This window comes from Artemia franciscana, chromosome 11, assembly GCF_032884065.1.
Source record: "Artemia franciscana chromosome 11, ASM3288406v1, whole genome shotgun sequence".
Lineage (NCBI taxonomy): Eukaryota > Metazoa > Arthropoda > Branchiopoda > Anostraca > Artemiidae > Artemia > Artemia franciscana.
Window position 1 is genome coordinate 25,609,360 of NC_088873.1, and position 108,779 is coordinate 25,718,138.

A 108,779-nucleotide genomic window follows, 5' to 3' on the forward strand; every position below is an offset into this window, starting at 1 on the left:
TCGGGAGAAAAACAACAAACAAACAAATAGATAACGTTCTTCTGGTAAATTAAATAGAAAAAAAAACAAAGTTTCTTCAACTGAAAATAAGGAGTGACATTAAAACTTAAAACGAACAGAAATTGTACCGTATATGAATGGGACTGTCCCCTCCTCAACGTCCCGCTCTTGACGCTAAAGTTTGACTCTTTGTCACAGTTCTACTTTTTAAAACAATAGAAAACTTTAGCGTAAAGAGCGGGACGTTGAGAAGGGGACAGCCCCTTTCATATACGGAATAACTTCTGTTTGTTTTAAGTTTTAATGTCACTCCTTACTTTCAGTTGAAAAAACTTGTTTGTTTTTTTATTTAATTTCTGAATGTTTTTGAATTATTGTGTTTTGATTTTGGCTCATCGCACATGAATAATTAAAACGAGATTTGCATTTTTCTTTTCTTTTTTTTTGGCTAAATGACTGTCTCATAGTTTTGATCGGATGATTTTGATAAAAAAAATAGGTGGGGGAGGAGGCATAGTCGCGTTTTTTTTAGCAATAAATATACATAACTGACGAATTAACTTATGTAGCGAACTTCTATATTTGTATGTTTTTATTACATACTAGCTGTTGGGGTGGCGCTTCGCGCCACCCCAACACCTAGTTGGTGGGGGCGCTTCGCGCCCCCCCCAAGCCCCCCCGCGCGTGTAAGTCGTTACGCGCCATATTAGTTACGCGCCATTGTAGTTGTGTCCCTATGTCCCACCTGTGAATATAGATAGATATATATATATATATATATATATATATATATATATATATATATATATATATATATATATATATATATATATATATATATATATGTTTTTAACTACGTAAAACTTGCGAATATACAACATTCTTTGCTGTCCCATTGTCTGTGCATATAAATAGATTTTCAGGTTTACCGACTCTTGAACATGCAACATATAATGGTCCATGGGAAAACAATCCGTATTCAGATCTATACCTCATGATTCTAATGATTGCCCTTGAGCTTTGTTGATGGTGATTGCTAATCGACCATTCCCTGAGTCGCCATCGTCATTTATATATCCCCCTGTGCACCCCGGCGTCCCCTTTGTAGTTATGTCCCTGTGTCCCGGTCGTCATTTATATTCCCTGTGTCCCGGTCGTCATTTGTATCCCGGTGTCCCGGTCTGTATATACATTCATTTTTTAGTTTTGTTTTTCTCCTTTATTTTTTTCCTTTTTTCTTTTTTTTCTTTTTTAGTTTATTTAGATTTTTAGATTTTTTAGTTTTTTTATTAGTTTTTAGTTTTTTTGTAGTTTTTACCATTTTTTTAGTTTTTTTAGTTTTTTTTTTTTACTTATGTCCTGGTCGTCATTTATACTCCCTGTGTCCCGGTCGTCATTTGTGTCTCGGTGCTTTGTTGATTGCTAATTTATATTATATTTATATTTATATTTTTTATATTTATTAATATTTTTTTAGTTTTCTTTTTCTCTTATTTTTTAGTTTTTTCCTTTTTTTTAGTTTTTTCTTTTTTAGTTTTGTTTTTTTTTGTTTTTTACCTTTTTTTAGTTTTTTTTAGTTTTTTTAGTTTTTTAGCTTTTTTAGTTTTTTTATTAGTTTTTAGTTTTTTTTTTTAGTTTTTGCCTTTTTTTAGTTTTTTCAGTTTTTTTAGTTTTTAGTTTTTTACCTTTTTTTAGTTTTTTTTAGTTTTTTAGCTCTTTTAGTTTTTTTTCTTTTTAGTTTTTTTGTAGTTTTTACCTTTTTTAGTTTTTTTTTCTTCTTTTGTATTAGTGTGAAATAATTCAGACGTCATATGCGGACAAACACGACGTCACTCGACAGACAGACAGACAGACATAACCCACAAACAACTTATTTTTATATATATTTATTCATATTTTTTTAGTTTTCTTTTTCTCTTTTATTTTTCAATTTTTTCCTTTTTTTTAGTTTTTTTCTTTTTTAGTTTTTAGTTTTTTTTAGTTTTTTAACTTTTTTTAGTTTTTTTTAGTTTTTTTAGTTTTTTAGCTTTTTTATTTTTTTATTTTTTTATTAGTTTTTATTTTTTTGTAGTTTTTGCCTTTTTTTATTTTTTTCAGTTTTTTTTAGTTATTAGATTTTTACCTTTTTTTAGTTTTTCAGCTTTTTTAGTTTTTTTTTCTTTTTAGTTTTTTTTGTAGTTTTTACCTTTTTTAGTTTTTTTCTTCTTTTGTATTAGTGTGAAATAATTCAGACGTCATATGCGGACAAACATGACGTCACCTGATCCACAGATCCACACACAGACAACTTATTTTTATATATATAGATATATATTTAACTACGCAAAACTTGCGAATATACAACATTCTTCGCTGTCCTATTGTCTGTCCATATAAATAGATTGTCAGGTTTACCAACTCTTGAACATGCAACATAATAATTGTCCATGGGAAAACAATTCGTATTCATATCTATACCGCATTTTTCTAACGATTGCCCTTGAGCTTTGTTGATGGTGATTGCTAATCGAACATTCCCTGTGTCCCCGTCGTCATCTATATATCCCCCTGTGCCCCCGGCGTCCCCGTTGGAGTTGTATCCCTGTGTCCAGGTCGTCATTTATATTCCCTGTGTCCCGGTCGTCATTTGTGTCCCGGTATCCCAGTCTGTAATTTCTCTTAGAGTGTCCTGGTCGTCATTTATATAGATATATAGATACAGTTTCATTTCAGTTTTTTTTCTTTTTTAGTTTTTTCTTTTCTTATTTTTTTCTTTTTTAGTTTTTCTTTTTTAAGTTTCTTCTTTTTATTGATAATAAACCTCAAAATTTTGGGTATCTGTTTTAAGGTTTTCGAATTACCTTAATCTTTTGTCAAAATATATTGAAACATTTGTGGAATTCCCAGTTTTTTTAGTTTTTTTTTTTTTAGCTGTTTAGGTTTTTTTTTAGTTTTTTTTCTTTTTAGTTTTTTACCTTTTTATTTTTTTTACATTTTTCCTTTTTAAGTTTTTTTCTTTTTTTAATTTTTTATTTAGTTTTTTTTTAGTTTTTTCTTTTTAGTTTTGTTTTTAGTTTTTTACCATTTTTGTTTTTTCGAATTACTTTAACCTATTGTCAAAATATTTCGAAATATTTATGCAATTTCCAGTTTTTACATTCTAGTTTGTTTTCTTTTATATATATAGAAGATATAATCTGGCGTAATGGACAGACAACTTATTTTTATATATATTGTCAAAATATATTGAAATATTTGTGCTATTCCCAGTTTGTTTAGTTTTTTCTTTTTTTTTAGTTTTTTAGCTTTTTTAGTTTTTTTTAGTTTTTTATCTTTTTTATTTTTTTATGTTTTTTCTTTTTGGGTTTTTTCTTTTTTTTATTTTTTCAATTTTTAATTTTTTTTTTAGTTTTTTCTTTTTAGTTTTTTTTTAGTTTTTTACCATTTTTCTTTTTTCGAATTACTTTAATCTATCGTCAAAATATTTCGAAATATTTATGCAATTTCCAGTTTTTACATTCTAGTTTGTTTTCTTTTATATATATAGAAAATATAATCTGGCGTAACGGACAGACAACTGATTTTTATATATATAGATATGAGGGGGCTCGCCCCCTCGTCAATACGTCGCTCTTTACACTAAAGCTTGAATCTTGTCCCAATTATTTACGAATGACCCCTGAATCACTGAATCAATAAATAGTTGAAATTACTATAAATACTTCAGCGTAAAGAGCGAGGTATTAGGAGGGGGTGAACGCTATATGCTTAATAATTTCTGTTCTCCCTGGGTATTCCCCAGAAAACAACTGGGGACTCTGGGAATTCAAAGAGATTCGATAAAAAAAGATTTAGAAAGCATTAAAATTTCCAATTTAATTTATTTTAAGACACGTCTTGAGTTATATATCTGAAACTTGATGCAAACTCAAGGATTAGCATTCTGCAGTTATTATTTCATTTAGACTGAGTAATATTGGTATGATGGGGCAAGAATTTGGAGTAGATATACGGCTAGTATGACTGGTCATCTAGGTGGAGGAAGGGGGGAATCTATGGGTGCAGAGACAATTTTGAGGTCTGAAAACTAATGTTTTTCTGCAAAATGGTGCAGTGCTTTTAGCAGTATAAGGGTTAAGCGGTTGGGAGGTCTGGTGTACTATTTCTTGAGTTTGATCCGTACTGAAGGATCAACTCTGTGTTTGTGTTAGTTTATTAAAACAAGGATTATTTAGAGATTAGGGGACAGCAGGGATCGTCCGCAATCATTTTTTTTTCACTTTTTGTCACTTTTTTTCGGACGTGTCACTTTTTTACTGAATTTGTCACTGAAGTCACTCTTTTTGTTTATTTTTTAGCTCTTTTTTCAACAATTTAATGAACCAACGGAAGGTTCGACATTAAACTTTCTAGAAAGGGTAAGTTCACTCTTGGTAAATAATTCTACCATAACTGCCCATTGGCTTCCGGTCACTGAGCATCCATCAAAATTGGCTGCTTAGAAGATGGACATTTTGGCCCACATTCTTAAGTTATGTTTCTAGTATTTTTTGTCTTTTTTTGTTTTTGGCTGCGGCCTGTAGAGAGCATAAATTAAGACTCATCAGGTGAGGAGACGTCAAAATGTTAGAAGGAATAAGTGTCTTTCATTGTATTTGCGAATTTATACTGGTTTGCATCAGGCTTTCTAAATTCATTTTACCGCTTTTTTTGGTCAGTTGGGTGATGGGTATGACGAAAGTTTTGGAAAACTGGTTTGGTAAGGAAGACGGGACTGAAGACATATTGCAAGAGTGGTTCGCCAAGATTAGTAATGGTGACAGCTTATTTTAATGCAAAATATGCAAAAAAGACACTCAGCTGCCAAAAAGGGTTTCAAGCTCTTCTTAATTATGCTGCCAAAAAGGAGCACAAGATGAGCGCTGTGCTAAACCCACGTCAACTCAGACTCACTGGATCAACTTCAATCGAAAACAAGTCACAAGTTGGAAATGCTGTTCCAGAGAAGAAGCTTAAGCTGTACTGCGAGAGACTTCAAAGGCAGTAATAATATGGGTCTTTAAGACCATAGCCAGTTCTCTTACTGCATCTTTGTGTGGTGGTGTTGCCCGTGTTTTTCGAACTATGTTCCCGGTTGCTGTCCCAGAAGGCTTCTCGTCAAATGCCAAAAAACGACGCACTTGTCGACAGAGGCAATTTTTCCGTATTTTTAAATCTTGGTTGAAGACATCTAGACGTCTGACTTTCTCCTGGAATATGGTGAGAACACAAACAAGGTGAAAGAGCTCCAAATAAGGGCCCGGTACCGGCCGAAGAAGCAAAAACTAGTTATTACTCGGCATCTTAGAACACATTATTTGGAACATGCTATTAGTGAGGATCTGAGCAATAAGCTCCTCCAGTGTATATAATGAAGTAATTGCACTTGAGGGACTGTTGATGCTTGCGAGCTATTGTTTTGGTTAATTGTTGACTTGGAAAAGAAAAAGTGGTATTCAAAAGGTCTTTTAAAGATTGACGCTGCAACATTCAAGCTGTGCATAATGCGCTCCAAAAGGACTACAGGAATTCGAAGAGGACCGTTCTGACATGATAATCTTTTTATCATTTCTTCAGCGCATGGTCTGCTCGTTGTGACGATTTTGGCCTGTGTCAGCTAAAAGTTAAGTTTCTGTTATAATCTCGTAAGGCCCGTCCCCACTAGGTAGCTTCCATATGAGAAGCTGCAAACCGTTTGATGGAGTAATGTTCTGCTCTTATTGAAAATTTTCTGGAATTCGTGTCAAAGGGCTGAGAAAGCCAACAATGAAAATGCCCATGAATCAATTGGACATCATTCATGAATGAGTTGGATAGCCCATGTAGCCTACACCTTTCAAGTTTGTACGACCACCCCTTTAACACAGATCAACTTGGAAAAAAGGAAAGAGAATAGTGTCTATACACTATTCTTTGTGCCATGGAGCATTTGAAAAGCGGAAATAACTTTGGCTTTGGCAAAAGAATTTTTCCATATAGCTCTGTATTTTTCATTTTTCTTTTTTTCGTCAAGATATACATCATTTTTAGTTTGTTTTATTTTTAATGAATTGTTGATACCTATAATAAAACCTATGCAAGATAATATCAAAAGAGCGAGCAAAACATTGGGTGCCTCAGGATGTAAGATTACAGATCCAAAATTCATGCCTATTGTAATTGCTAACATATTAGAGGATAGTATTAGGAGATGATACACAACACAAGTCAAACCACTGTTGTAATAAGGCTCCAAAAATATTGCTCTATAACCTGCTCTTACAAGCATAATGGGACATTTGAGACAAATTTTAAGTGGTAACCAGAAGTCACTTTGACAAAAAATATTAGAGAATACATTTTTCAAATCACGCCATATTGGATTAACTAGGTTGCTAGCTATAAAATGGGTAGTAAAAAAGGCTAATACAATTATAATTTCAAGTTCATTTTCAACATACTGTATCCGTTTCCGTGAATCGAGCGATTTATCAGGGTTAAATGGTAGATAGACGGCAGATAACCCAGCTTCTCTATTAGAAAAACTAACTAATTCCATTTCCAAAGGTTTGAACATGAATATCAAATAAGCGATTGTATAAAATTTACAAACAAAAATAAAAATATGTTCCAGCAATTTTAAGAAATATGTCTTGACACTTGGGGGATCTTTCTCCCCAAGCCTTCTTCTCTGAGCAAGAACACATGCATTAGTGCTAAGAGGGAGTTTAAAGGTGGCAACTGCAATGAATGATCCAAGCAAAATTAGTTTGAGCAGATTATTTGTGGAACTACATAAGTGGATTAATCCTATGACAAGAGCATAAATAGTAATTCTGTTCTGCAAACGGCCGAATGAATAAACACCTTTATAATATTCTTGTATAGCTCTTTCACTGGGGTTCTTTGAAATTGAATATAACACAAAACCATTTTCCAGAAGCTGCCCAAAAAGTGGTCCTATAATATTTAGAAATATTATCACTATTTTCATTAAGAGAGGTCTTGGCATAACGCTAGCTCTACATCCAAGTTTCTTGTACTTTTGATTTGTTAGCCAATCAAATATAATCCAAATGTACTTCGAAAACCATCCTTGGTTGTCTTCTGAATTATTCGGCCGTAAGCTGCTAATGTACTCGGCTAACCTTAGACAAGCATGAAGAAGGTGTTCTGTAAGAAAAACAATTATGTAAGTTTTTGAGAGGGAACGATCCAACTCCTTGTCGTGATGACCAATCAGGACTCCGCAAAAGGATTTAGAATTCACCCAATCTAGTACTGACCAAATGAGAACGGAATAGATTACAACGCTCCATATTAGCTCGAAAGGTATCATCAGGTAATCTATTTTAGATGGCCTAGATTTGAGGAAAATATTTTTTATTATGGTTTCTTTGCTTTGATTGTCTAGATTATTTTGATTTACCTTATTATGCCTATAGCGTGGAAGATTGCATTCTGAGTCTTTTGGAATTGTTGTACTAAATAATTTTCCAATTAGATAGCATTGAGCTATAAGGTTAATTGCTGTCCCCACAAGTAGAAACCAAAATTTAATTGAGTATAAGTTAGGCACCATACCAATAAAAACGAGCACCAAAGATACCACAATTGAGATGAATGATGCTACAAACACAATTATAAACTCACAAATAGTATCTTCGATTTGTTTATTTGTAAAATATTTGAAAAGGCATAAACACAGTTTGAAAGATATCAAAATCAATGCACATATACAAGATGCTACAATGGATACTTTTATGTTTTCCCAGTTATCTATGAGATGTTTCCATTCCAAATCGTCTAGGACGTCAACATATTTAAAGTGTACGAAGTAATAATCGATAGCTGTTGTCACAAACACTTGCATAAAGGCCCATAAGCTTGTAATGACCGATGCAGCTGAAAGCAAACAATGGATCAACTTAATTAATGAACTTGTAGCTTTGTTCATTTTTATTGATAAGCTTGTATTAACGTTTTAAAAATAAGAGGAACTTCAAATGACTGAATACTTTTCCCAATGATACAAAATGTTGATTTTAGCAATTCCACTTATGGCACTTAGCCTGAATGAATTATTTTTTGGCATAATATTTATGGTATTTAGGAACTAATAAAACCCTTTCCAATTTAGAAAGCGTTAACAAAAGTTTACACCGCTAGCTACGCTGAAGCTCAAATCATACTCATTTAATTTTCTCATTTTAGCCTTTTGGAAACTTGCCTATAATATTTACGTTGGTTCAGTGTAAAACAAATTACTCAGTGCCGACAGCCTTGTACTAAAAGTCACTCTAAGGAAATTACCAGCAATATCAACAATTTTAGTGACGTTGTCTAAAAAGTGACGTCAGATAACAACGCCAGCAAAATATTATTCCATGGCGTATATTAGCTTCCATTTGTCAGGCTACTGCTTCATTGTTACTTAGATTATTACTTCTTCCTCTTGCTCTGATTGCAGCTATAGCTGTAGTTGTCACATAGTAAGATAAAAAAAGTCACAACACCAAAATAAACAGCCCAAAAAGAAGATGCAATGTAAAAAAAAAAAAAAATCATTTTTAACATTGCTTTTTTAATTACCAAAGCACGTAGATGTAGTTTTATATATAATACAATAATTTTTTGGATTTTAATAACAAACTTGTCTCTTCAATTAAAAGTAGAATGGTATCTAAAAGGATTCTCACCTGTCTGCATTCTTTAGTAGCCTACACCTTCAAAGTCCTTGATAGGGTAAAGCATTTGTTTCATACATGAGGGCTGCTGTGATAGCGGCAACCCAGTGAGAGATGAAAATACTAAGACAAACAGTAGCCCAAAACTCTTACATATAGTGTCAGATGCTTGAACAACAAGGAAAATCTATTGACCTTAAAAACAAGGTAAGTGACTTCGACTAAGACATTCTGCATCGAAAGCATATTTTTCCGCTTCCTGTTCTCCAAAGCTAGTTGGGCACTGGAACTCATAGAGAGAGTTTTTCACCACAGAGTTTTTAACTAGTTTTAATTTTTAACATATATGTTTTTAACTACGTAAAACTTGCGAATATACAGCATTCTTTGCTGTCCCATTTCCTGTGCATATAAATAGATTGTCAGGTTTACCGACCCTTGAACATGCAACATATAATTGTCCATGGGAAAACAATCCGTATTCAGATCTATACCCCATTTTTGTAATGATTGCCCTTGAGCTTTGTTGATGGTGATTGCTAATCCAATATTCCCTGTGTCCCCATCGTCATTTATATACCTCCCCCTTTGCCCTTCCGGTGTCCCTGTTGTAGTTGTGTCCCTGTCGTCATTTGTGTCCCGGTGTCCCAGTCTGTAACGTCATAAATTCTTCAATGACTCTGGTGGTGCAGCCAGTTTAGGAAGTTTAACTTTTCCTGTGGCGCAACACATTCCCATTGTTTCTCCATTAAATTTCAAGGCCTTGCAATAGGGACAAATTTTAGACATAGTCCCGATTTGAACACATCTACTCAAGCTATAGTCATTGACTGGGCTGTACCTGAATGCCAGGCGATAATTTTGACGTTGCTCTTGTGATTCCTCGGCACGCTTTCTTTTGGCATTATCTCTTTGAGCCGTTTTCGGTAATTTCTCTTTGAGCCTCAAGCCTGTTTTCACGTTGTTCTTGTGATTCCTTGGCATAATTTCGCGTTGCTCTCGTGGTTCCTCGACACGGCTTCGTTGACGTAAATTCATTCTAAAGCTCAACAATTTCTAATAAACCTCAAGCTTTTGAGTTTCTGTTTTATGGTTTTCGAATTACTTTAATCTATTGTCAAAATATATTGAAATATTTGTGCAATTACCAGTTTTTTCTACATTTTAAACAATAATAAAATTGGAAGAACCTCAATTTTTTTGAATACTTATTATTCAAAAAAAAATTATTGAATACTTCAATAAGATAGAGTGGTAGAGAAAGTGAAAAGGACTGAGACCTCTTTTTTTTAGTTTTTTTTTTTAAATGATTGCCGCTGTGCTTAGTTTTATCTTTTTTTTCCTTTTTTATTTTTCCGTTTTTTTTAGTTTTTTCATTTTTTATTTTTTTTTTCTTTTTAAGTTTTTTCTTTTTTATTTTTTTAGGTTTTTTTTTCTTTTTTCTTTCTTTTTCTTTAGTTTTTATCTTTTTTATTTTTTTGTATTTTAGTTTTTCTTTTTTTTCTTTTTAGTTTTTTCTTTTTTGTTTTTTTGTTTTTTTAGTTTTTTTAGTTTTCTTTTTTTTTAGATTTTTTTTTTCAGTTTTTCTGTTATTTTATTTTTTATTTTTTCACAGGGGGGACACTGGGACACAACTACAATGGCGCGTAGCTAATATGGCGCGTAACGACTTACGCGCGAAAAAATATAGTTTTTCACGGTTATTTTGAATCTTATTACTTACTAGCTGTTGGGGTGGCGCGAAGCGCCACCCCAACACCTAGCTGGTGGGGCGATTCACGCACCCCCCCAAGCCCCCCCGCGCGCGTAAGTCGTTACGTGCCATATTAGTTACGTGCCATTGTAGTTGTGTCCCTGTGTCCCACCTGTGAATATAGATAGATTTATATATGTGTTTCAAACTACGTAAAAATTGCGAATATACAACATTCTTGGCTTTCCCATTGTCTGTGCATATACAAAGCCGTATGTACTAATAATGACGTCATATGCAAACGCTCTTTACAAACAAACAAACATGCATACACACAAGTCGTTTTTATATAGATAGATATATACAATACAAATTAACTGCGTAAAACTTGCGAATATACAACATTCTTCGCTGTCCAATTGTCGCTGCATATAAATAGATTGTCAGGTTTACCGACCCTCGAACATGCAACGTACAATTGTCCATGGGAACACAGTATTAAGATCTATACCACATTTTTCTAATGATTGACCTTGAGCTTTGTTAATGGTGATTGCAAATGCTAATCGAATTGGGAATTGCAATCTTTTAAATTGAAAAGGCAGATCCGTTGGAATCATGGGAATGCGAGGAATAAGAACAGCCTCACCCTCAAAAGGTCCTGTCAAGATTGTGGCTTCTATTAGGTTTTCCATTGTTTTTTTTTTTTACGGCAAGTCGCGTGCCATTGCAAAGCTTTGGTGGGTTGATATTTCTTAAAAGTATTATTGGTACGCCTATTTTTAGTTGTAGCACGTGCGGTGGAAACCCTGAAGGATCTATGGAATTTAAAAATTCAGATGGATAATTAACCGCTTCATTTGGTTCCAAAACTGTGTCGACTGACTTGTAAAGGACTGCCTGGTCTCGAATCTTGGTCAAAACAATATTGTTGATTTCGTGGACGTCTATATTTTTGGGTGCGAGAATCGCTCTTTCACTTAGCCATTTATTATTTTTATAATTTTTTAGAATATTCGGAAATACTTTTTCAATCAATTCATTTTTGGACGTCACTAAATTACAGAAATCAGCAGGTAGTTGTATACGTCCTGAAATTGAGTCTACTGGGAGCTTTCCGTTTCCAATTGCCAGCAATTGATCTGAAAATGTTTGACCAGAGTCATCGTTTTGCAATCGGACACGCATATTTGTAGTTAATTTTAATATTTTTACGTGTGCCCATAAATTAGAATTTTTCAGGCAAGCATTCATTTCGTCTGCAGGAGTTAAACTACGTAAAAATCGCGAATATACAACATTCTTGGCTTTCCCATTGTCTGTGCATATACAAAGCCGTATGTACTAATAATGACGTCATACTGATAATGAGTCTACTGGGAGCTTTCCGTTTCCAATTGCCAGCAATTGATCTGAAAATGTTTGACCAGAGTCATCGTTTCGCAATCGGATACGCATATTTGTAGTTAATTTTAATATTTTTACGTGTGCCCATAAATTAGAATTTTTCAGGCAAGCATTCATTTCGTCTGCAGGAGTTAAACTACGTAAAAATCTAGGTATTATAGGTAATGTTTGCCTGAAATCTCCCGCAAGCAATATTAATGTGCTGCCAAAGGGTTTCGACTTCCCTCTCAAATCTTTCAAGCATTGATCCAGAGCCTCGAGCGATTTTTTGTGTGCCATTGTGCACTCATCCCAAATAATAAGTTTGCATTGCTGCAATACTTTACCCATCCCAGATGATTTGGAAATATTGCACGTGGGAGTTTCTGTAGAATGCAAATTCAGAGGCAATTTCAAAGCGGAATGAGCAGTTCTTCCACCGGGCAGCAATGTTGCGGCTATTCCGGACGACGCAATTGCCAACGCTATATAATTTTTTGATCGAATTGATGCCAGAATCAGTTTTATCACAAACGTTTTACCAGTACCTCCTGGCGCATCCAAAAAGAAAATTTCTCCAGCGTTGTTATCGACACAATGCATTATCGTATCATAAATGTCCTTTTGTTCTGACGTTAACTTGGAAATGTTATTTTGTACATACGACAATAGATCACTCGTACTGTAACTTTGTTCACGATCCAATTCTACACATGTCGAAACAGCAGCGATACGGTTAGGTGAAGGCATTCCCAAATCCTGAAGAGGTTTGTTTGCCATACGTACGCACAAATCTTCTATAATAACTAAAGTGTAGTTATAAATTTCTGATGTAAAATCAAAAGTCATATCTGACGTCTCTAACTGTTTTCGATGGAGTATATCTTCGGACATTTTTGACTTATATTTTTCCCATAACTCTGTAGGAGCTGATGGAGAGCAAGTTGTTAAAATGATGCCAAACAATGCACGAATTGGACTTGGGGTTGACGTTTCGCACGCGTCATTGATGCAGTTATCCCAGTGTTGATCATTCTCCAATAAATTCAGAGCTTGGCATGCACTACGGTAAGTGTCATGTATAGTACCGTTTACAGTTCTCAAATACTCAAAGGATGTCGGACCGGGTACATTCACCAAAAGCAGGCGTAGAAAGAAGCATTCATGTTGATTGGGTGAACGGTGTAGAGTCTTCCTATCGTGGTATCTTTGAAGATGGTAGGTTGGCCGTCGACTGACTTACCCTGTTTTCGACGTTCAAATACTTTGTTTTTAGTATTACACGTGTAATACGAAGGCACTTCAGTATACAGCAGTTTTTTTTTGCAAAAGAATCATTTTTGCAAAGCGAAAAAAAAGCTGTTAATGTTATATCCGGTGGATTCAGGGCTCTTTGTTGCACGTTGGTTTCCGTGAAATAAACACGTTGACCATTCTGTAAATGTACCGCTAAGTGAACAACAGCTGGACTACGTTCATGTATCGGAAATGAAAGAATTTGCCAAACAGCTTCATTACTGCTTATGTATCTTCCAGCCTGATATTGTACGATTTCGTCGAAATCTTTGATTTCGGGCTGCAAGCCAAAAACTGCCATGTCACTGCCTTTGTTGACGTATTTACATATGTATTTGATTGCCTTTACGGAGTTACAGTATTCAACGTTTATGTGTGCATTAAATGTTTTGATAATAATGGGGAATATGGAACAACCCACTGGTTATCTACTTCGATGGTGATACCGTTACGCTTCTTTATTATTGCTGTTTTACCGCCATGTTCAGTAGATCTTCTTCTATATTGTGGGTAACCATCATTGCCAGTAATTGTGTTTGATACTAAAAGTCGAGGATATTGCTTTGTGCACCTTCCTTTGGCCATGCATGGTGAATTTTCGTTCAGTACACCGCAAGGTCCATGTGTCATATTTTTTACAATAATATCATGTAACCCCTTATCAACATTTTTATCAGGTATTTCAGCGGAAATCACATCATCAATTTCGTTCGAAGTAATTTTTTTATGTAGCCAGATTAGTATATGTGCGTGTGGCAAACCTCGTTTTTGCCATTCCACTGAGTACATCCAGCATCGCACTGACCCAAACACTTCAAGTTTTACTATGTAGTTTATCAGTGATTTCAACTTTTGCCGGAAGACACGGGCCGTAATGTCATGCCTATGAACCGCCGATTGTCCTTGAAGTAAAAGCTGCTGTATCTCGTCCCAAGATTGATTACATGTAAATGTAATAAATAAATCTGGACGACCATAGAGACGAACATACGCAATAGCATCTTGAGCATATTCATGCATATGACGGGGACTGCCAGCATATGACGAAGGTAAAATTGTTAATCTTCCAACGTTTGTGGTATTACCGTCATTTATAACTGCATCTCGCAAATGAATGTATTTTTCAGAGCGGAGCTTGGTCTGATTCAGGCGGATATATAGCAAACGTTCTGATTCAATTTTAGCATACATATCAACGACAAATTGGTGAAACAATTCAAGGCATTTTAAAATATAATTTTCTTCATCCTGCCGAATCATTAGTCTATAGGAATAATAATGCATTGCACAGCATTTCTTATTCATTTCTTTGTTAGTGGCTGGATTCATCAATTTAATATTAAAGTGATAGCCGTCGGCTCCATCCCAAAAAATGATAGGATATTGTAGGGCATCGTAGCATCGATGAGCTTCAGCAATTCTTAACAACTGAGCGTTTTGCTTATGAAGAATAATATCTCGAGGTAAAAACTGATCACCGACCATAACGATTGCCACTTCGTCGATAGTTGGAGCATTGTATCTACGCACATGTTGGCCAGGAGGCGTTTTGTCAGCGGAAATAACAATTTTATGCGTATCAGTAGGCATCAAATCGATGGCTGTTTTGAACAGACGCACTAAATTATTATTTTCGTGGAAAAGATGTTGCAATTGGGAAACGATTGTCCTTTCAACGTTGGGAGAAATTTCGCAACGTGCATTCAATTCAGAATTTCTATCACTGATGAAGTACAATTGTAAAAATTTATGATTCTCGCCTGAGAATGGTAGAAGGGACCCTACTCTATGATAAATTTGCCCTTTTACTTTGAAAGTAGACATAAATTGATCTGGATTTTCGATTTGGGCTCCAAACGACGTCATTTGGAAACATGAGTTGTATTTTCTGATTTTTGACAAAAAACGCTTAGATTCTGACGTAGTTCCAGTAAGGAAAGTCTTCAATGGCTTTGGCGGTGCAGCCAATAGAGGAAGTTTAACTTTTCCTGAGGCGCAACACATTCCCATTGTTTCACCATTGAATTTCAAGGCCTTGCAATAGGGAAAAATTTTAGACATTGTCCCGATTTGAACACATCTACTCAAGCTATAATCATCGACTGGGCTGTACCTGAATGCCAGGTGATAACTTTCAGGTTGCTCTGATTCCTCGGCACGCTTTCTTTTCTTACTTTCTCTATCAGTAGCAAGCCTGATTTCTTGCTGTTCTTGTGATTCCTTGGCACGCCTTCTTTTTTCACTTTCTCTTTTAGCAGCAAGTCTGCTTTCGCGTTGCTCTGGTAGTTCCTCGGCACGCTTTCTGTTCTTTCTTTCTCTATCAGCCTCAAGCCTGTTTCCTTGCTGTTCTTTTGATTCCTCGGCACGCTTTCTGTTCTTTCTTTCTCTATCAGCCTCAAGCCTGTTTCCTTGCTGTTCTTTTGATTCCTCGGCACGCTTTCTGTTCTTTCTTTCTCTATGAGCCTCAAGCCTGTTTCCTTGCTGTTCTTTTGATTCCTCGGCACGCTTTCTTTTCTGACTTTCTCTATAAGCAGCAAGTTTTTTTGGCATAGACTCTTTGAGCATCTTCATCAGCTTTGGCCATTGTAAGTTCATCAGTCATTTTAAACTTGAACATTAATAGATTTCTACGTGAACATATATGTCTTAAATATCTTTAATGACGTCACCGTCATAGCAAAAATGACGACAACTAACTTCATGATTAAATATCTTTAATGACGTCACCGTCATAGCAAAAATGACGACAACTAACTTCATGACGTCAGTCGACACAGAAACATGACGTCACCTGACAGACAGACACACAGACAGACAACTTATTTTTATATATATAGATATATATACGTTTTTAACTACTTAAGACATGGGAATATACAACATTCTTCGCTGTCCCATTGTCTGTGCATATAAATAGATTGTCAGGTTTACTGACTCTTGAACATGCAACATATAATTATCCATGGGAAAAACAATCCGTATTCAGATCTATACCTCATTATTCTAATGATGTGTCCCTGTGTCCCGGTCGTCATTTATATTCCCTGTGTCCCGGTCGTCATTTGTGTCCCGGTATCCCAGTTTGTAATTTCTCTTTGAGTGTCCTGGTCGTCATTTATATTCCCTGTGTCCCGGTGTCCCGGTCGTCATTTGTGTCCCGGTCGTCATTTGTGTCCCGGTCTGTAATTTCTATTCGAACAATCCCTGTGTCCCGGTCGTCATTTATATATCCTGCCTGTGCCCCCGGCTTCCCCGTTGTAGTTGTGTCCCTATGTCCCGGTCGTCATTTATATTTCCTGTGTCCCGGTCGTGATTTGTGTCCGGGTGTCCCAGTCTGTAATTTCTCTTTGAGGTTCCCGGTTGTCATATATATTCCCTGTTTCCCGGTCGTCATTTGTGTCCCGGTGTCCCGGTATGTAATTTCATCAGTTGACAAACATGACGTCAGTCGACAAATAACTTCATGACGCATACAGCTCAATCCTTATAATGACCTCAGTCGACAAACATGACGTCAGTCGACACACAAACATGACGTCACTCGACAGACAGACCCACACAGACACAGACAACTTATTTTTATATATAGAAGATTATTAACAAAATATTTCTCTAACGAAAAACAACATTATTTTAAATTTTAAGGTATTTTTCTAGTTTGAGTAAAACATAAAAAAAAATTGCTAAGATACCATAAATATTTTATAGTTTATATTATAACTTCAGTGATTCTGAACTCAAAACTAAAATCTCAAAAATGATTTTTGTATGGACCTATAGCGCAACATCATAATATTGCATTTCCTTGTACGCCATATATGGTTACAACATAAGATTATAACGTCAGGTGATCAATCTTGTATATGAAAATACAGTTTCTTGTCAAAAAATTTATTATATTTTAAAAATTAATTTTGTTCATTACAATTTCTTCTTAAATACATCAATTTTCAATAATATATTTTGTATTTCAATCAGACTCTATTTTTAGGAGTTATAGACTAGTGTATTTCTTAGTATTGAACGTGATCATCTTTTACTAGGTTGCAAGCTACAGCGGCAACCTGGATTGGCTTTTTAACATAAACTTCTGTAATCAGATTTTTAGGAAGTTTCATATGGTCAAGCGGTAGAACTCTCACCCAGTTGGTTCAGGGTCAATTCTCAGTGGGAGAAATTTTTGCCTTTGATGATATCTCAAGGAAAATTTATAGCTATACCGCCTCTATATATAAGAGCTTCAAATATCTCTACGGTAATGATGAAGATTAAACTTAAATAGTCCAAGTTTATGGTAACTTATTAGTTCTTTAATATAACTAGGTTGTTAGCTGCTGCTGCAACCATGATCATTTTAATATTCTAAGCAAAACTTATATCAATACTAGCTGTTGGGGTGGCGCTTCGTGCCACCCCAACACCTAGCTGGTGGGGGCACTTCGCAACCCACCCACCCCAAACCCCCCCGCGCGCGTAAGTCGTTACGCGCCATATTAGTTACGCGCTATTGTAGTTGTGTCCCTGTGTCCCACCTGTGAATTATATATATATATATACTAGCTGTTGGGGTGGCGCTTCGCGCCATCCCAACACCTAGTTGGTGGGGCACTTCGTGCCCCCAAGCCCCCCCGCGCGCGTAAGTCGTTACGCGCCATATTAGTTACAAGTAATTGTAGTTGTGTCCCTGTGTCCCACCTGTGATATATATATATATATATATATATATATATATATATATATATATATATATATATATATATATATATATATACTAGCTGTTGGGGTGGCGCTTCGCGCCATCCATAGTGACCTTCATCCATAGTGACCTCTTCCTATAAGGTCTGTTGATTATTGGAAGGGGTTCCGGTTGTAAATTTTTAATTACTTAATTAAGCAAAAAAAATTTCCTCAGCTGCCTATTCTGATGTAATCTGAGCATTTTTGTTGGTAAAACTACCTGAGCTTGTGAAAAAGCCCAGGCATCAAACCCAAGGCACAAACACAGACAGTCAACTAAATATTGGTCAATCAATGTTTCATTCATATATTGTTAGCCCAACTGTCTTAGCTTATAATTGGGTTCACTTGCCTAATATTCCAGGCAGACAGGAGACCCTTGTAGGCTTTGGACGCTTAGTCCCCTTGCAATTCCAGTCAACTTGTTGTTCAACTAACTTAAATTAACTTTTTATTAGTGGAAGTGCTTAATTTTACAAATTAGATTAATTGCCTTGCCTGACACTCATTGCAGAATGGCCCAATTTTGACTTTGGACACTTTTTTGCCTGTCAATTCCACACAAATTAACGGTCCTTTGTCAATTCTAAATTCTTGCTTCAACCTGCCTAAGACCATACGTAGGTGTGCCTTGTTTACCTATCATTCCAGGCAATCTAATGGTCCTATGTCAATTTTAAATTCTTGGTCAACCTAACCTAAGAATCTAGGTAGGGATGACTTGCTAAAAGATAACAAACAAGTGTTGGTCTAAAACGAGAGGTACACTTACTCCCGCCATTTATCCGTGCCATTTAATCAAAGACTTGAAAAACTATAGATTCTATGACTATTTTAGCCCTATGACTATCTACCTTAGTTTTAGTGCCCTAGGAATGACGCATAGGCAAATAATAGATAGACATATCTATTAACAAATGAACTAACAACTACCCCTTTTCACCAAACGAATCTAATTAAAAATTGTGAGATAGTGATTTTGCTCAAAATGTATCAAAGAACATACAACAATGCCTCTAGGGTTGATACAGTTCCCCTGTGTCCTAGTAATAGGCTTGTAAGTCATGCCCTGGGGGCATGTAAGGCTTTTGGGAATTGGTAGTCGTATTTACTTCATATGAGGCTCATTTGATTTGAAATTGGAAGTTATAGTGCCCTTTTTAAGAGTCAAAATGATTTGAGAGCAACCTACAACTCCACCTCCCCACTTCCACTCATCCTTCCCTCAGAGGGATCCTATCAAAATTTGGATATAACAGTTTCGTTCATTGCAGTTGAAGGGTAAGCAAATTGTGTCTTTGAAGAATGATGACACCCTAGCCTTCGCAGCTCTCAGGACAAGGGTTGTAAGTTATGCCAAGGTGGCATATAAGGTTTTAATAGAAAGGGTGTCCGTATGTTCTTCGAAGGGAATTCATAGGATTGGTAATCTAAACTTCCAGTGCCCTTTTTAAGAGTCAAAGTGATCGGAGGGCAGCTACCCCCCCGAAAAAAAGTCCAAAGATCATATAACAAGGCTTTTGAGGTTGATACAAACCACCAGAGCCAGGGGGCGAGGGATGTAAGCTAAATGCCGCTGGGCATTTAAGGTTTTTATGGAAGGGAGGGTTGTTTAGCTTGAAAAAGGATTCATTAGATTGGAAATTGGAAGATTTAGTTGCTTTCTAAGCATCAAAAGGTATGGAGGGCATTTAGCCACCCCCCCCCCCTACACACACAAACACAAAAACGTCGTGTTTTCCTGAGATGCGTCTAATAAATGTTTTGAGACAGTCCTTTTATTAAAACATTCTACATGTCATATAAAAAGTGTTTTGGGTTGAAAAACGCCCCAATCCTAGGGAAAAGGGTCTTAAGTTATCCCCAGGGGGCATTTAAGGTTTTTATGGAAAAGATCGTTGTATAAACTTCTTCTGAGGCTCATTTGGTTGAAAATTGAAAGTTATAGCTCCCGTTTAAGAGTCAAAACTGATTGAGGGTAGCTAGCCCCTACCCCAACTGCCCCTCTTCACCAAACGAATCTGATTTAAGTTTTCAGATAGTATTTTTGCTCAAAGTAGTCTAAAAACATATAACAGTGCCTCTAGGGTTGACAAAACTCCCCAGTGCCCCGGGAATAGGGTTGTAAGTGATGCCCTGGGGGTATTTAAGGTTTTTCGGAATTGATTTTTGGGTCTTATTAATTTCAGATGTGGCTCATTTGATTTGAAATCGGAAGTTATAGAGCTTTTTTATGAGTCAAAAGGGATTTAAGAGCAACCCCCCCCGCTTATTATTCCCTAAAAGGCACCCAATCAAAATTTGGAGATACTATTTTGTTCATTGTAGTTGAAGGGTCAGGAAATTATGGTTGTGAGGAATGATGACACCCCTGCCCCAACAGTTCTTAGGCAAGGGTTGTAAGGGGACATATAAGGTTTTTATAGAAAGTACGGTCGTAAATACTTCGGAGGGAAATCATTGGATTGGTCATCTGAATTTCAAGTGCCCTTTCTATGAGTGAAACTGATCAGAGGGTAGCCTCTCCCCCCCCCAAACGTTATGTTTTCCCAAAATTCATCGAGCAAAAAATTTTGAGACAACCCCCCCCCCCCCGCTTATTATTCCCTAAAAGGCACCCAATCAAAATTTGGAGATACTATTTTGTTCATTGTAGTTGAAGGGTCAGGAAATTATGTCTGTGAGGAATGATGACACCCCTGCCCCAACAGTTCTTAGGCAAGGGTTGTAAGGGGACATATAAGGTTTTTATAGAAAGTACGGTCGTAAATACTTCGGAGGGAAATCATTGGATTGGTCATCTGAATTTCAAGTGCCCTTTCTATGAGTGAAACTGATCAGAGGGTAGCCTCTCCCCCCCCAAACGTTATGTTTTCCCAAAATTCATCGAGCAAAAAATTTTGAGACAGTCATTTTATTCAAAATAGTCCAAAGACCATATAACAAGGCTTTTGGTTCGATACAAACCACCAGAGCCTGGGGGTGAGCGCTGAAAGTCATGCCGGGGGATATTTAGGCTTTTTATGGAGAGGACTATTGCATAAACTTTAGAGGAGGCTCATTTAGTTGAAAATGGGAAGTTCTAGTTCGCTTTTAAACATCAAAAGTGATTGAGGGCATTTAGCCCCCACCCCTTCCACGACAACCCTCCCCTCTTTTCACCAAAGCATCTGATTGAAATTATTTTGCTCTAAATAGTCAGCGATAAATATCGCTGATTAGAGAATAAATAGTCAGAGTCAGCGATTTTGCTCTAAATAGTCCAAAGAACATAAAATAATGTCTCTAGGGTTGACACAATCCCCCAGCACCCTGGGAATAGGGTTGTAAATTTTGCCATGAGGGCTTACAAGGTTTTTATGGAATGGACAGTCGTACAAACCTTAGATACGGATCAATTGATTTGAAATTGTAATATATATTGCCTTTTTAAGGCTCAAAGTGATTTGAGATCAACCAGCCCCCCCCCCCTCCACACTCATTATTTCCCTTAACACCTCCAATCAAAATTTGTAGATAATAATTTGTTCATTATAGTTGAAGGGTCCAAAAACTATGTCTTTGAGGAAGACAACCGCCTCCTCCCTCCTACAGCTTTGAGGACAAGGATTGTAAGTTATGACCAAGGGCATATAAGGTTCTTATAGAAACATTAGTCGTATATGCTTTGGAGGGGAGTCATTGAAATAGTAATCAGAAATTCTAGTGTCTTTAAGAGTCAAAGTGATCAGTGTACAGCTACTTCCCCCCCCCATTCATTTTACACAAAGCACGTTTTGTTTTCTCAAGATGCATCCAATAGATATTTTAAGCCGGCCATTTTATTCAAAATAGTCCAAAGATCATATAACAAGACTTTTGAAGCTGATACAAACCACTAGACCCTGAGGGCGAGGGTTGTAAGTTATGCTCCTGGGGTATTTAAGGTTTTTATCGAGGGGATGGTTGTATGAACTTTAGAAGTGTCTTATTTGATTAAAATCGGAAGTTCTAGTTCCCTTAAATGTCAATAGTGATGGAGGTCACTTCCTCCTCACAACTACCCCTCTATTCGTCAAATGTATCTGATTGACATTGTGCAATAACAACTTTGTTTAAAATAGTCCAAAAAAACATAACAATGCGTCTAAGGTTGACACAACTCCCCAGTGCCCTGGGGATAGGGTTGTAAGTCATTCCCTTGGGACGTATAATGTTTTATGGGATTGATGGTCATATCAACTTTTAGATAGGCTCATTTGATTTGAAATTTGGAAGTTATAGTTCCCTTCTTAAGAGTCAAAAGTGATTTGACAGCAATCAACTACCCCTACCTTCGCTAAATGTATCTGATTGGATTTGCGCGATTGCAATTTTCTTTAAAATAGTCCAAAGAATAATAACAATGCCTCCAGGGTTTGCAAAACCCCCCGGAGCCATGGGGCAAGGGCTTCAAGTTATACCCTTGGGGTATAAGAGGTTTTTATGGAATGTGTGGTTGCGTTAAATTCAGATGAGCCTCACTTGATTTCAGGAAATGATCATTTGAACAAAAAGGCAATGTTTGCACACTACTACTACTACAACTAATACTGCTTCTTCTACTACCACAAGTACTATTACTACTACCACTATAACTACTACTTATATAGTGACTACTATTAAGGCTGAGGATATTGAAAAAAAATATCTGAGGAAACGTTGAGGGGAAAATTGAACTGAATCGAGACATACTGTGTGTATATAGATTTCTCATACGGGCGTAACACCAATAGTTTTGGAATAGTTTATCATATCAAGAGGAAGAGTTTAAGGTTGTCATGTGTGGGATGTTCAGTTGACCAAAAGGCAACTGTATCGGTTACTATTACTATTTATTTTGTTGCTACTACTATTACTACTAATAATTATACACTACTACTGCTACCACTGTTCCTACTACTACCACTGCTACTTTGATACTAGTACGATGAAGGCTACACGCATTAAGGTTAACACTTGACAAAAATATTGAGGGAGAATTTGAACTAAATCCAAACACAAAATGCGCATGCAAATTTATAAAAGGGCGTATCTCAAGAATCGATCTGGGTATTAAGATGACACTTTTGGACAATACACAGAAGGGAAGATCAATTGACGAAAAGGTAATGTAGACGTGTCCCTACTAACACTAATATCTAACACTAATTCCTTATGCTATTACTGCTACTAAACTACTCTAACCATTACTTCAATTGCAATAATTTCTAAATCTTAGAGTATTAAGCTGAAAACGGCGTCAAAAGAGTGTCAAAAATCAACATATTGATTTTTGTAAACAAAAACATCTACAATATTTTTGTAACGGCATAACGTGTCTAGGTGAAACTTCCTGGGGAAGCAATGTTCAACTGACAAAATGGCAATATGCACATGCTACTACTGCTTTTAATACTGCTGCTACTACTAATACAACACTAACACTGCCATTACTTTTACTACCACTGAAACTATTGCGATAATAGTGCAATTAAAGCTAAGTCTTTGCAGACAAAATTTAAGAGAATATTGATGGTAGATGCGAACTAACAAAAGACACTATGCGTATTTAGATCGTAAAAATAGATTTTTTTAAGAATTGATTTGTGTATTAAGTTGGAACTTTCAGAGAATACTTAAGGGGGAAGATCAATTGACCAAATGCAATATGTGCACACTACTATTAATACTAGTGCTACTGCAATATTTACTAGTTCTACTACTACTATTACAGTTACTCCAGCGGTACTTGTATAATATTATATAAAAAAACAAGTTTTTTGAAATGAAAGAAAGGAGCGACATTGAAACTTAAAACGAACAGAAATTATTCTTTATATGAAAGGGGCTTTTCCTCCTCGACGCCCCACTCTTTACGCTAAAGTTTTTTATTGTTTTAAAAAGTAGAGTTGCGAGAAAGAATCAAACTTTAGCGCAAGGAGTGGGGTGTCGAGGAGGAAAAGCCCCTTTCATATACGGAGTAATTTCTGTTCATTTTAAGTTTTAATGTCACTCCTTACTTTCATTTCAAAAACTTGTTTTTTTATTTAATTTCTGAAAGTTTTTGAAAAAATGCACGTCTGATTTTGGCTCTCCGTACATAAATTGTAAAAATGAAATTTGCATATTAATTCTTTTTTGGCTAAATGGCTTTCTCTTAGTTTTGATCAGACGATTTTGAGAAATAAGGGGTTGGGAAGGAGGCCTAGTTGCCCTCCAATTTTTCGGTTACTTAAAAAGGCAACTAGAACTTTTAATTTTTAACGAACGTTTTTATTAGTAAAAAATATACGTAACTTAAGAATTAACTTACGTAACAAACTTTTATATTCTTATATTTTTGGTTATATATATGGGGGGGTTTGTCCGCTCGTTAATACCTCGCTCTTCACACTAAATTTTAAGTTTTTTCCCAATTCTTTAAGAATGACCCCTGAATCAGAGAGGAAGTAGAATAAATAATTGAAATTACTAAAAATAATTTAGCATAAAGAGCGAAGTGTTTATCTCCTCCTAAATACCTCGCTCTTTATGCTAAAGTATTTTTAGAACCCCTCATATGTGTAATAATCTCTGTTCGTTTTAAGTTTTAATGCTTCTCCTTACTTTCAATTGAAGAAACTTTTTCATGTTTATATTTTTATTGTTTTAAGAAAATCCTGTGCCCTTTTCATTGAATTTCTCTTCCCCCATGAAATATTCCCCCAAGGAAAGATCCTTCCATATAGCCCCCTCCCCTGAACCCCACACCCAAACCAAAAAATTTCCCTGAAAACGTTGGTACACTTCCCAATAACCATTACTGTATGTAAACATTGGTCAAAGTTTTTAACTTGCAGCCCCTCCCCCAGGTACTGTGGGGGGGGGGGGGTAAGTCATCTCCAAAGACATAGTTATTATGGTTTTCGAATATGCGAAACAAAATGGCTATATTAAAATTTTGATCCGTTGACTTTGGGAAAAAATTAGCGTGGGAGGGGGCCTAGGTGCCCTCCAATCTTTTTGGTCACTTAAAAAGGGCACTAGAACTTTTCATTTCCGTTAGAATGAGCCCTCTTGCAACACTCTAGGACCACTTGGTCGATACGATGACCCCTAGGAAAAAACAAAAAAACAAACAAACAAATAAACACCCACCCGTGATTTGTCTTCTGGCAAAAAATACGAAATCCCACATTTTTGTAGATCGGACATTGAAATTTTTTCTATAGGGTTCTCTGATACGCTGAATGCGACGGTGTGATTTTCGTTAAGATCATATGACTTTTAGGGGGTGTTTCCCCCTATTTTCCAAAATGAGACAAATTTTCTCAGGCTCGTAACTTCTGATGACAAAGACTAAATATGATGAAACTTATATATTTAAAATCAGCATAAAAATCTTCTTTTGATATATCTTTTAGCATCGAAATTCCGTTTTTTAGTGTTTCGTTTACTATTGAGCTGGTTCGTTCCTTACTACAGTTCGTTATCACGGATTGTTTGATACCTACTACCTAATATTCTTCTAATAGGTTTCTCTGACGCTCAATCCTTACAAAATATACCAAAGTAAGACAAAAATATATTAATTTACAATCAAATTTGGGCTATATATTGCACATTAAGGGGTTGGGGGTAAAGTAAAACGGGTTTTCATGACTACCCCCCCCCCTATTTTGCAAATATATAGCCCAAATTATATAGTTTCCATCTATTTTGTCACTTCTCTTTGTCTTGTCTAAGCTGAAAGAAACTAACAAAAAAACAGGTTCTATAATGCGTCAATGACTGAACCGCTTGAGGAACTGGCGGAACTGAGCGGAACTGGATTTATCATAGAAATACTGCTTCAACTACTAGGCTACTTCTATCGCAACTACTTGTGACGTAAAGAGCCTTAAGATGAAAATTTTGAGAAGCACATGAATATACACGTTATCAAAAGATCGACAATATCATAGCAATGGCTAATTGTATTAAGTTGAATAGTTATACTACTGCTGTGACTATTACTACAAATGTAATAGCTAAGGGTATGAAGATGAAATTTTCAGAGATTATTTCCGAAAATTTCTGTTATACGAATGACAACCTGCCATCTGTATGCAAGTTGTTAAAAGGGCTCATCAGTCATTTCTTGGGAACAGTTCCATGTGTGAAATTAAAACTTACAACGCTTGTTGTGGTGGATTTTAAACTAATCAAAAGACAATATTTGCATAATAATACTACCTGTTCTGCTCCTACAACTACTACTTCTGCTACCATTATTATCACAGCTACTTCTTCTACTGCCACTTAAGCTAAGACTTCTATTAATAAGTCTACTCCTACTGTTGCTACTACAACTACTGGTGCTCCTGCTACTACCAATAAGCCTAAGAGTATTAAGACGGAAATGTTGAGCAATATTGTAATTGTATTAAAATAAATCGAAACACACTGTGCCCACATAGGTAGTCAAGAGGACGTATCAACAATGCTTCAGGACCGGTTGATAGTATTGAAGTTGAAATTTCATTGTGCGTTGAGGAGGGATGTTGAAAAAAAGATGCTATGTGTACGCTGCTACTAATGCTACTGCTGCTACTACACAAGCAAAGGGTATTAAGGTGAAGCTTTTAAGGAGTTTTATTTAAGGCGGATGCTTAACTAAATTAAAACAAACAATGATCATATAGATTTTCAATAGGGTCAAAAAGCAATATAACAATAATAGCTTACATTATTAAGTTAGACCTTTCAGGGTATGTGGTGACAGTTTTTAACTATCCAGAAGACGATATCTCTATACTTTAGATATTACTTTGACGGTTATTGTAACTAATGACACCAAGGGCATTGATTTGAAACATTTAGGGGGAGTTTCAATTAAACGAAAAAACTATGCGCGTGCAAGTATTAGAAGGGCATGTGAACAATATCCTAGCTAGCACTGCTCTATCATATCAAGTAATATCGTTCATATTTTAAAAGAACTAATTTAATTGCAAATTCAAAGTTCTGGTGCACATTTTGAGAGTCAAATGCGATTAGGGGCAATCAATCCTCTTCTTTAGCTCATAATTTTCCAAACGCTTCCAATCAAAATTAAAGATAGCTATTTTGTTTCGTATAGCTGAATGGTCTTTTAACTGTATCCCTAGGGCTATAGCGTAGGTCAATCCCCCATGGTTATGCAATTTGCAAATTATTTTTAAAACGAAACGTTACCTTGAGATTAAATAAAAACAGCACTATGAGGATGCAGATTGTCAATAAGATATCCCAAGTAGTATCCCAAGAACGACCGAGGGTAATATATTCAAACTTTCAGGGCTACTTTTATTACTACTTCTGCTTTTAAAATATCACTAAATCAAAGTGTAAGTATATACAACCTGTCAACGAGCATAGATATATTTTTTTTGCGAATGGTATCAAGTATTATTTTTCAGGTCAACTAGAGGAGGTACAAAACTAAATTAAAAACCACTATTTGTGCCCAGATTTCTAAAAGAGTGTCTCGTTAAAGATTTTTGAAAAACTTTCTCTAGCATATAAATAGCAGGACAAACTATAAACTCTTAAAGAAAAACCCAAAAAAGTTTAATCTATTATTTTATATTATTTCTAAAAACAAATTTTAATTTTTTCACTTTTATGCCTTTAATAAATCAAATATTGTTAAGATTTTAAGGAATTCGTATAAGCATATGTATATTAAACTGACAATACACATACATATGTATTTTTCTCCGTGAAGTATAAGCTATGTTAGGGGTTTTAAGCCATATTCATGTTAATTTCTGCTCTTTTTGAGTTTGAATCTGTTATTTATTGTAAGTTTTGTTCGTTTTGGGTTTCATTTATTTACCAATGCTGATTTGATGGAGTTTTACGCTTAGTAGATTATTTGATTTTGTTTTTGCTCGTTTTTTGTTTAATCTATTTCAAAGATTTTACTCAATACGGATAGACTTGTATTCGGTCGATAATTTGCTAGATCATTTCTAGGTCCATATTTATATAAAACAATAACCCGAGCTTGCTTGAGAGTATCCAGAAAAACTCCACCTTCAAATAAAAGATTACAAAATTTTGTTAGAGGCAAAACTATTGAAGGAAGAATAGATTTAACTACATTAGTAGGAATAGAATCTGGGCCAAATGAGGACGAGTTTTTCAAGCCAGAAGCAATTTTATAAATTGCACCTATTATTACCAGCTCTAGAAACAAAGACATAAGACAAGAAGGCCCAAGATCCATAGTCTGGCCTAGGCCAAGACAATATAACTTTAGAAGCAATATTCTTACCAATATTAGCGAAGAATAAAGTAAATCCCTTTTCGGGATTAATCTCGCTCTCTAAAGCTTCAAATTTAATGACCAGACTCAAAGGTATAGAGCTAGATTAAGAACCGGGCTTAAGTACAAAATTTATTGTTTTCTAAGTTTTACGAATAACAGTAAAATCATTTAGATAATAGAGAGATTTGGCTTTCCAATACAAGGGATCATATATATTCCGGTGGATCTTGAAACAAAGACGAATAGCACTCATTGAAAGTGTACCTGACTAATAGCCCTCCTTCAGTGTACCTGAGCGATTATTTCTCCTTCTCCAGCTCTTGAAAAGTCCGGGTGTCATCTATGGGTTTACAGGAATAACACTTTTAGACCTTTGATTAGAAGGTGATACCTCATAAGTATCAAGAATAGCCCTTTTACAGTCCCATAAAAAGACTTAAATAAACAAGAAAAATCCTTGTCATTACCGAACAAGCTCTTCAATTTTTTTGTCAATTCAGACCCAAGAAGAGATAACTCTTTCTTAACAAATCTGATAGAATAGGAAGCAGCTGATTTACTCTTCCCCTGTTTAAAGCTGAACCGAAAATATATTGGAAAACAATCGTATATATAAATAAAACTAAAATTGAGTTTTACTTCAAGCTTAGCGTGGAGAAGATATTGTCTATCAAAGAAGCTGTAACATTAGCTAGTCGTGTGGGGATTGATGCAGTTGGTAGAGTTACTTCGGCAAGCATAGCTGAAAGAAAATCAACTGAAGCTGAAGACTTTGAAGTCACCCATTGTGACTAACTGACATGGACGTCTCAATATTACGTCAAGTATTTCCTGAAGATTCCGAACAAACAACGGAACAGCACTATTGGGAAAACGGTAAATATTACCTAAGATTAGATCAATACCATTAGATTTAACATCTATGTATAGTGATTCAAAAATACCGTCAAAATTCCTTGATAAGTCATCCCGTAAGCTACAGTGCAAATTACAAGATATATTCATGGCAAGGCCTCCTTTAGCCATCTTGCATGGGCTTATATGTTCCATCTTCTAATTATGGATATCGAATGGTATTCCATTGCCAGAATCCAGAAACGTCACACGTAAGCGAACAACATCAGGTTGTCCATCCGAAACAATTTGTCTTAGATTATCCATTGACGAGGAGAGACCCTGAATGTTAAGTTGAGGTGCAGTAAGAGGTTAATTTCCTCAATTTTAGCTAGCATCCCATGTATCGTCAAGGGTGGTGACCCCTTTGTTCCTAAACTGTTTGTCCCTGTCTCTAGTCACAAATTTACACCTGACATTTTTGTTGGCGTAGAGAACGGCACTCTTTAAGATGCTTTTTCCTCTCCGTCCCGTTGTATCGAAATCCTTAACACTTTTCTTTCATTATGGCAGATCCCAACCTGTTGTTACTTTGTTATGCCGATGATGCTTTGAACTTAATCTATACTATCCAGCAAAATAGCGATATCTTTGCCTCTCTACACTCTGTATATGCAGAATTTGGTCTTGAATCTAGCGTTGTTGTTGTATTTTTCAATTGGAAGGAAAAAACCCCTGAAGGTATTTTTCTAATGAATACTAGACCACACCTGTTGATTATCACTTATTTCTGCCTTTCTATTGCATCCTTAATAACGCATGACGGGTAGCTTATGATAGCTCCCATCGAAAATCGGGTTTGGATTTCTTATGTACTTGTTGCTTTACAGCAAAAGACCGTTTCAAAGACCAAGTTGTTTAGCACCTTTTAAAATTTTTAGATCTACTACATTACTGGTATATTGCATTATTTGGTCATACGGTTTAGCAACTTTTCTGGTTTTACAATTTTGGGACTTCTTTTATTAGTTTTCAAACAGTTCGTGGTAACGAACTGTAGTAAGGAGCGATCAGACTCAATAGTAACTGAAACTCTAAAAAATGGAATTTTGATACCAATAGTTACATCAAAAGAATGGCATTTTAATGCTGATTTTAAATATATAAGTTTCATCAAGATTAGTGTTACCCATCAAAAGAGCCTGAGAAATTTGCCTCATTTTAGAAAATAGGGGTAAACACCCCCTAAAAGTCATACGATATTAAAGAAACCATCAGATTAGGCGTATCAGAGAACCTTGTTGTAGACGTTTCAAGCCCCTATATACAAAAATGTTGAATTCCGCATTTTTTGCCAGAAAATAAATTACGGGTGCGTGTTTATTTGTTTTTTTTTTTCCCAGGGGTGATCGTATCGACTCATTGGTCCTAGAATGTCGCGAAAGGGCTTATTCTAACGGGAATTAAAAGTTCTAGCGCCCTTTTTAAGTGACCAAAAAATTGGAGGGCACCTAGGCCTCCTGCCACGCTCATTTTTTCCCCAAAGTCACCGGATCAAAATTCTGATCCGTTGACTTTTCCCAAAGTCAACGGATCAAAATTCTGAGATAGCCAATTTATTCACCATAGTCGAAAAACCCAATAACTATGTCTTTGGGGACGACTTACTCCCCCGCAGTCTCCATGGGAGGGGCTGCAAGTTACAAACTTTGACCTGTGTTTACACATAGTAATAGTTACTGGGAAGTGTACAGACGTTTTCAGGGGGATTTTTTTGGTTTGGGGGGATATTTGAGGGGAGAGGGTTACCGGGGAGGGTCTTTCCATGGAGGAACTTCTCATGGGGGAAGAGACTTTCAATGGAGGGGGCGCAGGATTTTCTAGTATTATTTAAAAAAAACAAGGTAAAAATAAATTTGAAAAGTTTTTCCTACTGAAAGTGAGAAGCAGCATTAAAACTTAAAACGAAATTATTACGGATATGAGGGGTTTACTTCCTCGTAATACCTCGCTCTTTACGCCAAAATATTTTTAGTAATTTCAACTATTTATTCTACGGCCTTTGTGATTCAGGGGTCATTCTTAAGGAATTGGGACAAAATTTAAGCTTTAATGTAAAGAGTGAGGCATCGACGAGGGATGAGCCCCCTCATATACGCAATAAAAACATACAAATATAGAAGTTCGCTCCGTAATTTAATTCGTAAGTTACTTATATTTTTTATTTATGAAAACGTTCGTAAAAAATTATTAGTTGTAGTTCCTCAACGCCCCGCTCTTTACGCTAAAGTTTTTTACTGTTTTAAAATGTAGAGTTAAGAAAAAGAGTCAAACTTTAGCGTAAAGAGCGGGGCGTTGAGGAGGAAAAGCCCCTTTCAAATACGGAATAATTTATGTTTGTTTTAAGTTTTAATGTCGCTCCTTACTTTCATTTAATAAAACTTTTTTGTTTTGTTTTATTACTATAAGGATTTATAATATTAATATTTACTTTATTTTATAAGATCTAATTGTACGGCGGGTTTTTATAACGCCTGTTAATGTTTGTATTATTGTTTCTGTTAGCTTTGTGAATTGAGTTGTTTTTGTGGGCTTTTGTTTTTCTGCTTATGCTCCATCTTATTCTCTCTTTGTAACATTATTTTAAATGACTATATGCCGATTCAACGCTATTCTCTATAAAAATGAGCTGACATTCCATAACTCAGGCTGGGAAATAAAAGTGTGATGACTATTATGCTGACCAAGTCAATAACTATTTCTGTCTTCTAAAAGTATATTATAACGATTAAAAAATAGTAGACTTGAATAAATTATCAACACTTGGATAAAAAATACTTTTATAATTCACATATCAAACATTAAGCCATTTGTAACGTGTAGTACCCCATTGGTTACAGCAATATCTGGGTACAGAAGCTCTTGTCCATTAGCGTTGACACAATGAGGTGATTCAGTGATGTTTATTTTGCTAAATCCGTCGATTGAGTTGAGAACTTTTCCTTCGATAAGACCTATACTGAAGTGGGTACCTTTGACAATGTGCTTTCTTAGCCACGCTGAAATAGAAAAATAAAAAAAGAAGAATAAAAACATGTTCAATTTAGTGTAAACTCACAAGCTATAACTCTATTATATATATAATTTCCCTGGAGATTGCAATTTTGAGGACCCCCGAGGTATCTCTAAAAAACAACTATATATGAAACTTCATGTCAACTCAAGGATTAGTTTTCTGCCTATGTAATGTAATTTAAAATGAATAAAATTGATATGAGAAGGCAAGAATTTGCAGCGGAAACACAGCCAGTACCAATGATCATCCGGGTTGAGGAAGAGAGGAAATCTGTGGGTACAGAGGCAATTTTGAGGTCTAAAGGCCAGTTTTTTTTATGCCCGAAATGGTGCCGCGTTTTGAGCTGCATAGGGAACAAGTGTTTGAGAGGTCTGGAGTCCAATTTCTTGAGTTTGATCCGTAGTGAAGGATCAACTATATACTTATATAAGATTATTAAAACGAAGATTATTTCAAGATTAGCGGACAGGAATCGAAAACTGGAATATTACCCCACCCCACCGGCATTTTAGAGTGGGGGGCTAGGCATAAATAGTGACGAAGACCACACTTAATTTTGCTCATTACTTTTGATATAAAAAAAATTGTTTTTTTCTTTTCTGCCGGTAAATTACCCCCGGACGATTCCATCCTCGCTGCAAATTCTCCCTAGAAAATTTTTTCCTTGGGATTTCGCGTGAAAAATAGTCCTTAGCATATAATATTTTCCAGAAACCCCCCTCTGCCCCAATGGAAAATTTCCCCATAGAGAAGTTCTCCTGGTGATAATTCTCCCATAGAGATTTTCTCCAGTGGAAAATCCCACTGTGACGTAAAAAAAACACTCGAAGGATTCCAACTCCGCCAAAAATTTCCCCCGGACAATTCCCCCAAAAACCTGCGCTTGTGAAATGGGGTCCCCAAAAAGAAGGCAAATGAATTTCGTATACTAATTCCGGCTAATTCCCACCGTGTGACAATTTGCCTTGAAATTTCACCACCAAAAACTTCCAACCCAATGGGAAATTCTCCCCATAGAAAATACTCCTCAGAACATCTTCCATCCCCTAAAAATTTCAGTATGTTTCTCTATAAGAAATACGATATGTAAACAATGGACGAATTTCATAACTTGACGGTCCTTCCTCTGATGGTTCTGGGGGGGGGGGGGTAAAGTCATCTCCATAAACATAGTTATTATGCCTTTCAACTATACCGAACAAAATGGCTATCTTAAAAGTTTGATCTTGCAACTCTAGGGAAAAAAGGGCAAGTGAGGAGGGCTAGTTGCCCTCCAAATTTTTCGTTACTTAAAAAGGCCACTATAAATTGAAATTTCCGTTTAAATGAACTCTCTTGCAATATTCTAGGACCATTAGTTGGATATGATCACCCCTGGAGGAAAAAAATTAAATAAACACACATCCATGACTTTTCTTCTGGCAAAGAATACAAAATTCCACATTTTTTCCGATAGGAGCTTGAAACCTCAGCAGTAAGGTTTTCTTAAAATTTTAGGGGTTGTTTCACTCCTTTCTTCGAAGATCCTGCAAATTTTCTCAGAGTCGTAGCCTTTGATGGGTAACTCTAAACTTTTTGGTTAGGTAGGTAGGTATGTTTTATTTTTATCCACAACATAAACATAAATAAAAATGACAACACTAATAAATTATTGCAGCATAAAGAAAGTCCTAAGGACTTGTGCTGCAAATTCATATTATGATTTATATCTTATAAATAAATATCTAAACATAACATCCGATGATTACCCGAGGCCCCAGATTATGAACCACATATGATGATCTAACTGTTTTTCTTTTTTCATGGCTTAAAAGTTGCGAATTTCTTGTATTACAATTATGGTGCTCCTAATTCATGGAATAATAATCATGAAAATACTCAGGGCATATATGTTTCATGCTCTGGAACACAAAAATTGATGCCTGGTAGTCACGAATCTGACCAATATTTAAAACATTACACCGGGAAAAGCTAGCAATAGTTTTGGATTCAACCTGTTCTTTTATGTCCACAATCAATCGAATGCTTTTATTTTGCAAAATCTGGATCCTTTTATAATTAGAAAAAAAATTGCTGGCCCAATGAACACAACCTATTCTATTTAAGGATGAACAAGGGAAAAATAAATGATTTTTAAAATCTTGAATAGAAATGTTTTTTTTACACGTCTCAGAGTTCCTCGACCCCTAGCCATTTTTGCACCAATAACACTACAATGCTTTTACCAACTAATATTATCATCTAAATAAAACCCCAAATACCTAATTTCAAAAACTTATTTAATGGATAAATGCAAAAAAAATGTTATTATTATCATTAAGTAACCTACCTGTTTTACTAAAGATAATGTAATTTGTTTTAGATGTGTTAAATGCTAGGGTTTTACAGTACACCTACTGTAAAACTGCGCAAACGTTCAAGTGCTAAATTAGCCTTATGTACAACCTGCACCAAACAACTACCAATTACTGTTATCGCAGTGTCGTCCACGAAAGAGGCCAACGCCGACTCCAACATGTGAAGCCAACGAATTAACATGAATAAGATAAAGTAGAGGTCCCAGCACGGAACCTTGAGGCACTCCACACTTAACACCGAACTCTCTGCTTAATATATCTGATAAAGTAACTTTGATAGTCCGGCCATGCAAGTACGATGAAAACCACTTTACACAAGTACTACCTAACCCAAGCCCACTTAGTCTACTTAGAAGAGTTTTAAAATCAACAGTGTCAAAAGCCTTACGGAAATCTACAAAAACAGTTAAAGGAACCATATTATTTTTAAGCGCATTATCAACAAAACTTGAAAGATGGTGTAATGCATGACTAGTGGAATGTTAACTTCTGAAACCAAACTGTCCATTATACAATATTTTCTTCGAATCCAAAAAACCATACAATCGCTTATAAATAACTTTTTCATAAATTTTACTAAATAAAGGTAAAATGGAAATTGGTCGCCAGTTACAGAGGTCCGAGGGGTCCCCACCTTTATGTAAAGGTCCCCACCTCTAAACTTTTATGAATATTATACATTTGAATTCAACATAATAAGCCAAATCTTTGGATTTATATATTGGTATCAAAATTCCGTTTTTTAAAGTTTTGGATATTATTGAGCTGCGTCGCTCCTTATACTGTGATACAGTCTGTTATCACAATGTCTTTGATAAATTCCTAAGGTTAAATGGCCGACGTATTGATCAAATGATTGTTCAGGATAATGTCAGTTGATTGGATAAGATGTTACTTAGAGTAGACTGAATTTGTCTCATAGTCACCTAAATAACAATAAAAAGTAATAACTAGGAAAACCTAACCTCTAAGTCTTCTTTGATTCTTCATAGTTTTAACATTTAACTGTTGGAATGCTTCATCACTTGGGACAAAGAGTGTAATTGGGTCTCCTTGAACTTCATTGCTAATCGCCAGATCGTGTATAAGCATAGATATTTGCATTAAAATAGGAGAGCCATTCAACGTAGATAGCATGTCTCCATGCGGAGGGTAAAGAACATTCTCAAGTACGTGAACTACTCCATTGTTAGCCTTTTCATCAAGATGTAGAATTCTTGATCCACTGACTGTATACCACTAAAATAACAGAATAACGTTCAATTTTATATTTAGTTAGGTAAGCTAACTAAGCCGATTTTAGCAAAGTCAATTTCAGCAATCTTACAAATTAAACATATAAAATATTTCCAAAAGTGCCCTTTTGACCTAACACTGAATAAAATTCACTGTGTTTGACAAAACATTCAATCAAATATTTTATAATTACACTCTGAGAGCATGCAATAAGAAAAGAAAAGAAAAATTCTTATCAGCTGCAGCTAACCGAAAAATTATCCATACTACTTGTGAATGTATAATCATGTAAAATTTAAAATAAAGAAGGGAATGAGAAGCAATAGAATGAGTGGAAGAGAAGCATCAAAAATCTTTTGTTTTCAAAACTGACAAGGCATGAATGCAAAGCAAAAATTTTACTTCTGAGGATAAGGTCCTTGATTTAGGAGGTGTTATCCAATGAGATAAGATCTCTGCATCTGGCTATTATGACATACAGGGCCGGAAGAGAAAATGGCTTCCACTGGTTTTTGAATTAAAATCAACCTGGTGGATGTGATGAAAAGCCTTGTGAGCCGCGGCTAATTAGTGTGAAGCCCAGACAGATAGTCTTCATTAGAGGAAAAGCTGGTATAACTTTTTTTGAATTGTATAAAAATGTTTCGTTTCATTTCAAGATAGATAATCTATCATCCATCCTAGGACAGAACTAAGGTAGAACCAAGCCACGGTAATGACAGTTGAGAAGTATGGCCTTGAAGTGCGACCTACGCTTCAAAAGGTTGGGGAAGATGTGCTAGATATTTTCTAGAGAAATTGTATATTCTAATTTTGGGAACTAGTTTGACTGACAAAATATCAAACAATAAACTACACAAAATACGGTTCGATCCTTCTTTCTAGGCTATATTAAAAGACAATTTTAAATGGCTAGGTGTTAGCACCTAGTCAGCATAAATTCTGCCTATTGGCCATCCATCTGAGGCAAAATAAATAATAGGTTGTTCACAATTAGAGTACCTCACTTTATAAGGTACTATGTGCTTTACTTGGGAAATTATATTAGTTGTCATTTAAAAATGTAAGGCTACCCCACCTGTCTTCATGGATGTACCAAAGGTCCCTCCTGCTCACTTCACAATACTTCCTCTAGTGGCCAAAGAAAGCCTGTAAAATATGACACTCCTCGCTTAGTTTTTCAAATGTTTAGAATTGTCAAGGTAACTCGTTTTCATGAAAGTAAACAACAACCTCCTTCCCTCCCATAACCAAAGAACTTAAAGCTAAATTTTACGGCAATTCAATATTTTTTCAAATCTTTTGACCATTACAATTTGCCACAATTATTTCCATTATGTTCTAAAACAAGGTTAAAGATCATTGTAACATTGCAAAACTGCGAGTCCGTTTAGTTTCTATAATTTTGAGTCGTGAAAATGTTCTGATAAATTTTTAATCAGGTATGTATTCAATCAAATGTCTGGGTCGCACATAACCCGTTAATAAATAGTTAATTGCCCATAAACATCGGTAATTATAATTATAGTTTACGTTTTTGTAGGGTTTCTATGGACTTTATGTTATATAGTTCATTTTATTCATGGTAATAAATTAGCTTGTGTTATTGAAGATTAGTAGCAGACGAACCTAACATATCTAGTATGAATTTTACAGCCAGCAGCGTCAAATGACGAACATTAAGGAGGGGGATAGGTAAAATGTATTTTTCAATTTTCAGGGAAATGTAGTTTTTCTCAGTTTTTTCAATGAAAATACCAAAAAAGGTATTTTTCAGTATAAATACCCTCTAAGCGGGGATGTTTCAAAACCTAAGGGAGGGGCAAAAATTCTTGGGGACACAATACCCCCTATCCCCACTTCAGTCATTTTTTAATAGGATGCCTATCCTATTCCCAATTTACATGAAATGTAAACGTAACATGAAATGTATCAGCTTTTGAAGAATATTTATGTGTGTCAACGTTTCTGGTCAATCTAATTTCAAGTAAAAATGTTTTCCCACGAAACAAAACAGAAAAGATTAATTTTTGGGCTTACGACAAGTATTCCATAAGTAAACTCTTCCCCAGCCCTTCTAGAAATAATCCTGGAGATTGCCTTAATCTTGAGACGTGTTAGCAACATCTTAAATTAATAGAGTAGTTTAAAAAAAAAACCGAAGTATATTCACTAGTTTTAGTTCAACCTCCGTTATCTTACCATTACGTTTCCATCTGAGTATTGGTTAGTCCGAACTTCGGTTCCGTCTGATAAAGTAGGGAAAACCGCATCGTTAGCAAGGTGTCGACGAGTTAGACGACCTGGCACAATGTGGTATGACAAGATGCGTTTCAAGTAAAATCTGTCGTGACTCAGTTGTTGTACTATGGCTGCGGGCAGCATTGAAAACGCGGCGTTTGTTGGAGCGAAGACAGTCCAGGGGCCTATAATGAGAATTGCGATAGTAAGTGAGAATTGCCAATTCATCACAAATGCGTGCACAACTCAATATGGTAGAGACAATAAAAAAATAGAATAGTGTAAAACGATAAAAAAAAGAATGTTAATTGACTAATAGTTATACTATAGTGAATTAAAACCTGATTAACAGATTGTTTGAGCAATTTACTTAAGATTTCCTAAAATCTGGTTCAAGATGCAATTATCCCTTTAACATCGATTTCCAAATCTCTCTTCAAAGAGTGATACAGCATATTTCTTTCAGCATAATAATAAAATAAAACAAAATTAAAGTTATCTTGTCGAAAATACGTTCGTGTTTTACGAAATAAACGTATAGTATGTGTCGAATAAAGGTGACGTAAAGAGGGTCAACGCGGATTACTATCGGTATTTAAAGTTCCAACTTTATTTACCACAATCATTTCGGAACAGAATGTTAATTAGTTTATATCAGACAACGGATAGTGTTCTTTCAGTGGAAAAACTAAGTTCAAATTTAATTGATGAAGCGCCAATCCATCTTGGTCCTAACAATCATCTTATCCGCCTCTTTTGCTAAATTGTTATTTCTTTTTCTTGTATTTGTGTTGTTTGTTTTGTGTTTTTTGTGCCCTTTGTGTTATTTGTAGTTCTTTGTTTTTCTACTTTTACTCCACTTTTTCCCTTTTGTAAGTGGGTAAGAAATAAATTATTATTATTATTTACGTGTTGGCCTTAAGGTTTTTCATCCTGATATAGCATGATGTCGTAGCGATTCTTGTTTCGTTATTCAATTTGCTATTGAACAGTTTATTTTCCTGAATCTCTCAACAAGAAAAAGGGGAAAAAAGTCGAGAAAAGGTTAAGCTTTTCTAAATATCTTTTTCCCTAACAGTTTGATTCAAAAGGTATCGGTAAAAAAACAAAAAAAAACACGCAAGCACGTTTTTCATTTAACCATTTCTGTTTATTTATAAACACGAAACAAAACCGTTGCAAAATGCTTACCATAATCAGTGTTGCTGCGTAGCAGGTAGTGTTTTTATGAACAAATTACTAGGTATTACGTAGTAGGATTAATAGGTAAACTAGGGAGAAGTTGCATATGAACATACACGTAAAATGAGAAAAAATATGACAAGATTTAGCTTCAAGAATATGAATTTTCATCATGTGGTCAAATCATAAGAGTAAATTGTGAGCAAGTTAAAAGCATAAAGATATTTCTATGATTGGAATACACTGTTGAAGCCTTCTCAAATGTTGAGCATGTTATCCATGTGTCTTCTGAAATGTCGAACAGTTCATGGTAATGAATTGTAAAGTAACAATAAAGTAAGAGCAATCCCTGTCAATATTAACAAAATCAAACAGTTCGTGGTAAGCAACTGTAAGTAAGGAGCGACTTGGCTCCTTGCTTAAGTAACCAACACTCTAAAAGCCAAGTTCCGATAGCAATGGATACATCAAAAGAATTGGCAAATTATGCTGATTCCAAATATGTAAGGTTCATTAAGTTTAGCATTAGCCATCAAAAGCTACTAGCTTCAGAAAATTTGACGAATTTTTGAAGATCACGGATACGAGTTTATTTGTAGTTTTGTTTTCTCAGGGCTGATCGTATCGAACATAGAATATCAGATTAGGGATCATCCAAATGAAAATTAAAAGTTCTGGTTCCCTTTTTAAGTGACCGAAAAGATTTGAGGGCAACTTCCCCCCCCCTCCAATACCCCTCTTTCCCCCAAAATCTTCCGATTATAATTTTGAGATAGGCGTTTTGTTAAGCATAATTGAAATGTCCAATAACGATGCCTTTTCGGAATAACATGACATCTCCTGGTCCCTTTTGACCCTGGTGATAGGACTGTAAGTTGTGAAATTTGCCCATACTGTTAATATATAGTATTTGTTATTAGGATGAACAGGCTGCTTATTGCTCAGTGGTAGTGCATTTGACTAGAGATCGTTAAGTTACTGGTTCAAATCGGTTTTCCCCATTTATTCTCTGGGAAAAAAAATGAAGAGCTATGACATTGAATTTTAACAATAAGAAATTAAAATTTGTTTTCAATAGTTCGTGGTAACGAACTGTATGCAAAGAACGACTCGGCTCAATAGTAATCTAGTGCCAGGGTTCAAAATGCGGAATCTGGGGCAGCACCGGAACTATCCGAAGGATCTAAGCGTAAAAATTATTTCAACGCATATCAGATATCATCCAAAGTAGAAAAATTTGGAAACACGAGAAGACAGACCTTACTTTTTTTTAATAGCATGAATTTTTCATTGCTTAAAATTAAACTTTAATTAGCAAAAAACTAGTCTTTCATTTTTAAAACGCATAGCTTTAATTCTCTGGGACTGGGAACAAGTGTAACTTTTGATCACCTTTTCAATTTTTTACTTTTCCCACAGGTTTTGTTGTTTTTGCAGCCCTAATAGTGACGACCCAATTCAGCTAAAGTAAAATCATTTAAATGCAACATTGGGCAATTTTTCTCAAATCCCCTAGACTGGATGATAGGATCCAGCATCGGTTACAATAAAATGCGTTTTCCTCTTTATCTTTTTTTATTTAATTGTATCACTTGTAAAAACGAGGAAATACTAACCTTCCTGATCAACTAGGTCTTTAAGTCCAGAAGCACTAAGAAATTTTGCAAAAATGGTGAGGTTTTGCTGTCCAACTGCTCCATAAACCGTTGATGGTATCTTTTTTGGTTTATTTTTCTGTGTAGGCCTCATTATGGTAACAGGGGGAAGGGTTTCTGCTTCTGGTTCGGTAGTAAAAATCTGTGAATCGTAATCTCCAAAGCCCAAATCTTTTCTCTGTGCCGAGTTTTCTGTAAATATAACATAGTATGTTAGTGCGAGAGAACAGTTTTGAACATAATTATTTAGGTTATCTTTTTTCTTTTAAAGAATTTTTTTCCCAGATTCTTTACTTCCTTCATCAGTTGACAGTCTTAACTTTACAGAAGCATTTAAAGTCTTTATTACTAGAAAGATTATTTGGATCTTCTTTTAATATGTCTCTATCCGTTAATTACAGTTTTTATTGCAAAAAATTAGGCCTTTTAGGACAACAAAATAATTTTTACAGCTTCATATTACCATTACCTAAAGTACTTACTTGAAAAGTACTTATCTGTGATAAAATTACTTGAATATATGAATCAATTGTTCCATTTCCAAACCTTTTTTGCTATATTTTTTTTATGCCAGTGTCTTTGATATTGTTTAAAGAAACTAGCTGAAACAACGAACTAATTCCGAAGTCTCTTGATTATTTTCATCAAACTCAGATAAAACCCAGGGAAAATTGAACCCAGAGGAAACTAAAGTTATATTATTTTAGAAAATAATTTTGAACTAACTACACTTCTCATCTCTAAGAAGGCAGATCTGAACATTCAAAAGGTCTATTTTTGGTCCTGAACTTTCTTAGAGATTAAACTTTTTCTGAAGTTTTCTTATGCGTTAAAATCAGCGCTTCCAATTTCTCAAATAAGCTTTGTAATAAGGATTATAAGATATCAATAGGAAACTATTGGATAAAATAGGAATCTTACAAGAAGTATCTCAGAACATGAAGATTTGATAAACAATAGTTGCTTTGAAGGTCACCTGATCACCAAAGCAGCATGATCATGCTAATTGTAATAGCTAAATTTGAAACACAAAATATACAGTCGATGATAACTGGTGCTTTAATTGCTCAAGTTTCTAACTAATGTACAACCAAAGGTTGAAACTATTGATCGATTTATTTTCATTGTAATCTAAAATACATACTTCTCAGGGATATCAGCGTTCATGCACCTATAACTAGAAATCAGTTGAAACATTTTTCAATAGCTAGATCGTAGCTGTTCAAAGAAAATATTCCATTAACATTTGTTGAATTCTATTTCTTGAATACTATTATTGAATGACTGAATGTTATAATGCTTGAATTTTTAGTAACAAAGCTTAATACGTCCTCAGGGGGACTTGGTCGTCTTTAGCTCTTGCCCACTTCACCAGTGTTCATTACGTCACTTACCTCACTTTTCCTCTCTTTTTTTTTCATTTTTACTTGGAAAAAAAGGGGGCGGCAATTTGCAGCCATAATCTAGGGGGGCGTCAGCAACCTATTGCAGGGATATGGGGTATAACGTATTCTTTTCCCAGAAAAAAAGGCACAAACATTGAAAAAGGAACCTTTTTTGCTATCAGCAAATCCCAAACCAGGTGCTGGTGTGAAAAATGCATCTTCAAAAATAGCCAGAGTAGATGTCAGAACTAGATTCTCTTTCTTGTTCTTCAGTAGAAATTCTGCTTGAGGAAGTTGAAGAAGGTTTGGTATAAGATGTATAACACCATTGGTTGCTGTTATATCCTTATCAATGACGTCTACCCCGTTAAACTTCAGAGTACCTGCAATTTGAAGGCACTTAATAATAAGGTAACGAATTTTTATTTAAGGGACTATCACAGCAAAAATTATGTTCACTATTAAAAAGTAAAAACCGCTCTACGAAATCAATCTATCATATCTCCAGTCCAAATGTGCTTTGATTGAGAATGACCTATATCCAAAATGGAAAAACTGCTCAAGGGTTATTTTTTTTTTATCTTACGGCTATTTAAGGCCAAATAAAAAGCAGGTCGTCTTCAATTGGTGCGGGAGGATGTAAGGAAAAATCTGAAGAAACTTCTTGGGAGAGTGCAAACCAGGGAGGCTTTTAATAGACTGGGACGGAAGGGAGTGTGGGTAGCTGTATTTGCCTCAGGCGGCTTTGTGATGCAGTGCGTTGTTAGTAGTAGTGGGTATTTTCAAAGACCATAATGCGTTTCAATGACATAAAAATAACATTTCAATAGGGATACATTCTTCTATTTGTCCACGAAAACAATGTTTCTGGATATTTTAGTCACTTGCACAGTGACCACCATCACATTTATATGCTTGTTTGGTCATATCATCCTCTTACGTATAACGTAGGTGACGGTTACCGTGTATGTGACCAAAATGTCGAGGGATTTCGTTATTGTTTCCACTGTCTAATAAAAGGATTTATCCCTGTTAAACTGTTATTTGTAGTAGTAGTAGCAATAGTGTTTTGTGACACTAGTTGGAGTGGAAGTTTATTAACAAATCTGGAGCGTCTTGTCAAACTTATGGCGATTAATCATAAGGCTACAAAAGTAAGTCACCGATGTCGAAAATAATATCTCAGCAATTGTGAAGAAAATTTTTTTCCGATACAGCTTTCTCACTTACAAATATGTTTACTGAAGACAAACCTTTGAATTTTCTATGGGTGTTTGCTTTTAAGCACCTGTCAGAAAAGAAAGTATCCATTCAAGCTCATCTCAGATATTTATGTTGTACGAAAATGTATAGAAAATGGTTCTGCAGCCAAAATTGGCACTTTGACATTATTCGTCTTCCGGTTTATCTCTGTTATTCTATGCTCTACTTCGCACAAAGTCTGTTGGGAACCTCAAACGGCCCCGATGAGCAGTTATGGTTTTGGTCTCAGTGTAGGTATATTTCAGCAAATCTTGAGGTAGAACAGTTTTATTTTAGTAGAGCCAATCCTCGTAGAACTTAATAGTAACTAATTTGAGGTTAAGTGTTTCTACTGTTTTTTTTTGTTTCATTTTATCTTCTATGCTGGCTCTACTAGAAAGGCAAAAATTTTCAATTAAGATACCATTTAGTTTTCAAATGATTTACCGAAAAGAAAAAAATAGGTTTTAAGAAAATATTTAAGAACTTTTTTTTTTAAACTTCAGAATCCTTAAAAATTGCTATAAGCCTGATAAAGAAAAAGACACCTTTCGTCTTTGTAATAGAGCGCAGTGTAATATAATAGAGCTACACGATCAGGACCACTAACAGAGAGTGAAAAGAGGAAATTCCAAAAGGACTTAGGACCCGAAAAAGTAGACAACACAATCACTTTCTAATAGATATAAACGACAACTTTTGTCTATAGTTCTATACTCATAAAGGGATACTTTAAAAGTGTTTGCCCTATACTTTGAAATAAAAATGAGTCGATGTCCTCATGTCTACGAAACAAATATCTCATAACTGCCGCTTGATTTGGTCCTTTTTAGGTTTCGTCCTTTTTTGGGTATTTTGATGGGAGACATTTGGGTCCCAAAAATGGTTCAAAACCGAACCACTTTATCAACAGACCTAAATACAACGTACAACCTGTAGTCAGCTTTCAAGGTTTCCATTGTGATCTATGCGTGTAAAATTCAATTGAGATGTATGTTATAATAATAACTAACATGGCTATAAGGGTAAGCTCAGGCACACAAGTACTAAAGGACTCTGATACTTCATCTTCTTCTTCTTTGTTGTTGCCAGTCTCCTAGGATACAATGGCTCAATTAGACTTGCTTTTTTGGTCTTCTTAAAGCCACCTATGGTTCAACGATACACCCATGAGCACAGCAATTTAATGGCTAGTCTTTCACAGGGGCACTTTTTATAGGAGGACACTTTAACACTTAAAATTTTATTCAATCAAGGAAACAAAAAACAAGGAACCAGTTGTCGTTTAGGAACCAGTCGCACACGAAGCTGGCTGTCCTACAGGATCCACAGACTCGAATGTACTTTTTCTTTTTTGCTCTTCTAAGAGATGCTTATGGCTGAACGATACACCTATGGTTTGAACACTTCTACGGTCGGTCTTCTCTTGGTTACGCCCTTTTATAGGAGGTCACATTTATACTTAAGCTATTATTTTGTCGAGGAAACCAAAGATTATTTAATTGTTTTTTGTTCTATGTCTAGACGTAGTTAACTCATTAGGTTGATCGGCTTTACCTGGTTGGCTCAAGGATATGGACAAACGGTCTACTGTTTGCGCTATAATGACAGGATATGTGTTATCTAAATGATATTTATGCAATAGAACGTAATGGCAAACTGTAAGATAATAGTTAGAATGTATTTATAAAGAAGAAAAATTATCAGCTAAAATTTAGTTCTACTTGCAATTAGGAGGGTCAACATAAGTTTTATCTACTATGTCTGAACGTAACATAAGGTTTTAGCCCGATAGAGCTGAAAAGTGTAATATAATACAGAGCAGGAATAATCACAGCAAATATTAAATTCAAGCACTATTAAAAAAAAGAAAATTTAGTTTTTTAGACTTTTTCTTCAATAATTGTCAAGCGGGTTTGATCTTGATGATTTTTCTGGTTAACTCAAATTTGATGAAAATAAGTGTTCTCTAATTCTTAGTAACTTCTCATTCAGACAGAATTAAAACAGAATTAGAAAATAAGCTTTACTGTTTTAGATGTGACAGTTTCAATTATTATTATTCGATACTAAAATATGTTTCTTTTAGCTACGAAAATATAACCCGTAATCAAAAGATAATTATTTTGTTGTTTCAAAATAATTCCACTTACCATTTTGGTATTCACATACAACCATTCTTCCATTTATAGTAAAGAGACTTTTTTGACTCCTACAGGCCTCGGAAAAAAGTACACCTGGTATAATATGGCCATTTATTATGTTATTAACTTCACTTGGATTCTTTAACAAGTCATCCCAAGCCACGTTAGCTTCATCAAATGCAGAGTCCATTGGAGCAATCACAGTTATAGGTGTAGCTACAAAATAAAGTATCTGTCAAGAATAGTAATTTGCAATACACATTATTAGAAAGTGTAAGGCCTAAGTAATCCACTGTATTAAAAGGGGCCAGCATGCTGAAAATTGTCCAGAACTAAATGAAAGAAAGAGAAGAGGTAAGCACCTCTTCTCTTTCCAAAAAAATACCTTTTTTTTTCAAGAAAAAGCCAAAAAAATGTTCCTTCAACTTGAAGCTTGGACAAAAAGGGGCAAAATGTTATAATATGGAAGATTAGACCTTCCTCATTCAAGATAGGCTAGAACCCCAAGACTATCATTGATCTACGCTCCTTATTTCTTACTAAAAAAGTCAAGCAAAAAGGCTTAAAGAATGTAAGGAATAATATATCTTATTCTAAGATATTCACTAGCGGTAAAAATAGAATTTTATCTGGCCTTTTTCGTTAGTACTGCTACAGCGAGTTTTTTTAGATTTCTTCAACACGCTAAAGTTTCCTAGATGTAAACTTTTCAGAAGTTCTTGGTAATATAAATAATTTCATTTGACAAATACACACAAAATATTTTTGTAGCACCTGCCAAGAGAACCCCTAACGGTTTGTTGGAAGCAGGCGGGAGTCTTCTATCCTAAATGATTTAAAGATACTATTTTACATTATTTGTACGGCAATAATACTCAATTCACAAATATACAACAACTATGCTACTTACATGAAACACACACATAATTACTATTCTTTTGCAGCGAAAAACCTTTTCGCTGTGGCCTTGAAGGTTACCAGATGATTTTCATTTCGATTTTAAACCGGTATTATATCCCATACGCAGGGACCAACATTTCGTATTACAAAAGAGACTCTTGCCGTTTTTCTAAATTGATGTGCTAGATTTGATGCTCCTCGTGTACCGTGACTATGGGGATCACTATTAATGGAACAAATATTTTCGAGGAAAAGAGAGAAATATATGATTATGATACTTACATGTGAAAAGACTAACTTGATAATCTCTAGGTTTTGAAATATTAAGAGGTTGATTCTTAATGTAACGTTTTTTTAATATTATTAGTACTAAATATTTTAGGTGACAATAGTTTAACAGCTTTATTTTGAATTTTTTATAATATGACACAAAATTACTTGCCTATATAGAGTAAACGTAAGAAATATATAGGTAAAAATAGCAAAATAAATTGATCTATGAATTTTATTTTATTTTTTTTATTGGATCAATTTTATTTTATTTTTTTTATTGGATCAATTTTATTTGAAACTAAATTATAGTTCAGAAAAAATCTAAAAAATCGAACCAAACGTTCCATTTTTGGAAAATCGTAATTTTCGTGAACTTATCCATGTTATCACGGTTGTAGCGATGGCTGCAAACTGATACAGGGAAAGCCACGGCCCATAGAACTAAAAGCTTGAAAACATGTTCGTGAAAGAAAACTGTCTAGTGAGGCAAAATTTACTTTTCTAGCTAATTTAGGGATGGTAAATAATGTTTAGATAAATCTCAATTGTAAAATGTTAATCCTGAAACAAATTTGTTGGAGTTAAGGAAAAGAGCCTGTAACCTGGTGGAAATGGCCTCACGCCGAAATAAAGTAAGCTATTGGAGTTGCTACCGTCGAAATCCCCTCACCGGAGATTTACAGCCCCCTACATTGAACAAGAAGGAAAATAGTGTTTTTACCTATGAAGCGTTCACATGTCTCTTTTTTACTTTCTTTTTTTTTCGTCGATAGTGGGCACTGGAGCATCATAGCGAACTGTCTAAGAGCTTATTTGAAATCTAGTTTTCATATCTACTTGTTTCTTTATAATTTGATAAAGTTACGTTTACCCTTGTTATTAGCTTAAGCTACAAGTGAGACTGGGGTTTTGAATCAGTAAGGGGTTCAATGATTTGTCATTTGCATTTCTAAGCCTAAAAATCCTGATTTAAATTTTTCTCCATACCTCACTGCCTTTCTTTGACAAATCAAATAAAAGTGATATGATAAAGAAGAGTGATAGTGATATGGAAATGATAGATAAAAATGTTATAACTATAAATTCAGCAACATTTCGTTTGCAATTAGAGGTAGAAGAAGATAGTGCCAACTTTATTAAGAATTCAAGATAAATTTAATCAAGATTAAGGAACTTAAGACTTTCAATGAACCAAGTTAATGAACCTTCTAAGCCAATAGACCGGTAATATTCTGTGACCCACAAGTTGTTATTTTTTTTTCCATAATTTTTTTTTGTGTTAATTGTAATACTTCAGTATTTCTGCTGATGATGATGACTGACTATGTCTTCAGAATATCCAGAAATTTTTGTATTTGTTTTTTACTATCAAATAAAAGGACTAAACTATTATTTTATTCTGTTTTAAGAATCATTTAGTTTCAGTAATCGGTATTTTAACGAATACATTCGAGGTATCCTCTTAAAATACACATATTTGGCAATAATTTCAGATTCATCGGATCATTGACATATGCAATTCTAAAAAAAAGTGTTAAAATTAGATGTTCAATTTATGCGTAGCACGCCAGCCCATTCTTGAAGAAATTATTTATCTATATTGCTCCTCCCTTATTCTTCTTTCTAGGAGGATAGCTCACTTTTAATAAAGTTTTTCTTATCATTTATAAGACACCAGTCACCTAGCGGGAAAAATGAGCAGGATTTTCTGCATTATTTCCAGACTTTTTGTCAATTAGCCCTGTTCTCATTCGAGAAACAATCCTGCCTGATCTCTCTGGAGAAATAAGAATTTTCAGTCCATAAACACATATTCACGAACGCTAATCTGGATCCTTGGCGTTGGCTCACGGACAAAAAGGATAAAAAATCCTTTTAATTGGATGACCATTGGCAAACCCGTAGAATATGCCCCATGCAATGAGGGTCAAATGCTTCCAAAAATCGAGTTTCTTCGGTCTTTAGAGGTCAGGTTCATGGGTACAGCACAAAATAGATCGGACTGTTGCCTCTTTCACGTCCATCTTATTTTTAAGCTGATCTCTTGCCTCCTCCAAAGGACTTCTTCATACTTCTGCATTCACGTCACATTTATCTTGCTATCGATGCAATCTTATTCTTTGCACATCGTCTAGAAATTAAGATGGGGCCGAGGCAGTAGAACTCCTCTAAGGAATAATTTGCTCTACCCTCCAGTTCAGTATCTGCGTCATTCGGGGTGTTTTTTTTTTGCATTTATGTTTTGTTTTTTGTATCACTTTGTTGTTGTTTTTTCCAGGTTTGCTGATCATGAGGCCTGCTCAATTCAATGTGCAAGAAACATCATTGACAAGTTTCCGAAGTTCCAGAGACGTACCAAGAAAAAAAACCTGCATCTTCTGTGAAGTCAAAGTATGTGAAAGCATTTAGGTTGCCTTTATTCTGTCTGACCTATCGAACCCTTTAGTACAGAACCCGAATAGTACAGATGCAAAGACACTACATAACACTACAGATGCAAAAACTTTAAAATAGTTACAAAATAGCAGCTATGTTTAAGATAGTTTAATTTTAGAAAGGACTTTGCTTAAAATTCATACAGAATGAGGAACATCTATAAAAACAGAAGAGATTGGTGACTATGCTGAATCCAGCATCGGGCTGCCTAAGATAAGATAAAAGGGTAAAGATGCTCCAGAGCCGTTGCTTGCACATAGGGGGTCAAAACAACGTTTCAGCTGCTGGGTAGTTTTTACAGGGACAAACAGCTGCCTACAATAGTAAATGCAGAAAAGCGTTAAAAATAATTCTCACCTCCTTCAAGGATGTTGATGGTTTGCATATCAAATGCATCTAGAAATTTCTTGGCATCAAAATCTCTATCCTTCATAGTTACAGCCACATTGCCAAGAGGAGGAAAGATAATCTGATCCAAAATATGGACGACGCCATTTTTAAAATCTAGGTCAGTCTTTGAAATTCTTACGCCATTTACCAGGACAACCTGAAAATTGTGTTCCAAGTTTAGTTGAATAATGTTTGACATTTTTTTATAATATAGGCTAAATCTTTTTTGCCATTTTTTTAAATTTTAGTGCATTCTTTGTGCGGATGGAACAGTAATTCATTTGCATGAGTTTTTTACTTTTCAACTTTCAACTCAGAATTTAGCTTAATTTTTCATAGTATTTTATTTATATTTTGCGGTTTATATTTTTTTTGCCTTAGATAGAAAATTGCATTTTGCTACAAAAAGTTGATAATTCCTCTTGTCGATGATTCATATCCTTCCATAAAGGTGCTTTATTCATTTTAGCAAATTATTTCTGTGGTTGAAACGGTTTATGTGAGATTTACGTTTTATTTGTCTTTCTGTCTTACTTTTTAATTTTCAATTAAAGTGTTAGTTTAATTTTCATTGTGTTTCAAACATTAAACAGTTCTTTTAACAGTTACAGTACTGAAGTAATTCGAAAAAATTATTTGATAAAATAGGGGAAAACACCCCCTAAAAGTCACAGGATCTTAACGAAACTCACACCATCGCATTCGGCGTATCAGAGAACCCTCTAGCAAAATTTTCAAGCTCCTATCTACAAAAATGTGGAATTTCATATTTTTTGCCAGAAGACAAATCACGGGTGCGTGTTCATTTGTTTTTGTGTTTTTTCTTATCCCCAGGGGTCATCGTATCGACCAAGTGGTCCTAGAATGTTGCAAGAGGGCTCATTCTAACGGAAAAGAAAAGTTCTAGTGCCCTTTTTAAGTGACCGAAAAAATGGGAGGGCACCTAGGCCCCCTCCCACGCTCATTTTTCCTCCAAAGTCAACAGATCAAATTTTGAGATAGCCATTTGTTCCGAATAGTTAAAAACCATAATAACTATGTCTTTGGGAATATTCCCCCACAGTCCCTAGGGGAGGGGCTGCAAGTTACAAACTTCGACCAGTGTTTACATATAATAATGGTTATTGGGAAGTGTACAGTCGTTTTCAGGGGATTTTTTTTTTGGTTTTGGGTTGGAGGTTGAGGGGAAGGGGCTATGAACTTAAAACGAACAGAGATTATTACGCATATGAGGGGTTCTAAAAATACTTTAGCACAAAGAGCGAGGTATTTAGGAGGAGATAAATACCTCGCTCTTTATGCTATAATATTTTTAGTAATTTCAACTATTTATTCTACGGCCTTTTTGATTCAGGGGTCACTCTTAAAGAATTGGGACAAAACTTACGATTTAGTGTAAAGAACGAGGTATTAACGAGGGTACAAACCCCCTCATATACATAATAAAAATTAAAGAATGCAAAAGTTTGTAATGTAAGTTAATTCTTAAGTTACGCATATTTTTTACTAATAAAAAAATTCGTTAAAAATTAAAATTTATAGTTGCCTTTTTATGTAACCGAAAATGGCAACTAGGCCTCCTTCTCCATCCCTTATTTCTCAAAATCGTCTGATCAAAACTAAGAGAAAGCCATTTAGCCAAAAAAGGATTTAATATGCAAATTTCATTTTAATAATTTATATGTGGAGAGCCAAAATCAAACATGCATTAATTCAGAAACGTTCAGAAATTACATAAAAAAACTAGTTTTTTTTAACTGAAAGTAAGGAGCGACATTAAAATTTAAAACGAACAGAAATTACTCCGTATATGAAATGGGTTGTCCCCTCCGCAATCCCTCACTCTTTACGCTAAAGTTTGACTCTTTGCCACAATTTTGCTTTTTAAAACCATTAAAAATATAAAATTAAGTATATTCTTAATACAATTAAGAATATAATTATTACACAGTTTTATTCAGAGCAGCTGTTTAGACACCCCATGTAAAGAAAAGTAAATCAAGAGTTAAAAAAACAAATACACTAAATTAGTTTATTTAACTTTGTGCAGTTTTCTTTGCGTTTTTCTTGGGTAAGCGTAGATATATTGTTTTTTTTTTCTCAGAGATGGAATCGAGTTTTCTCTCTTATGAAAATTCTTAATCTTTTCCATTAAAGATTTTTGGACACATTGACCTCGCACCTATCTTTGTGATTCCGCCTTTACGCGTGAACAATGGTCAATAGTTATTAATAGTTATGTAGCATTGTGCGCTGAAACTCAAAGGGAAATTACCCTTTGAGTGCTGTGATGTGTCCCATGTCTGAAACAAATTTGCTTTACAGTAAGATATTTATACTTTGATTTGGACTGAATACAGAGCAAAGTTGTCACTATTCAAGAGTAATCACAATAGATGATTGAAATGATGCTATTTTTGTAATGACCAAAGCCTATTTGATGGAAATCGTAGGCTGAAAATTAGAAGTAAGAATAAGGAGTGTACGAGTGAGGTATTCTTGTAATAATTGGAGTAAGAATAAGAGAATATATATGTTACTACTTATTCTTGTTACTATGTTGTACAATACATGTAAACACGGTTTTGAGCATCCATTGGAATTCTGCGGAGTGATTACTACATAATGCAATCTTAAAGTAAGAGAATAGTTAATTCCTACAGGAACAGCGTATCTAGAAATAAATGGCGTATATACTGAAGAGTAAAAACGTTATAGAAGTAAAAACAACAAAAATATCTTACTGGAGTTTCTATTACATAAAAATAAAACTGACAAAATCCATTTTGTGCACTCGGACTAATTAAAAAGAAAGTGGACCGTCTTAGGGCCTAAACATCAATTATTCTGAAGCGTGAAAGAAAAATAAAGTAAATTCTTAGAAAAGCCAGTTTATTCCTTTCAGCTCTAACACTATTTTGTTGACACGATAAGATATTTATTCCAAAAGATCGTTAACACGAACCCCTGAGGGCCAAATTCGAATTTCAGAGATGAAAAAAAAAATAGGATGAAAACATTATGAATAAATCATTAATTGATAACTATCCAAAACTTCATTTTATCAAATTTGACAAAAAAAAATTGAATATATAAATGAGTCATAACATGTTAAAAGATTAAAAACAAGCAGAAAGGCAGGAAAATAAGCGAAAATATTAAGGGTGTCTCAAAAAGAACGCCAGATTTTGATCTACTACAAATCGAATTTATTTATTTGAAAAAAAAAATCAAACAAAACAAACCATTCTCTTAAGGAGATATTGAGATAATACTTGAAACACAATATCAGGCATATGACCCCCCATGCTAGCCCCACGTATTATGTCCATAAAATAAGCCATCACTCACTCACACACTTCCCCATCAACTTTGAATCTCTGAGAACCCGTTGAATCTCTTTTCCGAGTTCCAACAGATTATGGGGTTTTGTTTTTATAAACTCGTGAAATAGTGTACCCCTCAAGAAAAAAGTAACATTTGATGCTTTGATGCTGAATCAGACACCTCCAAATATTCTTATCTATGAAACACCCTTATTGAACTGTAATCATAGAAAGACTCACAATTCGTATGATTGGAGAATCATAAAAGCCTCTCGAAATACCCTAACTCCCACCAACAGCTAATCGTCGATACAGCAGGCAAGCTCAATTTTAATTGGACCAGATCGTACAACGATCCACTCTGTATGATTTGTGGACCAAAGTTGATCCGTGATACGACCTTTCAAATCTGGTGTTTATCAAATTTATAAAATGCCTAGCAGCATGTTTATCATCATAATCATCATAATATATTATCATAATAATGTCAGCATTTTTAGTCAGTCTTTCAACTATGCGATGTTTATCTGGTAGCATAAGGTTTTTTCGACATTGTTGATTTGCAATTTTAAGTCTTTCTCGGTTGATACGTCTATCTAGCAATTTGTAAATTTATTCAGCAGATTATGACTGAAAGGGCATCGAATTTCATTTTAAGAAGGTAAAAATGTGTATTGGCTTAGTATGAGTTTTATCAAATTTAAATTATGATTGTATTCAAGGCGATAACATATTCTCGGACACCTTGGACATGAACTAGAAATAGTATACACATATGCAATACACGCTGTAGTGTGAGAGTTTTATTCAATTTATGATTGATCAATTACTTTAAAATTGAAACGGGATGACCGTTCATTGATTTTTTTCTGTTTGATTTATACATGATTTTACAAAACCAGTAACACTGAAAAAGAATGTCATTGGAAGAATTTTACCTGAGAATGGTCCAAACGACCATGTCCCTGGAAAATTGAAAAATGTTGGACTATAAATACTGTATACATTATAACTGTTTATACTATTTATTGGACTATATTTGGCCGAAAATTTATTAAAAATATACATGGTCGTATACAGGATTTTTTTTAGGAGGGGGGACAAAAAGATTTTTTTTCTGGGGGGGGGGTACAAAAAAACTTTAAAAATCGCATCAAAATTTGTTTATATCCATTTTAGTTACCTCTTTAGGAGTCGAAAAACATTTCGGAGATGGGGGTTCAAACCCCTCTAGCCCCCCCCACTGGATACGGCTTTGGGAATAAATCAGGCCCTGGCTACTTCCAATGAAAATTCCAACGAGAAGGTTAAAACCTTATCATTTCTTGGGGGAAAACAACGTTAAATCTATCCTTCCGTATGTGGTATGATGAAACACAAATCACTATGAGAGAAAATGAAAAACCAAATCTAAGAACTTTTAATCGACGCTGATTAAATATGTCTTTGAGGCTTGGAATGTCTTGTTTTTTTATTACTATTATCAATATCCTAAGAGTCTTGTCTGTAAATTTGAGCTTTCTATATTGCTACTAGTTTCAATTTCCTATGCGATTCACGCTAAAGTACCAAAGTTCCAATTTTCTTAAATCTACTTTGTTCACCACGCCCATCACAGGAACGGTTCCAACGCTTGTCTGAAAGAAATAGAGAACTGTTATGGCAAAAGAAGTATTTCTTTTTTGTATTTTGGAAGTGATGAATTCTTATGAAAAATAATTATTTAGTTCTTAGATCGTTTTTTAATTAGAGAGAAGTAGAGAAAAGTAGTTTTGCGTACCCCGTCGTATATATTAAACCTAATTGGAGATCCTTCCATTGTCTCAAATAGAACATCATTTCCCACTTGAATGTCCTCCTGGTTTTCCTGCGTAACAATGTGGAAAAGGAGCAGTCGTCTCAACAGCATTGGCCGTAGATTTAATTCTTCAACTCTTTCGCTAGGCAGCTTTTGAAATGCTTCATCACTGGGGGCAAATACCGTGTACGGTCCTGTAATAACAATACAAAAGGGTAAGAAGTAAGAAAACGATTAACATAGGGCAAGAAAAGAAAAACCGTTTATAAATTGCATCAATATTCTTGTTACAGAATTTCAAGCTTTGCATAGTCTGTGGTAAAGTCTTACATAAAAGCTTAAAAGACTTGAATTTAATAAATCTTGTACTTAATTGACAGATAGTTGATAGTTAAAAGAAAATGAGAGAGAAAATCTGCACTTTTCTCAGTCTTCCATCTGATATCATTGATGAAAGATATACTACACTCTTCGGATTTTCATCTTCAGATTACATCCATTACTAGGCTATACGGAAGAAGTAACGTGTTTTGTATTTGTTTGTTTTTTTTTATTCACAGTTTCGAAAATCGTTATTTAAGCTATGTTTCTTTCGTTATCAATCCAATATTAATTTCCATCAAGAACACAGTTTTATTTTTGCGTCATGGTAAAATATAAAATGTTGCTTTTAATTAATTTTAGTTTTATAAAGAATGATTTCACACCATTATTGTGAAAAATATTCAAATAATTATTCTAATACATTGGCTATAGACCCTATGCATCAGTTGTGAAGAATCTTCTGTTAGGGATTGCATTCTGGGGGATTATTCCGCAACTGATAATATCTGATAATTAAAAAAAAAGATTTAACACGGTTTAAGAAATTTGATTTTTTTTTTTGCTTCTCTCCCTCTCCTTTACTCTTTTCTTTATTACTCTCTTCTTTCTATTAATTCTTAAGTGTTGATGCTGGATGTACACAAACCCTGAAAACGCCATTGCCTTTCAAGATCGTTTTATTCTCCAAATATAAATCCAACCGGACAAAGTTTCATAATATACGATTTTGGTAATTGTTTACTTTCGTTACAATTGCTCTAAGCTAGAAACTATGCTGCTTCACAGCATAGTTTCCAGTTCAGAGCACTTAGAAATGCTAATTCTAGAAGCACATCCATTTCTGTTTGACCCTCCACCTCCATGGGGCAAACTAAAAATACGTAAAGTGGGCTTGCCTACAGGTAACATTACCTATAGAGCGAAGCATACTAGTCCATGAGCCCCGCGGGCAGCGAGGTGAGGTTTGCATTCTACATTTATTTGATAAATCAGGTTTGATAGGTTTTTTTTTATCACTCTTTGTTGAATAAATATAGAATACAGACCTCGCTCCGCTGCCCGAGGGGCTCATGGACTAATATGCTTCGCTCTAAAGATAATGTTACCTGTAAGCAAGCCCACTTTATGCATTTTTAATTTGCCGCATGGAGGAGGCGGGTCAATCAGAAATGAATGCGCTTCTCCAATAATGACAAGAAAACAATATGTGATCGTCAGAATCCTGCTATATGCAGTAATACGCACTTTAGAGCACTTTGACGAAAGTAAACATTTACCAGGTTTTTTTTGCAGATTCTATCAAATAAAACAGTTAAACAAAAGACGCTTTGTAATAGGACTTTAAAAAAAAAATTGGATGGTACAACGCGACTTAAAAAAATTGGCTGAGTAAAACAATAGATTAAGTACCTTTTAGAAAGTTTTAGCATGTATTTTTTTTTTATTAAGTGGATCTACGCATCCTTCAAAATTATGAACAACTTATGTCTTAAAAGACCAAAATCTATGAGATAGTTTATGAAGCGTGAGCGATAAAAGGGCCTGCATCTCCGTCTTTTGATATCTAAAATTAGATTTAACAAATAAAGCACATTAAGAACAAAAAATTTCACCTTTACTCTCAAACTTCGATAGTAAGTTAGCCTTTTCAAGTAAGTTAAGCATTTTAGTGCATCTGTTTTTTCTAAGGACACCCGCCAATGTTTCTTCAGACAACTGAAAACTTTCAGCGAATTCATCTATCTGGTTCAGTGGCTCCAATAGATCGTTTCCTCTTGCTTCAGGATCTTCAACGAGTCTAAATAGAAAAAGAGTTATCTTTATTATATAATTGATAAGCCTCTGTAACATTAAACCCCTCCCTACTCTGAAAAGAGTGACAGGATCATATTACCTTAATTGTATTCATCTCAGGATAAGTTTTACACTCTCTTAGTTGGCTTCCAACAATCAAAAAGAATATGCTTTTTCGTTTTTTTTTCTTTTTTCATAGCTGAAGGCAAGCAAGTTTTCTATACGGTTTAATCAGGTGTTACGTAGTGAGTAGCTTTCAATAGATATTGTGAATTTTGTGAGTAGTTTGGTAACTATACCCTGTTTTGTTTCATGGACAAGGGGACTATACTGAAACTTTAAGGATAAACAAGAAAGATTTTGGTGAGATAAGGGGACTTAAAATATTATGTTTAAAGAAGGGGATGAAATATTTTTTCTCCTGTTCTTACAAATGAATAAACACAACATTTTTCTTGTAAGTGTTTCTTGTAATGTTTCTGCCACTTAATCATAGTCAGAAGCAAAGCATCCAGCAGCTCATCAATATTTGTTCACATGTATGAGCACATGCGCGAAGACACCCCCTCCTCCTCCCCCCCCCCCAATATAGACACGTAAATACACCTATATGACTGCAGTGACACGGAACATTGCACAAACACAATCGTATGAAAAAAAAATCTATCATAAGATAGAATTTTGAAATATAATCCAACAGCAGCAGCTTTAAGACAACAACAACAAGCAACTCATACAAACAAACGAAGAAACACTCACAAAAAAATTGATTCAGCTAATTCTCTAGCAGTACAGTGTTTAAATTTAGACACAAACTAAAACATGATTAAAGAAGCTTTCACCAATTTAACGGACACAATCCTCGAAAAAGCAGTGGCGTCAATTCACGGAAACTGAAGGTTTATGTTTTTTCAAAATCAAGGGGAGCAATCAAGGCCGTATCCAGGATTTTCTTGGGGGGTAGGGGGTACAAAAAAATTCAAAAACGCATAATAAATTCATTTTTGTTCGGTTTTACGATTCAGACAAATATTTCAGTGGAGGGGAGGGAGGAGGGCTAGTTCAAACCCCCTAATCCCCCTGGATATGGCCTTAGGGGCAATTTTTTCCCTCAATTTATTCGATAAAATTCCAAAAAAGGTAATATTTAACGAAACATGAAAAAAGATATTTTTTAAATCTAGAGAGGAGGAATCTAGGAGGATATATATCCATTCCCCAATTGACACCATTGAGCAAAAATATCTTAGATAAAAAGAAGTCGGCTGGTGGTATATTAGGCACTAAGTTTGGTGCAGTCCTGAGTCTTGAAGGACGTCAAAAAAAAATGAACATTAGCTTATTCCACGTCCAAATGAAATACTAAGGTAAAGAAAACATTATCAACTAAATAATATTATTCAGAATCGGAATCATATATCAGAATCATCTGAACATTATTCAGAATCAAAATATAATTATTCAAGTACGAAACACATCATCGTTCATTAAATGGCCCATGACCACCTCATCTGCCAGATACTAAAAGAATATTTTAGGTTAACAAAGATTTATACAAAAGGACCACTATTGATTGTTATTATTGATTAGGCTGTGATATAACATTACATGAATTATGTTAATGCCTCAAATGAAAAATGGAGCTCCTATATATGATATGAAAGCTTAAGATTTTTCTCATTATTTCACAGCCATACTTCTTGCAGTTGCAATGAATAAGGGAAAACTTCAATGTTTACTATATATATATATATATATATATATATATATATATATATATATATATATATATATATATATATATATATATATATATATATATATATATATATATATATATATTCCTACTTGAATATTTATTATTTAATGGATATTATTTGTTTTTAAATGTGCAATAATGCAGTAAAAATAATTACTAGCAAATATTTTGTAATCAAAGCTAAAGTCGTTTTCTCTTTTTTTTCGTATAATTTTAAAGAACTTACTTTTCAGTCTCTTTTCCAAAACGTATCTCACTACCAGGAGGACCAATAGGCTTGAAGTCTTCACCTGATATTTCTTCTGCACCATCATCATAGTAGTCAAAATTAAATGGAGCTCGAGTCGTAGGAGCAATAATTCTGTAACAAAAAGAGGCTTCACATTGACTATGCCCAGCTAGTTTTATGTACTTTTGTTTTATGCTTTTGCTTGTTTAAAGGAATTAGTTGACAGAATTGTGTAAAATAAATTGTTCAAGCAATTACAAAGATGACACTCTAGAAGCAGCCATGTTGGTTCTGACAGTTAATATTTTATTTGACATGGAAGATAATACCAGATGAAATATTGGAAACAAAAACTAGATACAGGCCCTCCATCAATTAGAAAAAAAATTGATGAATGGTCATATCTGATCCCTCAACTAGGGTAGACCAGCCAAAAAAATAGTTTTTTGCCTCTCCTTGAATATTTTGAAATAACACTGTTTTCTTTATCCTTTAAAAATTATTAAACGAACTTGAGCTGATGTGATCAGTACTTTTTAGAAAACTTCCTAAGCAAATTTGCACACAACTAAAGTAAATGTAACACAATATTCAAATGCAATTTTTGGCAAATTATGACCAATATCGTCATCAAAGAAAGTTTATTAGCCTATATTTACAAAAACCTCGAAAATATAAGCGAAATTTTCGGTAGCAAAAAGGTAAATGTAGGTGAAAACAGTCAGGGGCAATATTTCCTATAGGTCCCCTGTCCTCTGTTTGTAGGTACACTGATCCTTAATACTTTTATCAATTCCTTATTGGCGCAGTAACGGCCAGTGTAGATCATAGAAATGGCAGCCTGACTCTTCTGACTCCCTCTGATTTGGCTCTTCATCGTTTCAAAATTTTTCTCCTCGCTTTGATTAACCGTAATAGAGCTAGTGCCACTAGACTCATAAGGTAAGTGTATATTCAACTGTTCGTATTTTCTGTCCAACTGTTAAAGTACCAAGGACATCAAAATACACGCCGGGGTTCTAAGGCCTTTTTTGATTGGATACTGACCCCAGCCTTCAACCAGGAAACCATTGGCGACGGTGACTCCAAAAAACGCTTCTAGTATGAATATCAATGTCAGCCAGCCAAATGCATCCGGCTTTTATATGTTTAAATAAGACTCTGAATGGTTTTTTGCCTATTTATTTCTTTAGCTTCTTCAAAAGTCTGACTTCTAAGGATAAATTTAAAATAAGTTGTTCTCCCCATTCTAAATATAACAATTAGTGGGTCTTGCCATCAAATTACTACAAGAGTACAAGGACATTGAAATAACAGCATTTGCTCCCTGGGCCCAGCTTAGCTGTATTCATACCAGTAGTTTAGAATCAGCAGTTTTCCGATATTAATCTTATGCTTGTTTAACATTTTTTAAGTTTTTCGGGCAGTACCACATTTTTGTCAATACTGTTCATTTTCTTCTAATTTTTGCGATACATATGGTTTTGTAAGCTTCCACTTAAGCAATTCAAACAGTAAGATTTCATTTTCACTGTCCTTTGTACTTTATAGAGATACTATGTGGGACTATTTTGTGCTATAAATCAGTCATGGAGCGGCAGCTTATGAATATTCACCAGCTCTATTTTTAATCTAGATGAGCAAATAAATAAATAGAATATGCGATGTTTGATCTATTCGTTAGTTCACTGATGTAAAGGTTAGAAAAAATAAGAATAAACTTTTGAACTAGAAAAATGTAATCATGTTTTACTGGCATATTCAACCAGTTGCAAATTAAGCTCATTTTTTCGTTGAAATGTTTGATTTTTAAATTAGTAGGCGTGAATTTTTTAAAACAGAAATGGCCTAAACATGTTTGGAATTCAGTGCGTCTAGAAAAGAAAGAAAAAAACTTTCAAAGGTTTCAAAGAAAGCTTCTAGGAAATTTGATGAAAATTTGACTCTCCACAAAATACTGAGAACATAACTTATATCCCTTTAGTCCCCCAGCAATGATTTTGCTGCAAAAACTAGGGTACTCAACAAAAATAAATAAGCCTATGAACTTAATGCATGAATACATATAACAAGTAAAATTTAATTAGTTTTCGATCGGTTGGTAACTACTGTAAAAAAGAAAATTTTTAACAAATTTTAGGGAGAGACAAGGGCCGGGTTTTATTGAGAAGAAAATTATTCTTTTTAATCCAGAAAAAAAATGTTGGCCGTGATTCTAATTCAACAATAAATTGTTGTGGGTACGTTTTTGCGTCTTGGGATAAATATAAGATTGTTGAAGATATTACACAAGATTCGAGACTGAAAACTTATCAACAAATTTCTCCCATAATATCCTGCCTCATAGGACTGATTCTGTCGATTATTGTTTGTTGATTAGTTTTTTGAAATATTCCTATATAAAAAAGAGACTTACTTTGTAGGCTTCTTTTTCTGAGCTCTCATTCCAACAAAAATAGGTTCTCCACTCGGCTGAGGGATCGTCATACCAGGAATATATTCTTCAATAGTTTTAAAATCCGTTTCTAACATAGAAAAAACACTTGGGAAAGAATTTGATTTTAACATCGGAGGAAGTGGCTCAATATTTTCGTCATCTAAATTCATTTCAATTGTTGGCATTGTTTGGCCGTTTGTTGTTATTTCTTCGGTGGATGAACCAACATTCGAGTGCGGGAAAAAATCCTGTAAAATTGATTCGATTTCGGCTGCAACTACATCTGTATCTTTGTTTCGTATATCGTGTTCAAGTTCTAAGTCCATAGATTCATCATCAGGGATCAATACCCCATCTATAACATGTATTACGCCGTTGCTGAGGACAACATCTGGTGTTAAGACAGGAACACCGTTCACACTGTATGTGCCATCTTCACCTTCAAAACTTAATTCATGACCCTCAATCGACGCCAAAGCTCCGGCCTTGACACCATCTCGCATTGTGACACTACCAGTTATGACATGGTTCCTTGAAGTAGAGACAGCATTATGTTAAAATAGAAAAAAAATCTAAATCTAAAAAACCTTAACAAAAGTAGAGAACAAAAATAGCTTCACATTGCTTGGCGATCCTTGGAAAAAATATATAAAAGAAAATCCAAATAGAAAAAACATTTCGTTGTAATTGAATAAAAACATGAAGCGTTATTTGTAATATTTCAACAGACTTAAAGCTTGAATAGACACATTGGTTCATTGCATTTTGTTGTAATGAAAGAGTACAAGCAGAAAAAATCATAATAGAACCAACCCTAAAAAGTTAGTGGAACTAAAGTGAGTCTAGAAGCGGTCTGAACCAGCAAAACTCTGGTTTATAGGCTTGGAGAGAAATGCAATGAAAAATTACCACACATAAAAATGAGGTCCCCACTCCTTGAATTAGTGGTCAAGTAGTTTTCTGAAACGTGAGCCTCTGAAAGATTGAAGGATTTAACAGACGTTTCCCAGAAGAATGGTCTACGGATTGTTTTGAAAACCCGTTTGACTGATCGTCTTTCAAACAGTAAGCTGTACGAAAAATATGATGCTATCCCACTTTCCGCGGCTATAATGTGAGAAAGGCTGAGATGTCAAGGACGCGTTCTGTGGATGAAGGATGACAGAGTGCAAAAGATTGGGCAGTCGTCTTGGATGAAACAAAAAGCAGGTCTTCCCTGAATTGATTGGGAAGAAATTGTAAGGGGGGAAATCTTTTTAGGAGGTCGTAAAGAAGGAGGCTTGAAACAGATTGGGTGGAAGAGGAGTGTGCGCAACTGTGTTGGCCTCAGGTGGCTTGGTGCTGCAGCGAGTTATTATAGCATCTCATAGCTAAAACTATTTAAGCCTAATAGAATATTTTTTATTGTTATACTTTAAACAATCAATGTAGTTGCGCTAATCTAATATGCAATAAAATTGTATTTTTGCTTTCCGAATTCTAGATATAGTCTTTTCAAACACAAAGAAAGCAATTACCAAACAATATGTGGATTCACCACTTAAAAATTGGGCTTTAGAAAACTAAACGGAATGCTTAGAAAATTATAAACTGATTCCTTAAAAGTGTTATTTAAAAACCCATTTCCCGTACACTGGAATGAAGTAAAATCAAAAGGAAGCGTATTGACAAAATATCTGCCGGTTTCAAATGGTGAAAGTTACTTTGAAAAGCACGAATTTATTATTTCTAATAAATCATATTTTCGTTCCTGCAAACATGATTAGCATTTTGTTTGTCATTTTTGTTTAGACTATGACAAAGAAAAGCAAAAATTAATTCGTTTTCAATCAAACACCAATAATACTTTAGTTTTTGAGAGCTTTGAAGGGTGTTCCCCCCATTTTTTTCTGATAAATCCTAATCGTTTTGATTTTGACTTAGTTATACATTTTAATTTCTGCTCGTTTTGCGTTCCATTTATTCGTTTATAGTAATTTCTGTTTGTAAGCTTGTCCTATTATTTGACTTAAGATTTTAAGATTGCTCATTGAAGGCTCTTTTGCCCATTGTGCATCCCATCAAAGTTTTATGCCGAATAGAGACGAATAATTTTAGATTTTTAGGTGTCCTTAAGCAATATATAAAAAAATTTGAGAGCTTTGAAGGGTATTCCCCCCCCCCCAATTTGTTTCTGATAAATCCTATTCGTTTTGATTTTGACTTGGTTATACATTTTAATTTCTGCTCGTTTTGCGTTCCATTTATTCGTTTATAGTAATTTCTGTTTGTAAGCTTGTCCTATTATTTGACTTAAGATTTTAAGATTGCTCATTGAAGGCTCTTTTGCCCATTGTGCATCCCATCAAGGTTTTATGCCGAATAGAGACGAATAATTTTATATTTTTAGGTGTCCTTAATCAATATATAAAAAAATAACTAAATTTATTTTCAATATTTTTATGCTTCGGGATCCACTTGGCTCAAGGAGTTACGGAATAATTGTCAAGCCTTTTAGAGAAACACATTTTTTGAGTCAATTTTTAGACGTCAAATCAATTTTTAGGTCTGGTCAATTTTTCGGCCTGATCAGAAATATTTCAAATCCAGTTGGTCTGTACTGGTAAAAATAACTTTAACTGATATATATATATATATATATATATATATATATATATATATATATATATATATATATATATATATATATATATCTATCTATATAAAAATAAGTTGTCTGTCTGTGGATCAGGTGACGTCATGTTTCTGTGTCGGCTGACGTCATGAAATTAGTTGTCGTCATTTTTGTTATGACGATGCTTAGTATATTGTAAAACACATTAATTTGGTTAATAATATACCATTTAAAACACCAAAATGAACATGCTGGAGTAGTCACTCGGTGAGAGAGGGTGTCAGAACGGAGAATGAAGGTCCCAGGTTCAAATCCTGGTTAGGCTAAAAAAGTTAAAAACCTAAAAACTAAAAAAAAAACTGAAAAACTAAAAAAAGGCAAAAACTACAAAAAAAACTAAAAACTAATAAATAAAATAAAAAAGCTAAAAAACTAAAAAAACTAAAAAAACTAAAAAAAGGTAAAAAACCAAGACACCAGATTCAAGTTTCAAACTTTAGACAAAGAAAAACCTTTGATGTGGTTTATGGGCCCCATTTTCAGGTGAACCAACAGTTTCGTGGGTAATTCTGATAAAGTTTTATTTTTCTCTCTCTCCCCCCCCTCTCCCTCTCCCTGTCACTCTCCTTCCTCCATGTCTCTCTTTAATTCTCTCTTTTCCATATTTTTATAATTCTACTTGGAGCCTAGTAAAGAGGGAACCACGACCCATAGTAACCGAAAATTCAAATCGTTTTGTTAAAGAAATGATGTAGTAGGAAAAAGAACGCTGATTCAGAAATGACTGTTACTATTGAGATTCAACAGAATATATAACTGTAATAATGCAAAATAAAATCGAAGTTCGAAAAAGGACCTTCAACATTACTAAAACAAGAAGCAATATAGGATTTTTGCACATTAAAAATTTACAGTATTTTAGGATCTTTCTGCGGTGTGAAAACAAAGCATATATGTTTTTTCGGCGTTGATTTTATGTTTTCAGTAAAGTTTTACCTTTGCATAATCCTATAAACATATTGAGGCGTCGTTAGTCGGTTTATTTGCAATAGTTTAACGGATATATATTCAACAGCCTGCGGAGCTACAATTTCTACTCGTTTTATGTTTCAACTTCTTTCTTTACTTCCATTAAAAAGAATTTGACTTTTTAAATTTACTGACTGGTCAAGATCCTAAGCCAGTCAGTCGAAAAAAAAAAAAAAAACAGCCAGTCCTAACCTACGTGCAGTCCTTCTGAAGAGTTTTATTTTGCCACGCACAGCCAGAATAAGAATGTTAATGATCCTTTGGCATCCTTTGTTTAGATTTAACGTCCCAAATTATGGTTATTTTCACACCCGATGAAGAGTTGCTTCCCGAGTTCTAAATATTACTAAATAAAAAAAAATTTTTTTAGCTGAAAGTAAGGAGCGACATTAAAACTTAAAACCAACAGAAATTACTTCGTATATGAAAGAGGCTGCTTCCTCATCAACGCTTCGCTCTTTACGCTAAACTTTGACTCTTTCTCTCAACTCTGCTTTTTAAAACGGTAAAAAACTTTAGCGTAAAGAGCGGGGCGTTGATGAGGAAGCAGCCCCTTTCATATACGAAGTAATTTCTGTTCGTTTTAAGTTTTAGGCTTGTTCAAAAATAAGAAACATGTGTGATAATTTAACAGAGAATAAGCGAAAAAATATATCATAATGTTTCTCCAGAAAGTGTAACTCTTCTGACCGCTCTAGCAAAAGACAAATACTGCCATCAATTGGCAGTAAACTGCGTAAAAAAAGTGATAGAACGAGCAAAATTATGTGAGATCCAAAAATACCACTCTTGTTGCTTGATTTTTTTTTCTTGTAAAGCACAAAAATTAAACTTAATTTTTGTTTCGGTTACCCAAAGAAAAAACTAAATCAGTTGCAATACATTCAAATGCTATTATCCATTAGAAGATCGATTTATTGCTTCTTGGGTGAACCCGTCCATCGGGCGTTAAATTTCTTCTGTAAACAGGAAAATTATTGTCATTTACCGGATTAGTTTAAACTTATTTATTTTCACGTTTCGGCGTGTCAACGAGGGGGAAACTTTGCACATACCAAATTATTTTTATAATTTTATAACAACCAACCAAAAAAATCGCGGAAAATCCCGGTTTTAAGCTATGAATAGACCTATGATGGAGCTAGAAGACAAAAAATGTTTTCATTTTGACATCCTTAGTACTTAGTAATGACATCCAGAGTTGAACTGAAAATTTGAACAGTTGAATAAACACTTACCTTATTAGTTTAATAGCACTGGCTCTGTTACGTATAATCAAAGCAGGGAGAGAAATTTCAAGACGATGAAGAGCCAAGTCGGAGGGGGCCAAAAGAGTCAGATCGCCATTTCTCAGATCTACTCTGGCAGCTACTGCACCGGCAAGGAATTGATAAATAGGTAAGTTTGAAAATATAGACGCTGTTGCTAAATTTCGATTTCTTCCAATGCGATTCGTCGGGACGGGACGATCGATTAATTTAGCCTGAAATGAGTATAAAAACAGGGGTAAAATTATATAAGTGATTTTGCACCATTTAACAATGCTAAATGATTCAACAGATAGGTGCTTTCAAATAATAACCTAAAAATATTGCTTACTTGTAAGGCTAGAAAAATATTTCGAAGAGGGAAGCGTTATCTATCTTTACCTTGAAAAAATTCCCAGTATTGGACCTGGTTTCAAAGGCAAATTCAAGTTTTTGATTTTTCAAAACTAGGACCTATTTTTGTACAATCTTACAAACCTTAACAGCAAAGAAGAAATGAATAGAAGAGCTCAAAAAACTTTCCGATTCCCTAATTTGCAGGGTAGATCCACTTTTAAAAATTTTAACAGAGTCTTTGGGGACCCGATGCTGATGTTCTGAGGGGGAGTGTGTAAACTGTATGTCAAAACTCGTAAACACCTGCCCAGGACTCTATCATAATGGATTCATTCTAGAAATTTTCATTCACATATCTTATAAACTTTCTGAGCTTGCGGAAAACTACTCTTGTTTACTTTTACCAGGAAAGATTTATAATTGAGCCACTTATTTGGCAACCAAGTTAACTCCATAGCCCAAACAGGAGGATACATTAAGAAAAAATTCTTCATTATGCTAATCATTACAACAGCCATATGGCTGAAAAAATAATCTAACCTTTGATGTTTACGTATTTATATAGAGAGAATCTTGAAAGGCGTTTGAGTAACAATTTGCCATAGTCGCTTCAAAATTTTTTATTCATTATTCAATAGCCAACCTTTTATTCTAGCTTTGGTTTGTTTGTCTCATAGCCCCCACTCATTACAAGTTGAAAGACAGTTTCCCAATGGGTGTACAAAGTTGAGAGTCGATGAAAGTTGAAAGTTGACGAATTTAGCTTTTAAATGGCTCAGTAGCAATATATTTTTAAACTAGGGAAATATCTTATTTCCAGGAGGACATTCCTTGATTGGCTCTTTCTTTAATGTGTTCAAACATTCGCAATAAATTGGCTTCCCCCCACGAGAGAATCTTAAAAGTTAGCGGTTATGCTATTGAATGTAATTGGTAAATATTTACAGGTGTCTTCTTAATTGAGCCAAAAATCAAACATGGGGGACATTTATAAATCTAAAACTATTTGTAAGAGCAGGGCTGTATCTACGAGAGAGGGGCTATTTGGTTTGAATCCCACCACCCCCAGAGTAATATTTCTCTGATTCATAAATTGGTCTTAAAGATATAACCTTAAAAACTGGTTTTTCATACGAGCAAAGAGGTTACAAGAAAGTATTGGATTGGTTCTTCGGTGAGTTTGTCTCATATGATTTAAGAGCCATTAATAATGTGAAAAGAATTGTGACACTAGTTTGTTTTGTGCCCAAGCAAAACAAGCAATACCAGGATAGATATTTCTGATACTGACGTTAGTGAGTCCTTTGCAGACCGTTCAACTCTCCCTGTAGGCTTGCAAGATACTAAACCATTTGCTAATGCTTCTGAACCCTACACGTTCAATCGCTGTTCATACAGTCTGTTTACAACAAACACCAGCAACATCTTCTTCGTCAGATGTCGAACGACACTGCCCACATCTTCTTCGTCAGTTCCGAACGACACTGCCCACTTTTCAAATAAATTGGCAACAATTGATATATTATCTAAACTTTGTTTGCTACACAGTTCTTGGATTTCAAGTAGGTCTAATGCTTTTCCAGCATCTGGGAAAGAAAGTTGAAATTTCAGTTGAATTAGCTGACTCGTTTCAGCTGGCTGTCCTATTCTCTACCAATCGACGTAGCTTTTTGCAGATTTTCCATTCTTTTTTCATCCGAAACATCTGGCAAAGGTAAACATCAGTGCTTAGGCAACCTTGGCAGGCAACCCTTTAGAAACCGGAAGGATGCAAACGAATGTTACAAAAGTCACCAACAAACGAAGTTTGACAAAAAATGCAGTATAACTGCAAAGGACTTCACTTATGCTTGGGAGAAAAGGCAGATGGGCATTATCGATTGGTTAGAAACAAGAAAGAAGGCACAGGCTAAGAAAAATCGTCAAAAATTGAGGCCAACTGCGTTCTATCCCCATTTATATGGATCATTTTGATGGACTTTGTCAGAGGGTTCGGATTTCGGTTCGGCAGCTGGATCTGTCTGACCTCTGTCTGTCTGTCTGACATAAGGATTGAGGCTCCACCTCAACCACGGAGCTAAAATCACCTGATAATGATGGTGATTTCCGAGCTCTTCTGTGACTGAGGGCAAAACATGATAACGGAAGTCCAACGTAACATCTGTTCTCGGTGGCCAAAAATGCCATATAAATTTTTCCAATGAATCAGAATGATTTGATTGCTACATGCTCTATTGTCAAAAATATAATTTGGGGCTTGCTAATGCCATGAAGGATGTTTCCAATATTGAGCAGCAATCTATTTTCATCCACTACACCTCTACTGGAAACCATCATGATGATTTTCTTAGTTTTGACTCGGTTAAAAATTTAACTGGTCAGGGTCTTGCTTCGTCGAACCACCATTTTCTTGAAAGGCTTTGGGTGTAAAAGATGGTTGGCCAAGGCTATGATGAAGAAGCAGCAATGAGTGGTCATCTAAAAGGTGTTCAGGCAGCTACGTGAGAATAATGCCCACAGGCACCTTACTTGGACTATATTGCACACACTCTCAGCCTTGTTTTTTCTTCTATTTGTTTTTAAGCAATTCTTCGGAACCTTATAGTAACTCTAAAACTAATACAGTACTTCTCCACTCAGAGCAAAAAATATCAAAGGAAAAATAAACGAACGCCTACCGGAATAGTGAAAATAGAATTTGATTGGACTCTGCAAAACAAAATAGGTGAAGTACCACAGTTCAGTTAAGCGTTTTCTTGAGCTATATCGACCTATTTTATGTTCTATCGAAGCTCCTGAGGACAATAGCAATGTAGAAAGTCTGCAAAAGCGTCCTAGTTGCACGGTACCCTGGATCAGTAACAGTTTGTGATGTTTCTGTATGTGCCAAAAGAACTAGTCTGCCTGACTCTTACATTGGGTAAGACTCATCTATCGGTCGACTTCGATGTGGCTGCTCCTTGCAGGCATGTAAAGACGGTCCTTTCTAGAACAACATAAATGCAAAAAAGCTGCAACATCTTTTGTTTCTATTTTCAACGAAGCTGTACGGTTTGCCAATACATTAGAACTTAAGATGACTCGTCCGGGAACGAGAGGTGGAAGGAGTGTATGTACAAACGAACCTGATCTGCTTGCTCAATAGAGAAACTCAATTTATTCCTTTTTTAAACCACTTCATATCACCGCTTAAACAACTTTTTGAATTCCACAAGAATGTTTTGTCACACCTCAGTGTCCGTGTTCCTCCTAAGATTGTTTCTATTGATCCAATACCATGAAATTAGAGTCTTTGTTTGAGCTAGACGCTGATATTCTAGACGGGGCGTGCCTGAAGAAAGAGGTTAGGGTTTAGCACTGCAAATGAGAAATATTTCCAATATTATAAAGGTCCTGTTGTGTTCTGTCCTCACTTCGGGATTATGATTCTTCTTTTTACCTAAATATTACTCTTCTTTTTGCTGTTGTTGCGACGTTATAAGTAACTACCGTTACTCCAGAAAGAGGCTTCTCTACACCTGGAAGGCTAAAATCTTTGCTAAGAAATTCAACAGGACAAAAAGGCTGAGCAGCTTAGCTCTGGTGGCTATTTAAAGGAACATTTGTATGCCCTGACAATTTAACAGAAATTTTTGAACGGAAGAAAAATTGTCCTTTAAACTTCGTTTTGTAAACACTTGATATACTAAACTTGACAAAATCTATTGGTCGACTTTAAGAATCTACAAAGTACATCAATACTTTCCTTGCTAATATGGCGCAAAAACAAACAAATGCCTCAACAAATACAACAATTTGTATAAAGAAAGAAACGATCAAAAATTGGGTTTTTAAAGGCCAAACGATAATACTGAAGAACACACAGAGAGCGAGTATTTTGAGAGAACAACCACCTCTCTTCGTCAGTGCGAATAAAATAATATAATCAAGAAAAAACCAAAAACCAAAAAAAAACGCGGAAAGTACAACAAAACCAATTAAAATCCGATGACAAAACTACCAAAACATTAATGATAAATAAAATTTAGACCAAAAATCATAAGAATTAAAATCAAATATTTAACAACAGTAAAGTGAGCTATTCACCAATATTTGCGATTTGCACAAGATCCAAAAAATATGAACTGCCATTGGCGGATACTAACGAACAGCTGAGAAATAAAAGCGAAATTCATTGACTCAAACAAACGAACCAGCAATTAAATAAATTGGAGAACTAGTACACCTGATTTCTGATTTTAGTCATTGCATTTCTTGCGGACACCCTTTGATACCTAATGGGTGGATAACGTATTTGATTACGTCATTGGGGAAGTGGTTCATGGTTCGCGTCTGCTATATCAATATCTGCTATTTTTTTAGTATGTTTTGCAATTACAGATATTTTTTTAATGTTTTTTGCAATTACAGAATGTATTAAACTAATTGGATAACCATTCCCAAATAAACATCTCTAAGGTAGTCAAGCTCTGAATCCAAGAAACGTGGAATGCTCTGTCAGCTAGATAAGCGACCACTCCTTTTTACCAGCAAGAGAATGATTAGAAGAATAATAATAATTAGAAGTAACGGTCTGTTGAAACGAGGAGGTTGTTCTCCTGATATATTCGCTTTCTGTGTTATCTTCAGTATTTTTGTTTTGCCTTAAAGAATCCATTAGCGATCGTTTTTTTTTCTTTATGCTATGGTAGGCCAATATGGTTTAAGAAAGAATTTGCCTATCGAAAATGTCCTCATTCGCAAGGGGCGTACTAAGGGACTAACCTTATTGGACGTTGTTATTGTATAGAGTCCACAGGGGGACGTTTTTTTGTTTCATCGTACCTATTGCTTCAAATTTCGCTCATTGTGGAGTCAACGTTTGACCAGAAATTTCAGCGAATCTTGTGTTTAAAGCAAGTGATTTCCCAGTGTAGCGATTTCTCAAATGCTACCTATCAATACAGTAGGGCTGACACCTATATGTAACATTTTAATGAGAACGCAGTTTTTTATTTTTTATTTTTTTTTTTTTGCAAAAAATGCGTCACACAGCTTGTGTGGCTTTAAACGTTTCGATTCAATTTTTTGGTACAGCTTCGTGTTGGATATTCAGTCAATCAAACGAGTACCTATAGCTATCGTTTACTATTTACTTTCGTATAAATATAACAAGTCTACTTCAGCTTTTTGAAGCGCTCAAACTCCATAGTCAAACTTTAAGTCTGTCATGACCTTAGCTTCCAATTTTTGATCTTAGTCTGCATAACGTCTGCATAATTAAACCCTTCTTCCAAGCTTTCTTCAATGGCGAAAAAGAAAAACACTCTACGCCTCGGCTATTCTACTTTTTACATTTTCACTGCATCCAGCATTTGTACTATTAATACTAACCAGTGACCTAATAATACGAGCCAAATGAAGCAATTTACTGGATTGATTTTCTCTTTACCTAACACCATCTCTTCTCCCCCATTTACCCCTAATCTAAGGGGCATGGTCTCCTCAACAATAAATTATTAGGGTTGGGAACAACTATTTATTTATTTTCCACCTGAAATATAAAAACAAGCATAATAGAACAAGTTATATTGTAATAAGGTAGTTTTTGTCGTAAATTCCTTTTTGGGACTAAAAACTGTAACAGCAACAGAGTAGTACCATTTAATTTTCCATCCAACACCCTTTCCAAATGTGATGTCACTACCATGACAAAAATGTCCCTGCACCCATCTCCAAATGTTTGAATGTGGCCCTAGATTGTGCACAAAATTCCGCTTTTTTCAAGTTGGCGATATTTGACGTCATGAAAATCAGAAAAAACGCAAAGTCAACAAAATTTTGCATTTAGCCTAGGGCAATATCCAAGCATTAAGGGGAGAGAGGATTGGAGGGTGGTAGGAAATGTTGATTTCGGAAAACATGTTGACTGGGGAATCGAATCATATCACTCTTTTGAGATCTTTTCTGTTACACCTATAGCCTACCACTAATTAAAATGTTTTTTTGTTGTTTTTGATCGTGTACGGGTATTAAGTTGTGACAAAGGAGTGACTTATTGCAAAATGTAAGGAATACACACAATTTCGCTACATATATTAGGGCAGTTGTGGGTAAATCAGAGGGAAACTTTTTTTATGGATGATATAAGAAAGTATTTTTGGATTAATATATCATTGCTAAAAGTGCTTCATTTTAATTTACCCACCTAATATGCTTTTGTATGGCTCAAATTTTATTACATAACACGTTTGTTTCAATTTGGTAGCCCTAAATTGAAGCAAATTAATCCAAGAGTAAATAGTGGTATAGGTACAAAGGAAAATATCCCTCTTTTGTTATTATAGTGAGAAAGAATTGTGCACCAAAATTACCTTTAATCATGTGACAGAAATCATGTCATCACCTTGCCGCATCAATAATTTTAGTTTCAATAAAATTCAATGTCGAAAAGAAAACTTGTCAGACAGTTTTAAACGCTAATTTTGCCTCCGTCTTCCGACAGTTTGAAGTTCTTGCAAGATAAATGCATTCTTCGTCCATCCTTAATTATGCTTTGGTTTTGCGTGAAAGTAAAACCCAGAGCTGATATAGTAAAACAATAAGCCGTAAATTCTCTATAATTATGAAAAGTTCGCGATATAGGACAATGAAGCCTTCAAAGAAGGATATTTGGGCATAGGAACAAGTATAACGGAACTAAAGTAGTCAAATCAAGGTTAGCAGGCACCTCCTTGAGAAGGTCAGTTTAAAGTGACACTTTTCTTAAATCCCCAATTGCTACTTTTATTTTAGTGATTTTTTCTTAATCAGTTCATTTTACCAGATAAATGGTTAAATTTATTTTGATATTCTCTTACAACAGACTTGTGTCAAAGCCAGTAAAATGTATTATTTTTTTTCATATCGCTATCTATCACAAATAGTAGATTAAATTATTATAACATATAAAGGTATATGATTTTTATAAATGTATTATCTTTTTGCGACCGAAATTTTTTTCTTAAGAAGAAATTTATAATGACTCGTCCTTACAAGTAGGAGCGCTGAATATGTTTACTGATTGTTAATTAGCAAAATCTTTCACATTTTTTTCTTTTAAATTAGTAACAAAATATGTTAACGGAACAAGGCTTTATTCGACAATTGAAACAGATTTCTTATAGCTTTGATACATACCTGCCGACTTGAAGATTTTGAATGTGGAACCACACGCTGTCCAAAATCCATATCGTCTTTCATCATTTTTGAGATTTCCTTAGCCGATGCTGTCATAAGCGGTGACATCAACTCAGCTAGCAACAATCTTTGCTTAGGATCTTCGTTCCCACCACTTCCAATATTTGAAGTTTTGCTGGTATCTTCAATATCTCTATCAATAGCATTGAGCTCCGTTTGATTAACTTGTCGTTTTTTCGTCAAACTTCCTAGAATAATAACATTCTTCCTCTTTCTTCGCACCCCATTATCATGTCTTGAAAACTCTTCTGGAATCCATGCTGGTGGCTGGGGTCCATCCAAGGGGGGTGAAGGTGAACGGATAAATAGGGGGATAGCCGGAGGCTGTGGAGTGCCCCCAGTTGGTTGAAGATTCAAAGGTCTTGGAGGACCACGAGGCCTTACACTGTCTTTTCGTTTCTGTAAGTTTACTCTAGGGCTGCTCTGTAGCACTCTTTCAACTGCTTTAGTTATGTCCTGGGAGTTAATATTGATCATCTCATCTACCACATAAATAATGAATCTTTCAGTTTCTATGGCCTGGCGTATTACATCAGCTTCATTAATCTTTATTGTTCCTAAAATATTAGAGAATTATTAGAAACTTTATCAAATAATCAAAATAAACGGACATATCGATTTATTCCACCAAAGAAGTATACATAATACACAAATAGGTTCCGAGACCAAACTGGCTATGCTATGGGTTTGGTATGAATAAACGACGAAAGAAAAAAAATGAAGAAAACAAAAAGAGAAAGCAACAACGAGGATAATTTTAAGCCATTGAATAACAAACACAACCAATACAGATATTTTGGCATAAACCTTTGATAGGGCGTCTTCGGTGCTAAAAAAATATTTGTAAGAAAAACTAATTGTAAAAACAATATTATTATAAAATAAAACTAACCCTTGGAAGCAGCCTTAGCAAAAGAGAAAACGTTTTGTACGACACAGTATACAAATGTAAAACTACTCACAAAGAAACAAACGACATTTTTCGCATATTTCTATGAAAAAAATTACCCGATCCACAACGCAAAGGGCATACCTTGCATTATTTTCTCAAAATCCACTGTTCTACTCCAAAGTGTCGCATCTCAGAAGTTTATTTAATTCATAATGTTTAGGGGGAGAATGGGGCTCGTGTTTGTGAAAAAAAACATTACTTCCAGCTCAATGATTATATGAAGTAGTTTTAGACTAGCCAATGAGCAAACCTGGCTAGCAAAAAATCATATTCTACGGAACGGCTGCCTCCCTTTACTCAGCTTCAGACCTTATTAAATATAGGGTATCTCATTAAACATTGGGTATCTCATAGCCATGCATGGGTGATTAAAAACCTTTTTGCGCATTTTTTTTTCACGTTCTTGCATACTCTTGGCTAGTTTGGGTGATGCTGATCATTAACCGTGTATGTCGCTTATAACTTCAATTGAATATGTATATTTTGGATTTTGACTCAAAACCTTTTCTTTAAAGTTGCAACCGTCTTTTTTTCTGAATATGTTTCACCAATAAACAAGCGCAGAAGGTTACATTGCCAAAACTGCATACGAAAGAAACAATCTTTTTTTTTATAACTCTTAATTAAAAACTGAAAGTAGTATATCCTGTAAAATTAAAGTGTATGTCTTCATCGGATCAATAAGATGGTGGTAGCCGCAGTAATGACCAAATTGCCCTTCTTAAAATACAAAACTAAAAATGTTCATTCTGAAAAAGAATGCAGTTTGAAATTCCTCAGCTTCCGCTGATTCAAAACTCGTAATTTATCACCTGTTTTGCGGATATGGTTAAAATTCCTATTGTTTACTTGTTTATTATCTTTCAAAATGCAACAAAAACTAAAACTTCGTCATATCAAGTCTTTCTGAGAGCTCTGCATTTTACAGCATTTGCACTGAAAAGTGTGCATTCACTCTAAAAGAAATTTGACAAACAGTGCACGTTTTAAAGCATGCACCCTTATATTTATGACAATTTGTATTGCTTCTAAGTTTTGAAGTCCCCTTTTACTTACTTGTGAATTAACTTTTTATTTTGTTTTTTAGAATCTGAACAAAGTTCAACCCTGAAAAGACTTGAATCTACCATATCTGAGTACATTTCATTACAAAAAAAAAGAAAAGAATAAAACTATTCCACGTAAGCAGAGAGAGAGAGAGAAGGCAAAGGTGCAATGAATTTTACCACCTAAGTTGGAATTAAAAAATATGTATATACATATTGGTTCCTCTTCCAGAAGTATTTTTAATACTCTCCCAACTTAAATTTTGACGAACCTCCAAGCAAAAGGAGCAAAAAATATCAGCCTTCAGGAAAAACGATCATTAATTTTTACCTTTTTTTCCACGGTGCTCAAGCAATACAACATGTCCACCCAGACTTCTAAACTCTTGTTTGGAGAAATTGGAGATGTCAACCTACAGTAAAAGCTATTATTAAGAAAGGTGGATCAGTAAAATCTCTCGGGGGGAGGGGGGGGGTAGGATTTTCGATTGTCTTGAATGGATCACTAATCTTTAATGAGTCAGCCTTCTGGGCATTCCTGAGTTCTCAATGTCACATATATATGCAAATCTGGATTTGATCTGAAAAGCGAATTCACATTCGAATGAAATACATTCTACTTAGAAATACGTTTAAGAAAAGATTGAGTCAAAGCAAGCATTAGGAAACTTTAATGGCGGGATAAACCTAAGTCTGCTTTCGAACATTGAACTTTAATCAGCTTGAAAAGCTTCAAGGTTTTGACTAGAACATTTTCAAAACAAAATTCTTGAAAAATAAGCTTTATGTCCTCCGTAAATTTCAGGTTTTCCTAGATGTGTAATCTTTTTCAAACTTAAAATTTTTGAGTTTACAAACAGCCTGCACTAGATTCGATTTATATATTATCATTTCTATGGTATACCTAAGGTTATTGAATATTCTCCTCAAAAATTAAAATCCCCCTCTACACAAAAGTGTTCAGAGACCTTTGGGGTATTCTTTAATATCCAGGCTACTGAAAATATTTTTTTTTACATATTTTATTGTTGTTTCCTTTATTAAAATGCAACCGTAACTCAGGATTATTTTCTCCCCGAAGATTAACTTTACTTAGAGAACGGCAAGTTTTATTCACTGAAATTCCTTGATGAAGGATCTGGCCAGTAGACCCTCTTTTCTTCGTCCCCTCCTGTCTGAGGTAAGAAAGTCATAAAATTCATGCCAAAAACTGAAAAATTAGTCAAAAAGTGAATTACGGTTACACCTGATTTTGTTGTTCAGTCTCATCCCCTCAAAGAATTCCAAGTCCTTGTCCCTCTCTTCAAAGAATCACAGAAAATAAATTTGTTCATGGAAGCTTGAATTTACGGAATAAAATAAGCAGACAAACGGATTCCGATATTTAAAGACTTCACTTAGTCAATGCTAGGATTGATAAGCAATTTTATAGCTTACGTTAATGATAGTCTTATGACAAAATACAATAAACTGTTTTATTGACGTGTAGTGATTGACTAAATGACAAGGGCATTATAAACATCTGTTTTACAATAAAAAGTCACACGAAAAATTCTCAATGTTTTAATTGTCTTATTTCACTCTCGTAAATCTTACCTTGCCCTTCACAACGTGGTTGAGCAGTAACATCTGTTGGAAAGTGTCATCTCTAAGCAGTAGCTGGGATATATCTAAAGGGAGACGAGCCGAAAAAACGGCGTCAAGTGGAGCAAATATCGTGTAGGAGCCATCGTAATCAACTGTAAAATTTGCATAGAGATTCAATTAAAAGAAACAAGAAAAAATTATTCACGTTAGTGGAAGGGCTCAAAAATGATTTGCACTAATAATATGGCATACATAGGCTCTTTTTTCTTTAGTATTTTCTAAGCGATCTGTGTTTTTGCTCCCATAAGATGCTCCATGGTCTTTAAAATAATTAGAATGTAGAAATCAATTCCATAGTTAGACAAACAAGCCTCATTTCTCCTGAGCAATTTTTAAGACTCCTATTTGGCGATTTTGTAAGTGATTTTTTGCTCTCAATCTGCAATGTTAGTTTGCTCATCTGACTCTGGATCTATGAGCAGAGTTGCCTCCTGTAACACGAAAGTGCTATTTAGCACTACTTTATCATATGTAGCGCTATAGTACGTGCTATATTGAATGACCAAAAAGTGGCACTTCCGTGCTACAATTTTTCTTTTTATCTTGAACGAATTAATGAAGATTTTGTAAAAAGGCAGAGGAATTAACAAAAAGCACAGAGCGCCTTTTTGCCGTATTTCTTTCAAAAGATTGGCGCAAAGTCGATATAATCAGGATCGCCTTTTTGTTGTGATCATTTCACAAGTTTGGCACTAAGCTTGAAATAACGAGACATAAAAAGATAGAAAAATTAACCTAAATTAGTTCTGCTACATTTAAACGGGGAATGCATGTGTCGCAGCGCAAGCCACGACACGCGCAACAATTTTTTTGACTGCAGCACCGAAATCGTTAGGTAGCATGCAAATTCAGGCAATTTTAGTGCTTGAGGAACTGACAGTGATAGCAATCGTGTCTACAAGCCAGAGTAAGCATTCTCACATGGAGCTGGGAATACCCTTAATGCCAATACATCATCATCAATTTAAACCTGGAGCCCCTCCTTAATTTGGGTTGAATCCTAGCAAAAAAGAGGGAAACTAGAGGCCTAAAGAAAAAACGATACATGCAATCGTTGAAAGCAAGTTTAAATTCTATTGGAAGAGAATGTCAGTAACAGCCTCAAAATACTAAAGCTTACTTAAGAAATTACGTTTCCGCTGAAGTCAAATTTAATTTTTAGCTCCAGCAAGAAAATAGGTCAACAAAAACATGATTATAGAATTTCCAGTTTTATTGGATATTTATTCCAAAAGAAGAAACGCCACGTTACAAGTTGATACATTAACTGAACTGCACGAATGCTTCACACTAAGACCAAAAACTAGACCCATATTTCGAGACCGTAAAAATGGCATTAAAAACGAACCAGCGAAAGCTTCAACTCTAGCTGTGGTCAATGGACTCTTTACTCTTCACATTTAGAACATTGGCTTCATTTTTAATTTTTTTTTTTTTTTTTACATATATATATTTTTCGCTTGACCATGTTAAGGTTAAGCATATCTAATGGTCAAAGGGCTCTGAAAAGAAGAACATTAGTTGTTGGAAAAGCAAGCATAAATTATGATGAAAATAAAATGAAATATTCAAACTTGAATTATCAAATGCAGTAGGCTGCAAAATGATCATTTTTCTTTTATTCTAATCCTACAAGGGTTTTAATCAGAGCTAGTTGGTCTCGACTTCTTACAAAACCCAACAGGAGATAGAAACAAAGTGATTAATTTTTTAATCACTTTTACAAGACACTTGAAGCATCTGACAACTTCAAATCTAAAGAAGCATTTAAAATTTAAATTTAAAAAATTAAATTTAAATACTCAACACTTTTTAAATACCACTAGAAGTCTTTAAACGCCAACATGTTTAAACTTTCAACATATTTAAAATTTACAGATTTGAAGTTTTTATTAACTAGATCTATATCCTAGAAATAGAAAAATACGAAATTTATAGTATTTGTGTAAAATTACTTGGAAGTTTTCTACATTTTCAATTTTGTCCATAATGTCCTTATTTTTTGCACAGCACACCTTAATCTAGCTGTCTTATTTTTTGGCTTTGTTTCGTTTCTACCTATATTTTCTAAAAAACAAAAACAAAAAAAAACGTACTTCTCAAGAACTGTTACGAATCCGATTGCCAGAACTAGATTACAAAAAAAATAAAAAGGAAAAGAAGAAAAAGAGAGGAACAACAACACATTAAGGGTCACTATTCAATCCAGAGTTTAACAAGTATGCGCAGGTTAGGCTTCTCTGATCGTCAGCTCCTCCTGGCGTATACAACCTACATCAGGCTTTTCCTCGAGTATTGCTATCCTGTTTGGGGTCCCCAAACTCAGAACATAGCTTACATGGCAGATGAACTAGAACATGTCCAAAAACGCGCTACTAGAATAATACTAGGACCCAGGTTCAGCAGCTACGAAAGTGCCCTTGAGCTCTTGAATTTGCCCACCTTATTTGACCGAAGACATGAGCTGATAATGAAATTTGGGAAATCACTATCAACAAACGAGAAGCACCGATCCATACTTCCACCATCCGCATCAATGAGCAGATATACTAGGCATTACAACAAACTAGAACCAGTCAAGTGCCGTACGAACAGATTCACAAACTCCTTTGTACCATATTTTGTAAGAGCATTTAACAAGTGTTAATTGTAATTTTGTGATTGTAAAAATAGCATAATTTAGCGTTCATTTTTGAGTGCTACGATAGCTATTTAAATAAACGAATACGAATAAAATTGAGTGGGCAGATGGAAACAATAAGATTCTATTAATTTGGCAAGTTAAACCGTTTAGGAAAAGGATGGGTAGCCTATGGACTTTTGTCTGACTTTATCTTGAGCTTCATGGATTCGCCACGTCAATGTAAAAGAATACTCCCCCCCATCCTAGGTAATTACAGGGAAAGAATGGGGATACAAACTATATTTTCAAAATCTAGGAGAGTAAGTTTGCCATTTTTTCAGCGAAAATATACAATAAGGGGTTGTATATTTAGCAAAAACACTCCTAAAAAGTATTTTTCAAAATCTTGGCAGGGCAAAACCCTAGCGGAGACACATGGTCTCTCCAATTAACATCATTGTCACAGTTGTGTGATTTTAATGGGCGACAAATGACACTAATTCACGAAAATTCATGGAGCAAATATTTTTCTTTATTAATGAAGATAGAAAAAGATATTTCTCAATTTTTTTTTCAATTAAAATACCAAGAAGTACTTTTCAAAATGTATGGGATAGAAGCTAGCCACCCCTTCCATTTACACTCCTGTCGGCCACACCGTTATGTTTAAAATGGAGATAGTACCAAAAGAAGCATGTCTTTTTGACAACCCACCAAGTAGCCTAACATGTCTGTTGCCTAACATATTATTTAAAGCGACTGTTAAGGATAATTTCTTCTTTTTTGAAAAGCATTAATGAATATTTCATCCTTAGGGGGAGGAGGTTATGACAATTTTAGCTAAATCTGATAGTATTGTTCATCTGGGAGGGGGGGCAATCCCTCTTACGTTCTAGCAGTGTCCACTCACGGGCATCGCCATTTTTATACTTTAACAAAGATACTAAGCTACAAAGAGCGTTTTTAATTATCCTATATGCAAAATATGTTCTTCAGAACGTAAACAAAATCGTTGTTTTTAATTTCGATGACAGAGCTGAATCTGTTTAGAGCCCATTCAGCTTAAAAATAATAAAAAGAAAATCATGAAACAAAGACTCAGGATGTTTTACCATAAGTATGACATCTGTCAGTCAATAATTAAGATTTAAGTAGACTGAGAATGGAAACGTCAACACGGAGGATCCGGGTCCATTAACAAGCGGTAGGTAAAATCGTGACTATTTGACAAATTATCAACAAAAGAATAAACAGGATTCATGCTGCGTGCAATAGCTCCGGTTTCCCAAGTGCCTTATTTTTCTGTCGTGATGAATATAGGAATTTACAATAAGAATCAATTAAATCTCGGTAGGACTGTAATTGATGCAAGAGAAAAAACAGTAGGAGATGGGACCAGAATTTTGGTGAAACATGACTTGCAGCAAAGCATGATGATCACGAAGGTCAAAAAGGTTGACTCAAAGAGTAAAATGCTACTTGTGTATTATTCAGAACACATTCAATAAGTGAAGTTAGGTTCTTTTGTGAAACAAACTACGAAGGAGGTACATTTTAATTAAATATTTTGTACTTGTGCATTATTCAATTGATCCAATTCAATTCAGAACAAACTCAAGAATTTTGCTGAGAAAATCCGGTTTCAGAGCCACAAAGACAAAACTCAATTTAGTTTGCTACGCATAGTGATAGAAGATAATATCTGAACATGGAATTTGAAATGAAGATTTGGGGTTTGCCAAAGACTGAAAAAGAGGCAGATAAGGAGTTATTGCTCACAGCAAAACAGTGCGTCAATGGACACAACATGACTTTATACTCTTACGAGAAGCAACATTTTTGGAAGTGTAACAATGGGCCATGTTTGAAAAAAGTCAATTTGCGTGTAAATACGTGGTTTGCTGACAGTAGAATACCATTTATTACTGCAGTTCGTTTGTTCAGTTTGCAGTTCGTAGTTTTTTTCACGGAAGAACCTAACTTCACTTATTCAGTGTGTTCTGAATAATACACAACTACCAGTAAAATACTGAATTATGTGACATGAAAAAGAGGCAAATAAGGAGCTATACATTAGGTTTCTTCTTGTCCATCATAGGACCCACAGAATGAGTGGAGGTTCAGACTGCTGCTATTTTTCACCCATAACAATCGAGTCCTAATCAAAACAGCATTTGGTCATAAAATAGCCTATAAGTTAACATGGTACTCACATGATGATATGACAGCCAACCTTATTATGTTTTTGTAAATAAAAGACTGACAGGATTGATACAAGATACTATGGTATATAGGAGTGTTGTTACTGAAGCTAAAAGTAAAAGTCAGCATTTAATAGTGTCTAAGGTTAATCCAAAGCTGAAATATAAGGTATAGGCCATACATGAGTGCTGTTATTGATGCTAAAATTAAAGATCACCCTTTAGTAGGGTCTAGGGCCGTAATTCCCAACCTGGGGTGTCGGCCTCATCGGTGGGGAATGGCAATATTTTGGAGGGTCATGAGCATGACGTGCACGCTTTGGCAGACTATGCTTTAAGTCTTAAATTTGAAAATAAAATATTTTTCATGTGAGTGATGTCATATGATAATCCATTTAAAAAGTTAAAAAGGTACATGATCGAATTTGCGTGTAACTGAACTTTAGCACAACTAAGCCCCAAACAACTGATCCCTCGTGCATCTGACACCAGGTGCAAGCGAGTCCCCATGCAACTGAACCCTCATGTACCTGAACGCTCGAGCAAATGAGCCCTTGTGCAACTGAACCCCCGTTTAAATCAATGTCTGTTTAACTCAACCCTTGTGTATCTTTATCCCCATTTAAATCAATCCCTGTTTCAACGAACTCAGCCCGAGACCAAAGAATAAGTCTGAACAAGGCTGATTAGAAACTAAAAATTTCCTTCTCGCTTCGTTAGCAGTTTCTAACTTTATCCATTTGGGGGCTAAACTAATTTTGACCAATCCAATTTCTTCATAAATAACCAGATTCTTTCCCTTGTATTTTATCAAATATTATAATTAATCTGTTTTAAAATATGTAAACGAGGAGGAGTGAGGGTCGTTGAATTGGGGGCTAACCTGAGATTAGAAATAGTTTTTTCTCTAGTCGGGCTTGAATTTTAATAGAAAAGTCTCTAGTCTAGGAAAAAACAAAAGTCAGAAAGATTTCAATATAAATTGAGAGGAAATGGGAATAAACTAAACTTTTATAGGCTCAAAAATGTCTGCTATAAAAGGTTTCTAAAAGTATGTCGTGACGGTAGCGATCATTCTATTTGTAAGCAGGTTTTGAATAGTGAATAGACCGTGTTTTTATTTTAAACTTTCGGGTGAAGAATGCTATCTATCATCAAAACCATTCACCAGTTAATTCACCCCTTTATGGGGTCAGAGAAATAAGAAAAAAATTCCAAGAACCTCAGATATTTACCTATTCCAGCACCCCTAAGATGTTCCAGTGACAGGCCAGAGTTGGGAAGAAAAAAGAAAAAGCAGACATGCCCGGTTATTGAGTATTTTTCGTAATTATCAAGAAATCGCCTCATGATTAATTTTAGTGGCCAAATCTAAGTAAATATCTTTTGTCATTAACGAATCAGCTGTGTAATTGAATATTTTTTTTTCACTTGATGGCTTTTTTTTCAAAACCTTTTTTTCCTCTTGCAAAGGTCTTTGGGAAGGAGAGTATTCAAGAGGAGGACTTAAACCACCAGTTTAAAGGTTTTTGATCATGGAGATTCGGCAGTAGAGCTTTTATGGCTTCAAGTCTTTACACTCCAGAAAGGACACTAAAATCGCATTTTGGCATTTTATGATGCTGTTGTTATGAAAAAAAAATTATAAAAAGCGCGTAGGTGTGAATATTAGCTTGCAAGTGACATTATATAGCTCTCTACGATATTCCAGTGCCGATATTCTGTTGGAAAAATAAAACAGAAAAGGCGAGACTTATCAGCTTTTCTAGCTCTTTTCAAGAATTCCCATATATTTGTTTCCGCAATAAACTTTTACTATCAAGATGAACTTAAATGATAGCCTTCATTCCTGAATAAACATTACCGGCAAGTTTTTCTTACGAGACAATGTTTTTTAAATTAGAGATTTTGACTATTCAGAACGAAATAGCTATTTCGTAATTTTGATTAGTGTTGGAGAGGGGTGTCTAAAAGGGCAAAGAGGGCCCTTTTCACTCCAAGCACCTTTCAACATGACCTGAAAGTTTCAACTTAATGCTCTCGGCTGTTCCTGAGATATTGCTGATGAGCCCTTTTGGCAACCAGCATGGAGTTGGTGCTTTTTTATTTGTGTTGTCCCCATCAACATTTCGATGTAGTTGCAGTCGCAAGTAGTTGCAGTCACAGTCAAAAGTTGTTGCAGGTTTAGTCACAAGTTTTCACAGTCCCAGTTGCAGCTTCTTATAGCCACAGCGATAGTAGTAGTAGTAGTAGTAGCGGCCCTGAAAGCTTCAAATTAATACCTTAACCCTAGATGTTGCAGATTCCCCCTTTTGATTCCTGGATGTACACAGCGTCTTTTCATTGAGTTCAGGATCCCCTTCAACATTCCCTTATATTTCACCCTAACACCCTTAGCTTTTTCGGACATACCCAGGTTCAAAAATTCCCCTTTCCCTAGTGATAAATCCCTTATGTAAACAATGGACAAATTACATATTTTCCAACCTAGATCAGGGCCGTGGGTGCGTAATATCCATGGATGACTATTTATTAGACCTTTCGAGTATTTTGAATTTTTTCTCAAAATTTGATCAGTGCTGGGGAGTGAACTTCTGAGTAGACCAAGTGGGGAGGGTTGCAAGCCCTCTGATCAATTTTGAACAACCCCCTGAACGCACCCAGAAAGTTTCAATTTAATAACCTCAGCCGCCCCTGAGATATTGTTGATGCGCCCTTTTGATAACTAGCATACACATTGTGCGTTTTGTCTTTGTTCGATACCACCCTTAACAATTTCCTTAAAGTATTTGCAAGTAAAAGTAGCCGAAGTCACGAATGGTTTCAGTCACAAACTCAGGTTGTCACCGTCGCAGTCGCAAGTAGTCACCGTCGAAGTCACAAGTAGTCATAGTTTCAAGTAGTCGCCGTCACGAGTAATCTTAATCGGGGTCGCAAGTGGTCACAGTAACAGTTGCATGTAGTCGCAGTCACTAGTAGTTGCAGTTGCAGTCACAGTAACAGTAGCAGCGGTAGTGACCCGAGAAGTTTCAAGTTAATACTCTTATCCGTTCCTAAGATATTAAGGATACGTCTTTTTTGATGAGCTTAATACACAAATGAGCTTAATGCTCTTATGATTTAACTCAATATACCCCTCAAAATTCTCCGATATTCCGCCTCAATAATCTTAGCCTTTTCGGATACATCCAGGATCAAACTTTACCCCTTTGGAATCATTATCATTGGAATCAAACATTTCCAATGATAAATCCTGCTAGTAAAAAATGGGCAACTTGCATAACTAACAGCCCTTGCCCCAGGGGCTGTGGGTGGTTATGTCATCACGGGAGACATAGATTTTAACCTTTAGACTATTTCAAACAAGATAGCTGTTTCAAAATTCTGATCAGATATATTTAAGGGGAAGACAGATAAAAAAGAATGAGAGGGGGCTGGTTGCCCTCCAGCCACTTTAAGATCCTACTCAACATGCACTGAAAGTTTTAAATTAATACCGTCTGCCGTTCTTACGCCATTGCAGATATGCCTATTGGATAAACTGGATGTACATAGTTTCTTTTGATTTACTGATTTAGTTCAACATACCTCTGAACATTTTCCAAAGTTTCAACGCAATACCCCTAATTTATTGAACACACCCAGAATCAAACATTCCCCATTTCCTAAGGATAATTCCTCGGTGTAAACATGGGCAATTTTTGTCTTGAGCGGAATTATAATAGTGTGTTGGTATGTTGGTATATGGATGATGTGGAAACCTGAGGCATACGTGTAATGTAGAGTATTCTAGGAGCAGTCATACAAGCCCGGAATGCTGGGCTTCGTCCTTTTTCTGTATATATTAGCTATGTCATTAACATCTCCTTTATCAAAAAAAAAATAAAATAAAAAAAAATGCGCAACTTACAATCCTCACACCGGGGGCCGTGGGGTATGACATCTCTGGAGACATAGCTATTATACCCTTTGACTGTTTTGGAAAAAAGGACTTTTTATGACTTCGATCAGTGTTGAAAAGATGGGGCATCTAGAAAGGGGGAGGAGAGTTGGCTACCCTCCGATCACTCATCGACATCACCATCAACCTACCCCAAAAATATCCCATAGCCATTCCTAACAAATAATTGATACGCCCTTCTGACAACCAGCATGCACGTACTGTGTTTTGATTCTTTTTTTTCAACATCCCTCTCAACATTTCCTCACGGTTTAACCTTAATACACTAAGCCTTTTCGGAGACCCAGGGTCAAACATACCCTCTTTTTTAATAAAGAACCTTAAGACCTTGGCCCGGGCACTGCGGAGGGGGGGGTATGTCAACCTTGGAGACATCGATAATTAACCTTAGGATTTTTGACAAAATGGCTATCGGCAAATTTTGATCGGATGTCATCGAGGAAAAAGAGCATGGCAGGGGGGATGTTTGCCCTCCGATCACTTTAGACGTTTAAAAGGGCACTAGAATATATAATTTCCAATCAAAAGATTCCCTTCAGAGCTTATACGACCAATTCTTCCGTATGAAGTGGTTACAAAAATAAATAATAAGAAAACATCGAAGCTTACTCTGTGAGACTAAGAGTAGATAAATTAAATACAATGGAGAAATACCCTTTTCTTTCATAAATTAAATATAAAAAAAACTAGTCTTGTTTAACTGAAAGTAAGGAGCGACATTAAAACTTAAAACGAACAAAAATTACTCCATATATGAAATGAGTTGTCCCCTCCTCAACGCCTCGCTCTTTACGCTAAAGTTTGATATGCGTAATAATCTCTGCACCCGTGACCTGTCTTCTGGCAAAAAATACGAAATTCCACATTTTTGTAGATAGGAGCTTGAAATTTTTGCTGTAGGGTTCACTGATTCGCTGAATGCGATGGTGTGATTTTCGTTAAGATTCTATGACTTTTAGGGGGTGTTTTCCCCTATTTTTCAAAATAAGGCAAATTTTCTCAGGCTCGTAACTTTTGATGACAAAGACTAAATTAATGAAACTTATATATTTAAAATCAGCATGAAAATTTGATTCTTTTGACGTATCTTTTAGCATCAAAAATCCGTTTTTTAGAGTTTCGTTTACTATTGAGCCGGGTCGCTCCTTACTACAATTTGTTATCACGAACTGTTTGAAAAGTGGATTTATAGTTTCTAAGGTGAAAAGATTAAAAAAATATTTGATTGCAGTTTTTTGTACAATTCCCTGTAATTCATTTTACAATTCAAAGGTAACACTAGAAAACAGAATTTCTTCTTCGTACAAAAAGGTGCATCTGTTTTTTACTTGCAAGGATGAGACACTAAAAATGTTCCTCAAATAAAGCGCTTAATTTATTTGTGGTTCAAGCAATGACTGTTTTAAGCAAGTTTCCAAGCATATTCCAAGAATATATATATATATATATATATATATATATATATATATATATATATATATATATATATATATATATATATATATATATATATATATATATACGTATACATGAATATACATATATATGTATATATATATACATACATATATTTATATACATATATATGTATATCCATATGTATATATATATATATATATATATATATATATATATATATATATATATATATATATATATATATATATATATATATATATATATATATATATATATATATATATATATATATATATATATATATATATATATATATATATATATATATATATATATATATATATATATATATATATATATATATATATATATATATTTATATTAAAATCTACCTAAGATTTTGGTACCGAAGCTTTAGGATTATATTTAAAGCAATGCCCTGTAAACACAAGATTGTTTTATCTTTCAAACAATCCTCTATACAACGCCCTCTACGCGCTGAGGCATCCATATTTTTTATGTGGTGCAAGGGGGGCTAAAAGCACTCGTACCTGTGAACAGGAGGTAGGATTAATTATATCTTCCAAAGGATTTTCCGAAGGATCTTCCCTTTAGAAAATTCCGTACATGTTTAGTTTTATCAGTTTTATCTCAATGGCAAAATTCATCTAGTATTCTATAGAAAATGTCGAGTTTTGTACCCTAACCAAAACCGAGTTTAGAAATAATGACAGTAATGCTTCATAGGACATTTTTAAACTAGCACTGATGTGGGAAAGTTGCAGCATTGGAAATTTGTTTCGCCTCTCTTTTCTCTTTTAGGTGATATTGTAGAAAAAAACATCAATAACAACGCATGAGACTAACCATATTGTTTGCCTCACCCAGTAATATGCAATAGCTTTGACCCCACCCTGTGCACATAACACTTTCGGAGATCAGAAATAGCATGTTTTCTACGTTTGCTGGTCATATAGGTTAATTCAGGTTATTATGTTTTTAAAGTAGCTTCGTGTAAAAAAAAAAAAATGGAGCCATTTACTTAAATTTTTGGGTTTTCTATGGCGTCCTCGCTTTTTAATGACGTAACATTTATCTTATATGAATAATTTTCTGAAAATGGTGCTTCCCTTTTCTTATCATAATGTTACCTTTAGAAAAGGGAATTAGACTTGAACAATGACACAATTTATCCTAAAAACCTCTAATTCGCTTTTGTTTCAACCCTCTCATCTTTCTACCAGAAGTTTCTGGATTAGCTCATTTCTATAAATAAAAAGTAGCCTAATAGTTGATTATTTAGGACTTACGTCTCTCCGGATTCTCTTTGCTTTGAAGTTTCCAGATACTGAGGAAAGTTTCAATATTTAATCGCGTAGCCAAAGCTTTGGTGGTCCGATCTAATCCTGGAATAGCATAATTTATAGATGACTCGAGTCCTAACCCAGGGGTCAATCGGCTAAATCGCTCTCCAAACTGCTCTGACAGTCCAATAAGACAGCACAAAAGAATAATAGATATACGACCGTGATCTTTCGACCCCATCACTTTCACTTGGGTTTGGATAGTCTCTGAACAGTATGATCGTTACAACATGAATGATTACGCTTCTACTATTGTTACAGGCTTTTGATATTTTTGTGTGGGAATATGATTACAACTGAAGCGATTTTTATTGGCTGCTTTTGCCGCCTATGAGAAAACGGGCATGGTTTGAACTAGGATTTACTTTAAGGGATAACAAGTGATTGATGTAACTTTAGTTCATGGTCCCGGATTTCCTTTTGAATTGTGCTTTGCCATTTGTCAAATCCTTCAACTTACGTCAGATTAACCACATCTGGCACCAAAATAACTATTATTTAAGGCCGCATTTTACTAATATCGGATAGAGAAACACAACTATTTCTTGTATTTCAAAATCGGGTGTCAATTAAAGGAGGGCCTGGGGTGGAACCTACGACCAACTAGGTTGATCTCAGTTGGCCAGAGAATTTGGGAAACTAAAGATTTAGTGACAGAAAAAAAGGCTTTAGTAAACATCTGTACTTTACCAGACTTTTTTTCCCTTTTTTGATAAATAAAGGCTTTTAACGAAGTTTCCCAAACTTCTGATACATCAAGATCAATTTTCCAGGCCAGAAAGTCTCACGATACAAATTTTCCCGGAAAAAAACAGCCATTAAAAAAAAAATACATAAATAGATACACAATTATTCCTCGCATGTAAAGATAGATATATATATATATATATATATATATATATATATATATATATATATATATATATATATATATATATAACAAGGAGACCGACGGCTTCGTCGCCAGACCCCGGCACTGGGCACACGTCAAGCATCTATATAGGGATTCTCGTTATCGCTTGTCTTCTAACCGCAGACAATTTGAGCCTTTTCTTGACGTTATGATTTCACCATAGATTCTATACAACCACCCTATGAAAAATACGAATCCTTTCTTAAACCTGTTCAGATCGTTTTTAGGGCCAGTCACCCCTATTCCTGGTTTTCCAACCATAGACTTAATTGTCCATTTTGGTTCATCTTTACCCCAGAGAGTTTTTCCCCGGCTTATGCTTTAGCAATTCCGTTACATACATGATCTCTCACTATTTATACATCATCGGCCATTTATGGTTTGATTATCGCTTACATTGAATAAATTTAGAGCAAAACACGAGTCCATGTTTTGAATATGTTTACGAAAGTCTTCAGAGAGCAAGTGACGTCTTAAAAAAAGCCAAACCAATTCATTTGGAATTTGTAGTGGTGGTTGCAATTCGACCATACAAGCAGCAATCTCTAAATGAATTACCTTTCTTTGCTTCTCTTTCCTTTGGAAAATGGAGCGCCCCACAAGGAAGACAAGCCAAACGTTGTTGATGTCGACGCCGCTGTTCTTGTAACCTAACATTCCTTTCTTCTTCGCTATTATGTTTGACTCGGTCATATTCTCGGTGTCACTTGTCTTCTCACCGCGTTTGTCTTTGCTCTTCATTTTAATTTTTGACTCGCTCAGATTCTCGGTGTCACGTCACTTGTCTTCTAACCGCGTGCGTCTTTGCTCTTCGTTTTCATTTTTGACGTGCTCAAATTCTCTTTTACGCATACCTTCTAACCGTCCGTGTCTTTGCTCTTCATTTTCATTTTTTGCACTTTGTTGCTCGCTGTTGCATTTCTTCTAAAAGCGTTTGTGGTTTTTCTTCATTTCGGATTTTGATTACTTCAAACAATTTAGCAATACCCTTGCTTTAGCTGCCTGTGTTGGTCTTGTCTCATTTGATTGTTCAGGTTGTTGATTTTCAACCATATTAGTTGCGTTTATACCTGTGAGCTTAATTACTAGCAAGTTGATTTTTTCTAACAAAAAATTTTGTTTTCTAAAATTTTCGTTTTTTTTTCTAGTTTGAATTAAAGTGATAAAACTAACTTGCTACGTTATTCAGCTTACAGGTTTGAACCCAACCAGATATACAATGTGTGAAAACCAATAACCTGGACCATCAAATGAGACAAGATCAATACGGGCAGGTAAAGCAGAGGGCATTGCTAAATTGTCTGAAGTAATCAAAGTCCAAAATGAAGAAGAAAAAAAATACGGTTAGAAGATATGTCACAGCGAACATCAAAACGTGTAAAAAATGAAAATGGAGAGCAAACACACTGTCAGTTAGAAGATATGCGAAAACGAGAATTAGAGCGTGTCAAAAAAATTGCGTGTCAAAAAAATGGAGAGTGAAGATACATGCTGTTAGAAGACAAGCGACAATGAGAATCTGATCGAGTCAAACATCATAGTGAAGAAGAAAGAAATATTATGTTACAAGAACAGCGGCGTCGTAATTTTCGACATCAACAACGTTAGGCATAAAACCAAGGACATAGGTACAGAGCCATAAACTCAGTAAGTGTTACATATAAGTCATTGAGTTCCTTCAACATTGCTTGTATTCACTGTGGATCCCTCCATTTTCCGAGGAGAGAGAAGCAAACAATCATTTGAAGATTGCTGCTTGTATGATCGAATTGCAGTGTCATTACCACCACAAATTGCAAATGAACTGGTTTGCCTTTTTTAAGACGTCAAATGTTCTCTGGAGAGTTTCATAAGCGTATTCGAAACTTGAGACTTGTGTTTTGCTCTATTCAACTAGCTTTATTCAACGCAAATGATGATCAAACCATAAATAGTAGTTGATGTATAAATAGTGTGAGACGACGTATGTATTTAAACTACTAAAAAAAAGCCATGGAAAAACTTTCTGAGGAAAAGGTGAACAAAATGGACACTGAAATCTATGGTTGGACAGCCAGGAGCAGCGAAGACTGGCGACAAAAACGATCTAAATAGGTCAGTAATTTAAGAAAGAATTCGTATTTTTCGTAGGGTGGTTGTATCGAGCCTGTGTTGACGGTATGTCATCAAGAAAAGGCTAAAAATTTCTGCGGCTAGAAAACAAGCGACAGTAAGAATCTATATATAGAAACCTGCCGCGTGCCGAGTGCCGGGGCTCAGAATCGAGATCGTCGGTCTAGATAGGTGAGAGGTTCGAGAAAATTCATTAAGAGGCTTAATTTTGGAAAAAAAATATTTATGTGTTTGAAGCCTTTTTTATATACATCAATATTGCAATAATGTTTTCATGCTTCTCACACTTCAGTGGAAAAATTAAAGATTTTCATGCATGGGTATAGTTACAATAAATTGGTTTAAGAGCAAAGAACTTGCAATTGCAAAAATAGTTATATATATTTTGACAAGGGATTACAATAATCAAAGACCTTAAAAAGTAAACCAAAAATGGAATCTTTGTAGAAACAGTTTAAAAAATTGGACTTTATTCAATAATCAAATATCTGCGAGAAGACTGCAATATGAAAAGACATAAAATTATGTAAAGTGCAAAAACTGGCAGTTGCTTAAAGAGCAAAAAAAACTTAATTGCAAAGATATACGTGCATATTTTAACAAGGGATCACTACATTTCAAAATCCTTGAAAAAGAAAACCAAAAGTTTCAAGCTTAGTAGAAATCGTTGCTAGAAAAATATCATTACCAAATTTCTTTTGTTATAGGTATACGCAATGTATTTTTAAGACATGAAAAAAAAGTTGAAGCTTTTTTAAATTCAGTTCAGAGCCGCTCAAGTTATTATGTAAACTGCAAAAATACTTACGGTGCCTGGGCAATAGTTTTAATGCTAACAAAAAAAAACATTAATTTTAAAATTTTTATTGCTGAGACACCAAAATATTTTCGGGGTTTACATAGCATCTTTAGCGATTTTGAACCGAAGTCTAAGAAAATTTAATTTTTTTCATGTCTTAAAATTATATTTCGTGGGCTATACTTATAACAAAAGAAATTCCGTAATGATGTTTTTCTAACAACGATTTCTACTAAGCTTGAAACATTCGGTTTTCTTTTTTAAGGTTTTTGGAATGGTGTAAAATCTTTTTAAGTTATACACACATATTTTTGCAATTACCTGTTTTTTGCTCCTTCGGCAATTTAATGTTTTTTCTTACTGAAGTCTCTTCACAGATAAATGATGATTGAATAGAGTCCGATTTCTAACAAAGATTTCTACTAAGCTTCAATCTTATAGTTTACTTTATAAAGGTTTTTGTATTATTGTAATCCCTTGTCAAAATCTATCAAACAGTTCGTGGTAACGAACTGTAGTAAGGAGCGACCGGGCTCAATAGTAACCAAAACTCTAAAAAATGGAATTTTGATACCAATAGCTACATCAAAAGAATCGCATTTTAATGCTGATTTTAAATATATAAGTTTCATCAAGTTTAGTTTTGCCCATCAAAAGTTACGAGCCTGAGAAAATTTGCGTTATTTTAGAAAAAAGGGGGAAACGCCCCCTAGAAGTAATAGAATCTTAACAAAAATCACACAATCAGATTCAGCGTATCAGAGAACCCTACTGTAGAAGTTTCAAGCTCCTTTTATTTATTATTTAAGAACTAACGACACTTCTTGACTACTAAGGTCCCTGCGTCGGCCCTGCAGTGCATTCCTGCAGCGTGATTCGATCTCTGGGTCCCGTATTACCAAGCTAAGGTCAAATGCGCCACCACAGGACAGTTTCAAGCTCCTATCTATAAAAATGTGGAATTTTGTATTTTATACCAGAAGGCAGATCACGGATGAGTGTTTATTTTTTTTCCCAGGGGTGATCGTATCGACCCAGTTGTCCTAGAATGTTGCAAGAAGGCTCATTCTAACGGAAATGAAAAGTTCTAGTGCCCTTTTAAAGTGACCAAAAAAATTGGAGGGCACCTAGGCCCCCTCCCACGCTAATTATTTTACCAAAGTCAACGGATCAACATTCAGCGTAGTCGAAAAACCTTATAACTATGTCTTTGGGGACGACTTACTCCCCCACAGTCTCCGTGGGAGGGGCAACAAGTTACAAACTTTGACCAGTGCTTACATATAGTAATGGTTATTGGGAAGTGTACAGGCGTTTTCAGGAGGATTTTTTTTGGTTGGGGGGAGGGTTTGAGAAGAGGGGGATATGCTGGGGGAACTTTCCATCGAGAATTTGTCATGGGGGAAGAAAATTTCCATGAAGGGAGCGTAGGATTTACTAGCATTATTTAAAAAACAATGAAAAAATAAATATGAAAAAGTTTTTTCAGCTGGAAGTACGGAAGAGCATTAAAACTTAAAACAAACAGAAATTATTACCCATATGAGGGGCTCACCTCCTCCTAATACCTCGCTTTTTACGCTAAAGTATTTTTAGTAATTTCAACTATCCTATTCTACGGCTTTTGTGATTCAGGGGTCATTCTTAATGAATTGGGACAAAATTTTAGCTTTAGTGTAAAGAGCGAGGTACTGACGAGGGGGCGAACCCCCTCATATATGTAATAAAAATATGAGAATACAAAAGTTCTTTACGTAAGCTAATTTATAAGTTACGTAAATCTTTTACTAATAAAAAGATTCGTAAAAAATTAAAAGTTCTAGTTGCCTTTTTAATTAACCAAAGTTTTTTACTGTTTTAAAAAGAAGAATTGAGAGAAAGAGTCAAACCTTAGCGTAAAGAGCGGGGCGTTGATGAGGAAGCAACCTCTTTCATATACGAAGTAATTTCTGTTCGTTTTAAGTTTCAATGTCACTCCTTACTTTCAGTTAAAAAAACTTGTTTTTTTTATTTAATCTATCTATATATATAAAAATAAGTTGTCTGTGTGTGGATCTGTGGATGGATCAGGTGACGTCATGTTTCGGCTGACGTCATGAAATTAGTTGCCATCATTTTTGCTTTGAAGGTGACGTCATTCAAGTTATATAAGACATATGTTCGCCGTCATGTTTCGGCTGACGTCATGAAATTAGTTGCCATCATTTTTGCTTTGAAGGCGTGACGTCATTCAAGTTATATAAGACGTTTGTTCGCGTAGAATTCTATTAATGCTTAAGTTTATAATGACTGATGAAGATGCTCAAAGAGTCTATGCCAAAAAACTTGCTGCTGATAGAGAAAGTCAGAAAAGAAAGCGTGCCGAGGAACTACCAGAGCAACGCGAAAGCAGACTTGCTGCTAAAAGAGAAAGTGAAAAAAGAAGGCGTGCCGAGGAACTACTAGAGCAACGCAGAAGCAGACTTGCTGCTAAAAGAGAAAGTGAAAAAAGAAGGCGTGCCGAGGAATCAAAAGACCAGCAGGGAAACAGGCTTGAGGCTGATAGAGAAAGAAAGAACAGAAAGCATGCCGAGGAACTACCAGAGCAACGCAGAAGCAGACTTGCTGCTAAAAGAGAAAGTGAAAAAAGAAGGCGTGCCGAGGAACTACTAGAGCAACGCAGAAGCAGACTTGCTGCTAAAAGAGAAAGTGAAAAAAGAAGGCGTGCCGAGGAATCAAAAGACCAGCAGGGAAACAGGCTTGCTGCTGATAGAGAAAGTAAGAAAAGAAAGCGTGCCGAGGAATCAGAGCAATCTGAAAGTTATCGCCTGGCATTCAGGTACAACCCAGTCGATGATTATAGCTTGAGTAGATGTGTTCAAATCGGGACAATGTCTAAAATTTGTCCCTATTGCAAGGCCTTGAAATTCAATGGTGAAACAATGGGAATGTGTTGCGCCTCAGGAAAAGTTAAACTTCCTCTATTGGCTGCACCACCAGAGCCATTGAAGACTTTCCTTACTGGAACTACGTCAGAATCTAAGCGTTTTTTGTCAAAAATCAGACAATACAACTCATGTTTCCAAATGACGTCGTTTGGAGCCCAAATCGAAAATCCAGATCAATTTATGTCTACTTTCAAAGTAAAAGGGCAAATTTATCATAAAGCAGGGTCCCTTCTACCATTCTCAGGCGAGAATCATAAATTTTTACAATTGTACTTCATCAGTGATAGAAATTCTGAATTGAATGCACGTTGCGAAATTTCTCCCAACGTTGAAAGGACAATCGTTTCCCAATTGCAACATCTTTTCCACGAAAATAATAAGTTAGTGCGTCTGTTCAAAACAGCCATCGATTTGATGCCTACTGATACTCATAAAATTGTTATTTCCGCTGACAAAACGCCTCCTGGCCAACATGTGCGTAGATACAATGCTCCGACTATCGACGAAGTGGCAATCGTTATGGTCGGTGATCAGTTTTTACCTCGAGATATTATTCTACATAAGCGAAACGCTCAGTTGTTAAGAATTGCTGAAACTCATCGATGCTACGATGCCCTACAATATCCTATCATTTTTTGGGATGGAGCCGACGGCTATCACTTTAATATTAAATTGATGAATCCAGCCACTAACAAAGAAATGAATAAGAAATGCAGTGCAATGCATTATTATTCCTATAGACTAATGATTCGGCAGGATGAAGAAAATTATATTTTAAAATGCCGTGAATTGTTTCACCAATTTATGGTTGATATGTATGCTAAAATTGAATCAGAACGTTTGCTATATATCCGCCTGAATCAGACCAAGCTCCGCTCTGAACAATACATTCATTTGCGAGATGCAGTTATAAATGACGGTAATACCACAAACGTTGGAAGATTAACAATTTTACCTTCGTCATATGTTGGCAGTCCCCGTCATATGCATGAATATGCTCAAGATGCTATTGCGTATGTTCGTCTCTATGGTCGTCCAGATTTATTTATTACATTTACATGTAATCAATCTTGGGACGAGATACTGCAGCTTTTACTTCAAGGACAATCGGCGGTTCATAGGCATGACATTACGGCACGTGTCTTCCGGCAAAAGTTGAAATCACTGATAAACTACCTTGTAAAACATGAAGTGTTTGGGTCAGTGCGATGCTGGATGTACTCAGTGGAATGGCAAAAACGAGGTTTGCCACACACACATATACTAATCTGGCTACATAAAAAAATTACTTCAAACGAAATTGATGATGTGATTTCCGCTGAAATACCTGATAAAAATGTCGATAAGGGGTTACATGATATTATTGTAAAAAATATGATACATGGACCTTGCGGTGCACTGAACGAAAATTCACCATGCATGGCCAAAGGAAGGTGCACAAAGCAATATCCTCGACTTTTAGTACCCAAAACAATTACTGGCAATGATGGTTACCCACAATATAGAAGAAGATCTACTGAAGATGGCGGTAAAACAGCAATAATAAAGAAGCGTAACGGTACCACCATCGAAGTAGATAATCAGTGGGTTGTTCCATATTCCCCTCTATTATCAAAAATATTTACTGCACACATAAACGTTGAATACTGTAACTCCGTAAAGGCAATCAAATACATATGTAAATACGTCAACAAAGGCAGTGACATGGCAGTTTTTGGCTTGCAGTCCGAAATCAAAGATTTCGATGAAATCGTAGAATATCAGGCTGGAAGATACATAAGCAGTAATGAAGCTGTTTGGCGAATTCTTTCATTTCCGATACATGAACGTAGTCCAGCTGTTGTTCACTTAGCGGTACATTTACAGAATGGTCAACGTGTTTATTTCACGGAAACCAACGTGCAACAAAGAGTCCTGAATCCACCGGATACAACATTAACAGCTTTTTTTTCGCTTTGCAAAAATGATTCTTTTGCGAAAAAACTGCTGTATACTGAAGTGCCTTCGTATTACACGTGGAATACTAAAAATAAAGTATTTGAACGTCGAAAACAGGGTAAGTCAGTCGACGGCCAACCTACCATCTTCAAAGATACCACGATAGGAAGACTCTACACCGTTCACCCCAATCAACATGAATGCTTCTTTCTACGCCTGCTTTTGGTGAATGTACCCGGTCCGACATCCTTTGAGTATTTGAGGACTGTAAATGGTACTATACATGACACTTACCGTAGTGCATGCCAAGCTCTGAATTTATTGGAGAATGACCAACACTGGGATAACTGCATCAATGACGCGTGCGAAACGTCAACCCCAAGTCAAATTCGTGCATTGTTTGGCATCATTTTAACAACTTGCTCTCCATCAGCTCCTACAGATTTATGGGAAAAATATAAGTCAAAAATGTCCGAAGATATACTTCATCGAAAACAGTTAGAGACGTCAGACATGACTTTTGATTTTACACCAGAAATTTATAACTACACTTTAGTTGTTATAGAAGATTTTTGCATAAGTATGGCAAACAAACCTCTTCAGGGTTTGGGAATGCCTTCACCTAACCGTATCGCAGCTGTTTCGACATGTGTAGAATTGGATCGTGAACAAAGTTACAGTACGAGTGATCTATTGTCGTATGTACAAAATAACATTTCCAAGTTAACGTCGGAACAAAAAGACATTTATGATACGATAATGCATTGTGTCGATAACAACGTTGGAGAAATTTTCTTTTTGGATGCGCCAGGAGGTACTGGTAAAACGTTTGTGATAAAACTGATTCTGGCATCAATTCGATCTAAAAATGATATAGCGTTGGCAATTGCGTCGTCCGGAATAGCCGCAACATTGCTGCCTGGTGGAAGAACTGCTCATTCCGCTTTGAAATTGCCTCTGAACTTGCATTCTACAGAAACTCCCACGTGCAATATTTCCAAATCATCTGGGATGGGTAAAGTATTGCAGCAATGCAAACTTATTATTTGGGATGAGTGCACAATGGCACACAAAAAATCGCTCGAGGCTCTGGATCAATGCTTGAAAGATTTGCGAGGGAAGTCGAAACCCTTTGGCAGCACCTTAATATTGCTTGCGGGAGATTTCAGGCAAACATTACCTATAATACCTAGATCAACTCCTGCAGACGAAATGAATGCTTGCCTGAAAAATTCTAATTTATGGGCACACGTAAAAACATTAAAATTAACTACAAATATGCGTGTCCGATTGCAAAACGATGACTCTGGTCAAACATTTTCAGATCAATTGCTGGCAATGGGAAACGGAAAGCTCCCAGTAGACTCAATTTCAGGACGTATACAACTACCTGCTGATTTCTGTAATTTAGTGACGTCCAAAAATGAATTGATTGAAAAAGTATTTCCGAATATTCTAAAAAATTATAAAAATAATAAATGGCTAAGTGAAAGAGCGATTCTCGCACCCAAAAATATAGACGTCCACGAAATCAACAATATTGTTTTGACCAAGATTCAAGACCAGGCAGTCCTTTACAAGTCAGTCGACACAGTTTTGGAACCAAATGAAGCGGTTAATTATCCATCTGAATTTTTAAATTCCATAGATCTTTCAGGGTTTCCACCACACGTGCTACAACTAAAAATAGGCGTACCAATAATATTGTTACGTAACATAAACCCACCAAAGCTTTGCAATGGCACTCGACTTGCCGTAAAAAAAACAATGGAAAACCTAATAGAGGCCACAATCCTGACAGGGCCTTTTGAGGGTGAGGCTGTTCTTATTCCTCGCATTCCCATGATTCCAACAGATCTGCCTTTTCAATTTAAAAGATTGCAATTCCCAATTCGATTAGCATTTGCAATCACCATTAACAAAGCTCAAGGTCAATCATTAGAAAAATGTGGTATTGATCTTAATACTGATTGTTTTTCCCATGGACAATTGTACGTTGCATGTTCGAGGGTCGGTAAACCTGACAATCTATTTATATGCAGCGAGAATTGGACAGCGAAGAATGTTGTATATTCGCAAGTTTTACGCAGTTAATTTGTATTTCGGAACCAAATGAAGCGGTTAATTATCCATCTGAATTTTTAAATTCCATAGATCCTTCAGGGTGTCCACCACACCTGCTACAACTAAAAATAGGCGTACCAATAATACTTTTAAGAAATATCAACCCACCAAAGCTTTGCAATGGCACGCGACTTGCCGTAAAAAAAAAACAATGGAAAACCTAATAGATGCCACAATCTTGACAGGGCCTTATGAGGGTGAGGCTGTTCTTATTCCTCGCATTCCCATGATTCCAACGGATCTGCTTTTTCAATTTAAAAGATTGCAATTCCCAATTCGATTAGCATTTGCAACCACCATCAACAAAGCTCAAGGGCAATCACTAGAAAAATGCGGTATAGATCTTAATACAGATTGCTTTACCAATGTACAATTGTATGTTGCATCTTTGAGGGTCGGTAAACCTGACAATCTATTTATACGCACAGACAATGGGACAGCGAAGACTGTTGTATATTCACAAGTTTTACGTAGTTAATTTGTATTGTATCTATCTATCTATCTATCTATATAAAAACGAGTTGTGTGTATGCATGTTTGTTTGTTTGTAAAAAGAGCGTTTGCATATGACGTCATTATTAGTACATACGGCTTTGTATATGGACAGACAATGGGAAAGCCAAGAATGTTGTATATTCGCAATTTTTACGTAGTTTGAAACACATATATAAATCTATCTATATTCACAGGTGGGACACAGGGACACAACTACAATGGCGCGTAACTAATATGGCGCGTAACGACTTACGCGCGCGGGGGGGGCTTGGGGGGGGCGCGAAGCGCCCCCACCAACTAGGTGTTGGGGTGGCGCGAAGCGCCACCCCAACAGCTAGTCTATCTATATATATAAAAATAAGTTGTCTGTGTGTGGATCTATGGATGGATCAGGTGACGTCATGTTTCGGCTGACGTCATGAAATTAGTTGTCATCATTTTTGCTTTGAAGGTGACGTCATTCAAGTTATATAAGACATATGTTCGCCGTCATGTTTCGGCTGACGTCATGAAATTAGTTGCCATCTTTTTTGCTTTGAAGGCGTGACGTCATTCAAGTTATATAAGACGTATGTTCGCGTAGAATTCTATTAATGCTTAAGTTTATAATGACTGATGAAGATGCTCAAAGAGTCTATGCCAAAAAACTTGCTGCTGATAGAGAAAGTCAGAAAAGAAAGCGTGCCGAGGAACTACCAGAGCAACGCGAAAGCAGACTTGCTGCTAAAAGAGAAAGTGAAAAAAGAAGGCGTGCCGAGGAACTACTAGAGCAACGCAGAAGCAGACTTGCTGCTAAAAGAGAAAGTGAAAAAAGAAGGCGTGCCGAGGAATCAAAAGACCAGCAGGGAAACAGGCTTGAGGCTGATAGAGAAAGAAAGAACAGAAAGCATGCCGAGGAACTACCAGAGCAACGCAGAAGCAGACTTGCTGCTAAAAGAGAAAGTGAAAAAAGAAGGCGTGCCGAGGAACTACTAGAGCAACGCAAAAGCAGACTTGCTGCTAAAAGAGAAAGTGAAAAAAGAAGGCGTGCCGAGGAATCAAAAGACCAGCAGGGAAACAGGCTTGCTGCTGATAGAGAAAGTAAGAAAAGAAAGCGTGCCGAGGAATCAGAGCAATCTGAAAGTTATCGCCTGGCATTCAGGTACAACCCAGTCGATGATTATAGCTTGAGTAGATGTGTTCAAATCGGGACAATGTCTAAAATTTGTCCCTATTGCAAGGCCTTGAAATTCAATGGTGAAACAATGGGAATGTGTTGCGCCTCAGGAAAAGTTAAACTTCCTCTATTGGCTGCACCACCAGGGCCATTGAAGACTTTCCTTACTGGAACTACGTCAGAATCTAAGCGTTTTTTGTCAAAAATCAGACAATACAACTCATGTTTCCAAATGACGTCGTTTGGAGCCCAAATCGAAAATCCAGATCAATTTATGTCTACTTTCAAAGTAAAAGGGCAAATTTATCATAAAGCAGGGTCCCTTCTACCATTCTCAGGCGAGAATCATAAATTTTTACAATTGTACTTCATCAGTGATAGAAATTCTGAATTGAATGCACGTTGCGAAATTTCTCCCAACGTTGAAAGGACAATCGTTTCCCAATTGCAACATCTTTTCCACGAAAATAATAAGTTAGTGCGTCTGTTCAAAACAGCCATCGATTTGATGCCTACTGATACTCATAAAATTGTTATTTCCGCTGACAAAACGCCTCCTGGCCAACATGTGCGTAGATACAATGCTCCGACTATCGACGAAGTGGCAATCGTTATGGTCGGTGATCAGTTTTTACCTCGAGATATTATTCTACATAAGCGAAACGCTCAGTTGTTAAGAATTGCTGAAACTCATCGATGCTACGATGCCCTACAATATCCTATCATTTTTTGGGATGGAGCCGACGGCTATCACTTTAATATTAAATTGATGAATCCAGCCACTAACAAAGAAATGAATAAGAAATGCAGTGCAATGCATTATTATTCCTATAGACTAATGATTCGGCAGGATGAAGAAAATTATATTTTAAAATGCCGTGAATTGTTTCACCAATTTATGGTTGATATGTATGCTAAAATTGAATCAGAACGTTTGCTATATATCCGCCTGAATCAGACCAAGCTCCGCTCTGAACAATACATTCATTTGCGAGATGCAGTTATAAATGACGGTAATACCACAAACGTTGGAAGATTAACAATTTTACCTTCGTCATATGTTGGCAGTCCCCGTCATATGCATGAATATGCTCAAGATGCTATTGCGTATGTTCGTCTCTATGGTCGTCCAGATTTATTTATTACATTTACATGTAATCAATCTTGGGACGAGATACTGCAGCTTTTACTTCAAGGACAATCGGCGGTTCATAGGCATGATATTACGGCACGTGTCTTCCGGCAATAGTTGAAATCACTGATAAACTACCTTGTAAAACATGAAGTGTTTGGGTCAGTGCGATGCTGGATGTACTCAGTGGAATGGCAAAAACGAGGTTTGCCACACGCACATATACTAATCTGGCTACATAAAAAAATTACTTCAAACGAAATTGATGATGTGATTTCCGCTGAAATACCTGATAAAAATGTCGATAAGGGGTTACATGATATTATTGTAAAAAATATGATACATGGACCTTGCGGTGCACTGAACGAAAATTCACCATGCATGGCCAAAGGAAGGTGCACAAAGCAATATCCTCGACTTTTAGTACCCAAAACAATTACTGGCAATGATGGTTACCCACAATATAGAAGAAGATCTACTGAAGATGGCGGTAAAACAGCAATAATAAAGAAGCGTAACGGTACCACCATCGAAGTAGATAACCAGTGGGTTGTTCCATATTCCCCTTTATTATCAAAAACATTTAATGCACACATAAACGTTGAATACTGTAACTCCGTAAAGGCAATCAAATACATATGTAAATACGTCAACAAAGGCAGTGACATGGCAGTTTTTGGCTTGCAGTCCGAAATCAAAGATTTCGATGAAATCGTAGAATATCAGGCTGGAAGATACATAAGCAGTAATGAAGCTGTTTGGCGAATTCTTTCATTTCCGATACATGAACGTAGTCCAGCTGTTGTTCACTTAGCGGTACATTTACAGAATGGTCAACGTGTTTATTTCACGGAAACCAACGTGCAACAAAGAGTCCTGAATCCACCGGATACAACATTAACAGCTTTTTTTTCGCTTTGCAAAAATGATTCTTTTGCGAAAAAACTGCTGTATACTGAAGTGCCTTCGTATTACACGTGGAATACTAAAAATAAAGTATTTGAACGTCGAAAACAGGGTAAGTCAGTCGACGGCCAACCTACCATCTTCAAAGATACCACGATAGGAAGACTCTACACCGTTCACCCCAATCAACATGAATGCTTCTTTCTACGCCTGCTTTTGGTGAATGTACCCGGTCCGACATCCTTTGAGTATTTGAGGAGTGATTTTACACCAGAAATTTATAACTACACTTTAGTTGTTATAGAAGATTTTTGCATAAGTATGGCAAACAAACCTCTTCAGGGTTTGGGAATGCCTTCACCTAACCGTATCGCTGCTGTTTCGACATGTGTAGAATTGGATCGTGAACAAAGTTACAGTACGAGTGATCTATTGTCGTATGTACAAAATAACATTTCCAAGTTAACGTCGGAACAAAAAGACATTTATGATACGATAATGCATTGTGTCGATAACAACGTTGGAGAAATTTTCTTTTTGGATGCGCCAGGAGGTACTGGTAAAACGTTTGTGATAAAACTGATTCTGGCATCAATTCGATCTAAAAATGATATAGCGTTGGCAATTGCGTCGTCCGGAATAGCCGCAACATTGCTGCCTGGTGGAAGAACTGCTCATTCCGCTTTGAAATTGCCTCTGAACTTGCATTCTACAGAAACTCCCACGTGCAATATTTCCAAATCATCTGGGATGGGTAAAGTATTGCAGCAATGCAAACTTATTATTTGGGATGAGTGCACAATGGCACACAAAAAATCGCTCGAGGCTCTGGATCAATGCTTGAAAGATTTGCGAGGGAAGTCGAAACCCTTTGGCAGCACCTTAATATTGCTTGCGGGAGATTTCAGGCAAACATTACCTATAATACCTAGATCAACTCCTGCAGACGAAATGAATGCTTGCCTGAAAAATTCTAATTTATGGGCACACGTAAAAACATTAAAATTAACTACAAATATGCGTGTCCGATTGCAAAACGATGACTCTGGTCAAACATTTTCAGATCAATTGCTGGCAATGGGAAACGGAAAGCTCCCAGTAGACTCAATTTCAGGACGTATACAACTACCTGCTGATTTCTGTAATTTAGTGACGTCCAAAAATGAATTGATTGAAAAAGTATTTCCGAATATTCTAAAAAATTATAAAAATAATAAATGGCTAAGTGAAAGAGCGATTCTCGCACCCAAAAATATAGACGTCCACGAAATCAACAATATTGTTTTGACCAAGATTCAAGACCAGGCAGTCCTTTACAAGTCAGTCGACACAGTTTTGGAACCAAATGAAGCGGTTAATTATCCATCTGAATTTTTAAATTCCATAGATCTTTCAGGGTTTCCACCACACGTGCTACAACTAAAAATAGGCGTACCAATAATATTGTTACGTAACATAAACCCACCAAAGCTTTGCAATGGCACTCGACTTGCCGTAAAAAAAAACAATGGAAAACCTAATAGAGGCCAAAATCCTGACAGGGCCTTTTGAGGGTGAGGCTGTTCTTATTCCTCGCATTCCCATGATTCCAACAGATCTGCCTTTTCAATTTAAAAGATTGCAATTCCCAATTCGATTAGCATTTGCAATCACCATTAACAAAGCTCAAGGTCAATCATTAGAAAAATGTGGTATTGATCTTAATACTGATTGTTTTTCCCATGGACAATTGTACGTTGCATGTTCGAGGGTCGGTAAACCTGACAATCTATTTATATGCAGCGAGAATTGGACAGCGAAGAATGTTGTATATTCGCAAGTTTTACGCAGTTAATTTGTATTTCGGAACCAAATGAAGCGGTTAATTATCCATCTGAATTTTTAAATTCCATAGATCCTTCAGGGTGTCCACCACACCTGCTACAACTAAAAATAGGCGTACCAATAATACTTTTAAGAAATATCAACCCACCAAAGCTTTGCAATGGCACGCGACTTGCCGTAAAAAAAAAACAATGGAAAACCTAATAGATGCCACAATCTTGACAGGGCCTTATGAGGGTGAGGCTGTTCTTATTCCTCGCATTCCCATGATTCCAACGGATCTGCTTTTTCAATTTAAAAGATTGCAATTCCCAATTCGATTAGCATTTGCAACCACCATCAACAAAGCTCAAGGGCAAACACTAGAAAAATGCGGTATAGATCTTAATACAGATTGCTTTACCAATGTACAATTGTATGTTGCATCTTTGAGGGTCGGTAAACCTGACAATCTATTTATACGCACAGACAATGGACAGCGAAAACTGTTGTATATTCACAAGTTTTACGTAGTTAATTTGTATTGTATCTATCTATCTATCTATCTATATAAAAACGAGTTGTGTGTATGCATGTTTGTTTGTTTGTAAAAAGAGCGTTTGCATATGACGTCATTATTAGTACATACGGCTTTGTATATGGACAGACAATGGGAAAGCCAAGAATGTTGTATATTCGCAATTTTTACGTAGTTTGAAACACATATATAAATCTATCTATATTCACAGGTGGGACACAGGGACACAACTACAATGGCGCGTAACTAATATGGCGCGTAACTAATATGGCACGTAACGACTTACGCGCGCGGGGGGGCTTGGGGGGGGGGCGCGAAGCGCCCCCACCAACTAGGTGTTGGGGTGGCGCGAAGCGCCACCCCAACAGCTAGTCTATCTATATATATAAAAATAAGTTGTCTGTGTGTGGATCTATGGATGGATCAGGTGACGTCATGTTTCGGCTGACGTCATGAAATTAGTTGCCATCATTTTTGCTTTGAAGGTGACGTCATTCAAGTTATATAAGACATATGTTCGCCGTCATGTTTCGGCTGACGTCATGAAATTAGTTGCCATCATTTTTACTTTGAAGGCGTGACGTCATTCAAGTTATATAAGACGTATGTTCGCGTAGAATTCTATTAATGCTTAAGTTTATAATGACTGATGAAGATGCTCAAAGAGTCTATGCCAAAAAACTTGCTGCTGATAGAGAAAGTCAGAAAAGAAAGCGTGCCGAGGAACTACCAGAGCAACGCGAAAGCAGACTTGCTGCTAAAAGAGAAAGTGAAAAAAGAAGGCGTGCCGAGGAACTACTAGAGCAACGCAGAAGCAGACTTGCTGCTAAAAGAGAAAGTGAAAAAAGAAGGCGTGCCGAGGAATCAAAAGACCAGCAGGGAAACAGGCTTGAGGCTGATAGAGAAAGAAAGAACAGAAAGCATGCCGAGGAACTACCAGAGCAACGCAGAAGCAGACTTGCTGCTAAAAGAGAAAGTGAAAAAAGAAGGCGTGCCGAGGAACTACTAGAGCAACGCAAAAGCAGACTTGCTGCTAAAAGAGAAAGTGAAAAAAGAAGGCGTGCCGAGGAATCAAAAGACCAGCAGGGAAAAAGGCTTGCTGCTGATAGAGAAAGTAAGAAAAGAAAGCGTGCCGAGGAATCAGAGCATTCTGAAAGTTATCGCCTGGCATTCAGGTACAACCCAGTCGATGATTATAGCTTGAGTAGATGTGTTCAAATCGGGACAATGTCTAAAATTTGTCCCTATTGCAAGGCCTTGAAATTCAATGGTGAAACAATGGGAATGTGTTGCGCCTCAGGAAAAGTTAAACTTCCTCTATTGGCTGCACCACCAGAGCCATTGAAGACTTTCCTTACTGGAACTACGTCAGAATCTAAGCGTTTTTTGTCAAAAATCAGACAATACAACTCATGTTTCCAAATGACGTCGTTTGGAGCCCAAATCGAAAATCCAGATCAATTTATGTCTACTTTCAAAGTAAAAGGGCAAATTTATCATAAAGCAGGGTCCCTTCTACCATTCTCAGGCGAGAATCATAAATTTTTACAATTGTACTTCATCAGTGATAGAAATTCTGAATTGAATGCACGTTGCGAAATTTCTCCCAACGTTGAAAGGACAATCGTTTCCCAATTGCAACATCTTTTCCACGAAAATAATAAGTTAGTGCGTCTGTTCAAAACAGCCATCGATTTGATGCCTACTGATACTCATAAAATTGTTATTTCCGCTGACAAAACGCCTCCTGGCCAACATGTGCGTAGATACAATGCTCCGACTATCGACGAAGTGGCAATCGTTATGGTCTGTCGAGTGACGTCGTGTTTGTCCGCATATGACGTCTGAATTATTTCACACTAATACAAAAGAAGAAAAAAACTAAAAAAGGTAAAAACTACAAAAAAAACTAAAAAGAAAAAAAAACTAAAAAAGGTAAAAACTAAAAACTAAAAAAAAAACTGAAAAAACTAAAAAAGGCAAAAACTACAAAAAAAACTAAAAACTAATAAAAAAACTAAAAAAGCTAAAAAACTAAAAAAACTAAAAAACTAAAAAGCTAAAAAAAAAGGTAAAAACCAATAAAAAACTAAAAAGAAAAAAAGGAAAAAAACTAAAAAAAAATTTTCATCTAAAAAACTAAAAAAAACTAACAAAGGTAAGAACTAAAAAGAAAAAAATAAATGACGACACTCAAAGAGAAAGCGACCGGGACAAAAGGAATGTTCGATTAGCAATCAACAAAGCACCGGGACACAGGGAGTATAAATGACGACCAGGACATAAGTAAAAAAAAACTAAAAAAATCTATATATATAAAAATAAGTTGTCTGTGTGTGGATCTGTGGATCTGTGGATCAGGTGAACTGTCTGTCGAGTGACGTCGTGTTTGTCCGCATATGACGTCTGAATTATTTCACACTAATACAAAGAAGAAAAAAAAACTAAAAAAGGTAAAAACTACAAAAAAAACTAAAAAGAAAAAAAAAAATAAAAAAGCTAAAAAACTAAAAAAACTAAAAAAAGGTAAAAAACTAAAAACTAAAAAAAAAAACTGAAAAAATTAAAAAAGGCAAAAACTACAAAAAAAACTAAAAACTAATAAAAAAACTAAAACAGCTAAAAAACTAAAAAAACTAAAAAACTAAAAAAGCTAAAAAAAAGGTAAAAACCAATAAAAAACTAAAAAGAAAAAAAGGAAAAAAACTAAAAAAAAATTTTCATCTAAAAAACTAAAAAAAACTAAAAAAGGTAAGAACTAAAAAAGAAAAAAATAAATGACGACACTCAAAGAGAAAGCGACCGGGACAAAAGGAATGTTCGATTAGCAATCAACAAAGCACCGGGACACAGGGAGTATAAATGACGACCAGGACATAAGTAAAAAAAAACTAAAAAAACTAAAAAGAAGGTAAAAACTACAAAAAAACTAAAAAGAAAAAAAAACTAAAAACTAATAAAAAAACTAAAAAATCTAAAAATCTAAATAAACTAAAAAAGAAAAAAAAGAAAAAAGGAAAAAAATAAAGGAGAAAAACAAAACTAAAAAACGAATGTATATACAGACCGGTACACCGGGATACAAATGACGACCGGGACACAGGGAATATAAATGACGACCGGGACACAGGGACACAACTACAACGGGGACACCGGGGGAAACAGGGGGAT

At 35.4% G+C, this 108,779-nt stretch overlaps 1 protein-coding gene across 1 annotated transcript; it reads right to left on the bottom strand.

Annotated features, from left to right (window-relative positions):
* Window positions 1-31,661: 31,661 nt before the first annotated feature.
* LOC136033013 (uncharacterized) lies at window positions 31,662-89,015 on the bottom strand. Its single transcript, XM_065713552.1, has 16 exons — window positions 88,712-89,015; window positions 77,147-77,289; window positions 75,882-75,963; window positions 73,493-74,109; window positions 65,969-66,213; window positions 61,067-61,618; window positions 58,648-58,782; window positions 56,482-56,666; window positions 54,527-54,738; window positions 49,388-49,577; window positions 45,431-45,637; window positions 42,203-42,418; window positions 40,612-40,842; window positions 37,775-37,998; window positions 35,302-35,575; window positions 31,662-31,962 (listed from the first exon to the last, which is right to left on the bottom strand). The coding sequence occupies exons 1-16, from the start codon at window positions 88,944-88,946 to the stop codon at window positions 31,751-31,753; spliced, it is 3,960 nt and encodes a 1,319-aa protein (XP_065569624.1). The 5' UTR covers window positions 88,947-89,015; the 3' UTR covers window positions 31,662-31,750.
* Between the last annotated feature and the right edge of the window lie 19,764 nt (window positions 89,016-108,779).

Bases quoted from the DNA above. Each gene is read 5' to 3' on its own strand.
- LOC136033013 (XM_065713552.1), bottom strand. From the start codon at position 88,946: ATGGGGTCGAAAGATCACGGTCGTATATCTATTATTCTTTTGTGCTGT. The intron at 40,843-42,202 runs GTTCCTTTTTCA...TTATATTTACAG, and splicing joins ATTTGCTGATAGCAAAAAAG to AAAACTCGGCACAGAGAAAA. The intron at 35,576-37,774 runs GTAAGATAACGG...CTGTTATTTTAG, and splicing joins ACTCAGATGGAAACGTAATG to TGGTATACAGTCAGTGGATC.